Genomic DNA, 141,759 nt, shown 5'->3' with positions numbered 1-141,759 from the left:
CACTGCGTGGTCTCTAGACAACCTCTTTATAGGAGGCTCAGAGACGATGAACCCTAGTGTAGTTTATGATACATTTGATGGCGAGCCAAACTCTGACCACTGGCTGTTCTGGCCAGGAGGGTCGATAGGGAGCTTCTGTGACGAAAAAATGAGGTATGCAAGCATAGAGTTTTGGGACTGATGATATTGGTGATGTTGGTTCATTTTCAGCGAGAAAAAAAAATTGAAAAAAAACTTTGTACTTCTACTTAAATTCTTTCAGGGGTCAGTCAGTTCAAAACTTTGAAAAGTTTTCAAAGTCAAAAAAAAAAGGGACTGATGATATTGGGGCCATGGCTGCATGAAGTTTGCCAGAGTTGTGCAGGTCAAAGGCTCAACTCGTTATCTTCGCCGTGTCCAAGCTCATCCACCAGCATACTGCTGATTCTGAAAGGCCAAACATGACAAAAATAAAGCGATAAAGTGACATTGATCTCTTTATTGACTTCAGCATGGTTCGGTAATATAGATGGTTACCTCCGTAAAGCAAGGCCTCACGGCTGTAATCTTCTTCAATCTTCTTTTTCAGACCTGGTTCAGTAATGACTGGCTCCTCGTCCATGGTGTTCTACCAGTCTGAGATTGGTGAGCATTCCATCATGACTCAAGACATCGACCTCATGGACAAGACAGTCATACAGTTTGAGGTAAGTTTATAAGGCTTCTGCATGCGCTAGTTATGTATCTGACCCGCAAACACTGCTTTGGAGGAAATCCCAATACCTTCATATTTTGGCAATTCGACTACTTAAAAGAATTTCGGGATTGAGAAGCATCTATTGGAAAGTGCTTTCTTTTCAGCTAAACATTGGTTGCAACACCAAACCAACCTCGCTCTACCCGGTTAGCCTGGAGTACTCAACAGATCATGGTGTCACGTGGAACCTCATCATAGCCCCCTGTACGCATGCGCCAGGATCATGTGACGACAACATGTATGATCCGACTATTTACTACAGTGGAACAACGGCTTATTGGAAGCGAGTAACAGTTCCGTTGACTGGTATCAAACATTGTGGGTAAGTCAGTACCATAAATCATTCCCAAGCATTTTAGTGGTGTGCATACATGAGCTAACACCTCTACACCGTCGTTGTTAAAAGATATGTCTGAAAGGTAATCGGACATAAGAAAAGACTGGCACTTGAAAATCATTTCTGAGAAGTTTGGAATTACATGTACATTGAATAATCTTCGGAACATACAAGTCAACAGACTCAAAACTAACTTCAGAAATTGGAATGTTTCTGCCTGTCGTGGAATCAGTCGAGGAGGGACTTATCTAAGTGGGTAGTCTAATAGACTCTCTTTCCTCGCAGGACAGCTCGTTTCCGCTGGTACCAAGGCGACTTCACATCTCCGCGAAACCCTGCTCCGTCCTGGTCCATAGATAATGTCTACATCGGGATGAAGTGCGACCATCACTGCTCCGGTCATGGGTCGTGTATAAACGGGCTGTTCTGCCAGTGCGATGAGTTCTTTCAGGAGGGACCTACTTGTAGACCTAGTCTACTCTTGCCTCGTTACCTTAAAGATGACTTTGAAGGTAGGCAAGCCATTCATTCGAACATTATCTTCGACATGGCAGTTATATTGCCTAATGTTTTCACTTTCGGAAAGTTGAATAGTTCACATGTATATCAAGAACATGAACGAAGTGGCATATCACTATACTTTCTATCGCGATCTTCAAACCAAGTGGTCGGCACAGAAGAGTACATGATCTGGACGAGGTATATTTACCATCATTGCATGATAAATCTACAGGCACCCCTCAAAAATCATCATTTACATAAACTTTTTCAGGAATAGGCGTAGACACCGCTAAGTGGTTGGTCCACACTGGGGAGGTGTCGGGCTACTGTGGTGATCTCTTCACAGGCTCCAGCGTATACTTCCATGGAAATGGTGACCGAGTTCTCACCACTAGGGATCTGGATCTTACATCAGCGAGGTAGGTCATCGCATGTAATAAACTATAGTCCATATAGCTCATCCTCAACCTCCTCTCTTGTTCACCCGTTTCTTTTGATTAAAATTCTATTCTAAACAGGTTCATCCAGTTCTACCTGAGACTTGGTTGCAGACCGTCCTTGCTGTCTCTCCACGAACCCCCTGTCCTACTGCAGTTATCAACCAATGGTGGCATCACTTGGCAAACTTTAGAGACATTCACCTTCAAAGTGACCGATGTCCAGTACGTATCCATTGAATTTCCCGATGGCGGCAGGGGTAACGCAACTCGAGTGAGATGGTATCAGCCCTCTGCTGCTGGCGTGTTTACAAGAGATTGGGCCATTGACCAGGTAGGAAGTGGCCGTAGACTCAGTGACTGTACATGTCATTTTGTCTCATTCTTAGAGAAAGAACCCTCCTCATATATGGGAGCCCTAAGGCTAAATCTCCATTAAGGCATTTGGATATTATCTCATGTGTTGCATTAGAATCAAATTACTTTATTCTGTTAACAGTATTTACTAGAAGATACGAGTTATTTTGATTATAGGTGTACATTGGCGGTGATACGAGGGGAATCGACGTCCTCAACGACGAGGATTCACCAGAGTCTGACTTCTACTGGCTGATGGTACCGGGGAGCAAGAAGGAAGTGGTATGCGGGTCCGCCCAAAAAGCCATGCATTTCTTTGGTTAGTACTCAAAATTTAGCCAGTTTTTGGGGTGGTTTTGGCCGTACATCCTCCTTTGGATTGATATCGTTCAATTCAAATGTGTAATGTCCTCAAGATAGCATACGGTGCTTCGTGAATCGTTTTGCCAACTACTAACGTTCCCAATAACAACTCTTCTTTCCCTGTCTGATAAAATCTGATGTTAATCTTGTTTGCAGAAGCAGGCCGCATGAGGTATGCAGTGACCACTGACCTGTTGGTGACGGAGAGTACATACGTATATGCAGAGATCAGCCTCGGGTGTGAAGAGGGAGGGGACACGTGTTTTGGTAAGTTCGAATGACTACTCAATATTCGTCATTGGTGCAGAAAGAGCTTTTAGTTGTCAATGGTGAAGTTAACCTAAACCACTTGTTCAAAAACATTTGTTCACACCTGGAATTCGCATGAATTCCTCCAAGTCTGAGTGTGATGGGCTGTGGATGTGATGGGCTAAAGAGAAGATAATCGAGGATAACCTCATAAGCAGATGAAGTACATGTGGGGATGTTCGACCTTGTGATACGGTCTTGCCTGCATAACAGAGTGGAAGGCGACCACGTTAACCATTACGCCTAAAAACATGCTGCATACCACAAATACAAAGGATTAAGTTCATATTAGTTAAACATTGAGGAAACTATGGATATTGCAGTATCGTTTGTTTGTAGTCTATCCTCACTTGTTACAGCTGTGCATCTCGACTTCTCCATGGACATGGGGAAGACCTGGCGGCCCGTTCTTACTGACTGTTTCCCCTCCAAGACCAATTGCACAACCTTCTATCATGGCAGTGTGTTCAACTCAGATGTCTACACTGGATGGAACAGGGTAGTGATACCTCTCCCTCAAACCACCGGGTCAGCTTAAGTTTAAGTGCAAGTTAAAACATTGTATTGCAAATCACAACTAGCTTCATTCAAACAGTAGCCTCTGTACAACTGAAACCAGTCAAAAGCTGCAAAATTAAGCAAGGAATTCCTCCTATCGAAGGAAACAAGAATCTCCTAGAGCAGACAGAGTTGTGGTAAGATTGTTGACGACCTGTGCTCGAGCTCGGTCTTGCTTGGTCGAATCGGCATTAGTTAATATGAGGAGAATGAGTCGAGACACAGAGTTTGAGTGACGTTGCGTTCACTAACAACCTCAGCTCAGTGAGCTTATTTAGACATCTTATACCAATGTCTTGATTGTGTTCTGTGTACTACCTTTAGGTCAAAAGCAACACGCTTCCGCTGGATGCAGCCTGGTGGTTTTAAAACTGCTGATACGTGGGCCATAAGGAATGTGTACATCGGTAACGAATGTCCGTATGCCTGCCTTGGTAGGGGAAGGTGCCGTGCTGGTCACTGCAGGTAGGTACAGTACCGGGATAAAGTGGGGTATCCAGTTGGCTATAAGGGTGTATACATCGGTATCGAGTGTCCGTATGCCTGCCTTGGTAGGGGAAGGAGCTGTGCTGGTCACTGCAGGTAGGTCCAGTATGGGGTATCCAGTGGGCCAGAAGGAATGCATACATTGGTAACGAGTGTCCGTATGCCTGCCTTGGCAGGGGAAGGAGCTGTGCTGGTCACTGCAGGTAGGTCCAGTATGGGGTATCCAGTGGGCCAGAAGGAATGCATACATTGGTAACGAGTGTCCGTATGCCTGCCTTGGCAGGGGAAGGAGCTGTGCTGGTCACTGCAGGTAGGCCCAGTATGGGGTATCCAGATGGCCAAAAGGAATGCATACATTGGTAACACGTGTCCGTATGCCTGCCTTGGCAGGGGAAGGAGCTGTGCTGGTCACTGCAGGTAGGTCCAGTATGGGGTATCCAGTGGGCCAGAAGGAATGCATACATTGGTAACGAGTGTCCGTATGCCTGCCTTGGCAGGGGAAGGAGCTGTGCTGGTCACTGCAGGTAGGTCCAGTATGGGGTATCCAGTGGGCCAGAAGGAATGCATACATTGGTAACGAGTGTCCGTATGCCTACCATGGTTCAAGAACCTGCCCTGCAAGCCAACGTAACAGGACATTTCTTCCTATGCAGATACTGCCTGTTTCATATAGTCACGCTTCCTCTCTGTTTCAGATGTTATGGCAGCTGGCATGGCATCTCCTGTCAACTCAGAAAGACCCCGTTGCCAACCTTTCTCAGAGAACACTTCAATGATAACCAGCTTGGAACTGATTGGATGAAGGCAGTTGGTGGTCAACCATCTCACAAATGTGGCCATCTGGCATCAGGAACAGCTATGCATTTCACTGGGGTTCGTACACGATAAGCATTACTTTGGTTTCAGTGCTAGGCTTTAAAGTTAATGGAAGACAAAGTGGAGTCATCTACTGTTTTTAGCAGATCTTTTAGACGTGAGCACACTGACTAGTTTTTAACAGGCGATCTCTACTCTAAGCTTGCAGTTTCTGCTGGAATATTCGTCTCTCTACGAATTTCAGGGTTGTTCGCGCCAACTGGTCACGAGAGACCTCAATCTGACCTCGGCCACATTCCTTGAGTTCCACTTCAGACTTGGCTGTCTGTCTCTTCCCACTGAGCGAGACCATGGGGTCCTGGTCGACTACAGCACTGATGGTGGCACACACTGGCATCTCCTCACTGAACTCTACCACACTCAGTACAGGAACCCAAGGTAAGCAATTCAAGAATCAGTCGTCCGATCCGTCTGTCTCTTCTCACTGAGCGAGACCACGGGGACTATAGCACTGATGGTGGCATACACTGGCATCTCTTGACCGAACTCTACCACACTCAGTACAGGAACCCAAGATAAACAGTACAAGTATCAGGCCGGGCTCTCTGTCTCTACCCACTGAGTGGGACCACGGGTCCTGGTGGACTACATCACTGCTGGTGGCATATCTAGTGCAGCACCACTTCAGCAAATAGTTCAACATTATTCTGACAACCGAATTGATGTTGTCGTTTTCTTTTCATCTAGCAATCGCGTATAAACTGCAGGCTACCTATAAAGTATTCTAAATGATTTTCTGTTCCATCTGTCAGCTTTGTCTCGCTGAAGCTGCCAGGTAATGCCAGGATGCTGGGCACTGTGGTGCGGTGGTGGCAGCCGAGGAATACCGGGCCATCTGGAGCAGACTGGGCGATTGACAACATATTTATAGGAGGCCATCAGCAACTAAAGACGAGCTTGACCTCTGACTTCTCCACTGGTGATGCTGATTGGCTGCAGATGGACAATGCAAATTTAGGGCCATTTTGTGGATCTGATGAAGCCCTAACAGCCACGCCGGCAAAAAGAGAAAACGCTTCACTGGTTACAAACGATGTTAAAATAGAAGACGGTTATATGCTGCAGTTTAATCTAAGTGTTGGTTGTAATGCTCCTTGGAATAGAAGTATATCACCAATTGTTTTGGAGTATTCGACAGATTTTGGTTTGACGTGGAGTTACCTTGTTCGCGGATGTTCTGGCTCTAGCGGAGTCTGTGCTGGACAGGAGGCGCCACCTAGTGTGTTCTTCAACCACAAAGGATGGAAGTTATATACGTTTGCTCTTGAGGGTCGTGTAAGATCTAGGTGAGTAAGTTTGCGAGAGATTAAGCATTTACTGTTGAACGAGGATTTGAGTTGATGTTGGGCTTGTGTCTTTCTGACATGCACAAGTTTGGTGTCGAACAGGTTGGTCTTCTCTCTTTGGCAGGCTGGGTTCGAATCAAGAAAGCCAGTGTGGAGGAGGTTTCTTTGCCTAAAGCGGTTCTTCGAACAGAAACACGACGGGAATTCTTTGGAGGAACCATGCCTAAATATGTAGTTGACAAACATTTGTTCTTCTTTTGTTCAAGTAACACCCGATTCCGTTGGAAGCAAGTGGATCTTCTCCATGGATCCTCAGAGCAGCAGCAGTCATGGGCCATTGATGATGTGTATGTCGGCCGAGCTTGCTCCTCCTACTGCAGTGGGCAAGGCCGATGTGACTTTCCATCGTGTGTGTGCGAAGACGGGTTTGTGGGTGAAGACTGCAGGTTATCTTCAGGTCGAAAGGTAAAATCGACCAATCCCGCTTTCTTAACAGTCATTGCAACCTGTCGTGGTAAAATAGACAAGTAATTTTAGATTTATTCCATTTTATATTCTATAAAGTACACTTCGTAATTGTTTTGGAAATGGCAGGGCAAATATATCAGTACATAAAAGGCATTAACTTGTCACATCGTATACTCGACGAACTAACCAATCTGACTGTTCGTACAGGTATTCAAATTAAAACAGATCACTTTGACATGATATTAGCAAATACAAATGTACTGGTTTGAGGTGGATAAATCGAATAATCCACTCAGCGTTCCGAACAAAATATTCTTTTTTTCAACCAAGGAGACTATTTTGGAAGATTTCCATTCCGGGCTATTAGACAGAGACTCGTGGCTGTTAGTTCAAGGGGGCGATGTGGGAGTGCCTTGTGGGCCTGGCTTGACTTCTCCCTCACTCGTGTTCAGCGGCGCTGGGATAAGACTGGTGCAGTCACGGACCTTGGATCTTAGAAATGGTCGGTAAGTCTAAGGCAGCAACCACAAGTACCAATGACCAGAACTCCGACAGTTAGCATTACGGACAAAAAGCCAGCTGGCTGGTAATGGGAATTTTAGGGGCGACCAGGCTTTATGTGACACTTAGTCTGAGAATCTAAGTGCTGTCAACTTGGTCATATTATCTTCAAATTGCTTTAAAGGACTGTAGAATACGAGCTGACGAAAATTCATTATCATTTCAGGTACGTCCAATATATCGCTCAGATTGGTGGTAACAGCCAGGCAGCCGGATGCAGCCCACCTACCTCATCCGAAGACAGTGTTGTCTTCCAGTATTCAACGAATGGAGGTAATGGAGGTTTATGATAGATGACCATTAACAACATTGGCTCTCATTCTGAGTGGTTGAGCTCGGGAGGTGCAGCGAGCATTAACAAGCCGCAACTTGAGAAATGTTGTGTTCTTTGGTTTGCTTTGTATTGAAAGCCGATTAAACAAACAACAATATGCGTATACAACAATATAACCATGAGAAGCCATAGGAAAATGAGCAGTACTCAATGGCTAAGTTGGGTTTGAGCCGGTGATGGTGAGAATCGTCTGGTAAATAGTGTAGAAACATTGGTCATTAAATCTTCAGGCATCTCATGGAGGACAATTCACATCTTGGAGCCAAGCGGCTATGGTGTCTCCAGGAGAGACTACATCGTGCTGCCACCAAGTGCTAGGACCCACTCAACCTCATTCCGGTGGTGGCAGGCTGTCCAATCTGACAGTCAACTTCCGGTCACGTGGGCTATCGATGACGTCATCATAGGAGGCCAGGAAATCAACCCCAGTACCCTGTATAACGATTTCTCCGAAGAGTCTCATTTAGATTTGGAGTTCTTCCCGAATGGCCGTGTAGAGGGAGCTGTGTGTAACCGTCCAGGAATGGCGATGGTATGGGAGAAAACGACTGGCGCGAAGATGGTCACTACACGACCTCTTATTGTGCAACATGGCCATATCATACAATTTAAGGTAGGAGAGTTGACAGATCGTTAGATATCATAATCCCAACACTTTTTAGAATAAGACACTTTCGATGCACCTTCAATTACACGCAGTCAGAAAAGTGACCGTGTTATCTACTAATGACTTACTTTGACTTAAACCTTGTTACTCCAAGCGGAGCATTGGTCGCCATCAAGATTTTTCCACTTCCTTCTGTCCTAGGCAGTTCTTTTAACTTGGATGTAGTTCATCCCTGTCGTCCTCGCCTTGTGTTCTGTCGATCATCGCCATATGGTCCTCGGCCTGCCTGCACGCTGTCTGCCTTGCGGGTTCCACTTGAGCACATGCCGGGTGATGTCGTTACTGGGCTTTCTCAGGTTTTGGCCGTGCCAGGTCCACTTCCTCCACAGAACCTGCAGTTCTATCTGCCCCTGATTTTCTCTCTCCCGCAAATCTCTGTTGGTGATTCTGTCTTTCCATTTGATGTTTTAGATGTGTCTTAAAGCACCGGTTGACGATGGCCTGCAGTCTTGAAGATCCTGCCTTTTGGTCTTCCAGGTCTCACATCCATGCAGCAAAACCGACTTGTGTTGGAGCTAAAATGCTCAGCTTCGCGTTGGTGCCAATACTCAATGACCTCCACACAGGCATCTACATCTTGTGCAATGCTGTTGCTTTGCCAATTCTGGTCTGTATGTCCTAGTCTGTGCAACCATCCTTCGTCATGATGCGGCCTAGATAGGGAAACTTATCCACCTCTCCTACGTGTTCTTGGCGGAACGTGACAGGGTCCTCGTTGGTCCAGTTGATCCGCATGTTCTTGGTTTTCGAGACGTTCCGATCTCTCCACCTCCTTTACAGAGCAGTGCCCTTGTCTTGCATGGCAGTGTGCCCATGGGAAAGGAGGAGACGCCGATGTCCTCTAGTTGCTGCAACATGTTCCATTGGATCCATCGGTTTTCTCCTCCGTTGCTATGTTCATCACCCAGTGTATGGCCAGCAGGAACAGAAAAGGCAACCTTGTCATACCACACTGCGAATCTCAAATGAATCTGTTCAAGGAGTCGTTGTGGATTACTTGGCATGATGAAGATTCATGGTTGCGAATTAGGTTGACGATCTTTCCCAGGATGACATGATGTTCAAGGAGTTTCCACAGCGTTTGTCGATCAACGCTATCAAACGCTTTTTCAAAATCAACAAAGGTATTGTATATTTACTCATAACGACCGTCTAACATTGGCCTTGCTCTGATCAGCTCCTGTCACATACGAGCTCGTGGGTTCACTCCCAGTCGGCGGAAGTCGTTATGAGATAGATGAGGACCTTTCTTGGCCAGCCTGGTTCCCCCAACAGTGGCCGCTTCGAAAACATTTTATGGCCTCTTCATTCACATGACTGATCCCCTGATATTGATTGACGAATAATGGCCCAGTTGACGCTCAGCTCTCAGCTCAGTGGTTTGACAACTCATGTCCCTTTCAGCTTAGCATTGGATGTACGGAGCTTCATTCTTCTGCTGCGTGCTACCGAGGGGGCGATGTGAGGCTGGAGTACTCGAGGCATCCATCGGATGACACCTGGCGACTCGTCAAACCGGTATGTACTTTATCATGAAACGCGTTACAAGGATCTTCTTGTGTGGCATGTCTGTATGACATTAGACGGCGGTCCGCATCACTGCAATGTTTAGCTTGGAGTCCTAGTTGCCGAGAGAAATGAGGATTCAAACTGAAGCGAGTTGTGCAACAAACCTGTGTGATATCAAACAGCCTTCTCTGTCATAAAACAAACACACAGAATACATGTACATGCTTACTAAAAAAGTAACTTATTCTCAAAACGTTACTTATGGTGTCACTGAACTTAAACGAACTAGCCTTTGTTGTAGGTCTGTCTTCCTGGTACGTCATCCGATTTCAGCTGCCAGCCGTACATGTACCACAGTGGTACGGTCTTCACGGCGGATCGGTATCGAACGTGGAGAAGAGTCACGGTAGTAGTGCCTCCTCAGGTATTTTCAAGGTAAAGTCCCAACAGCACCTCATCCGAGGATTAACCCCCCCCCCCCCCCCGCAAACAAAAAGGAATATCATTACAGGAACGAAATGCTCAATGTGTTTTGACAAATTGATTATGGACAACCCTTGCTAAAGACACATGCCTTTGCTATTTGGCAGAATAGACGTTGATAATCAGCTTAAACGAGAGTGACTTCATAAAACACAATCTATCATGAATGGATGCCAGTGACTGTAACTAGTTGAGTTTTACATGACATTCCAAGTCTCATGAAACGATCAGGAACTTCATCGCTGGTAAGGTTCATTATGTCAGTTTCATGCTTCCAGTTCGGCTCGTATCCGCTGGCGACAAGCTCGCGATGATATCGAGACTGTGTCGTGGTCGATAGATGAGATTTATGTGGGGGAGGGCTGCCCCCAGCAGTGTAACGGTCGTGGCCAGTGTGTGGAAGGAGCATGCAGGTGTGATCGCGGATACGTAGGTAAGGGCAGGACGGCTTCAAGTCTTCTCGTGTGATCCGTGTTAATGGCTTGGCTCAGTGGCGTCGTAAAGGTCAAGATGAGATCCCAGGCCAGGAGCTGGTGTGACTGGGAATATATCGACTTGATGACGGAGTTATCGTGTTCAATTAGATTGGTCAAGTTGGTCCTGAAAAGATACGTGCGAGATGCGATCATCGGAGACTCTTTTCCTACACCGCATGCATTGGCAAATTGTTGGAGAAATGTATTAGCTCCACGCTGCAGACTATTTTGACTTTCCTGTCCATCGTTAAGATAAGGGCACCATGAACATGGATTCTCTTTCCTCTCATAACTCTTATGTCTTGCCAGGCGACACATGTGTGCCAATGTTGATGTCCCTAATAGCGAACATGCTGGAGGGTTTCGAGGCTGGAGTGACGTCAGCGTATTGGGAGTCGGTGATTGGTGGAGGTGTTGGGATTGGCTGTGGCATCCTGTTGCCACACTCTCACGGAAAGACGCTATATTTCAATGGATGTGGTTCAAGGCAGGCCGTGACCAGAGAGCTCGATACTTCACAATCAACGTGAGTTAACAGGCGAATACGGTAGTTCAATTCACTGGAGTCAGCATGTTAGGATTGCAATTCATCTCACATTTTGTCCACGATAACAACGCTCCGTTAAGGGAAGGTATATTGCAGCAATCACATGCTTCGGCCTAGAAATGACACCATTAGATTGGCGTCCCTGATGCTCCAAGGATTTGAATCTGGATATCATGAGTGCCGTCTTGATTGTTTTGCCAGAGAAGCGGCCACTCTTGTTTTAATTCATATCAATGACTAGTCATGTGACACTTGTAAAGATGGAGGACTCGTTGAGTGTTTTCTTCTGTGTCTGTTTGAGGGCACTGCATCATCAGGTTTAACATGTCATTCCAGAAAAATCATGTTTGTCTTACGCGTCGGAAGTGTGGAACAGAGCGACACCTGTCATCTGAACTTGAACACAAACACGACCAACAAGGCGGTACTACTGCAGTATACCACTGACAAGGTAAATGGAAACTATTTTATCTGCACGTGGTCCCGTCGCGAGGCTGCTACAGCGGTGTAAAAACGATGGAAATCCCCAGTTTTAAGAGTCCGAACCTTTTATTCATGGATATTATTGTTTTGGGATACAGCTAGAATGTCTGAGAAGCACCTCTCCTTAGCATCTGATGGGATTCGTTGAGACATCTGGAGACTGAGTCTATTTTCTTCTTAAAACTGCCTCTTCGACTTGTCTTTTCTAATTTCAGGGCATCTCGTGGCATCTACTCGCCTCCCATGACCCGATGCAGTATATCCGGCCGCAGAAGGTCTCCTATGACCTCCCGCATGAAGCTATGGCTCGGGGTGTTCAGTTCCGGTGGTGGCAGCCGGTCCATGATGGGTTTGGCCATGATCAGTGGGCGATAGATTATGTGGAAGTTGTGAGGTCAGTGCTGCAGGATGGCATCATCCATATCATTGGGAAATTTTGATAATGTCTCAATACACGTAGAGGGAAGTGTTGTTTGCTCACATATATCCATTCTGTCTTGGTTGACCTACACTGAACACAACACTGAAAAAGACCCACTTCAACAGTGCATGTTTTATACCTACAATGATAGTACATGCAGTAATGTCGACTCTCTTTTTTCTACAGGATGAACCAAGCGGCGATGGTTCACCATAGGGGTGTCCCGAGGAGGCGGCAAGACACAATGAACCCCTTTCTACCCTACAGATGATACTTCAGGCCATAAGACAGCATGCCTTTTGCCAATGATGTGGTCTTTAGATGTGCAGCACACTGTCTTGTTGGTATAAAATATGGATGCACTTTATAAGAACTTTCGGGATAACTTGTTTTGCTAAGATTTTGCATAATATGACCCTGTTAGTTCCTGATGCTTTACGAGGGGTCTGAGTCAATTACAGCTGGTGGTGTCCGGCGTTCCGCAGGCTTTGTGGTTAGTTACACTCGCCAAGTCTATAACATACGTCAATGTTAACCGGATGCCTGTTCTCTCGCGTTCGTAAGAATTTCTTGCTTTCGTGGAAACCAAGTTACTCAACGACGGGAATTTAACAGTAATTTGCGATGCAGTAAGCTTATAATTGATGTAGTGCACTCTAAAATTGACAAAGTAACTATTGAATAAAACGTATATTTCGTCATTCAGAAGAGAGTGTTGTTGGCTTGAATGCTGGTTGGTTGATAAAGAAGATTCTCAAGTCGTGTTTAGCTTTTTGATACAAGTGTAACATGATCGAGTTCCATATGTTTCTCAAGAAGATAAGAGACGTCATGTTTCTCTGGACGATTCTAGTCTTTATAGGCTGGGGAAAGTACAAGTCACTGGTGCACATAAATCACTACAGAGCCATTAGCGTATGGTGCGAAAACTCCCTATTCGTTGCAACAAATTGTCCTCGTAAGTCTCGAAATTGAGGCCTTTGAAACTGTATTGTGTCAATTACGACTCATCCCTTCAGCCAGTGCCGTGAAGAATTATCTATTTCTATTACACGGCGTTTTCTGTGACTACGTTATGAATCCACGAAGACATTTACAAGGAACCAACGTGTTCAGTCGGATTTTTTTCCGCCCCTCGTAATACTGGTATCTATACCCCACGATGAAACACAGAGGTGTCGAGGGAGATGAAACGACAATGAGCAATAAGGACGGTGGTGAATTGTACCTCGCAGCATATGATGACGATGCTCAGTTTGGAGCCCCAGGAAGTCCCTGCTCAGGTAGGGCGTCTGAAAAAGCATGTTCGTGAACATGGAAACTCCCCGAAGAAGGAGATTCGAACTCCAAATGCATTTTATATCACTTAGGGCCTAAAATGGCATTGATATCGATCAGCGGCAGTGCCATGAGAAATCAGGCAAGACTGTGTGATGGCTCAGCCATATTTCACCACTCAGCACTCAGATTGGATGACGGTAGCCGCGCAGCTTAGTACTTTGTTTTACTGTGAATGAGGGGGGGGGGGTCACGAGAGGTAACACTCGGCGGACGACAGCGTGCCAGTACCATATATGAACCTAGTTCTAAAATCGGCCGCTAGTTATTCACATGTCGTCCCCGTCACATGCAACAACATGTTGCTTTAGATGGATGATCATATCAGTCGCTGGAATCTTGGAGCAATCTTTTCATGTCATATTCTGTGTCATTCCATATTTACAAACACGTGGGATAATGCATTGGCTTAAAGACTGAAATGTGAAGTGAAAACCGTCCTCTTTTGAGGAGTCTTACATTGTTATAACGTTGGAGTCATTTCTGCCGGTTTGGTTATAACGGTGTTTGTATTGGAAAGGGGACATTAACATTTCATGATGGTGCTGGAGATGGGTCGGATGCTGTTAAGGCTTGTGTGGCCTGTGCCCCTCCTCGCCCTGGCCGTGGCCCTCAGGCACGCTGGGCAGTGCCCTGAAGGATGTAACTGTCGGACTATCATCCACGAGGGTTATCACACCAACTGTAGCTACATGGAGCCGGACAGGATACATCGAATAATGAATGAATTACCACCAACAACGAATAGACTGTAAGTACCACTTGCACTTACATCTCTTTAAACAATGCTGAATGATATGAAAAACCTGCAGAATAATAGGAAATAAGGGTATGATGAGGACAATGCCAATAATATGAGCCAGTGGTTTATCACTGATAAAGGGAACAAGGGATTTTTTAAAAAACTGGAGAAAGGGGATATCATACAGATTAATGTTTTCGAGCGCATAGACCGAAGAAGGTTTCCAACAACTCGAGATGCGTGACGAGACCTGCAAGCCGTTCCTGGGAGATTAAACTTTTGAAAGATTCATATGAATCTCTGCCTAGTTTGAGATATAAGAATTTGAAAGAAAGCGAAAACCCAATAATGACACCGGCATTCTGGTATTCAAGTCATTCCAGCTTTACATTGACAGGGCTTTGTTAGTGCAGACATAGCTTTTGACATTTTGATTTTTAAACTGTTTCGGGATATTGCTATCGTTTAACACGTTTAAAGACTTAAATTGAAATATCTTATTACTAGAACTCGGTAAATGTGGGCTAAAAAGACAAATGATTTTTTTCCCAGTGAATGGGATTTTTGGTGACCAGGACGACAACTGACTGTTTTAGCCGATATAGGATGTAAAGAGTTCAAAACTAATTCAACTAGCGATTTACAAAGTGTACCAATATTATCAATTAACCAGCATATCAAGGGCTTAACTGTACACTAATTTGCTTTACTCATTACGCACATGTGGGACCAAGAATTACAAACAATTTAAAACAATTGTTTAAACCTGCACATGATTATTTGAATGTGGCCAATCGTCTTTCGTATGCGTAGTAGGTGCCACCAAAAAATAAAATGCCGTAAAACGTCCTCTCGAAATCCGCCGAAACGCCCACGTGAACGGCTATCCCATTGTTCGTCTTCGTTTTCAGGAGGTCATACAATGAGATAGGCGTTCACGAAAACTCCCTATTCTTTTTTGAATAACGCAGAAAAGACCGGGTGCCTTGCAGGTTACCGGTATACACTATCATATTAATATACACCTCATTAATCTGATTGATATGCGAGGAATAAAAATAATTTATTATTCCTGATAATAAGTTTAATAGGTCACTGGTTTGCAAATTTTTTGATTAAATTCCAGCTCAGCTCTTCTGGGAGATATAACTTTCTAGGGGTCTTACTATGGTAACCATATGTCCGTAGAGTGTACACGTTGCATATGCATTGGTCGGTTGAATTCGGTCTGGGTGACTTATCACTGTCAATGTCAGGCTTAATGCATCACCTTCCGACTCACTGATATAATGGGACCGCTGTGACCTTTGCAGCCAGCTGATGAAAACAGGACTAGTCTATCGTCGGATCTGAAGCCCATTATTATACAAGTTAGTTCAATAACTGAAAAAATCAAGCCCACATGCACAACTTCAACATATCACCTATATCATCTCTGACAGTTGTGTCGTCCTTTAGGCTACGTGTGGTGAACACAAGATGGTCTATACGTCCCTTCATTCACTTTATGGTTGGTCTCTTTTAGTCTTGTCGAAGTTAGACCAATTGGCTTAGTTGTATTGTCAAATATCTAGACTCGTGTATCTGGACTTGCCTTAATGCAGGACGCCTCTGGCTATTATGAACCATCCGGTATGGTAAGATAATATAAGGCGAGAGCATCTTTGCGTCTCACTATACTCTGCCTTTTTCCACATAAATCGCCAAGGTGCGGTTTCTTGTTGACAGGGTAGCCTGAGATTACGTAGCAACTCGTACATCAACGACTACTCTCATTGTTTACCTGGTCATGTCAAATAGGGCATTGACAGACAATGGCAGTAATATTGTTGTTTCCTTGGAAGTCATTGGTCATCGATATAGGATGCAATATAACATTAGTGGAGAGGGTGGCAGCTATAGATGACATCAGAATGGTAGGCCCCCAGTACGAAACCGCGGACACATCATAACTGTGAGGCGTGTTTAATACGCTGACTGTCAAAGGCATTGGCTGTTTTAGTGGCATGAATTAATGATCATTTTCCTTGCTCCCTTGAAGACGAACTTGTCATTATACTGCCCTGACGACACGAGGCACTTATTTCAAACCTTTAAAACTGACATACATGCATAAAAACCCTTGCGGCCAAGTTGGATAACACTAACGCCCGTCCGCCATGTTGAACGGCCGGTCAGCAATGTTTCAAACGCCCTCTGATATGACACACTACCAGCAGGCCACAGTGGCGCTACCGTATTCACCAACAGCGTACATTTTATTCCTTTAAGTGGCCATTGCGACCTCGATCGTGGATCCTTTCACCAGTCTCCTCCATTTACTAATTACAGAGACTGGTACTTGACGGCATTTCACCCGTCATGAACTAGATTTGAGGGCGTCGGCTGCCGGTGTGCGGTCACACGTTTTTCACAAAGATGGGTAATCTCGAGCCAAGTGAAAAACTAGGAATACCAGAGCGCTCAGTATTGACAGTGCATCCACTGCGGTATGCACTGAAGCTGTATGGCTTGCCTCAGGAAAACCAAAGAGGCCTCCTCGACCCTCTGCTGCGCGGCAGACAGGGTCGAAGTTACCCGGACTGTCGAATGCCACCTCATCCGACAGTTCCTCAATACACGCATGGTTTTAATACTAGCAAAGCGGGAAATTGTTTTGCATCTTTAAAGCTCGGAAAATAGCTGCGTGCTCCTTAATTCATCAGAGGGTGTCATATTCATCTCCTGATTATGTATCTTATGAAATCACTTTGCCAATATTGTAAAAGGGCAATTTCTAAAGGCAACTTTGAATTCGAAAATGGTACAGATGGCACAATAAACGCTATTCTGCTTGTACGTGAAAAGTAAAACTGGAAAATAACTTAATTCACTACAACGGTTTCATGGCCTAGTGTGTAAGACGGCAAGGCTCAAGTGTCGAGGGTGATGAGTTCGAGCCCGATCGACGAATATTTATCTTTTTTTTAATTTCACGAGAGCGTCTCTGTGACCTGTCTCGTCATTGTTGTTTGTGCAGTCAAGTGAGACCAGTCACTGGGTGTCTATCATGTTTCAAGTGCAGTTGGTCGTTTGGTGGTCGGGCGTTTGTGTTTTCTAACTTGGCCGTAGGGGTTTTATGCATGTCAGCTTTTACTTCAAAGCATTGCCCTAGGTCATTCCCAAACGACCCAAGATCTTATTGTATGTAATGTAATCATTTTAGTGTGCTCTGTTCAGCCTTGTCGAACTCATGTCATAACCGTAACCTTTTGGTTTTATTCCACTATTATGATATCGATATAAGTAACTCTCCTAAATTACCCTGCTTAACATTAAGTCAAAATCACTAATTTGCTACCATCCAAAGTAAAGGTGATAAACGTTAGATCAACGTCTAGTATGCTGGCATGACACGTGGTGTAATTACAAACATTCATCAACAGTTTATTAAACAAAACAAGCGTAATCAGATGTGCGAGATTGGCAGCTCTGAGAAAAGACATCTGGCCAGAAGGTACCAGCCTACAAGACCAGCTCTATGGAGACCTCCAACAGCTGCGAAACACCATAGAATACATCAGAAGATCGGACTTGACTGTCTAGAGCGAACGAGAAGAAGAAGAAGAAGGTGTTCATCTATTTCTCTCCCAGGCTTTTGAAGCACTGAGTGCCACACTAGGTCAACAAGGTACTCAGCATTGCCAGCCCTGGAGGAGAGATTAAAATATCCCAAATGACGCAACTGAATCGCCCTCTTCTTCTGTTGTAAAAGGTGCACTACAATGTACGTGTATTGTGTCGACCGGGAAAATATGGCCTACATAGTAGTTAGATTCAGTCTCCCCGCAAATAAATATAAAACGAGTCGGTTATACTGTTCAAGCCCTCATTTGCCGAGTGCAGCTGATCTCGAGTGTATTCTGATCCACCCAGGAGATTTCACTAATGAACTTGGAGTAATAAGGCATGATATATTCATGACATAGTCTCACTGATCCATGAGGAAGATCATTGCATGCCTAATTAGAAACACTGGGGGTTTGTTTATAAGCAGTTATCAAGCACCGCATCTATCTAGTTTGTCTCTTATGCTATCATAGATGCGTTGATTTAGAGGATCTGCATGACGGAATAACACGGGCCCGACAGGACGAACGATGATTTAGAGGCTCTGCATGACGGAATAACCAGGGCCCGACAGGACGAACGATGATTTAGAGGCTCTGCATGACGGAATAACCCGGGCCCGACAGGACGAACGATGATTTAGAGGATCTGCATGACGGAATAACACGGGCCCGACAGGACGAACGATGATTTAGAGGATCTGCATGACGGAATAACCCAGGCCCGACAGGACGAACGATGATTTAGAGGCTCTACATGACGGAATAACACGGGCCCGACAGGACGAACGATGATTTAGAGGATCTGCATGACAGAATAACCCGGGCCCGACAGGACGAACGATGATTTAGAGGATCTGCATGACGGAATAACCCGGGCCCGACAGGACGAACGATGATTTAGAGGATCTGCATGACGGAATAACACGGGCCCGACAGGACGAACGATGATTTAGAGGATCTGCACGACGGAATAACCCGGGCCCGACAGGACGAACGATGATTTAGAGGATCTGCATGACCGAATAACCCGGGCCCGACAGGACGAACGATGATTTAGAGGATCTGCAAGACGGAATAACCCGGGCCCGACAGGACGAACGATGATTTAGAGGATCTGCATGACAGAATAACCCGGGCCCGACAGGACGAACAATGATTTAGAGGCTCTACATGACGGAATAACACGGGCCCGACAGGACGAACGATGATTTAGACGATCTGCATGACGGAATAACCCGGGCCCGACAGGACGAACGATGATTTAGAGGATCTGCTTGACGGAATAACCCGGACCCGACAGGACGAACGATGATTTAGAGGATCTGCATGACGGAATGACCCGGGCCCGACAGAACCAACGATGATTTAGAGGATCTGCATGACGGAATAACACGGGCCCGACAGGACGAACGATGATTTAGAGGATCTGCATGACGGAATAACCCGGGCCCGACAGGACGAACGATGATTTAGAGGATCTGCATGACGGAATAACCCGGGCCCGACAGGACGAACGATGATTTAGAGGATCTGCATGACCGAATAACCCGGGCCCGACAGGACGAACGATGATTTAGAGGATCTGCATGACGGAATAACCCGGGCCCGACAGGACGAACGATGATTTAGAGGATCTGCATGACAGAATAACCCGGGCCCGACAGGACGAACAATGATTTAGAGGCTCTACATGACGGAATAACACGGGCCCGACAGGACGAACGATGATTTAGACGATCTGCATGACGGAATAACCCGGGCCCGACAGGACGAACGATGATTTAGAGGATCTGCTTGACGGAATAACCCGGGCCCGACAGGACGAACGATGATTTAGAGGATCTGCATGACGGAATAACCCGGGCCCGACAGGACGAACGATGATTTAGAGGATCTGCATGACGGAATAACCCGGGCCCAACAGGACGAACGATGATTTAGAGGCTCTGCATGACGGAATAACACGGGCCCGACAGGACGAACGATGATTTAGAGGCTCTGCATGGCGGAATAACCCGGGCCCGACAGGACGAACGATGATTTAGAGGCTCTACATGACGGAATAACACGGGCCCAACAGGACGAACGATGATTTAGAGGCTCTACATGACGGAATAACCCGGGCCCGACAGAACCAACGATGATTTAGAGGATCTGCATGATGGAATAACACGGGCCCGACAGGACGAACGATGATTTAGAGGCTCTGCATGACGGAATAACACGGGCCCGACAGGACGAACGATGATTTAGAGGCTCTACATGACGGAATAACACGGGCCCGATAGGACGAACGATGATTTAGAGGATCTGCATGACGGAATAACACGGGCCCGACAGGACGAACAATGATTTAGAGGCTCTACATGACGGAATAACACGGGCCCGACAGGACGAACGATGATTTAGAGGCTCTACATGACGGAATAACACGGGCCCGACAGGACGAACGATGATTTAGAGGATCTGCATGACGGAATAACACGGGCCCGACAGGACGAACGATGATTTAGAGGATCTGCATGACGGAATAAGACGGGTCCGACAGGACGAACGATGATTTAGAGGATCTGCATGACGGAATAACACGGGCCCGACAGGACGAACGATGATTTAGAGGCTCTACATGACGGAATAACACGGGCCCGACAGGACGAACGATGATTTAGAGGATCTGCATGACGGAATAACACGGGCCCGACAGGACGAACGATGATTTAGAGGCTCTACATGACGGAATAACCCGGGCCCGACAAGACGAACGATGATTTAGAGGATCTGCATGACGGAATAACACGGGCCCGACAGGACGAACAATGATTTAGAGGATCTGCATGACGGAATAACACGGGCCCGACAGGACGAACGATGATTTAGAGGATCTGCATGACGGAATAACACGGGCCCGACAGGACGAACGATGATTTAGAGGATCTGCATGACGGAATAACACGGGTCCGACAGGACGAACGATGATTTAGAGGATCTGCATGACGGAATAACACGGGCCCGACAGGACGAACGATGATTTAGAGGCTCTACATGACGGAATAACACGGGCCCGACAGGACGAACGATGATTTAGAGGATCTGCATGACGGAATAACACGGGCCCGACAGGACGAACGATGATTTAGAGGCTCTACATGACGGAATAACCCGGGCCCGACAAGACGAACGATGATTTAGAGGATCTGCATGACGGAATAACACGGGCCCGACAGGACGAACAATGATTTAGAGGATCTGCATGTCGGAATAACACGGGCCCGACAGGACGAACGATGATTTAGAGGATCTGCATGACGGAATAACACGGGCCCGACAGGACGAACGACGAAGTGTGGTGTCATAAAGTCATGTGACTTCATTATGCGACGCCTGCAATCGGGAATCATGAAACTAATCATATACCCGGGACGATAAAATACATCTACATACTTTATTATTTGTCGTTCGTTCATGTAGTTCTTCATTAGGTTTGCGAAACGTGCCTATTGCTAAGGACGACGACTCAAAGCCAGTGTCTACCAAGGGTTCAAGTTCTGCCTTGCAAACTTGTTCCAGAATGTCACAACTACAGTGATGTCTAAGGTTGCCAACTCTGTGGCAAGGTCTACGAAGTACACAGCTTGTGCCGGTAACATAGGGTTTATAAAATCTAAAATGTTGTCGTCATGTTGCTCGAGGCCAAATTGAGGCCAAGTCTGGGTTTTATTGGTTGCGAATCGAGTCAACAAACTCTGGTAGGTAGCTCTAGCCACCATTTCACACTCGGCGAACTTATTACCATTTTGTATTTGTAACATTGGTTCATCAGGAATACTAAAAGTCGTCTGATGTAGCGACATCAAAAGATATCTTGAATTCTATTCCTGACGAAAATGACATGACTGAGGGGGATGTTTCGTTACAAGAGTAGTTTCAGTTATGCTTTGCTCATCTTCAACTTTTACAGCGGGTTTTCCTCATCATCACTCTTCCCAAACTTCAGAGGCGCTTCTGTATCGCCCGTGGATCCTCGCCGCACGTGTCATTCAGGTTGTAAACGACACTTTTATTCATAAAATTCGTCAGTGCGCGCCAGTGACAGAAATCAACCCAACCAAGCCGCCTAGATCGTCGGGATGAGAGCAAAAACGCGGTGTGTGTAATGTTGTTTACGTTCGGCGGCACTGAGAGCTTTTTCCTTTCGGAATTGACGTCATGTGAGCCATTCAAAGTAGTCCGGGATCTTGAGCCTGCACTTACCCTGCCGCAGTTAAAAGAGATCTCTGACGGGAGGGAGCTGTTGTTGCCGCGCCAGAGAAGAAGACAATCATGCTACTTACTGCTGAGGAATCTCTCATACACGCAATTCTCGCAACCTGTCAACTATTTCACGGCGGCAACCTTAACTTCAAACCGTCTAGAACAATCTAGTCTACGTACAACTTCAACGTAAGATATATCAAATATCAACATCTCCATCTTAGTGTCATCACGAGATAAACTAGAAATGTTATTATTGCTTTGAGATTTCACTCTGACATTTTGGAAGTAAATTCGATTTTTTCATAAATGATTTAATGGAAGAGATGAAATCGTAATTCTAATCCTGCTCTAATGGTCTTGGTGGGATAATTTTATATGCGAAAGACGGCACTTTCAGAGGAAATGGGATTAATCTCGCGTTCAAATTCGATTATGTCGGAGATTTATGATATGAACTGAAGCATTTTCGTAAAATCACAACTTGTTGCCTCAAAGGAAACGATACTTGATGTTTTGTCGTAGAAAAAGAGTTAATTCCCTTCCAGCATCAATCTAATTAATGCTACTTATCCTACCATTGACGATTAAGACGCATACCTAAGATTATGTGATGTGACAGCTATAAACCTCGCTCCCCTTCGTCTTTAGATGATGATGACTTTTCTATAGCCTAAACAGTGAGTAATAACAGCATTTCCAGTTAATATTCGAGAAATATATATATTGGGGCAAATTATATTCCAGTGTTGTTTGATATATCGCAATACTTCCGTCTGCGTTATATTTATGATGATAAAGACTTAGTTGCTGAAGCGCATCGGGAATGTCAACCACTATAACCGAGATGATTCTGCATGACAAGAGTATAAGATCATACACACAGTGCCAACAGTTGAAAATGATTGGTTGCCATGGTGGCACGTTATCACAAGCCTGTCAAGGTTGGCCAACTGATCACTCGCCTCATGAGGTTTCAGACATTTTGGAGAAACCATCTCATTCTCAAGTCACGATCAGTGATACCTTGATGTGCGAAGGTTGCCGACTCCGAGCCTGGAGGGAAGGAGTATAATGTAATTAATCATGGGTTGTCTGCTCGGCCATTATTATTTTCCTTGGTAGGGTAATTTGATATACTTGTTTACACTCTCAGATATAAGCAGGTTCGCCGTGACATCGGCGCGACGTTAGCAGTGGGTAGGTATAAAGGAAGGACCTGGCATGACTCACTGCCTTACATTCAGTGGGCGAGGCTGAGAGGCATATTACAATGATATATATGTCTCTCTGACATGTTTCACAGACTCACTGCCTTACATTCATGGGGCGAGGCGAAGAGGCATATATAACAATGATATATATGTCTCTCTGGCATGTTTCACAGACTCACTGCCTTACATTCACGGGGCGAGGCCGAGAGGCATATTACAATGATATATATGTCTCTCTGACATGTTTCACAGACTCACTGCCTTACATTCATGGGGCGAGGCGAAGAGGCATATTACAATGATATATATGTCTCTCTGACATGTTTCACAGACTCACTGCCTTACATTCATGGGGCGGGGCTAAGAGGCATATTACAATGATATATATGTCTCTCTGATATGTTTCACAGACTCACTGCCTTACATTCATGGGGCGAGGCGAAGAGGCATATTATAATGATATATATGTCTCTCTGACGTGTTTCACAGACTCACTGCCTTACATTCATGGGGCGAGGCGAAGAGGCATATTACAATGATATATATGTCTCTCTGACATGTTTCACAGAATCACTGCCTTACATTCATGGGGCGAGGCGAAGAGGCATATTATAATGATATATATGTCTCTCTGACATGTTTCACCGTTCGGTGATGTTCAATTGGTAGGCAAGGCAGTCTGGACGCAGACCAGGCAGTCTGGTGCAGAGCAGGCAGTCTGGATGCAGAGCAGGCAGTCTGGATGCAGAGCAGGCAGTCTGGGAGGAGACCAGGCAGTCTGGGAGGAGACCAGGCAGTCTGGATGCAGACCAGGCAGTCTGGATGCAGAGCAGGCAGTCTGGATGCAGAGCAGGCAGTCTGGGAGGAGACCAGGCAGTCTGGGAGGAGACCAGGCAGTCTGGGAGGAGACCAGGCAGTCTGGATGCAGACCAGGCAGTCTGGATGCAGAGCAGGCAGTCTGGACGCAGAGCAGGCAGTCTGGGAGGAGACCAGGCAGTCTGGATGCAGACCAGGTAGTCTGGGAGGAGACCAGGCAGTCTGGATGCAGACCAGGCAGTCTGGGAGGAGACCAGGCAGTCTGGATGCAGACCAGGCAGTCTGGGAGGATACCAGGCAGTCTGGGAGGAGACCAGGCAGTCTGGATGCAGACCAGGCAGTTTGGGAGGAGACCAGGCAGTCTGGATGCAGACCAGGCAGTCTGGGAGGAGACCAGGCAGTCTGGATGCAGACCAGGCAGTCTGGGAGGATACCAGGCAGTCTGGATGCAGACCAAGCAGTCTGGGAGGAGACCAGGCAGTCTGGATGCAGACCAGGCAGTCTGGGAGAAACGTCATCAGTCCCAAAAGTTTTTTGTCTTTGAAAATTTTTCAGAATTTTGAACTTATGAAAATATTCTGAAAGATGAAAACATCCTAAAGTCCAAATATTTCTTTCACATTTTCGGCTCAAACCAGTAAGAAATTTGAGAGCCTTTGAAGTACCAGACGAAAACTATGTCAATTTGCAGACACAGAGACCCACGGGATACACGGGGAGTCGAACGTGTGACCACCAGATCGAAAGTCCAGCATTCTAACCGTTGAACCAAGGAGGTTTTTATGTTTTTTCACTCTAAGTCAGCATACAATGCTTTTTATTCATTGAAATACTTATTTATTGAAATACTAATGTGGAGATTTGTAGATGAGAACTCGCGTCACTTTAAACTGGATTCCGTGTTGACGTTGGTGCATTATCAGACAAGTTCGTGAAACAAGACCTTTTACTTTGTCAAAAAACGTTCGTCAATATCTTCTGCCCAATGTGACCAGGAAATACCTGATGGACTGAGATTGATATCATATCATATCTATCATCGTAGACATCGGTGCATGTACATGTTCATCATTAATATTTTTGACAAGCACACCCTGAACTCTCGCATATCAACCTGGTCCATGTACCTCATTCACATTCCGAGACAAAGCGGACCCGAAATCTTCCTAATCCGCAGTTCATGCAATCTCCTGTCCAATGCAACCAGGGAATACCAGCTGTACTGACCTCCTATCCGCAGTTCATCTTACTGAATCTTACTTTGACTTTCCTCTGCTTGCAGCTATCTCGTCAACGATGGCATCACATCGCTCCCACCAGACTCATTCAAACATATCAAGCAGCTCCTCGCCTTGTAAGTACATGCAACTCATTCTCCTGTGCAGTCTCAATCCTGCTGTTGCTCACCACATAACAGACGCTAAAATGTGGTCAATGGTGAGAGGGGGGACTGGCCTCCTCAGCCTTGGCCGGCAACCAGCCTGGGGGATGGAATACTTTATTTACATTGCCAGAATCGGATGAACCATGACTAAGAACGAGCACCTTGAAGAGCGATCCACAAGTATACAGACGTACTGAAGAGCTGCTAACTCCTTGACAGTTTTCGGTTCCGCTATTGTGAATTAAATTCCGCATCTTTTTCAGATATCTTGCGGGGAACAATATCACAGACGTGTTGACCATCTTGAGTAACATCCATGAGAGCAAGCGAGATGCGATACAATATCTGTAAGTATTACATGGGGAACCCCCATTCATTGAAAGCAATGTCAACTGCCTTCAGGGCGCAGTGCAAACATGCTGACCTCTAGTTTATTCTAACTTCCTTTTTAAATAGCAGGTCGCGACGATATAAATTGCATGTTTGCGGGGCGCATAACCCGAACCCAAGCTAGTGTGAAGGCAATGATCTTTGGCCGCATTTCCTTGATAAGTGGTAAAGAAGAGAATGATAGCTTTCGCTTTATATACACTGCTACTGCTGAGGTTTAACGGATCGCCTCTTTCTTTCCTTTGATACCGTACATTGCCTAGACGTCGGCAAGACGGGTCGATGTGACAACGAGTACACTTATCGACACTTTTTTTAGCAACGTTAATGAAAATATACTCCTTTTTGACTGCTGGATTCTGCAAGAAAGATAATGCAAGTCCATTCATTCCAAATGTTGTGTCCGCATCGTTTTGGGTTCTGCACTGAGCACAAACTACTGGTCAGATCTTTGAAGTTTGGTTTTTATTAGTGCTTGTTTCGCTATACCAAACAACCATGGCAACGAGTGTATTGTCAGATTGCAATGACGGCCATTTCAAGCAGGGACGGGCGTCCTACTCGTGGAGCCGAAGGCCCCATGGAGGTTTTAGTAAAACCAACAGCGTATCCCAGCTAAATGGACGATTGTTTTTTTGTGCCCGTTATTCGAAAGATTACCAGGAAAGATTTTAATCGGGAGCGATTTTTCTAGCTTCTTCTTTGCGTTGTTCTGTGGAAACCCTTGGAGTTTGTCTATTTACATGTCATGATGTGCAGCGAACGCGTTTCAGAAAGTCTGACGTGATATCAAGTTGGGTATAATCAAAATCAGGCATTTCTATGGTAATTCTATCTTCGCTGTATAGTTGCCATGGTAACCAACCGTTGATATCGGTGTGAGTAAAGGGTCAGGGAATAGACCATACACCGGGAGTAACACAAGGAAATCTTACTTCAATACCTGCTCTGAAGGCACCTGATAAAGGAAATACAATCGAAACATGGTTGGAAGCTGTTTTGAATTAAAGAGATGGCAGCAATTGATCATGGCTCTACGCGATATCTAATCATCCTATCGTGGGTTTTCACTATCACCACAGCTTTCATGCTAATATGGTCTGCATAAAAAATGGCCGTGGTGGCGGACTGACTTTTATCATTGTTTATATAGCGTGCATTGTCCTATTGATATTATTGCCTCTTCTTCGCCCGTTAAATTGTGATTGACGTCTGGGATGTGATTTCAAGGCCTACCCTTCTCAACAAACCAGGTATCCAATGGAATTTCACCCAAACATCCCTCTTTCGGTCATTCAAAATAACATTTTTATTAACGTGTTATATTTATCAATGGACAAATCTTGAGCGTGATTCAAATTGAAACCTAATAAATTAAATGCTATAGTAACTGTTTCCATACAAGCTGGCCTTGTGACATGGTACCATTGTATGCAGTGTCCTGAGTTGACGAATGTCCTTGGTGATTGCAGCCGCCTTTTCTAGAAGCTTTACTTTAGCACGCCAAATGACATCCAGATACTAGGAGAACTGTGCTCGTAGGCTGGTCGTCGTCTGTCAAGACCATCCAAAAATGGAAATGAAAAATTATGTCTGCTCGTTTTTCAGAAATCTCAGTTCCAACTCGATTGAACTTCTTCCACCAAACAGTCTGGCAAGTTTAGGAAACCTGCAGGATTTGTGAGTGTTCTATTGTTTTATCTTCTCCTTCAACGTTCAACAGTTTATTGTCATTTTGCCTAATGTCAATTCGTTCATTGCCATTTTACCCAACGGTTAATGTTTTTTGACAATAACAGACTCATCATGGCATGGTCTTTCCATTTTACCAAGTTCATGTTCGCAGAAACATGCATGACAAATCAAACTACAATTAGCCTATGAATTGTGCTTTAATCAATGGTGTTAGCATCATTACTTCATCTCCTCTTGTTGTCGATCGCCTGTGAACCCGTTCGCACCCTTGTGAGTATTGAGGTTCATACACATGCAGCATGAGATGTCAGAATAGTTTGTAACAAGACCATTAAATTAGGGACAACTTCCTGACTGACGCCAGTATAGTCTCCATCATCACCATGTGTCCGCTATCTCTCTCCTCCTATCGGCAAACACTTGACCATTTCCTCAAGCTTTATGCGGTACGCCATATATGGGAAGCACCATTACTGAAAGCCTTCATTTGTGGTTAGAAATATTAACTTTTAACATATCCGACGGGGATAACGAGTCGACAACGGTAAAAATAGAAATGTCTTGAAAAAACTGAAAGTCTTGATCAAACATAACAAATCGCACATGTTCACTTGGGCAACGACTTGGAAATCTTAGAGTTAGTTTTTTTCTTTTAATTCATAACAATTGCTCAATATGTGGTTTTAAATGTCAGCTTTTCTTGGAGAGAACTGACTAAAGTTGCTCCTGCTTATAGGTATCAAAACACTACGCAAGTCGAAGTCAAAATAGCACCACTGTTCTTTTAACTATACGTCTTTGTTGATCGCTAAAAGCCTGCCGTTTCTGCATTTGCTCGCAACAATTGAGGCTCTAAAGTTAGGTCTGCAGATGTTTAACCTTTTAAGGAGGTAATGTACAATTGCTTGCCTCTCTCAGCATGCAGTGATCAGGTCAGAAATGGCAGATTAAAATAACATCCCAGTAAGAAGAAATTACTTCAGAAAGGCGAGAACTATCAAGCTTTCATTCATGGAAGCTTGTCAAGTTTAAGAGAGCACCTCTTAAGAAAATCTTTAAAAGTCTGTCTCAAAACAAAGTCGTCTTACCTGCAGTGGGAAAACAACTGACACAGAACTGGCATGACCTGTCCAGGGCATTGCATTCAAAAATTAGGTCAAGCTAACTTAACTCACCTTGCTTTCAATGAATAAGTCAAGCTAATCTATCTCACGTTGCTTTCAGTGAATAATCACGCTAACTTAACTCACCTTGCTTTCAATGAATAAGTCAAGCTAATCTATCTCACGTTGCTTTCAGTGAATAATCACGCTAATGTAACTCACCTTGCTTTCAATGAATAAGTCAGGCTCACCTGTTAACTCAGCTTGCTTTTGGTAAATAAGTCAAGCTCACCTGTTAACTCAGCTTGCTTTTGGTAAATAAGTCAAGCTCACCTGTTAACTCAGCTTGCTTTTGGTAAATAAGTCAGGCTCACCTGTTAACTCAGCTTGCTTTTGGTAAATAAGTCAAGCTCACCTGTTAACTCAGCTTGCTTTTGGTAAATAAGTCAAGCTCACCTAACTCACTTAGTCTTTGTGTCTTTCAGGTACCTCAACCATAATAACATCATTGGCTTGGGTGACGACTCTTTACATGGATTACAAGAGCTGCTCACTTTGTAAGCAGTGATCGCATGAATGTCAACAGCTGATGTGCGCCAACACTAGGGGGGGGGGGGGGGGGAGGTTGTCCTTATGTAGAGCTGTAGTTTCGCAGGCTGCACTATAGCCAGGTTCTAGGACCCGGCTCATTGTTGGAGTTGACCAAACCTAATACTTAGTATTCCACCAACCAATGACCAAGGAACCATATACACTAGCATCATCAAACTGTCATGAGCGATACACCAAAATACCTCCCAGTGTGGAACGAATATGAAATGAAACCAGTTCTAATCAATAATAGCATTAGACAGTCTCAGGGTTTTTAATCGTCTATCAAGAAGGGTTTTCTCAAGAATCTTTTTACCATGTCTTTTGCAGAGAATTGCAATGGAACGAACTCACAAGAATCACTGGAAGAGTATTTGGAAATCTACCAAAACTTGAACATCTGTAAGTTCATCTTATTGTGGGTCTCTCTCTCATGGCGCAATCTGTCAAGTGGCCGAGTAACTGCTATCTTCAACAATGTAGAGAAATCCATCGCAAGCTATTGCTCATGTGGATGGGGTTTGGCATAAACAACAGGTACAAGGAACATTGCCTTTACTCATTCGAACGACATAGCAATGGCGGGTTAATTGCCTGGCGCAAAGACACAGCAGTGATCAGTTATGAGAGTCTAACCCACCACCTCTAAACAATGCGAATGATATGCCATTATTATTCAAAATAAATCTTTACTATTCATATATGACGGATGCAAAGTTCACTTCGGAGATAGCCGCATACTTTTGGTCTGAATGTCAAGCTTAGATAATACCGTACTAGAAAGGTCTAACTAACGTTGCTTTTTCTTTCAGGCATTTGGATCATAATAATATTGAGCTCATAGATGATAAAGCTTTTTCAAACCTCGCTCGACTTCAAGAATTGTAAGTACTCATTTAGCCTTTGAAGCTATGTCATTTTGAAACCGATACTTGTTCAAAACTATTTTACTCGGCACTTGATTAGCTAAAAAAACATGCTTTTAAACTAACCTCGCCCATTCTTGCCTCATCTTTATTCTAACACGTTTTTCATTTTTGATCAACTTTTTTCCCAGGACACTTAGCTACAACCAGTTCAAAATGATTATGAGTCGGCCTGGTGTGCTGTATGGGCTGAAGAACCTGAATGCTCTGTGAGTAGAAGGGGTCTTAGTCTGTTCGGTTATCATTGGTAACATGCTGATCTGCTTGTCATATTGTTTATGGTGTTGCCTCAACCTCCTGGCTGATCATGTTCACCGAGTTAGGTCAAGTCAAAACACGTACGGTACATGATGTACATGTCTCATTTCATTTCTATTGACTATGACCGATTTTGATTTGCATAACTAATAAATTAAAGGATGATTAGCGCTCACGATGCACGGGCTCATACCAGATAAGACACCAATGGTTGCAGAAGTCGATCCTGACAATATCAGGCCATTTCACTCGATACATACTTACTTACTCCCTATGCGTAAGGAGAAGTTGTGTTGTAGGCCCTGTTTGCAAGAGGATGGCAGAAGTCATGATGAGGCCTGTGCAACAAGAACTTGTTACTAACTATGGTAACTGTTATTGTTCCAGTGACCTTGATGCCAACAACATTACAACTGTGCACAGAGATTTCTTCAAGTTGACACCAAAGCTTGGAAGGCTGTAAGTAAGGATGTTGTTTCGCATCTCTTACAAAACACCAAGTACTAAGGTGAATGCTCACGTTCTTTGTCGATGACGGCTCACGACGATTTCGTCCTTCGTCGAACGCACTAACGAATGTGCAGAAACCAGCTATCAACTGTCATGTCATGAAGTTCGGGAAGAGCCTAAAATATCTAATTCCTGGTGATGCATTTCTCACGGTCCTCGTCAGAAAGTGCTTTATTTGTAATTCGCGGACTTTACTACCTTTAATGCATTCGGGTATCCTTTACTAAGCGTTTTGAAATATGACTAAACATTTTCTATTTAATTATCATAGAACGCTCCAGCGGAATGAATTGAAAGAAATCCCAATCGCGGCTCTCAGTGGACTTACAAATCTACATGTTCTGTAAGTGACATTTAGAAGATGTTCAACCCTACGACCTTTCCTTCGTGTTTACATGGCTTAGGGAAGGCTAGAAAGAAACAATGATCTGTTTGACTCCTTAGGTTTTCCCCCATTGTCAAAAATTCATCAGGCGATCAGCACTTTTTTCTGGGGCAATGACGTCAGGGGCTCATGATGTTTTCCACCAATTATTCACTGTCACTGATTTTAGGAAACTTTCTATTCGAAATGAAGAAAAAAACCCCAGGTATTTACCATCACATTTCTTCCTGGTTGACAAAACACAACACTAATTAGACACTTAATTAGTAGTTATCACTGACCACTGAGATCATGTTGGTGTGATTCGAGAATGCTCTACCCATCCCCTTAGCCATCTCTATCCAGTATTGTTGGTTATTATTGCAGTTACCTGTCCCATAATGAGATCGAGGTGGTGCCAGATGGGATCAGCCTGCTTGGTAATCTCCAGATGGTGTAAGTACAAGAGAGAAACACTCAGCTTGTTAATTGGATAAATGGCTGAGAGACGCAAGATGCCGCCACAACTTTACATTGTTTTATTCTGAACCGCTAGTACTCTATGCAGCCAATCACTGCTGGATGAACACATCAGTTAGGTCTCTCTGGTGCCAATCACTGCTGGATGAACACATCAGTTAGGTCTCTCTGGTGCCAATCACTGCTGGAAGAATACATCAATGATAGGTCAATCTGGAGCCAATCACTGCTGGAAGAATACATCAGTGATAGGTCAATCTGGAGCCAATCACTGCTGGAAGAATACATCAGTGATAGGTTTCTCTGGGGCCAATCACTGCTGGATGAACACATCAATTAGGTCTCTCTGGAGCCAATCACTGCTGGAGAACACATCAATTAGGTCTCTATGGAGCCAATCACTGCTGGATGAACACATAAGATAGGTCTCTCTGGAGCCAATCACTGTTTGATGAACACATCAGTTAGGTTTCTATGGAGCCAATCACTGCTGGATGAACACATAAGATAGGTCTCTCTGGAGCCAATCACTGCTGGAGAACACATCACTTAGGTCTCTCTGGAGCCAATCACTGCTGGATGAACACATCAGTTAGGTCACTCTAGAGCCAATCACTGCTGGATGAACACATCAATTAGGTCTCTATGGAGCCAATCACTGCTGGATGAATACATCAATGATAGGTCAATCTGGAGCCAATCACTGCTGGAAGAATACATCAGTGATAGGTTTCTCTGGGGCCAATCACTGTTGGACAAAAGCTGTCTGGCTTGAGACACAGACTGCTACCTGGGCAAGAGATGTTCATTGATTTTATCCTCCACTGCTTCGTTGATTACTCAATGTGACAACATGACTGATGTCTGTTTTATGATTTCAGGTACCTTGCCCACAATAAAATCTGGGAGGTGGAGCCCATGGCATTGACAGGCTTGAACAACCTGAAAAACCTGTAAGTATTGCTTGATCTAAAATAGTTTCAGCTCACGATAAAAACTGTTTGTACTGTCAGTGACAATCAACAAGCTGTGACAATAATTATGTGCTGAAAGTTTCTATTGCCCATGAAGAAGAGTGACAAATTCTTGTTGTAAATTCAAAGTTAGAAATACATCATCAAAGGATGGCAGTTGTCTGGGGTCCTGAACAAAAGTGACGACTTTAAGGCATTGAAAGGTGTTTGGATGTTTGAGATGTGTAATGACAAGTGCATGAAGGCACTGGAACCACTCTACACACTGCTCCCCATGTGGCCACACTCTACATACTGCTCCCCATGTGGCCACACTCTACATACTGCTCCCCATGTGGCCACACTCTACATACTGCTCCCCATGTGGCCACACTCTACATACTGCTCCCCATGTGGCCACACTCTACATACTGCTCCCCATGTGGCCACAGAGCTATGCATATTACTCCCAAGTTTGTATTACTGATGTTCCCTCTTCTAAAAGTGTGTTTTTATGTAGGTGGCTGAACCATAACTTGCTGACGACACTTCCGGAGAACCTTATGGACCGTTTCCTGCATATGCGATATGGACCACTGTGAGTAGAGACCATTATAGTAATCAAATGTGTAGTATAGATGGCAGTCAACATGGTTTAGATTCATCTCTAATTCAATACTCTTTCAATGATGAAAGGAAGAACAAGATAAGACCCCAGAATTCCCTGCTAATGCTGGGGTACCACGTGACTGAATAAAGATGTATTATTTCAGGTTGTTGCGCAATAACCCTTTCCGATGTGATTGTCACCTGATTTGGTTAGCCCGGTGGATCCAGCAACATAACAAGCGCCGTTCTGTTAATAGCTCAGTGGTCATGCCAGAGTGTAACACCCCATCCCGCTTCAGTGGGGTCCCCCTCACAGAGATCAAGCTGGAGGACATGGTCTGCGGTGAGTAGGCATACCAGAGTGTAACACGCCATCCCACTTCAGTGGGGTCCCACTCACAGAGATCAAGCTGGAGGACATGGTCTGCGGTGAGTAGGCATACCAGAGTGTAACACGCCATCCCGCTTCAGTGGGGTCCCACTCACAGAGATCAAGCTGGAGGACATGGTCTGCGGTGAGTAGGCATACCAGAGTGTAACACGCCATCCCGCTTCAGTGGGGTCCCACTCACAGAGATCAAGCTGGAGGACATGGTCTGCGGTGGGTAGGCATACCAGAGTGTAACATGCCATCCCGCTTCAGTGGGGTCCCACTCACAGAGATCAAGCTGGAGGACATGGTCTGCGTTGAGTAGGCATACCAGAGTGTAACACCCCATCCCGCTTCAGTGGGGTCCCACTCACAGAGATCAAGCTGGAGGACATGGTCTGCCGTGAGTAGGCATACCAGAGTGTAACACGCCATCCCGCTTCAGTGGGGTCCCACTCACAGAGATCAAGCTGGAGGACGTGGTTTGCGGTGGGTAGGCATACCAGAGTGTAACATGCCATCCCGCTTCAGTGGGGTCCCACTCACAGAGATCAAGCTGGAGGACATGGTCTGCGGTGGGTAGGCATACCAGAGTGTCACATGCCATCCCGCTTCAGTGGGGTCCCATTCACAGAGATCAAGCTGGAGGACATGGTCTGCGGTGGGTAGGCATACCAGAGTGTAACATGCCATCCCGCTTCAGTGGGGTCCCACTCACAGAGATCAAGCTGGAGGACATGGTCTGCGGTGGGTAGGCATACCAGAGTGTAACATGCCATCCCGCTTTAGTGGGGTCCCACTCACAGAGATCAAACTGGAGGACATGGTCTGCGGTGAGTAGGCATACCAGAGTGTAACATGCCATCCCGCTTCAGTGGGGTCCCACTCACAGAGATCAAGCTGGAGGACATGGTCTGCGTTGAGTAGGCATACCAGAGTGTAACATGCCATCCCGCTTCAGTGGGGTCCCACTCACAGAGATCAACCTGGAGGACATGGTCTGCGGTGAGTAGGCATACCAGAGTGTCACACGCCATCCCACTTCAGTGGGGTCCCACTCACAGAGATCAAGCTGGAGGACATGGTCTGCGGTGGGTAGGCATACCAGAGTGTAACATGCCATCCCGCTTCAGTGGGGTCCCACTCATAGTGATCCAGCTGAAGGACATGGTCAGCGGTGAGTAGGCATACCAGATTGTAACACGCCATCCCGCTTCAGTGGGGTCCCACTCACAGTGATCCAGCTGGAGGACATGGTCTGCGGTGGGTAGGCATACCAGAGTGGAACACGCCATCCCGCTTCAGTGGGGTCCCACTCACAGAGATCAAGCTGGAGGACATGGTCTGCGGTGAGTAGGCATACCAGAGTGTAACACGCCATCCCGCTTCAGTGGGGTCCCCCTCACAGAGATCAAGCTGGAGGACATGGTCAGCGGTGAGTAGGCATACCAGAGTGTAACACGCCATCCCGCTTCAGTGGGGTCCCACTCACAGAGATCAAGCTGGAGGACATGGTCTGCGGTGGGTAGGCATACCAGAGTGTAACATGCCATTCCGCTTCAGTAGGGTCCCACTCACAGAGATCAAGCTGGAGGACATGGTCTGCGGTGAGTAGGCATACCAGAGTGTAACACGCCATCCCGCTTCAGTGGGGTCCCCCTCACAGAGATCAAGCTGGAGGACATGGTCAGCGGTGAGTAGGCATACCAGAGTGTAACACGCCATCACGCTTCAGTGGGGTCCCACTCACAGAGATCAAGCTGGAGGACATGGTCAACGGTGAGTAGCCATACCAGAGTGTAACACGCCATCCCGCTTCAGTGGGGTCCCACTCACAGAGATCAAGCTGGAGAACGTGGTCTGCGGTGGGTAGGCATACCAGAGTGTAACATGCCATCCCGCTTCAGTGGGGTCCACTCACAGAGATCAAGCTGGAGGACATGGTCTGCCATGAGTAGGCATACCAGAGTGTAACACGCCATCCCGCTTCAGTGGGGTCCCACTCACAGAGATCAAGCTGGAGGACATGGTCTGCGGTGGGTAGGCATACCAGAGTGTAACATGCCATCCCGCTTCAGTGGGGTCCCACTCACAGAGATCAAGCTGGAGGACATGGTCAGCGGTGAGTAGGCATACCAGAGTGTAACATGCCATCCCGCTTCAGTGGGGTCCCACTCACAGAGATCAAGCTGGAGGACATGGTCTGCGGTGAGTAGGCATACCAGAGTGTAACACGCCATCCCGCTTCAGTGGGGTCCCACTCACAGAGATCAGGCTGAAGGACATGGTCTGCGGTGAGTAGGCATACCAGAGTATAACACGCCATCCCGCTTCAGTGGGGTCCCCCTCACAGAGATCAAGCTGGAGGACATGGTCTGCCGTGAGTAGGCATACCAGAGTGTAACACGCCATCCCGCTTCAGTGGGGTCCCACTCACAGAGATCAAGCTGGAGGACATGGTCTGCGGTGGGTAGGCATACCAGAGTGTAACATGCCATCCCGCTTCAGTGGGGTCCCACTCACAGAGATCAAGCTGGAGGACATGGTCTGCGGTGGGTAGGCATACCAGAGTGTAACATGCCATCCCGCTTCAGTGGGGTCCCACTCACAGAGATCCAGCTGGAGGACATGGTCAACGGTGAGTAGCCATACCAGAGTGTAACACGCCATCCCGCTTCAGTGGGGTCCCACTCACAGAGATCGAGCTGGAGAACGTGGTCTGCGGTGAGTAGGCATACCAGAGTGTAACATGCCATCCCGCTTCAGTGGGGTCCCACTCACAGAGATCAAGCTGGAGGACATGGTCTGCGGTGAGTAGGCATACCAGAGTGTAACACGCCATCCAGCTTCAGTGGGGTCCCATTCACAGTGATCCAGCTGGAGGACATGGTCTGCGGTGAGTAGGCATACCAGAGTGTAACATGCCATCCCGCTTCAGTGGGGTCCCACTCACAGAGATCAAGCTGGAGGACATGGTCTGCGGTGAGTAGGCATACCAGGGCGTGACAAGCCATCCCGCTTGTTTTTTTTGGAGGACATGTTCTGCGGTATGTGGGTATGCCAGAGTGTAACGAGCTGTATAGATTCAGTGTGACCCGATTTTCTTATGTTTCAGATTTCATGCCTGAGATCTGTGTCGACCCACCGTGTGCCCAGCTTCGACTCGAGATCTGTGACTCAAGCAAACCGACTCAATCGTGTGTGTGTGTCACAGCAGAGCGAAGACGTTGCCATGGTGAGTAAAATGATTATTTTCCCAAATGAGCATGCGCTTTGTACTTTTTAACGATACAGGCTAACATTTCGTACTCTGTCTCTTGCCATCAGGCTAACATTTCGTACTCTGTCTCTTGCCATCAGGTTAACATTTCGTACTCTGTCCCTTGCCAGCAGGTTAACATTTCGTTCTCTGTCTCTTGCCATCAGGCTAACATTTCGTTCTCTGTCTCTTGCCATCAGGTTAACATTTCGTTCTCTGTCTCTTGTCATCAGGCTAACATTTCGTACTCTGTCCCTTGCCATCAGGTTAACATTTCGTTCTCTGTCTCTTGCCATCAGGCTAACATTTCGTACTCTGTCTCTTGCCATCAGGCTAACATTTCGTACTCTGTCTCTTGCCATCAGGTTAACATTTCGTACTCTGTCCCTTGCCAGCAGGTTAACATTTCGTTCTCTGTCTCTTGCCATCAGGCTAACATTTCGTTCTCTGTCTCTTGCCATCAGGTTAACATTTCGTTCTCTGTCTCTTGTCATCAGGCTAACATTTCGTACTCTGTCCCTTGCCAGCAGGTTAACATTTCGTACTCTGTCTCTTGTCATCAGGTTAACATTTCGTACTCTTTCTCTTGTCATCAGGTTAACATTTCGTTCTCTGTCTCTTGCCATCAGGTTAACATTTCGTTCTCTGTCTCTTGCCAGCAGGTTAACATTTCGTACTCTGTCCCTTGCCATCAGGTTAACATTTCATTCTCTGTCTCTTGCCATCAGGCTAACATTTCGTACTCTGTCCCTTGCCATCAGGTTAACATTTCGTTCTCTGTCTCTTGCCATCAGGCTAACATTTCGTTCTCTGTCTCTTGCCATCAGGTTAACATTTCGTTCTCTGTCTCTTGCCAGAAGGTTAACATTTCGTACTCTGTCCCTTGCCATCAGGTTAACATTTCGTTCTCTGTCTCTTGCCATCAGGTTAACATTTCGTTCTCTGTCTCTTGCCAGCAGGTTAACATTTCGTACTCTGTCCCTTGCCATCAGGTTAACATTTCGTTCTCTGTCCCTTGCCATCAGGTTAACATTTCGTTCTCTGTCTCTTGCCAGCAGGTTAACATTTCGTTCTCTGTCTCTTGCCATCAGGTTAACATTTCGTTCTCTGTCTCTTGCCAGCAGGTTAACATTTCGTTCTCTGTCTCTTGCCATCAGGTTAACATTTCGTTCTCTGTCTCTTGCCATCAGGTTAACATTTCGTTCTCTGTCTCTTGCCAGCAGGTTAACATTTCGTACTCTGTCCCTTGCCATCAGGTTAACATTTCGTTCTCTGTCCCTTGCCATCAGGTTAACATTTCGTTCTCTGTCTCTTGCCAGCAGGTTAACATTTCGTTCTCTGTCTCTTGCCATCAGGTTAACATTTCGTTCTCTGTCTCTTGCCAGCAGGTTAACATTTCGTTCTCTGTCTCTTGCCATCAGGTTAACATTTCGTTCTCTGTCTCTTGCCAGCAGGTTAACATTTCGTTCTCTGTCTCTTGCCATCAGGCTAACATTTCGTTCTCTGTCCCTTGCCATCAGGCTAACATTTCGTTCTCTGTCTCTTGCCATCAGGTTAACATTTCGTACTCTGTCCCTTGCCAGCAGGTTAACATTTCGTTCTCTGTCTCTTGCCAGCAGGTTAACATTTCGTTCTCTGTCTCTTGCCATCAGGTTAACATTTCGTTCTCTGTCTCTTGCCAGCAGGTTAACATTTCGTACTCTGTCCCTTGCCAGCAGGCTAACATTTCGTACTCTGTCCCTTGCCAGCAGGTTAACATTTCGTACTCTGTCCCTTGCCAGCAGGTTAACCAATTATCTCATTTCCTGTTTCTTTCAGTATGTCCGGCTGGCTCATATGGTGATCATTTAACTACTAGGAAGGGCCACCAATGTATGTCGTGTCCTTCCTTCTCCTCCAGCCCCTATGGCTCCACATATTCTAGTCAATGTCAATGCCTACCAGGCTACACAAAGACAGGAGATGAGTGTGTGGGTGAGTGAGTTAGTCATGTTATTTTTACACTGCAGGATGTGCAAGACAGTGAGGTTCTCTGCTAATTATGTTTCAATACAAGAGGGAGTTGAGGGAACGGGGTGTGGGAAATCAGTTTTTGTTAGTTAGTATCCAGATTGAAATGGCCCTCTGTAATAGTCTGCGTATGCCAGACGCACAGCTTAGAGGATGCATTGAAGCCGAACTCACTGTCATCATATTGACAGCCACACACACAATGCTACCATTACTTATATAGTCATATCCCTTTTTTGCAGCTTGTTCTGTTGGTACGTACAAGTCGGTCGCTGGATCAGGTCCCTGCCTGAAATGTGCCCTTGGGTCCGAGGCCATTTATGAGGCTTCGGCTTATTGTGACTGCCAAGCAGGATATACGAGGCACAAACACGCTACATGTCAACGTAAGCATGATCAACTGGAGAGTTTGGGTAATCCCGATACACAAGATATTAATTTGTTCGAGTTGTTTTGACAGGGATATCCTGTGGTTACAGTCAAGCCATCAAAGCCCTTCTTGAAGACATGATTTCGATTTATTTTTGAAATATAGACATTGCATTAGTTACAAAGCCAGGGCTGCCACAATGCATTATTTCCAGTGGTAGATCAGGTCTGGCTGTCAGACAGCCAGATGACGGCCTATAAGGCGACGAAGATGATTTGCCTAACAAATTGATACTGTGAACAGCTAAATTGATCAGCGCGATATTCTTAACTGCTTGCATCTTTCCGGTCTCAGCATGTAAGGCTTATCATTGCCCAGGCCCTTTGCCTCGTTAGGCACAGCAAACTCCACCAATCCGTGGAGGAGCAAAATCGGGGGCCAACAATAATGTTCCCAGCTCAGAATTGCCTCAAGTTTTCCTTTTTGCTTCAGCTTGTAAGGCTAACTTTTACAAGTCCTACCCAGGCCCTTTGCCTTGTAAAGCGTGTACGGCATACTCGACCAGTCCAGAAGGGAGCACAAGTAAAGAAGACTGTAACTGTACATTTGGGATGTTTGAGTCTAGTCTGCGAGCAGGGGAATGCATGAGCCGGGTGAACGAGGAGAAGATAAGTCATGGTACGTGTTGTCATTCTCCAAGTGATCTCCTTGAGTCTAGTCTTGGTACGTACTGTCATTCTCTGAAATGATCAAAATTCGAGGAGAGTTCTTCCTTCTGGTTACTGAATTGAAATATATCTTCACTTGACCAATGTAGGAGCAATCTGCCAGCTAATCTGGAACCATCAGTATTTAAGTTCGAATTTCTGTAAACTATCATCAATGCAAAGGTCAGTTGGCAAAGTTGACTCTATCGGCTGGCTTTGTGTTATAACGGTATTGCCGAACAGCACCGATTAATTGAAAGATTGCCATAGAATTATTATTCTCAAAATTTCCAGGAGTAATGACTGACAGCCCGAAATTCAAGCATGAGCACCTGCTCTATGGGAAGCAACAACACAATTGTAAGTATTGATGTTCATTACATCAATGATTAAGTGGCCCCAATGGAGATGAGTTTGAAGACAACCTCATCTCAGTCACCCTGTACACCCAGCTGGGATTTTTGGCCCCAATGGAGATGAGTTTGAAGACAACCTCACCTCAGTCACCCTGTACACCCAGCTGGGATATTTGACCCCAATGGAGATGAGTTTGAAGACAACCTCACCTCAGTCACCGTGTACACCCAGCTGGGATATTTGGCCCCAATGGAGATGAGTTTGAAGACAACCTCACCTCAGTCACCCTGTACACCCAGCTGAGATATTTGGCCCCAATGGAGATGAGTTTAAAGACAACCTCACCTCAGTCACGCTGTACACCCAGCTGGGATATTTGGCCCCAATGGAGATGAGTTTGAAGACAACCTCACCTCAGTCACGCTGTACACCCAGCTGGGATATTTGGCCCCAATGGAGATGAGTTTAAAGACAACCTCACCTCAGTCACCCTGTACACCCAGCTGGGATATTTGGCCCCAATGGAGATGAGTTTGAAGACAACCTCACCTCAGTCACGCTTTACACCGAGCTGGGATATTTGGCCGCAATGAAGAGGAGTTTGAAGCAACCTCATCTCAGTCACCCTGTACACCCAAACATCACCACCAGCACATAAAGGCACCTTGAAGAATCAGACCCTTAGATTAGACACTGCGGGTGGGTAGGTATAGTTTGACTTTTCCATACATGAATGTAACAGAAGTCACCTGATTGCTCTCTTGCAGTTGAACAGATTGGTGGAATCATTGGAGGAGTCCTTGGTCTGGTCATCATCACAGTGCTGCTTGCTGTCTGTCTCAAGAAGAAGAAGAAAGCTGCCAAGGAAGACAACCCATTATACGGGGTAAGAGTTAGCGGGCCACTTGGGCTAAGGTGTTGAACCCATTGTATGGAGTGAAAAGCCGGCTTCACTATAGGAATCATACTCGGCTATCTCAGGCCTTTTTATCATTCAAGGAAAAGAAAGTTGGGAGCATATTTTCATAGCAAAAAGACTTTAATTCAGGATTTTAGTTGAGCATAAGTAATGATTTACTGGTATACATAAATGCATTTCGTGTTTTGTTTTAGGAGCAAGAACCAATGGCTAGCAACACCATAGATCTTCAACATGCCCAGTCGATGGACAACTTATATGTCAATACCACTATGCTTAACAAGTGGGTTATTAACCGTAAGAACATTCAGTTTGGTCCATTAATCGGACAAGGTGCTTTTGGGCAAGTTTTTGCCGCGACTGTCAGCAGTTTACATGGAAGCCAGACTCCGGTCCAAGTGGCAGTTAAGAAGCTAAGAGGTGAGTGAGAGGCTCAGGCACTTGAGCCTGCTTTGCCATGTCTTTACGATGACCAGATACAGGTGTTAGTCGGTCTGGGATATGGTTTAGGTTTTTGCTTATCTATGGGGAGCTTACACCACATCATGGCATCCCTCGTACCTAAGCGGAGCAGGTCACATCTTTGATTTGACCTACTTTTTAAGGTCAGAGAGGTCAATGTTAAAAAAAATCAGGTGGTATGTTTCTTTGGTGTTTGATGTGGGGCTACTACGTCTTGCTTAAAAGATTTTGACCTGGGTCTAATTTCCATGGTCACTGAAATCAAATATTCTGTAACCATAACGGTAACCATATTCCTCTCACTGAATTGAAGCTTGTTTAGGCCACAGTGAAAATGCTTACAGTTCATATTTATTCCAGGTGACGCAACAGCTGAAGAGCGTGAAGCACTGAGGACCGAACTGGAACAAATGATGTACGTGGGAGAGCACCCTAATGTGATCAATCTGATAGGGGCTTGTACCCAATCAGGTACGTGAGACGGCACCCTGATGTGATCAATCTGATAGGGGCTTGTACCCAATCAGGTACGTGGGACGGCACCCTGATGTGATCAATCTGATAGGGCCTTGTACCCAATCAGGTACGTGGGACGGCACCCTAATGTGATCAATCTGATAGGGGCTTGTACCCAATCAGGTACGTGGGACGGCACCCTAATGTGATCAATCTGGTAGGGGCTTGTACCCAATCAGGTACATGGGACGGCACGCTAATGTGATCAATCTGATAGGGGCTTGTACCCAATCAGGTACGTGAGACGGCACCCTGATGTGATCAATCTGGTAGGGCCTTGTACACAATCAGGTATGTGGGACGGTACCCTAATGTGATCAATCTGGTAGGGCCTTGTACACAATCAGGTACGTAGGACGGAACCCTAATGTGATCAGCATGGGACGGTAGGTCGACTGATGATTGTAATGGAGTACGCAGAAAAGGGTAACCAATTGAACCCATCCCACACTCTAGTGCTAGTATCCTTCTAACTTGCAGGTCGCCTGATGATTGTAATGGAGTACGCAGAAAATGGTAACTTACTGAATTATATTAAAGACAAGAGAGACGAGAAAGGCACAGAGTATGCTGATGTGGTGGTCGGGACAGAGGAGGGGACGGTCATAACACGGTCTAGCAGGAAGTATACCATCATGCAGGATCAGGAACTTATTTCAATAGCTTGGCAAATTGCAAAAGGGATGTCACATCTTGCTAAAGTGAAGGTAATTTATTTGGGTAGAACTAAAACTTATTTTCAAGAGTTTAATGTGCGAACTCTTTTTCCTATAAAAATATTACTTGACTCTATGTTATGTAGGTACAGACAAAGATGTTAGAAACCAGAGTGCAATTAATCCTTGAGGGAGGACTGTGACCAAATATGTCTAGAGAGGTGCCTGAAAAATTGTTACTCTCTGACAAAAAGTGAGCAAGCCCCACGTACCCCCTTTATCTGCCATTGCTTTTTCTAATCCTAGTGTGCATTAGTCCGGTTTGAGAAAGAGGAAGAAAAGTTCATGTTCAATATGAGTTGAACACTGCTTAAACAGTCCACTTTGAGAAAGAGAGACCGAAAAGTTCATGTTCAATATGAGTTGAACACTGCTTAAACAGTCCGCTTTGAGAAAGAGACCCAAAAGTCCATGTTCAATATGAGTTGAACACTGCTTAAACAGTCCGCTTTGAGAAAGAGAGACCGAAAAGTTCATGTTCAATATGAGTTGAACACTGCTTAAACAGTCCACTTTGAGAAAGAGAGACCGAAAAGTCCATGTTCAATATGAGTTGAACACTGCTTAAACAGTCCGCTTTGAGAAAGAGAGACCGAAAAGTTCATGTTCAATATGAGTTGAACACTGCATATTAAACAGTGTGGTTAGAGAAAGAGAGGCCAAAAGGGTTGAACATAAACAGTTTGTATAATTTGGGAAATTATGTGTTTATGTTGCAGTGCATCCATCGTGATCTTGCTGCCAGGAATGTCCTGCTGGATGAGAACCTCATTGCTAAAGTCTCCGATTTCGGACTGGCGAGAGAGGTGTATGAAAACGGGTATTACTTTAAGGAATCCAAGGTAACAGTAGATTCCTCTCTTTCTTTTTTCTCGAAGTCAGATCGTAGATTCGTGGTGGTCACAGATCATTGCTCAGTGATAAATACTATTTGAACAGCTTTTGCTTAACCGACGAGAATGAATTATTGTATGTATAGGTGAGCGACCATGTCAAGAGAGGACATGTGGCGTGTTGTGAGGGCTTCGTCAATCAAGTTTTTCATGTGATGGTTTGACGCACTCCTCAAGGGTTTATTGTGTTTTGCCTCTTTAATCAAGGGTCGAGTGCCATTCAAATGGATGAGTCCAGAAGCATTACTGAGCGGTCAGTACACCACCAAGAGCGATGTCTGGTCATATGGGGTGTTGCTATGGGAGATAGCAACGCTGGGAGCAGTGCCTTATCCGGGCATCCCGGTTGAACAGGTGTATGAGATGTTAAAGACTGGTTATAGGATGTCCCGTCCTGACTACTGTGATGAAGAAATGTAAGAAGAACAGGGTTACACGGCTTGCTGTTATTCAACAGATGCAGTATGTGCCCCCTTAAATGAGTTAATAATACCAGCTCTGTGTAGCAGGCCTGGCCCATCAATCCACTACGTGAACAATGCTCAATTGATCCAAGAGAAAATGCATTGAAATCATCATTCTAAAGTACCTTGGTATCACAAATTGTAATTAAAAAGGGAAAACCCATAAGCCTACTCGATAAGGAGAAATAGATCCTTGAATGGCATTTTCAGAATGATTTTAGTTCTGCTCTAAATTACCTTTTTAATCCTTTTATATTCCTTGATGCCAGTTACCCCGCTGTTTCTTGTCAATGCCCACATGAACATCCCTTGATGCCACTTGCCCCGCTGTTTCTTGTCAATGCCCACATGAACATCCCTTGATGCCAGTTGCCCTGCTGTTTCTTGTCAATGCCCACATGAACATCCTTTGATGCCAGTTGCCCTGCTGTGTCTTGTCAATGCCCACATAAACATCCCTTGATGCCAGTTGCCCTGCTGTTTCTTGTCAATGCCCACATGAAGATTCATGAAAAACCAAAAATCGAAAATCTGCCAATTACATTTCCGCACTGCATCCAAAAAGGGACAGTGACATTGAGTTATATATGAGAGCCTAGATGTGTATTTGAATTAACTGACATATGCATATTGACTGCCTCATTACAATAGCAGTGTCGGGCATAGAAATGGGAGCGATGTATTTGGTGGTGGCCCGAGGCATACAATGACCAGTGCCAGGAATTTGGCAACAGTCTAACAAGCCCTTTTCTCTTTCAGATACACAATAATGCTGCAGTGCTGGCGGGAGGATCCCGCAGCCAGACCTTCCTTCCAAGAGTTGGTCGACAAGATAGATCGACTCCTACAGCTTGCCACAAACCAAGTGAGTAATTCCTTCCATGAGTTGGTTGACAAGATTGATTGATTCTTCTAGCTTGCCACAATCAAGTAAATATTGCCTTCATGAGTGGATAAGTGGATATGCTGCAATGAGACAGTCATTTGTTATTGGATAGATCACGGTGAAAGAATAATTATTGAAGCACCGGAGATAAAACCAGCCGTGGTTATCCTGATTTCTTTGATACATTTATCATCAAACCGAATGTTATGAATTGAAAGATTACTTAAATTGACTTTTACTGTTTGAATTTGTGCCAGACCATTTTTCAACCTAATTCATATGGAACAATTGTTTGCAGATGTACCTTGACCTGCAGCCTGACACAGACTGTATGTTCTACGGGCACACCAGCCATGACATGTCAGTGAGGCCAGGAAGGACTAGGCCACGCGTGCCAGTTCACATGGACCCATACTGCCGCACAGACACTCCAGATCGGGAGGAGATGCCCTTACCTACGTGAGGGTTTCTTGATTGGGAGGAGATGACCTTACCTACATGAGGGTTTCTCCTGAATGGGAGGAGATGACCTTACCTACGTGAGGGTTTCTTGATTGGGAGGAAATGACCTTACCTACATGAGGGTTTTTCCTGATTGGGAGGAAATTACTTTAGTTATGTGAGGGTTTCTCCTGATCAGGAAGTAAATGCCCTTGGTCCCTTCAGATATTGCGGACTTCTATCATATCTGGGACCAGATGAATACGTTTTTGTACATTTTGAACATCAGTTCTGATGATTATTCAGGTTTCTCATATGATGAGCACAGTTTCTGATACCACGAATGTGTTTGACCTGCTGTGATGAGCACAGTTTCTGATACCAGGAATGTGTTGAACCAGCTGTGATGAGCACAGTTTCTGATACCAGGAATGTGTTGAACCAGCTGTGATGAGCACAGTTTCTGATACCAGGAATGTGTTGGACCTGGTGTGATGAGCACAGTTTCTGATACCAGGAATGTGTTGAACCAGCTGTGATGAGCACAGTTTCTGATACCAAGAATGTGTTGAACCAGCTGTGATGAGCACAGTTTCTGATACCAGGAATGTGTTGGACCTGCTGTGATGAGCACAGTTTCTGATACCAGGAATGTGTTGGACCTGCTGTGATGAGCACAGTTTCTGATACCAGGAATGTGTTGAACCAGCTGTGAAGAGCACAGTTTCTGATACCAGGAATGTGTTGGACCTGCTGTGATGAGCACAGTTTCTGATACCAGGAATGTGTTGGGCCTGCTGTGAAGAGCACAGTTTCTGATACCAGGAATGTGTTGGACCTGCTGTGATAAGCACAGTTTCTGATACCAGGAGTGTGTTGGAACTGCTGTGAAGAGCACAGTTTCTGATACCAGGAGTGTGTTGGACCTGCTGTGATGAGCACAGTTTCTGATACCAGGAATGTGTTGGACCTGCTGTGATAAGCACAGTTTCTGATACCAGGAGTGTGTTGGACCTGCTGTGAAGAGCACAGTTTCTGATACCAGGAATGTGTTTGCGTTTGTGAAGTTGATCCCAGATGAGCACAAATTTTATATACTTTCTGTGCGTAGTTCAGCCCTCAGATAAGTTTAAAAGACAGGCATTTTTTCTAACCTGATAGAGCCAACTTTTACTGCCAGTTTCATGCTCAAGTTCATGAATTTGTACTTTATTGCAATGTCTGTCATAACGTGCTTTGTCTCAAAATGGGCAGTGAATGGGGAATTTGATTGATGAAATAAGAGTAGCGTGTCTGTGAATCGTCAAGTCAGACCAGAAATGGAATGGCCATTATCTTATGAAAACAAATTGTTATGACATTGGAGAAATGTAAACTTAATGTGACTTTATCAGTTGTCACAGTGGGCTGTCGTTGGAAACTATTTAATCAACATATATTACTCTGTGCCTTTAATTTGTACGTAAAAATCCATTGATGAATACAGATGAAATACGTTAGATTTGTTTTTCGTTGATTTGCTACTTCTTTCCATTATCATTATTATATCAATCTCATTGCTCTTCTCTCAAACAACGAGCATATTCTGAATGGCCGTCTTAAGAAGACCATCGAGCCACTGCAGCGTTGACAAAACAGTCCACCTCGAACTATGTGCTGACAGAAGAAGATTTTCCACGTTACGCCGACACTACGCAAGTTACACTGGGAACGCTCCCAGTCTCAGCAAGGATGATTGAGTTTAAAATCCACTTGCAGGTATTCATTTGTTGCAGGTATTCTGCGCCATTGTATCTTCACGAACCTCTCCACACAACGAAAAGTTATAAGGAGAACAAGAACTGGTTCATCAATTGAAAAACTAACCCAGACAAACTTTGGGAACCGCAGCTACCACGAGAGCAATGTAGTATCCTCCATACAATCGTAGTATGTATACCATTGGCATCTGGCCTTTATCACGTGTGTATTGTACGAAACATTAAGCCCGTTACTGAATCAGGTTGTTGATGATGTACGATTGGCATCTAGCCTTTATATTGGGTGAGTTCTTAACAGCCCAGGAACTCCCCAACCCAACTCATGGTACAGGCAATTGGTGAAATCCCAATATCTTTCTGTTTGTGGGATGTCGAAACAATCAACCACTGCCAGCTGCTTATCTATTCAGATTGTAAAGGCCTTGACACAACCTAAAAACTTTGAAACAACTACCCTCTGCCAGCTGGTTATCTGGTCAGGTTGGGAAGACCTTGACACAACCTAGAAATTACACCAAGGTTAACACTAATAAACTTTCGAGACGACAGGACAGCCTACTTGGCCTACGTGACAACCAAAATCTTCCAGCTGGTTATCTGGTCAGGTTGGGAAGACATTGACACAACCTTCAAAGGGTCTCAGCTGTAGAAGACAACATTACACTTGCGTTCTACATGGGTGATACAAGACAACTGACTTGGTTGTACCATGGTAATCATCTCACAAGGACGGACAATGGAACAACCAACCTCAGGCAACATGGCGAGCTATCAAGGGGAGGGCACATCCAGAATAGATATGGTGCTCTAAAGTCTCATTGCATTTGCAAGAACCTGTTTAAAAAAATGCATTGGGAATTCACCAGTTTGTTTGTATAAGAAATACATATACATGCCATACAGCAAGTCAAGAAAGAAAAATGCGTCATATTTTGTATAACCTATGTGTTTAAGATGCAGGCAGCTTGTCTTATTTTAATTTTCGGCACCACACCATTGTTTGTTTCACTCAAGTACAAATCTCGGGTATTTTTCATTTATGGTAAATTAGAATTTTCAGGGTTGTTTCACTGGAGATGACTACCATTGCACCCTGGTGGAAGTCCGACTGGCCTTTTGGGGACCCTCACCTTTTGGTCAGCCCTGTGTGTGACCAGGCATGCCAACCGTGTTCCAGATTAACTGGCACATGGCCCAACCCTGGTCTTGGGAATACAACCTGGCCGTGATGGCATACTTTCTCTGGCAAGCCTCGGTCCTCATCTGACCTACCCCCTCCCCAATGTCTTGCTGCAACTGGGCCAACCATGGCCCGTATGAGCACGAACGAGCTTGGTCCAACCCTGGCTGGCTGGAATCCGGTCTTTATATTACTCCCACTCAACTTACGGTCAGAAAAATCTTGAAATGATATCCCAGAAATGACAGTGTTTTTTATCTTTCCTCTTCCTGTCATGACAGGTCGCATCGCCTCATTAAAACAAACATCAACGATGTCATAAAAACGACACTAAAGATTAAAAGAACGGTTTAATAACTAGCTGCATGCATTACCCGGACAGACAAAAGAAAAAGTCACCAAGGAATTGAGAAATCAATCAGACCTGATGAGATTACAGATACTGTCACAACCAGACCTGGCGAGATAACAAATGCTGTTATGACACATATATCTAATCCCTATTAGTGCTATATCGGACATGGTGAATGGATAAGTGAATAGAGGGCTACTCAGTCGAGTTCAGTCTGATCATTTACAGACTCATGAACCTGCACCATCAATCGAAAAGAGCTCAATTTGGGCTCATGTACCGGTAGGCCTTCTTTACGTTTCAACCCACGCTTTCATTTAGTGTTTTTCATACTCGGCTCGTATTATGACCTTTGTACCATTGACCGAGACAAGGTGAAGAGGCTAAGGGAGACGCCAGGGAAGGCAAGGTGGATGATAGGGGAAAGGAGGTGGAGACGCAAGGGGAGACACTAGGATAGACTAGGAGGAGACCCTTGGGGAGACAAGGTAGAGATGCTAGGGGAGACAAGGTGGAGACACTTGGGGAGACGAGGTAGAGACGCTAAGGGGGAAAAGGTAGAGACGCTAGGGGAGACAAGGTGGAGACGCTAGGGGAGACAAGGTGGAGACGCTAGGGGAGACAAGGTGGATGATAGGGGAAAAGAGGTGTAGACGCTAGGGGAGACAAGGTAGAGAGGCTAGGGGAGACAAGGTGGATGATAGGGGAAAAGAGGTGGAGACGCTAGGGGAGACAAGGTAGAGACGCTAGGGGAGACAAGGTAGAGACGCTAGGGGAGACAAGGTAGAGACGCTAGGGGAGACAAGGTAGAGACGCTTGGGGAGACAAGGTAGAGACAAGGTAGAGACGCTAGGGGAGACAAGGTAGAGACGCTAGGGGAGACAAGGTAGAGACGCTAGGGGAGACAAGGTAGAGACGCTAGGGGAGACAAGGTAGAGACGCTAGGGGAGACAAGGTAGAGACGCTAGGGGAGACAAGGAAGAGACGCTAGGGGAGACAAGGTAGAGACGCTAGGGGAGACAAGGTAGAGACGCTTGGGTAGACAAGGTAGAGACGCTAGGGGAGACAAGGTAGAGACGCTAGGGGAGACAAGGTAGAGACGCTAGGGGAGACAAGGTGGATGATAGGGGAAAAGAGGTGGAGACGCTAGGGGAGACAAGGTAGAGAGGCTAGGGGAGACAAGGAAGAGACGCTAGGGGAGACAAGGTAGAGACGCTAGGGGAGACAAAGTGGAGACGCTAGGGGAGACAAGGTAGAGACGCTAGGGGAGACAAGGTGGAGACGCTAGGGGAGACAAGGTGGAGACGCTAGGGGAGACAAGGTAGAGACGCTAGGGGAGACAAGGTAGAGACGCTAGGGTAGACAAGGAAGAGACGCTAGGGGAGACAAGGTAGAGATGCTAGGGGAGACAAGGTAGAGATGCTAGGGGAGACAAGGTAGAGACGCTAGGGGAGACAAGGAAGAGACGCTAGGGGAGACAAGGTAGAGACGCTAGGGGAGACAAGGTAGAGACGCTAGGGGAGACAAGGTGGAGACGCTAGGGTAGACAAGGAAGAGACGCTAGGGGAGACAAGGTAGAGATGCTAGGGGAGACAAGGTAGAGATGCTAGGGGAGACAAGGTGGAGACGCTAGGGGAGACAAGGTGGAGACGCTAGGGTAGACAAGGAAGAGACGCTAGGGGAGACAAGGAAGAGACGCTAGGGTAGACAAGGTAGAGACGCTAGGGGAGACAATGTAGAGACGCTAGGGGAGACAAGGTGGAGACGCTAGGGGAGACAAGGTAGAGACGCTAGGGGAGACAAGGTGGAGATGCTAGGGGAGACAAGGAAGAGACGCTAGGGGAGACAAGGTAGAGATGCTAGGGGAGACAAGGAAGAGACGCTAGGGGAGACAAGGTAGAGACGCTAGGGGAGACAAGGTGGAGATGCTAGGGGAGACAAGGAAGAGACGCTAGGGGAGACAAGGTAGAGATGCTAGGGGAGACAAGGTGGAGATGCTAGGGGAGACAAGGAAGAGACGCTAGGGGAGACAAGGAAGAGACGCTAGGGGAGACAAGGTAGAGACGCTAGGGGAGACAAGGTAGAGACGCTAGGGTAGACAAGGTAGAGACGCTAGGGGAGACAAGGTAGAGACGCTAGGGGAGACAAGGTAGAGACGCTAGGGGAGATAAGGTAGAGACGCTAGGTGAGACAAGGTAGAGACGCTAGGGGAGACAAGGTACAGACGCTAGGGGAGACAAGGTAGAGACGCTAGGGTAGACAAGGTAGAGACGCTAGGGGAGACAAGGTAGAGACGCTAGGGGAGACAAGGTAGAGACGCTAGGGGAGACAAGGTAGAGACGCTAGGGGAGACAAGGTAGAGACGCTAGGGGAGACAAGGTACAGACGCTAGGGGAGACAAGGTAGAGACGCTAGGGTAGACAAGGAAGAGACGCTAGGGGAGACAAGGTAGAGACGCTAGGGGAGACAAGGTAGAGACGCTAGGGGAGACAAGGTAGAGACGCTAGGGGAGACAAGGTAGAGACGCTAGGGGAGACAAAGTGGAGACGCTAGGGGAGACAAGGTAGAGACGCTAGGGGAGACAAGGTGGAGACACTAGGGGAGACAAGGTGGAGACGCTAGGGGAGACAAGGTAGAGACGCTAGGGGAGACAAGGTAGAGATGCTAGGGGAGACAAGGTAGAGACGCTAGGGGAGACAAGGTGGAGACACTAGGGGAGACAAGGTAGAGATGCTAGGGGAGACAAGGTGGAGACGCTAGGGGAGACAAGGTAGAGATGCTAGGGGAGACAAAGAAGAGACGCTAGGGGAGACAAGGTAGAGACGCTAGGGGAGACAAGGTGGAGATGCTAGGGGAGACAAGGAAGAGACGCTAGGGGAGACAAGGTAGAGATGCTAGGGGAGACAAGGTGGAGATGCTAGGGGAGACAAGGAAGAGACGCTAGGGGAGACAAGGAAGAGACGCTAGGGGAGACAAGGTAGAGACGCTAGGGGAGACAAGGTAGAGACGCTAGGGTAGACAAGGTAGAGACGCTAGGGGAGACAAGGTAGAGACGCTAGGGGAGACAAGGTAGAGACGCTAGGGGAGATAAGGTAGAGACGCTAGGTGAGACAAGGTAGAGACGCTAGGGGAGACAAGGTACAGACGCTAGGGGAGACAAGGTAGAGACGCTAGGGTAGACAAGGTAGAGACGCTAGGGGAGACAAGGTACAGACGCTAGGGGAGACAAGGTAGAGACGCTAGGGGAGACAAGGTAGAGACGCTAGGGGAGACAAGGTAGAGACGCTAGGGGAGACAAGGTACAGACGCTAGGGGAGACAAGGTAGAGACGCTAGGGTAGACAAGGAAGAGACGCTAGGGGAGACAAGGTAGAGACGCTAGGGGAGACAAGGTAGAGACGCTAGGGGAGACAAGGTAGAGACGCTAGGGGAGACAAGGTAGAGACGCTAGGGGAGACAAAGTGGAGACGCTAGGGGAGACAAGGTAGAGACGCTAGGGGAGACAAGGTGGAGACACTAGGGGAGACAAGGTGGAGACGCTAGGGGAGACAAGGTAGAGACGCTAGGGGAGACAAGGTAGAGATGCTAGGGGAGACAAGGTAGAGACGCTAGGGGAGACAAGGTGGAGACACTAGGGGAGACAAGGTAGAGATGCTAGGGGAGACAAGGTGGAGACGCTAGGGGAGACAAGGTAGAGACGCATGGGGAGACAAGGTAGAGACGCTAGGGGAGACAAGGTAGAGACGCTAGGGGAGACAAGGTGGAGACACTAGGGGAGACAAGGTGGAGACGCTAGGGGAGACAAGGTAGAGACGCTAGGGGAGACAAGGTAGAGACGCTAGGGGAGACAAGGTAGAGACGCTAGGGGAGACAAGGTAGAGATGCTAGGGGAGATAAGGTAGAGACGCTAGGGGAGACAAGGTAGAGACGCTAGGGGAGACAAGGTAGAGATGCTAGGGGAAACAAGGTAGAGACAAGGTAGAGACGCTAGGGGAGACAAAGTGGAGACGCTAGGGGAGACAAGGTAGAGACGCTAGGGGAGACAAGGTAGAGACGCTTGGGGAGACAAGGTAGAGACAAGGTAGAGACGCTAGGGGAGACAAGGTAGAGACGCTAGGGGAGACAAGGTAGAGACGCATGGGGAGACAAGGTAGAGACGCTAAGGTAGCCAATTTGGCGGCGCTGGTGGAGACAAAGTAGAGACGCTAGGGGAGACAAGGTAGAGACGCTAGGGGAGACAAGGTAGAGACGCTAGGGGAGACAAGGTAGAGACGCTAGGGGAGACAAGGTAGAGACGCTAGGGGAGACAAGGTAGAGATGCTAGGGGAGATAAGGTAGAGACGCTAGTGCCAGTTAGGGTAGAACACAACGACAAAGCAACACCGATATCCAATCCAACGCAACTTTAATGTGAGACAAAATAAGCACATGACCAACCAGTCGTAGGGCTGAACTTAGAGTGGCCTAACATACATACATGTACATGCATACACAAATAGTATTAGGGCAATTACAACAATACATAAAAGGGTGTTATTAACAACAATACCACAATTACTGGCGCAACCTCTTTTTTTTTAGAAAGATGATAGTGAGAGTCCAATATATTCACGAATGATCATGAGAATGAGGTTTGAATTAGAAATGGCCGTAAAACTGTGTTTGCTTTCGATCACGGCAGGAGCGTCGCAGAGGTTGAGGGTCAGTGGACGCGGATATGCATGGTTCATTTTGGGTCGAAGGCTCGGCTATTTCCAGAGGAATCTCGGGAACGGGCGGTGGCGGTGGCGTCTGTATTGGCTCTGGGAGTTCGGATAAGGCACGTTCCGTCGCAGGTACGCACACGGTCACGTCGGAGTCGTCGTCGTCATCGTCATCTGTCGAGTACTTATAGTTTTTAGTGTCTAGAACTACCTGGCTTGGTACCCTATAACACTCAGTTTTCTTGACCCGGTAAGATGCATTTCGCAGTTGAGAACCAACAAGCTTTCTGATATTGCACCAATTGTTGTCTAGTGACGTCAAGATGTAACGTAACGATCACGAGATGTGGACTTGTTACGATCGGCGTAGAGGTACACGATGTCGCCGACTTCCCAATCCTGTATTGAACCAGTGTCGGAGGTGCGCGTGTTCGGAGCTTTTGACTTTTCGCTATGTGGGTGATTGTCTTTGCGCTTACTGTGTTGATTTCGGATCAAAGACTCGTCAGACATATTCAGCTGTCTGTTCGTGAACTGGTCACGTTGTAGCATCATTTCACGTGCGGAGAGGCCTCTTGAGCGGACGCGAGCATTTAGGGTTGCAGAGGCAATGGCAGCGGTTCCTTCGAACCCAAAAACCGTGCCTACGAGTGAACGATACTCTAACGGCGGTGGACTGCCCAACAAAAGGTGTCCATGTTAGAACTAATGTTAGGTCAAATAGCGAACTTCTGTCCAATTATTTCCCGGAATACTATAGTGAAGAACTCCACATCCACCGATCTCATTTGGCAAACTATCCGATTACACTTTGGATTCCAGACAACGGGTGGCCATTTCCTTGATCTGGCCGACTTTCAACTAGGGCCTGACGAAAGACCAGAGGACCTATACCAACGGCTCGTGGCCTTCGTCGAGGACAATCTACTAAAAGCGAACGGCTTATCTCACCACGGGTCTGTCATGACCGAAGATGAAGAGCTCTCACCTTCTCTCGAGAATATGGTAGTACTTACGTGGCTCAGACTCATCAACCCGGAGTTACCCAAACTCGTTAAACAACGTTACGGGACCGAGCTAAGATCGAGGACCCTATCATCGTTAAAACCGGAGATCTCCCAAGCCCTCGATTCTCTACTGGACGAAATACGTACGAACGAAAGTGCTAAAGTGATGCGTGCCGCAGCATCACACCAATCCGTTCCTAAAACCAATTCGTTTCGCCCTCAAGGGAGATCAGGCAGAAAGTTCGACGGCAGAGGGGATAAGTCTTGTCCTCTTTGCAAACAGGCGGGTCGCAGTGATCAGGGACACTTCCTAAGCGAGTGCAAGTTTCTCCCCGAAAAGGATCGCCGCTACATGGTAAGAGCAAGACAGATACTAAGTATCCTTGACAATGACAATGCCGATTATGACACAACTACTCAGGAACCTCAGGTGTCCAGTTTTGATTGCAGTAGTGACATTCAAGGTCCGGGTAGCTGTAACTTTAACCCATCAGCCCAAAGAATCCAGGTGCGTCAGTCACCCTACATAAACTGTTTCTATGAACACCATGGCGCCCGCATCACTATTGATACTGGCGCAACAGGGAACCTCATCAGCTTGCCAGCTTCTAAAAGACTTGGCGTACACATCCGTAAAAGCTCACAGTCTGCCCACCAAGCTGACGGGTCATCCCCTTTGAAAGTCATTGGGGAAACTAGGCTGACATTCATCAGAGACGATCAACCATTATTTTCGTTTTACCCTAACTGGCGTGGTGGCAGCGGTGGGATAGGGCGTACATATCAAGTGACCGAATTTCCAAGGGAGACAAGGTACAGACGCTAGGAGAGACAAGGTAGAGACGCTAGGGGAGACAAGGTACAGACGCTAGGGGAGACAAGGTAGAGACGCTAGGGGAGACAAGGTAGAGACGCTAGGGGAGACAAGGAAGAGACGCTAGGGGAGACAAGGTAGAGACGCTAGGGGAGACAGAGTGGAGACGCTAGGGGAGACAAGGTGGAGACACAAGGGGAGACAAGGTGGAAACGCTAGGGGAGACAAGGTAGAGACGCTAGGAGAGACAAGGTAGAGACGCTAGGGGAGACAAGGTAGAGACGCTAGGGGAGACAAGGTAGAGACGCTAGGGGAGACAAGGAAGAGACGCTAGGGGAGACAAGGTAGAGACGCCAGGGGAGACAAGGTAGAGACGCATGGGGAGACAAGGTAGAGACGCTAGGGGAGACAAGGTAGAGACGCTAGGGGAGACAAGGTAGAGACGCTAGGGGAGACAAGGTAGAGATGCTAGGGGACATAAGGTAGAGACGCTAGGGGAGACAAGGTACAGACGCTAGGGGAGACAAGGTAGAGACGCTAGGGGAGACAAGGTAGAGACGCTAGGGGAGACAAGGTAGAGATGCTAGGGAAAATAAGGTAGAGATGCTAGGGGAGACAAGGTAGAGACAAGGTAGAGACGCTAGGGGAGACAAAGTGGAGACGCTAGGGGAGACAAGGTAGAGATGCTAGGGGAGACAAGGTAGAGACGCATGGGGAGACAAGGTAGAGACAAGGTAGAGATGCTAGGGGAGACAAGGTAGAGACGCTAGGGGAGACAAGGTAGAGACGCTAGGGGAGACAAGGTAGAGACGCTAGGGGAGACAAGGTAGAGACGCTAGGGGAGACAAGGAAGAGACGCTAGGGGAGACAAGGTAGAGACGCTAGGGGAGACAAGGTGGAGACGCTAGGGGAGACAAGGTAGAGACGCTAGGGGAGACAAGGTGGAGACGCTAGGGGAGACAAGGAAGAGACGCTAGGGGAGACAAGGTAGAGACGCTAGGGGAGACAAGGTAGAGACGCTAGGGGAGACAAGGTAGAGACGCTAGGGGAGACAAGGAAGAGACGCTAGGGGAGACAAGGTAGAGACGCTAGGGGAGACAAGGTGGAGACGCTAGGGGAGACAAGGTGGAGACAAGGTAGAGACGCTAGGGGAGACAAAGTGGAGACGCTAGGGGAGACAAGGTAGAGACGCTAGGGGAGACAAGGTGGAGACGCTAGGGGAGACAAGGTGGAGACGCTAGGGGAGACAAGGTGGAGACGCTAGGGGAGACAAGGTAGAGATGCTAGGGGAGACAAGGTAGAGACGCTAGGGGAGACAAGGTAGAGACGCTAGGGGAGACAAGGTAGAGACGCTAGGGGAGACAAGGTAGAGACGCTAGGGGAGACAAGGTAGAGACGCTAGGGGAGACAAGGTAGAGACCCTAGGGGAGACAAGGTAGAGACGCTAGGGGAGACAAGGTAGAGACGCTAGGGGAGACAAGGTGGAGACGCTAGGGGAGACAAGGTAGAGACGCTAGGGGAGACAAGGTAGAGACGCTAGGGGAGACAAAGTGGAGACGCTAGGGGAGACAAGGTAGAGACGCTAGGGGAGACAAGGTAGAGACGCTTGGGGAGACAAGGTAGAGACAAGGTAGAGATGCTAGGGGAGACAAGGTAGAGACGCTAGGGGAGACAAGGTAGAGACGCTAGGGGAGACAAGGTAGAGATGCATGGGGAGACAAGGTAGAGACGCTTGGGGAGACAAGGTAGAGACAAGGTAGAGACGCTAGGGGAGACAAGGTAGAGACGCTAGGGGAGACAAGGTAGAGACGCATGGGGAGACAAGGTAGAGACGCTAAGGTAGCCAATTTGGCGGCGCTGGTGGAGACAAAGTAGAGACGCTAGGGGAGACAAGGTAGAGACGCTAGGGGAGACAAGGTAGAGACGCTAGGGGAGACAAGGTACAGACGCTAGGGGAGACAAGGTACAGACGCTAGGGGAGACAAGGTAGAGACGCTAGGGGAGACAAGGTAGAGACGCTAGGGGAGACAAGGTAGAGACGCTAGGGGAGACAAGGAAGAGACGCTAGGGGAGACAAGGTAGAGACGCTAGGGGAGACAAAGTGGAGACGCTAGGGGAGACAAGGTGGAGACACTAGGGGAGACAAGGTGGAGACGCTAGGGGAGACAAGGTGGAGACGCTAGGGGAGACAAGGTAGAGACGCATGGGGAGACAAGGTAGAGACGCTAGGGGAGACAAGGTAGAGACGCTAGGGGAGACAAGGTAGAGACGCTAGGGGAGACAAGGTAGAGATGCTAGGGGAGATAAGGTAGAGACGCTAGGGGAGACAAGGTAGAGACGCTAGGGGAGACAAGGTAGAGATGCTAGGGGAGACAAGGTAGAGACAAGGTAGAGACGCTAGGGGAGACAAAGTGGAGACGCTAGGGGAGACAAGGTAGAGATGCTAGGGGAGACAAGGTAGAGACAAGGTAGAGACGCTAGGGGAGACAAGGTGGAGACGCTAGGGGAGACAAGGTGGAGAGGCTAGGGGAGACAAGGTGGAGACGCTAGGGGAGACAAGGTAGAGACGCTAGGGGAGACAAGGTAGAGACGCTTGGGGAGACAAGGTAGAGACAAGGTAGAGATGCTAGGGGAGACAAGGTAGAGACGCTAGGGGAGACAAGGTAGAGACGCTAGGGGAGACAAGGTAGAGATGCATGGGGAGACAAGGTAGAGACGCTTGGGAAGACAAGGTAGAGACAAGGTAGAGATGCTAGGGGAGACAAGGTAGAGACGCTAGGGGAGACAAGGTAGAGACGCTAGGGGAGACAAGGTAGAGACGCTAGGGGAGACAAGGTAGAGACGCTAGGGGAGACAAGGTAGAGATGCTAGGGGAGACAAGGTAGAGACGCTAGGGGAGACAAGGTAGAGACGCATGGGGAGACAAGGTAGAGACGCTAAGGTAGCCAATTTGGCGGCGCTGCTGGAGACAAGGTCTTAGTGGTTGAAGTTTTGGTCAAATACTGAAGACAGAGAAGCAGCTTCAGTTTCAAAGGCTAAAAAAGCTTCTGGGGTGTCATGGCATGTCCTCGCCAAAAAGAGAAAAAAACTTCGAATCAGGCCCACAGGCCATGTTTCGGCCGTTTAGATGTACCCTTCAATCCGAGGCTGGATTCACCAGCGAGGAGCTGAGGGACTCAGCGAGGTGGGAAACGGTTGCCAATTCAACAGACTCTCAACCAAGGTGGTTTTCTAGGTATATTGCAGCGAATTCCCAGAACTACAGCTGATAATGATATTGACTCTACTATCGCCCTCTAGATGTATAAACACAAAATAACAGGACACAAGTTTTTAGCAAATGTTTTTATTATATTGGTAAACTATTTATGAACAGTGGGAAAGATGTACACATTATGAAGATAGACATGTCATAATATGAAACATGTTAACTTGGAGCATTGATCATAATCATAGGATTCGTCTGAATTCAACACCAATAATGCCAGTGATGGGGAAGCATGGATTTGAAAATGTTAACATCGCTCTGCTGGCCATGGCATACCAGCAAATTGGGCAGCTGTTATGTTTCTGATGTTTTGACTGACCCAGTATCATACAAAGGTTTCTTATTATTCAAGCCTGGGAGTAATAAGCTAAGCCTAGTAGTTGCCCTCCGTGCCAGTATTACAAGGCTGGAGAATGGATTTGAATGAGGCAATATTTGACTGGAATGGTTCCATTGGAAAAGTGTTTCAAGTAAGACAATTGTGAAGGCGATCAAATGTTACTATGAACTGATTAAACAATATCTAGATTTATATTTGATAAAAAGCAATCCTACGTTCCCTGGATTTGAGAGTTCCCAAGGAAACTGAGTGGTGGCGCTGTGATCAATCATTTCAAAACGGCTATACATTCCTGCAAGACATGTGGCGCCCCCAAAAACTGTAACGGACACTAATAATGACTGTGATGACAAGAAGCGTTTCATGATACAGAGGTATACATACACATGATGGTTGACCAAACTAACCTGACCCACACCACCTGAATAATGATGTGTTCACATGTCCAGTGAACACAGGTGGCACCAACCAACTTTGCATAATACAGAGCTGATTGATACATGATATAGGCTCACATCTATACATCTATACACCCATCATACATGTACTAGCTGAATAGAAATATTATAGATACAAATGCCTTTATTCATCTAAATACACAGTTTACCTATGAAAATGTACATGATTAATTTATATGATAGCTGATCCTCCGAAAACAGGACCTAGTTTTGTTTGCCGTTCACATCTAATTTTCACTTAAATTCTTAAAGCTCATCGAAACAGTCTATGCACCGAAGATCAAATCGGAAAAGGTCACTAATGTTGTCAAATGCAACCTGGGACACTCACCTCGAACCCCTTTACTCTCGCCAAAGTCACGCTTTCTTGCACAAACCAGGAGACTCTTGTCTAGAAGTCTCCTGAAGACAATCTCTTCAAGATGTAAGATCTCTACTTCAGAACCCTGTAATGAATCCCATCACAGATCACCGAAGGACTGTTCTTACTTTTCATTTCTAGCTGATTGATTCACAAATCATCTCTTCTGTGCGAAGAAGGGAATGCCAAAGTCGGCAAGAGAAAAGCCGGTTTAAGGCAAGAAATCAAAAAAAATTCTGAAAAAAGGATATGCGATGACAAAACTTACACAATCATTATAAATACCTACAAGTTTTGAGAGAAAGTAACATCTAAACCTACTCATGTGTTGTGAATCAGTAACTAGTGAACTTGACAACATTGCAGATCGTAAATTACATTTACATAATCAATTACCGGTATATCTGTACAGAAATTTGATCATTTAGTAATCGAGAAGACTTGACTTGTTGGTAGAGTTCATGTTCATAAGAAACGACTGTTTTGAGTGCCATCTTGATACAACCCCAAACCTTCCAATCTTGTTTGGCCAGGCTGCCTTGGCTTTCAACATTAAACCACTTTCAAGACCAGTGAATTATTATGGAGCCCATACATGAGCCCATACATGAGCCCATACATGAGCCCATACATGAGCCCATACATGAGACCATACATGAGACCATACATGAGCCCATACATGAGCCCATACATGAGACCATACATGAGCCCATACATGAGACCATACATGAGCCCATACATGAGCCCATACATGAGCCCATACATGAGCCCATACAAAATCTACTATAAAATGACCAAAAAAATGCTATTCCCTGCAATCTGACTTTCCATTAACACTGCTTACCAGAAACAGAACGCGTGATACGTGTTTATGAAACCTCCTCTTTGTGTTCCACATGAATAATGTGTGCTCCCCAGCATATCAATGGCTGCTACCTTTCTCATCGTCAAGGAAACCCGTCATTACTTGAATCAATGTTGGATCATCACCTCGTCACTCACTGTATCAATAATGAGCCAATAAAATCGATAATTTGAACATGATAACACAACATCACCATCCGATTTCAAACTGTTTCATAGTAATCAGGATAATGAAACCCCTGTGGCATAAGAAAGCGGTTATGACAAGGGTTCATGCCATTTAAGGACACATTAATAAAGACAGAAGTATTCCCTACAGGGTAGCCCAAAAATAACCTAAGCCCACAATCAAATTAGAATCTGTAGCAAATTACAAACGGATCAAAACTGGAGCCCTAGCCTGGCCATACTACGAATATCTTAGATTGTGTACCTGATTAATGCTCCAAAACGCGACACAATAGCGCTCAGGCTAAATAGCCCAGAAAGGGTGTCATGACAACTAATATGATGTCAAAACTCAGAAAAAATCAAGTACATGTGATAGCTGTTGCATGCAAAACCCCCCGACACTCACACTGTCAGCTTTTTGCCAGAGACACCACTGTAACCATGGCAACAGCTCTTTTGAAACGCGATCATGATAGAAAATGCCACAGCATCAAAACAAGTTTTTGTTGTATTTCCGCACAAACACTAAAAGTAGGTTTTTCTTAGTTTGTAAAAGATCCATTCAAGTTCCTAGCAGGAGAATATGTAACATTGCAGAGTTCGTTAAATGGAGACACCTGATCAATATAAAACAACACTTCATCAGAATCCTTTCCATACTGGTTCTGTGTATACTGTCAGACAGAGCCCATAGCCCTTTTTGACTGGGAGTTCTGGTGACATCGTCATTGCGTACCTTCTCTACCAGATATAGTTTCCAAGCTTTACATCTAAAATACATGAAGGAACACCAAAAAAAACTTTTCGAAATGTGAAGAAAAAAATTGACCTCACTAAAATTCCTTTCCTAAGAAGAAGAAAACAGTTTGAAAATTCTTTTGAAAAAAACACCAGCGATTGAAAAATAAGGTAACCAAATTATCGTCAGGATAAGGCCTGGCTATGAACTCGGGTGATCAGTTACAAGTCCTCAGCAGGACTGTTCTTCACCTGACAACCAGCATTCTGCCTTTATCTCCAGAAGTAAAAATGTTCCCTCTACTTCTGCGGGTCAACTGATGGCTATTAAAGTCGCTACCAACATACTGACAAGAATCATCAGTCAAATCAAGTTACTCGATGAATCAGAATCCACCTGTCCACACCATACTTTAGCATCTTTCAACATTGTTTGGGTGTCTTCTCATTATTCAATTGAAGGGTACGTGCAAGAAACCCACACTGCTGTTTTAACAAATCTGTAATAAATTTTTTTTGTGCACTTGCGTGTAAAAAGTGTGGATGACTGGTTCTTGCAAGCACTCCTTCGATAAGCATGACGTCAATTGTATAATAATCTAGCATGACGTCCATTGTATATCATAGCGGACATTGAAACAAAGACATTGGTACCAAAGACATGGTTCATGATATTGGTATGTTAGATATCAGCAGGACATCTAAACAAATGAGGTGATCGATGACTGTGTTCTCCTCGCAATGATGGCCTTCCACATTAAGCCAATGGGTTAAGTCACTGTTTAAACTGTTCCACATAACAAAAATATAGAATCGTCAGCGATAATAGGTGTCGACTGGCTGACTGGCAGTTTCACCGTGTTAAAAGTGATTACCTAATGTTCACCTTGCTAACGAGCTGATGACATTGTTGAACTTTTCCACATAGAAAATAAAACAGAATCGTGGTAAGAACACATAAGCTGGGAAAGCGGAGTCATTAGGGTGGTACATATGGTGGCGGTGAGCGGTGCATCTGAACCTGGCGTGGGCGTTGCTGGCGATGATCCGCAGACATGAATGGTGGTGGAGGCTGGTATGGTGGCGAATTGTCGCGATCGTCATAATCACGCTCATCCTCGGTGGATTCGATCGGATCCTTATGATCTGATGGTGGAGAGGGTGGGATGCTACCGGAGCGGTGGTACTCAGGTGGTGGCAAGGGGGGCTTCTCCTCAGGCATGATGAGCGGTTTCGTTGGTGGGTCTGGTTTATCTTCTAACTCATCGGCGAAGATGACCGGTATGCCCTTGTTGACGAACGTATGCTTGTCTTCATGGGAGAGTTTCCCCTTGTGTTTTTTACGATACAAAACGCACGCAATGATTGCGGCCAACAGAATCATAGCCGCGATCACAACCGCAGGCACAACGGTGGTGATTAACAAATTATCCTCACTTGTCTCACGTGATTTGCCGTCTTCTGATTGGCCAGTTTCTGGGCTCACAACGTATGGTGTTTTGTCATCCATGTTTTGCACGACAACTATGCCATCATCACCGTCTGCACTCTTGCCGATAGCTTTAAAGATCAAGCCCTGGCAGGCGCCTAGGGCCCGAGCACCAGCTGTCTTGATGCGGTACGGCCGCATGATGTCCACGAATGATTGTGTCAGTGTCTTCTTATCGGTTATGATGTAAGACAGCAACTGGTTGATTTCCAGCGCAGGGCAGGGGGCCATCTCCACGCTCGTGTTTGTCCAGGAAAATAAAACCGAGCCTGGATTCAGGCTGGTGATGATGATATTATCAGCATTATTATCGCCATAGAGGCGAGCAATCTTATTAACAACCGTCAAGCTATTCACCACGTTATCCTTGAAGATGTTATAATCAAAGTCGATGGAGATCATAAACTCATGATTTATCTTATTAATATGGGGTAATCTCTTCATAACAACTTGAAGTGGTGTACGAGCGATCTTCCCACCGCTATCAATTGCGGCTAATTCATAATTGAACTCTAACTTGCGTGGCATCTTTCCACCACGTGATTTTTGCGGGAGCAACACGCCCTGAAGTATCTGCTGCTTTTCCTTCAGCTGGAGCCAATGAGATCGCGGCACACTCATGTGCTCACGTAACAGCATCAGTTTCAGGTTCCTCGTGTCTCCATCCTCTTCATCCTTGAACAGCTCCGGTGGGATCTTGATGCTGATCATCCGGCCAAAGTTGCCATCGATTCTCTTGAACACCCTCTTGTTGGGAAAAGGGGTCTTGTTCTTCTCAGGTTCAGGTGACACAGGTTCTTTGGATGGCTTCGTCTTCTCCTTGGATCTCGACGGCTTGATCTCAGTGCTGGTACTTGTGATCGTCGGCTCCGAGGTCGATGGCATTGATGGGAACTGAGTATATGTCGGTAAGAACGGCGTCGGTAGAGGTGCTGTGTACGATGTGGTCGTAAGAGGGCGCTCACCTGGCATGCTCGGTTGGACCAGGATTGCTGTACGAGATACTGCTTGTTCCGGTGATGGAGTTGTATAGATAATCTTACTCCGCGAAGGCTGCATCTCAACACCAACCATTGTTGATGTAACTTTGATATGAGCGGTAGGCACGATAGGGGTCATTGATGGTGTCGCCATTGGGCTCTTGTATTTATTGCCATTAGGCCGACGGGATTTTTTATGCATGTGGCGCCCGGCAGTTTTTGTGCGATGATGCTTTGTCTGTTTGGGCGATGCCATGTTTGGTATATTCCTCGAAAATCCATCCTCTGTTTCACCAAAATAATCCTCCGTGTCAGTCTGTCCTCCAGTGACCTTTGTAGGAGGAGATGCCTCTAAAGCTGCTGTGGCTTGGATGGCTCGCCTCTTACGTGACAACAGGACTGACTGAGGGCGATTGTTCGTCACACTCCACCCCACAATCGGATGGCCAATGATCTTAGCCATGCTCCCATCACGAGCTGAAGACTCCACCTTCTCAAGGATTGCCATGTTCTCTGCATCAACACTCCCGCAGCCAATCTGCCAGGATAGGACAACACCAGGTTTCTGACGATCCTGTGTGTTACCAGGCCCAGCAACAAGAGCACTCTTGTCATAAGCAGGTTCATCTCCGAGCGGATGAAGGCGGAGGAAATCCGGACTTACACTCAGATGATTGATGATACTATTAAAAACCTTTGCCCTGTCATTCCCGGTCAGACTCGCCATGTCAGCGTCCAGGATAATCTTAGTCATGGTGACCGGATCGTCACTACGGCAATTCTCCCAGACTTTTGTTCGTTCGGTCATTGGTGAGTAGAGGAGCTGCTGCGGTGAGTGGTCATCTTTGACGACAACTGTGAAGAAGTGTTTCACCATGCCAGATAGTGGTTCCTCTGGCACGAGGGCTATATTGTGTTCCCCCACATCATCTGTGGATGGGACGCCCTCGAGCTGGTCGCTCAACGTGTCGTATGTCAACCAGGTTGGCAAGGAATCCCGACTTATCTCCTTTATCTGGAAAGACAGAGGTCAACATGACGTAAGGCATTTGTTCGAAGACCAAAGTGAGGTTTGAAATTTACATGATTAATAACATAAAAGAGGAAAGAAAAGTGGTTTTTCTCTTTTTCTGTGTTCGCCTGGGAAGAAACGAATGAAACAAGATTCCCTAAATTCTTCTTATATGTTGAATCGATCATCTACTTGATGTAACGTGTCAGAGGATAAACAGTGTCTTGTTTTCAATGCACAACAACCTAACTCAATCTTGAGTGTCAAGTGATGTGGTTGAGTGGAAGAGCCGGACACAAAAAGTAACAAACCCGAGAAATGGAGTTGTTTATTCATGTTACTTTCGGGTGTCACTTTCAGAGATTGATCATCAAACATTTATTGATCATTACCAAAGTAATTTTTGCCCAATAGACCGTAGGATTTAATACCGCACGGCTCATACAGCTTTATGCCAGTTATAAGCTTGGGAGATAGTTTTTGGCTGATTAAGCTGAACAACATATGGTTCCGAAACCAACATCATTTGGCATAAAGATTCATTTTCAAAGCTATTGTTAGAGAAGATCTTTAAGGTTATCATAGTGTTCACATATCAAATCAGTTGATTGATTGGCTACATTCAGGGAAACCAATCTTGACTCTCTATTGGCAATCAATAGCTTTCAAAATAATTGATTTTGAAATGGAATCGGAAAATAACATCTGTATTTTCAGTTTTCACCAAAGCTCTATTTTTCTGTTATTTTGGGATATGTTAGAATTTTCTTGCAGTTTTTGTTAAAATAGCCCCAGGACTAATGGCAGGGTTAATGGCAATATACTGGTCCCTTTTTGATGTGATCAATTAGTCGTGTACAGGCTGAATAAGTGGCTCATGATGTGATTCTCAGCTTGAGTTAGAATAAGAGGATAGGTTGACGCAGGATAAGCCATTACTCATTAGCACTTGGTAAAGGTTATAATAAGCCGGAGGCGAAAAGAAAATGTCATGTCTGGCAGAGGTTGAGGTATAACACAAGGGGGTGACATCTGTGGAGGAGGGTGGATACAACACTAAAATAGGCAGCATAACGACCATTATAGAGTAGAGCGACATGGCAAGCAAACCTATGATTTCACATAATTCAGTACAAGTGTTTTCAAAACCTAATGCAGAATTCGTAAATTTGAATTTGAGAACGCAGAGGCTAAGTTCACAAATGATGCAGGCTGATGGATCTGCAATCAATTGGAATAGCTTGATTGACCTAGAATACGTCAATCAAGGATGTTTGCTGGACTGGGAACTTGCAGAATGGGTACCGACCACTCTCCTCACCTTGTATTTTCCACTCTGTTTTTTCAACCCTAAATTGTACTGGAACAGCTTCCCGACGGTGGCCTTTGTGTCCGGTAGATTCCAACTAGCATCCGTGGCCATGGGCAGTTCATCTCTGAGTAATGATTGGATGTCGTTGGTCTCCTCAATGCTGTTGACACTCATGATGTCACACAACAAGACAGTCACTATCAATACAGAATATGTAATCGAGTGTGCGCTTCTTCGCTTGCACCCCCTGGAGGGTGAGCATAGAGTTGCTGTAGTCATGGTGTTTTGTTACAGAATTGACGTTTCGTTTCTATCTTTCCATAATCTGCTATAGTGTTATATTTTCCTGGTGGGAACTGTAATGAGAGAATCATGGGAACAATAAACAAATGTTTTGACATTTGTACAAATTCTTGTCCTCTGGGTAAAAGCCATGCCAAATCAAAGTCAGAAATACTTTTATACTTAAGCAGCATTTTGACAATAAAATGAAACGGCCAAGGGCCATTGTGCTCACCGTATAGATATTTGGTGATTAGGAATTCATCCTGGTTAAGAAACATGCTGCATGTACAGTAAATAGGTCAAACCAAAGTCGGTATAACATGTGATGTATCGTTGCTTGGAATACCTACCATAAAAATATCATTGAAAACAAGTAAATAAATATCATTGAAAACAAGTCACTAATAAGTTGTATAGACTCCCCTGCGGTGAGCCAAAAAGTGCGACTTCCAGATCGATGCGAAATGAGCTTCGTTTACCTGCAAGTGATTCCAGGGATAAGTTCAGCTCTGGAAGTAGCATGTTTTGATCATTCTCTACTTGAGCCAGATAAACTTGCAACTTCATATCACTGCCTCTTTGTTCATTGGTGATGTTGGTGGGATATTTTGACTTCTCTGAAGAACGCTTGAGCAGTGTTGCGATGCAGGTCTACAAGACTCTAATGAGTCATTGGTAAACCTCACACAATCACTGACACATGTCCTCTATCAAACATCACTCAAAGACAAAACCTCCACCTCTACATTGCTTTAGTTAACTCAGTGTTCATACCATTCAACATGTTGTTGAAGCCTCCTGGACTTGAGCAGTAACCTCCACCTCTACATTGCTTTAGTTAACTCAGTGTTCATACCATTCAACATGTTGTTGAAGCCTCCTGGACTTGAGCAGTGAGGAGTTTCATGTCATAACTGGCAAACATGTTCAAGAATAACCAGATCCAACATCCTCATCACACAACATGGCAAAAGAGCCACATTACAATGTAATACTTGGATGTCCGCAAATAAATGTCAAACAAACTTTCAGAGTGGTTTGATAGAACCTAATGTATGGCAATCCTCCCTAATTGATAAAATGCATGCAAAAAGACAATTTAGTCACGAACCACTTGTGTAATGTCCCTTTACAAGCAATAGTTAATATCAATTTAGAAGAAGCAGAAAGATCGCGTGTGGGAGACGTACCGTCAATACATTAGCTGATGCATGATGGGAAGGCTGAAGGCGAGATTAGAGAAATATGCTTAACCCTATGGATGTCAAAATAAATACATTTTATCAGCAAGGCTTAGCACCAAGCTACTACGCAGGCCTTTAGAGAACTTCATTCTCTAATATATCAGGCTTAGCACCAAGCTACCAAGCAGGCCTTTAGAGAACTTCATGCTCCAATATATTGGGCTTAGCACCAAGCTACCAAGCAGGCCTTTAGAGAACTTCATTCTCTAATATATCAGGCTTAGCACCAAGCTACCAAGCAGGCCTTTAGAGAACTTCATGCTCTAATATATATTGGGCTTAGCACCAAGCTACCAAGCAGGCCTTTAGAGAACTTCATGCTCTAATATATCGGGCTTAGCACCAAGCTACCACGCAGGCCTTTAGAGAACTTCATGCTCTAATATATTGGGCTTAGCACCAAGCTACCAAGCAGGCCTTTAGAGAACTTCATGCTATGGAGTAAACAAAGCGACTCCAGAGAAATGTTAACACGTAGTGGCGCCATAAGGCTACCCATGTGAGCTAAGAAGAGCACCTACATTATCAGCACAGTAGCTATTCCTATGCCTTGAGAGAAAAACGTATTGAATACCATTGCAGCCATTCTCCGTTCAATTATTCATTCTCCAATCTATTATCATTATTGATGATTTTTCTCCCGAAATGACATTCTGAGTATCTGATGCGGCAAATTCCATCAGAAACCCCACAACCTCGTGCCCGCAGACACAGAAACTCATTGCGGGTAATGAAGCTATGAGAATACGAATGGAGAAGACCGTCAGTGTCTTTATGATCGGATCATACTATTGAAAGGAGCACACCAGGGAAAGAGCACACCTACCCCACAAAGGATGAGTTGGCTAAGACTGACCGTTCAACCCCTCATCATCTGGATGAACAACTGAATGACTGTTGCTGTGGCATGTAGAATGCCTTCCCAGCAGCTCATCCCAAAGCATCAGATAAGCTCTACCTTACAGAAACATAAGAAACTGCATTGATGTTCATTCATAATTAGAATGGGCCGTCAGCAATTCCCAGGACCCGTCCTTTAACTTCAATCCTGACGAGACACACAGACACAGACAAATCAATACAAAGGCAATGCGACATGATGAAGGTGGTCTCTGTGGTTGCGAGGTAGCGTCACGCAGGATGAGATAGCGATTAAGGGCTATGGAAGAAGTCTTTGCCAGGATTTCAGTAACAGGCAAAGCTGAATGGTCATGTTTGCGAGAACATACTACCAACGTAAATAAGGTAGTTTGGGCCCTAGACAAAGGCTAAAGGCTAGAGGCTACTGCTGAAAGGTTAGGAGAACCGGAGGATACGATTATCACATGGATTGATACAGCAAGCTCTCGCAAACTTGTTAGTTACATGAAATGCCAGTTTGAGCCAAAGGTTATTGCTGAACTGTGTATAAAGTGCATTGCCATACACTGTGCAAAGCATAACTTACTCAAATCACTAAAACATTGAATACGAGTCACAGGATTATAAGCTATTCTGCACGTTATGGTAATAATCAATGATCAAACGTTTTGAAGTACACAGTGACTCAGTTTATGACAATATTTAGTGTTGACAACTTGATAAGCGCAAGTTATTAGCATTAGAGATATTGATAGGGTATCAATTCTACGCCCCTATTAAGATATGAAGGTATCAGACTTTGACATCCCCTTCTCTTCTGCTTGTAATCCTCTGTTATGCAAAGATTGCAAGATGAGCACATTGACAGTGAGCTCACTCACAAGGTGAACTCAAAGTTCCATACAGCTGTCTGACGCACCATCAAAATCTGGTCATGTGTCAGCGTACGAATTCGGCCTCAATTTCTAAAACAAACTATGGAAACCCAGAAAGCAAATTTGAGTAATAAGGCTCTAAGTTATTCCTTTGACATTTTTAGGGAAGCTCACTCCAAGTCTGGTCTTGAGTCAGCGCATGAATCAGGCTTCAGCCTACTCTGTGGAAAAACAGAACAAACCTTTTTTGAGTGGTTTCACCTGACATCATCACCTACCATGCTGGAGGAACAGACAGAAGAAAGCAAGCCCAAATGACCATGACAGCATTTGATTCAGTCTTAAAATCTTTGTTCTGCCCTCCAACATGGCTGACCGTGTAAACCTCTAAGTTCCTCATTGTCATTTTAGGGAAGCTCACTCACACATGATGTAGACCTAATATAGCAGCTACAACATCTGACAAGTCTGACAAGCAACGTTCACTTAATGGCTAGCAATGACAATCGTAATTATGGTAACATTAATATGCCATCATTTTTAACTCTAATATCTGCCCATGCATTCATTACGCCCAAGCCCACAGCACCCAGCAAGCAATGGGGCCCTGGTAATATGGTAACATGCATGACATGGAAACAAAGGTTTATTGTTATTTATGCCATGGCAGGTAATCAATTCAGAGATAATAGTTTAGCCACTGGAGATTACTTTTCAGTTAAAAACCTGGCATTTGTATTTTCAAACCAAAAGTATTGCTGTATGTTTAAAACCACTTTAAAAAAAGAACAGTACATGTATGTCAGATTCAATGCTTCTCAATTCTTTTGGATCAAGTAGCAAGAATGGGAAGTCACCAACCATCAGAGTGACCACCACAAATCCATGCTAGAGCCAGGCAATTAGTGATAAGGAACCAATCACTTCTTGATTGAAGTTTCATGATAATAGTGGTGACCAACAAATCATGCTTTCTTTTCGATCCATCCAGCATGAATTATGGCCAAGATAATTGAACATGTTGAAGGTCACATTTCATTCATCAACAGTTTCTGCCATTTCCACCACTTACCTTTTACCTCAGATCAACTTGTGACTCACTTTACTCACATTTATCAGGCGGTCTGGTGGCTGTTTGGGACAAATATAAACACACAGAGGGTATGTTTGGATGGTTTTCAATAAAAGCAGATCTTTATCAGCAACATGGCAGGCAAAGTACTTTTTGTAAAGTACCCCGCAAACAAGCCATTTTTGTCACTGTGACCTGTAATCATGATTGCAAGCATCAAAAATTCCTCTTCTGTGGTGGTTATCGCTGGTGGCTGCGACAAGAAATGGGGAGAACAGCAACTAGCTATCAATATCAATCCCAGCGATTCAAAGTTTAACTTGCAGATGAGAGATTTTTTGTCGCTCATCCCAGCAATTATACTCACAGATCACAACGACTAATATCCCTCTCCAAATTGGTTCATTCGAAACCAAAACTGCCCACCAAGAGTCCACAAGCAATTCCTGAGGCAAACTACAAGCTAAAACTGCTCACACCAAGACAGATGGCCTAAAGTTCTGACCCTTTGAAGGGCCTGCTTGATTACAGACAACTGGCATTGTGATTATATTATAATGGATAATCGTGGACAAGGATTTATCATCTTTCATCATGTTCTGCCAGCACTTCTAAGTTTTTCTTTTCAATTCTGCTATTAGAATGATGTGCAATGATGGAGAAAAACAACACATAACATTTCTAATGAGGCCTCTGCTGTGATGTCATATCAACCAGCAGTGCGAACATGGTGACGTTCTGTAGTACATGAAGGCTGTTTGGAGGTTGGGACAGTGGGGTCATGAATATCAAAGCAAGACAAGGGGGATCATTTGGTTGAAACTCACCCCCTTTTGTATCTTCATTATAATGTTTAACCATGTCTGGTATAAAAGTCCGAAATAAACGGGTAAAGCTTCCTTCCTATCAATCATCACAGCCTGAGAAACTTGATATATTTCCTTATTGATATCCTGATTGGCAGATATGCGGAGTATGTCAAGTGGTCAATTATAATCAGTCCTGGGGTCAAGACAAGTGTTTCTTGAATCTCTCAACTCATCTTACTGAGAGCATGGGTATGTATCACAGTATACAATAACATGATCGATACTGGCCTTGACTTGACTGGAGGGACAGCCAAATGAACCAAACAAGAACAATGGCCATGTTCCTTCAGGGACCAAAGAGTATTACAAAGTACGAGAGAACTCCGCCAGTCGCTCACGTTCAATTGGCCAGTTCAAAGCTGTCAAGTTTTGGGGAAGTGTTTTCTTTTTTGACAATTATGATACAATTGAAAATCAATGACCCCTCTTAAGATCAGTAGTCAGCCTGAGGTGACTTGGCTGTACGTTTGGGCTATCTGATCACAAATTTGAAACATTTCCCGTAACATTTCTCTTGGTATAAGATGATGAAACCCAACAACATGGTTCCAGATTAAAAGCCTCACGCTGCATATGTCCCATGTCAAGAGATTCACACTATGATCCAAACAGCTGTCATTAAAAGCCGCCATCGATGCTCTTCATGACTTCACTTGACGGCAGATCCAAAATGACCACCAGGGGATGAACTAGGATGAAGGAGTAACATCCATCATCTTCCCAATGGCAGATGCTACCAACCCTTTGCCACTGCCTCTGTAGCTGGGGCATGATCAGAGCAGCTCATTGCAACTGATCTGATGGAGGGATTAGAGGGGCTTTGCAATCTTAATCATGAGTTGAATCGTTTGTTGGACGCACAGAGGGGAACTCAGTGTCCTGGTGGCAGTTGAGGTTAACTGACACTGACCTCAACCACCATGAAACAGTCAAAGCGCACTAGATCAGCTCAGCTCATCCAATGGATTTGGATTCTTAATTCATGTAATCAAATCTGTGAATTACTTGTTGACTCAATGGAGAGAAAAATGGCAGTGATAATGTTGTTATCTTCATAGCCATGGGAGCTGAGTTTCTGAAATCTGATGAAAAACTTTCCATGTATTGCTATTAGCAATAACCAGTAACCCTTTGACTGCCAATGAAGTCGTACAATGCATTTTAAACTGACCAACTCAATTTATAGTAGATGGCACTCCAATCCATCCAACTTGAAGCAGACTCAAAATGTGCCAGGTGGCTTACATAAGGGCAAACGACATAAGGCAGCCTCCCCCCGGCAGATCTGAGAAAATCAACAGGGTGACTGCTGCAAAAGCTGTTGAGGGAAGTTTTAAAAAGCTCTGGCGCTGAAAAAGTTAAGAAATGAACTAAATCAGGATGTCAGGAATGTTCAAATGTTTTTTCAACATTGCTCAAGTATGAAATGATTTGATAACGAGTCAAATTGCTTCCTCTCATTTGAATCAAATAGGTGATTAGTCACCACATTACATGACTAATTCACATTTACACAGCATTCTCTACACCATCCCAATAAACTGTAACCGGCTTGTTTCAGGATTTCTACGCAACCAGTTGTACTACGGGATAGTCTCTGGTGCATTCCAAGCGTATGCCTGGTGACATTAAACCTCAGCCTCAGTCCTTGGTCTGAGAACACTACCCTGAGAGTTCATCATGATGTTTCAACCAAGCGTGCTGGAAACCCTGACCACCATGCCTGCCACTCTAACTAACTTAGTTTGAGAGACACATCAGCATTGAACTTGACACTTTTATACAGGATTGCCATGACGTCAACTAACAAGTTTTCCGAATCACAAAACGAAAGACCAAGCCGACAAGGGCCTTGGTTTTCCCATTAGAGCATGGGGTTAAAATGGTGCATGATCAAATGGCAATAGACAGGAAGCAATGAACAATAGCTGGCTGCTCCACCGTGTTGACAACATGATGAGAGTGATGAGAGAGTCACAGCCAGGCCTCGCCCTCGCTTTCATAAAAAAATAGCGTTTCCAGCCTTGGATATAGAATCAAGCTGCTAATTAACTGAGAACAAACATCACCAATCAATCAACAAGAAACTGCTCAGTCGAATTAAAACTGGGGCTCTGAAAGGAAATGCGGGAAATCAATATTCCTCACCAAGACACCTCCTGCTGTCTACAGGGGAAACTAGGACAATGCTGGCCAAGAGAGCAGCAGGGCTCAGTAAAAACTGCACAGTTTGGCATCCCAGTGTTCTGGGAAAATGGGCAAGAATATTTCGAAGTAAAACCAACACAATGCAAATGTTGGCTGGTGGTATCTATTCTTTAATGAGAACATATTTTGAAAACCTGATTCCATCCCTATCATGCCCTCTGTACATGTTCCTTTCGCAACTATTGGCTTTGGCCACTATCTGCATTACTTCCAAAAATCATCTTGGTGTTGACATCTCTACACCTTCCCCCAATTCTAAGTCTCCCAGGGATGGCAATCAGCAACAGGAACAGCAACACCAATGTCCACTCCAGCAGTTCCTCCTGTAAATGCCACAACACTAACACATCAACACAAACTTATACGTGTTCGAATATGTGACCCATCACATCAAAACCAGGCGTATGTCTGCACAGAAGATGAGCCTAAATAACACCAGGAGATCATGGAAGAAATTGATGTGCTCATATTTCACAAAAGGCAGACAATAGAGAAATGAACAAACAGTCGGTCTCAGCAGCACATCAGCAACACGCACCACTGAAAAAGCCAAGGCACGAACAATGTTGTTTTCTCCACTTTTTGCACCACATTTTGAGCTGACATCCTCAGCTGCTGGCCTGCCTTGGCCAACAAAGCTGTACTAAACCACAACCATCAGTTTCATGAATCAACACAATCTCCACGCAACTCAAATCCTTCCTCCCCAAACCCACACTTGACCAGTGGGTATCTTCTGATACCCCAAGTGTGACCAGGAGGTCATTTCTGATACCCCAGAGTCACCCATTACAGGCATTATGAAGCTACTCATTATCATTGGTCACCAGATGCCACAGTCATTACGTTAATGGCAGAACGATGAATTAATGATTACTAATTGAACCATTTAAAATTGCATCACAGATGCAACTGGCTATTTCAGTGGAAGCATCGGCATCACTTGTAACTAAAGAGGTCAGTGAAAGAATGAACACTAAACATGAATACCAAGAGCACCAGATCCGGTTAAGTAAACCTATTACAAGTAAAGTGATGTTGGATAGAGAGAGTTGGAGCTCTGGTGTGCACTGAAGGCCATGTGTCTCTATAGAACCACACCTTAATCGGTCGCCATACAAAAGGGAAACACAATTTTTAAAGGGGTACATTTACCGGCAGTAGTGTCAATGGTTTTAAAACAGGTAGGCAGTTTGCAATTCAGGGCAGTGCATTCCAGGAGCCTAATGGCACTAGCATTCTCTAGCCCAGAATGCTTTCAGACATCACTCTATCTCGCCTTATCGAAGACAGATACTGAGGGAGCTAATGAGAGATTCCAGACAACCAATGTTCAATATCTCCGAGCAAAGATACAGCAGGATGTAACTGGGAGCAAGGTGCACTCAATGATCAATAGAGTCACGGTACATCAAAGGGCACAACACAAGAGGAGGCCACTGTCTCATGGTGACACTGGCATCTGACAGTACATGATATAGAGTCATGGTACATCAAAGGGCATGTCTGATGAAGATAGCAATGTTCCACTTGTCACCAGGGCATAATGGAGTGAGTTCCTAAATTCTCCCTGACACACTTGCTGCCTGGATTCTGTCCTGAACCTGCTGCAACCCTAACCTAATCAATGGTAATGTTATCTATTGTTTACTGACTGCCATTAATTATAAACAGTTTAAACTAGAGCCAAGATCAACAACCCTGATTCAGGGGAAGGTTTGACTTGTGTGTAGAGTACTCTAGTACAAGTGGCTGGCCACTGGCTGGCACTGGGAGTGGGACAATTTGACATGTTGGTGACAACTCAAGTTCCAGTAGAAACCACTGGGAGCGTATCTTGCTAACCACTTCAGTGTTTACCAGTGAGGTCCATTAATTACTTTGCATTGGAACACCTCTGCGTCATGCTCAAGCAATCCCCTTGCTGCAACCATTACCATCCGGGATGCTGCCATGCCAATGACATCAATCATCCTCCACCCAACCAACCATGACATACAACTTGTTGGAACACCCACTCATCACTAATGAATTTCATCAAGATGAAAAATACACGCACCGTAGAAGCTCGATAGATGTCCATGCGGAAAAAGGCTTGTGAAAAATCATGATTTGTTCACTGGGATGTCTTCTTTTATTTCTAGGCAAGGGCAATATCAACTCTGTGTGGACCACTCAATGAGAAGACCGACGTTGACTCATGTATTTCTTTGACCATCTTTGTTTGGGGCATGCCATCTATCAGAACAGTTTCTGCCAATTCCTGAATCCTCAGAGACACCATTCTCAGTGCCCTTGACCTTAATTCACCAATGAGATCAGCATGAAAGTGATCAAAGTCCAGGATAGCCTCTCATTCCAGCAGTAAAAGAACAGGAGTTTTCTTATGTCAGAACTGAGACATCATCCTCATCAGCCGACCTTGACATTATCACTGAGATCACCATCAAAGCGTCAATATCATCATCTCAAATATCGCGATTGATTTTAGCGAGTATAGCAAGCAAATCTCTCCAATACCAAGATGTGTGCTATGATCTAGAGGAGCTGGGGCTATAGCTGAATCATTTATCAGCAAATGTCACAGTCGATAATGCTGTTTTAGAGCAAATGTTCACTATGTATGTTGAAAATAGTGCAGAGGAGAGCATCGACTGAACACACATACTCACTGAATCATCCAGCTGTGAAGTACAAATATTTATTTTAATAAGGTTAGTCGTACCCATATTACGCCTACCAACAATCCAACAAGCTGATCCAAGACCATGATCACATGAGATCACATGAGATCAGCTTGCTTCTCCATTGACAGCATGCATCAGAATTAGTGAGATCAGCTTGCTTCTCCATTGCAGCATGCATCAGAATTAGTGAGCTTATATATTTTTGATAGCATCGAGAAAACCAATTCTAAACCGCTGCTAATTGGGCAATTCCGAGAATACCGGACCTGAAACTGGGTGAATCGACTATTGCTCAATTCACTGCAAAAACCATCAGCATGAATACTCCATAATGGGATGGGAAGTTGACCACCTGGTGCCTATGACCATCAGGTTTCCGGCCGACCTAAGACTGGTCTTACTGAGAGGACTCATTACCAACATCCCTCGTGTTGATCCACCACTTTCCATTGTATGATCTTGCCGACAGACAACAAATTAGCACTGGTGCTCCAAGTGAAGAGGAAGAATCCAATAAGAGATTATTACATCTTCAGACTCGAGTTCAAAGCATGTCCAAAACATTAACCTCAACGAGGTAATGTGACTATATGAGTTCACCCCATCAGGTCCTTTCCTATACCGAGGCCACCCTGAGCTTGCACCTCAACGGTGACTCATGATAGCAAGCATGTCGAATGAGTTCTGCAATTTTATTTGATTCCATAAAGAAAAACAATGAAAAAGCCAAAGAATCAAGACAGCAGTGACAGAATGATCCCTCCTGTCCGTATTACAACCAGTTCTACCATACCAGAATGGCCTATTCCATCTGTTTCAACTACATTTACCAATATTCCATTATCATTTACAGTCATACACTCTCATCGGTATTTGTCAATATTATTTACGCCAGAAATAAGTATGTGCGGATCATAGAGTGGCGGTATTATGATGTACCAGTGATTTATTTAGGCATGGTACACCTTCACTCTACCGATTCTGTTTTAGTGCATGATGAACGTGTTGCATGTGCAGGTTACATTGGGATCCAGTGGAGTAAGAGCACCAGGCTTGTTGTAACCTCAAGGTTCCACCTAGCCAGGGAGAGGTGTATAATTTGATACAGATCAGAAAGAGCACAAAGTGTAGCCCTGTATGGGCAGCTCCTGGAGTTCTTCTGCAGAGGAGAAACTTGGCAAAGTTGGCTGATCACAATAGTTCCAGATCCCAAGATGCCCTAGATTGATCTGAACGGTGGGAGACAGAGCATCGCCCCCGGGATGGAAACCCAATAGCACCTTCCGATGGCGTCCCCAGCTCACATAACCAATGCACCAATGTTATTTTCTTTATAAGTTCTTGGCAAAAGAAGCGTAAGACCATTAGACATGATCTTTATTGACATGCCTTTGATTGTGACATTGTAACAAGACCAAATACATCCAGCCAGTAAACATGGCTCAATACATTGGTAGACAAACAGTCTTTTGTGTCTGCCTCATACATGTCAAAAGCACTACAATCACCACTGATAGGACAAGTACACAACTTATAATCTGCCAAAGAAATGACTTGATTTCAAGACTGGTGAGAAAAGACTGATGACTGTCTAAAAGTTTGAAAGAAATGGATACTTTCTGGAAAAAACTGGTCGCACACAATCAATCTAATTTGTACCAGGCTTTGTTTCATGGCAGCTGATGTTGATTCCTCAGAGGAGGCACATTTCAGATCTTGCAGCTTTCATAGCTCAGCATTTGGGGCAAAGTGTAACATGTGCTCAGGAGGTGTTTACTTGCTCAAGGAAATCACTGAACATGCTTGAGATGATCCCAAGTGCTCCATTACCCAGCACACCCCAGGCTTGTTGCAGACATGAATTCAGCATTGATCGCTCAATTTTCATCGGCAGAGCATATAATAACAGGTTTGGTGAATCTGACTCTGAAGGAGAGAGCATCTAAACTTTCTAGAATTCCACCACATAAAATCATGATGACAGCAACAACATTTTTCTGTAGATCACTCAGTCTGCGATCTAGGCCAAATTGTATCCTTATCTGCTATAAACTCAGCCTGCAATCATAACAACCCACCGATTAGGCCTACTGCTTTTACCCACAGACAAGCATATTCCTGACCTCACACTGACCCAAACCTTTATTACCTTTTCTCTGCTCAAATCACAATCCAAACATGAAACTTACCAAAAACAATTGTGAGTCACTTTTTCACTTCCTGAAGTAGACATTCTCTGAATAACAGGTTTACAGTTTACTTATGGCTCATTAAGTTACAGAATACTATAACTGAAGTATCAACATGACTTTATAAGCATGAAAGTAGGCATTCATTCATGTTTAAGAGTGGGAGCTAATTTGATTAGGTACTGACTATACAATGCAAGGCCAAAGGCATTAAACGCCTTTTCAAAATAGCTACAGATACTAACATGTCTACTCAATGAGTGGACTGCGAGCCTTTACGTATGAGTAGTCCTCTTCCAGACCCAGTCAATCGTGTGAGGGCAAGACAACCTTTCTCACAGGGGGACTGCAGGTGCCGTTTGGTTTGGGAATGCAGCAATCCCTGTCAACAATTCTCAAGAAAATCAAAGGATACTGGACTCTTCAACAGCGCAGCGCTGCAACGCATAACAAAGGGAGGTTCCACTGTATCAACCTGTAACTCGCTGGATATCAAACTCCAGTCAGCTCAGCTCTGCCTGAAGCCCATACAGGCAATGCAACCCTTCTTCATGTCCACAGTAGAGACATGCTGTTGAAGTTGCAAATACAAAACAAATTCACATAATTACTATTGCTCATTCCTATACAGAATCCACAACAACAGACATGCTGCTGAAGAACCATACAAAAACAATCATTTTAATAGCCCTCGAGCCAACCATGACGTTATCATTAGTGTTGTTTGCAAGCTAATTAGGCAGATACCATCCCCTTTGGCTTTGAGTCCTGCACTGGAAACACCACGTTACATGCAAGGAGAAGAGGAATACAAACAGTCACAATAGAGCTTAATCAACCAGTCCAGCAGAGTATCAGTATCAGTGCATTTTAAGTAAAAAATGATCTTGAAGCTTGTGATGAAAGTTAGCTACTTTACACATCCTCAATTCACCTAAACATCATTTACTGCCGATATTTAATGGTTTGCACTATACATGTAGTTGAAATTTTGAAAGTTTGTGTCTGACAGTGCCTTTGCGAAAAAAGTGAGAAAAAAAAATTTGCGAAACAGTTGTCTTGACACAACATCGGACCAAACAAATGGGTTTTTGGTTTAGTTTGAGTTATGGGTAGGGTACATGACTCAGAACAACCAACTGAAACTTTGATAATTCGGTCACGTTTGTCTATAAGCCGAAAATTTTCACCCAATAGTTGACCACTGACCGACAACCCCATCGTTCTACAACATGGTGACTGACCATGTCACAAGGTATGTTCGTGATAAACAAGGCAACTTACACCATAACATGTACCACCTATCCTCAGGGGACCCTGCCCGCCTAGGCCTAGACCTTTTCTGAAGACCATTGTACAGTTATGAAAATCTCCTACATCATCATCATCCATCAGCTGACCATTGACACCACAACACACATCATTCTAAACCATGGCGACTGATCAAGTCCGGAGGAATGTTTGCTGTCGCCAACCACGCAGCATTGTCATTTTTTATCTCCAAAGATATCACTCGAGGAGAGTGTGTGTGGTCTACACAGGGGTGCCTCTGATGATTCATACTGCCTACTAGTCTTCTGCTTCCAATTGTCAACTAACAGGAACAGAGTGTGGGTACAAAGCAAGACTTAAGCCAACCAAGCTATCTACTGGCCTGCTGAGAGCTCAGACCTGGCTAAAAAACTATGGCATGCCCTGTTACCTATCTACTGGCCTGCCGAGAGCTCAGACCTGGCTACAAAACTATGGCATGCCCTGTTGCCTATCTACTGACCTGCCGAGAGCTCAGACCTGGCTACAAAACTATGGCATGCCCTGTTGCCTATCTACTGACCTGCCGAGAGCTCAGACCTGGCTACAAAACTATGGCATGCCCTGTTACCTATCTACTGGCCTGCCGAGAGCTCAGACCTGGCTACAAAACTATGGCATACCCTGTTACCTATCTACTGGCCTGCCGAGAGCTCAGACCTGGCTACAAAACTATGGCATGCCCTGTTACCTATCTACCGGCCTGCCGAGAGCTCAGACCTGGCTACAAAACTATGGCATGCCCTGTTACCTATCTACCGGCCTGCCGAGAGCTCAGACCTGGCTACAAAACTATGGCATGCCCTGTTACCTATCTACTGGCCTGCCGAGAGCTTAGACCTGGCTACAAAACTATGGCATGCCCTGTTGCCTATCTACCGGCCTGCCGAGAGCTCAGACCTGGCTACAAAACTATGGCATGCCCTGGTTTTTGGTTGTAAACTAAGAAAGAGCATTCATTGTTAACTGCATTGTTCCTTGTATCACTCATAGGCAGCCCACTTTGTATAGGCCTACTTGTGTTGCAAACGTCATGCTGAAAGCAAGCATGAAGACAAAAGCGAAAACACAGGTTGCCCATTTAGTAAAGTCTGTAAAACAACACCGTCAATCAACTTTGGACATACATATAATTGTCAAACCTCATGAAACGATGACGCCCTGCCTCGCTGGGGGCACCCTGTTGCCCTTTTATCAAAAAGAAAATGCCCTGCCTTTTTCCCCAAAAAATGCACAATTGGCTCCATAAAATCTCTTCTGTACCATAAAACTAATCAAAAGTAGAAATTGCCACAATGAAAAATGCCCTTTTTTGGCTGAAAATCTTGAGAGTCCTAAGTTGCCTTTTTGAAATCCTGGCTGAAACACTAGCACAATCAACTCATTTGCTCCTGCTACAACAAGCTGCATTGAGGCTGATCAATACTTGAAGAGGCAAAGTTGAATGAAATGACAGTGTTACATGTAAGTAGAGGAGACTGTGTGGTTACCCCGAGTCACACAATACAAACACACTCGGGCATGGGAGGATCGTACATTGAAAGCTTTCTGTGCCACTGTCATCCTTACTCTTACTCTTAGGGTATCATACTACTTCTCTGATGTAACAATAGCCAAGTCTTGGTGGTCACGATGTCCCACTGTGGAATGGATGATAGATACAGCTGAAAGGGCACATGAACTGATGGTCACTGTTGGTATTCAATGAGTATAGAAGAGGTTCAGCAACTTTCAGGACAGTCAGTGAGACATAGAATTTGTCCAAGTCACTTGAGCACTTGAGCAAAAGTTGCCATCCACACTAGAAATCTGCAGCTCTTTATTGAACAGCTGCTGGCCTGGCAACAGTTCCCACTGCTTCTCCTCCAAAAGATTTTTAATGATCATTATCTCCACAGACATTGAACTGTTCTTCGCAGGAAATAATGATGACTGCCCAACACAACATCAGGTGCGCCACCATGATTCCTCAACCAAATACAAGGATTTCACTCGATAAAAACATGAACGATCTTTCTGAGTGATTGACTATTTTGCTGATGTCTGGGAATAATCACGGTGTTGTAGAACAAGTTGTACACGGAGATCAGGTAAACTGGCACTGCCTTCATCAAAGTGTGTAGGTAGGCCAAGCAGATCAGAAGTGAGAACACTGGCACTGCCTTCATCAAAATGTGTAGGTAGGCCAAGCAGATCAGAAGTGAGAACACTGGCACTGCCTTCATCAAAGTGTGTAGGTAGGCCAAGCAGATCAGAAGTGAGAACACTGGCACTGCCTTCATCAAAGTGTGTAGGTAGGCCAAGCAGATCAGAAGTGAGAACACTGGCAAATGGAAATCAAGAAATATTGTCCTCGAATACCACTACCCCAAGTTTCAATTAAACGAACGTGCTGTGTTGGAGGACAACAACGGATGCAATGATATTTTACAGACCTTCAGCTAAGGTAGTGATGAACGCGAAGTATTTTTGGCTGTGATGACAACAAAAAGGGAAAATGCCAAGTTATCCGGCCTACTGCTAAGAGTTGGCCCTCCTCCCCGATACCCTCACGCCTCGGGCCATGGTCGGGCGAGGGTCTTGAACTTTTTATTTTAATGCAAAGTAAGATGTGCGACAAGGATAAAGGCTCATTCATAAGTGAATGCGAGTTTGGTAGCCTGTTGTTGGTGGGTAAATGCATAAGAGGCAGAGACTGCCGTAAGAATAGCCGCAGTCTTCACTGAAACATGACAGTTCTCCATGAAGATGTGGGAGGGCTATGCAAATACAATGTTGCAGTGTATTCTCTAGTGTAAAATGCAGAGAAATATGACAAATGGAACACGAAAATAAAACTACAGATAAAATCATTTTCTAAAATAGTCACGCTTACCTTTCCGGAATAGATGGGTTGAGTACAGTGTTTATTTTTGTATTCTTCCTTGTAGTAAGAAATATCTATCCAAACTAGCTGGAAAATGGTGATTCTCTAAGCTAAAATCGGTACAACTCATGAAATTTCGCTAGTTCTCGGGAAAACCCGCGATCAACGAGATTTCTCACCGAGTCTTTAGTTTCACGAAATAAGACAGATGGCAGCACCTGACGGCCACTAGCTTTTCATTGGTATTTCAGGAGCCGTCCAGGCTTTCGTGATTAACTTGACTGATTGAGACGAACGAGTTCTGTTCAATACTGTAAATACAGGTATTTCAGGAGTCGTCCCATACCGAATTCCCGGCATTGGTATCACCTATTTCGTCTCTTGACAGGGTGTCTTCCGACTTCGCCCCTTCCCGCTTCGCCCCTTCCCACTTCGCTCCTTCCGACTTCGCCCCTCCCCACTTCGCCCCTTTTTACTTCGCCCCATTCCACTTCGCGATGGAGATACAGGTTTTTGATACTCTACATCGTATACAAAACCCTGAGAAAATCCAGTACAATCCGATGGGTGGCTGTTCCGATTACTTTACGCACCTTGAAGAGTTTAGGTTCAGATTGGCGTTATGATACAACAAATTTGAAATATCGAGAGGCGGTGTATATTTAAAACCACTGATTACGTCAGGATGACCTCAGCAGTGAATTCGACAATCACACTTCGGCGGACTTGGTTCCATGATTGTAATTCTGGCCGACCCACGATGACCACTGAATTGCCCCGAAAGTCCACCCCTCCCCCGAATGATCAGTACTGTGTCTGTTTAACTCTCGCATCCTCTAACCTCACTTACCGGGTGTTAGTGACGGTGGCTGTCTCCAGGGGATAGCGCAGAGCGGCAGCGCACTGAGTGACAATACTGACATGTTCAGTTGTGACATTGAGTTATAAGGGTAGACAAACACTTGCTATCCCATTGGTTCATCCCGGGTTTTGGTCAATCAAAACGCAAGTCTTCCCTCCCTCGATCGTTTGTGTAGAACAGCAGCAGCACAGACACAACGTTTGTAAAACGTATTTTGATAAAACAATGGGAGAAATAGCGAGTGAATCACAACACTATATATAAGTCACAGTATGTCTATCAGGATAATAAAATTAACCAGGCCTTGTTGTTGATTACTACATTTCGCGATGCGGTAGACACGGCATGGATGCTAGTCTAGGGTTCAACCTATCAATCGCCCGCCTCCCAAAAAGGGAAAGATGCAATGTTGATCGACGGAATAGTAGAATTGCAAGATAATTTTAGGCAAGTGCCTAGTTCCAATTTCTTAGCCTAGACGGCATTACCTGACAGTGACGAAAAGTAAAGACTTGATTAAAAGATGAGTGTCATACGGATTTACTTGTGGTGACTGATCGATGTTTTATAAATTTTATGAAGACCTGTCTTAACTGGGCAAGGTGTGACAAGTAATCGGAAGAGCCACCCTTCTCAGGGGAGAGCCACCCTTCTCAGGGGAGAGCCACCCTTCTCAGGGGAGAGCCACCCTTCTCAGGGGAGAGCCACCCTTCTCAGGGGAGAGCCACCCTTCTCAGGGGATTTTACTGCTTTTTCTCACGGTTTTGTAAATGGTAGGAGAATCAAAGACCTGAATCTCAGAATGCGTCTCTTTGCGGGGAGCTCAAGGGTTGACCCTCCCGGTTGACCAGAGGCAACACCATTTTCCCTAATCCTAAAGCAATTAGAACTCCTTCAATATGAAGCGAATGTCCATTCAAAACCAGGAAGGCTTTTTGCTGGAAAACAAAGACCCCCACCCTTGAAATTGGCATTTATTTCGTTTTGAAAGATTTCTAAATCCTTTAGGATTTCCAGTGATTGCCAAAATTGTTGTGGATTGTCAACCCTCAACCCCGGCCGACTCCGTAAAATCGTCGTTATTGTTGTGCGATGGTAAACTTTCGTGGCTAATTCCAGAGGTCCTGCACCACGTTTGAGGACATTTAGGCCTTATAGGTTATGTCACAACTTCCCTCTTCATAACCAATCAAGTACAAGCGCACACATTGAATAGGAAAACAAAAACATTCCTAGAGTATAGGCCTAGAAATCTCCATAGCACGCCTATCATTTTAGGGTCTGCTGTTAATCCGCCAGTATTTGATAGACAAATCACCTGCAGCTAATTTCGTGTGGAATAATCTATCCTGTACCAAAGTAATTTTGAAATATGTCATAAGTGGATGAGTCTATTTTGATATACGGGTGGAATGGTTTCAAGTATCGTATTCTTTTATTTAAATTGATAAAATTTCAATCATCTGAAATCAAAAAATATCTTTAAAAGTCCGCGTAGATTTTAGTAAAAAACAACAAGAACGGTTGCATGCGTGATTTCCTAAGTTTGCTACTCTGGATGAAACACCTGGAACCCCTTGGTAAAATTGCGTCACCCAAAAACTTAGAATGTGAGATAGCTTTCAAAAGAAACTTCCCAAAGGGCCATTCGTGTTCCTACATCCCTCGGGCTAACTGCATACCTAACCATCAGTAATCCCAAGCCCTGAACCAACCATGTCCCAGTCAGGCTCCATCGAAGAGATCAAGGATATCAAAGAAATCCCGTCCACCTCCATCGACCCGGTCACTGACAAGATAGACATGATCAACAGGGACCCCAACAATATCAATGGACATCTCACGGTAGGTCACATCACAAGCAACACCACTTTTTTCAATTTAAATGCCTTTTAGAAATGTCTTTAGGCCGTGAAGGCACATGGGCGACTTTACAGTAAACACTATCCTGGTAATTGAGGAAACTTTGCCCCCCAGTGAAAGGAACAGTTGTAATGCGAGTCGCCTGACGAGAGAGCAATTTGTATCATACATTTACCTAGCATCGCCGGGAACCTTCTACCCTCCGTTCACTTGGCGGACGCCTTTACAACTTACCACTTGGCAATAAAGTGGAATAGGTCAGGACTGACTTCAGTTCATCAAAGAAACTGATCACTGAAATATGCAGTGGTATGAACAAGTTGTTTTTGAAAACGTAACTGGATGTGTTTCTGAACCTCTCTGTATTCTTGGCTCATTCCAACTATTGTCGCTGAACGACGCTATAGTCAATTTAAATCAGTCAACTTTGGGGAAAGGTCTGATAGTAATGAGCCTGAACACCAGGAGGCGTGCAGTTGCCAATCTCGGCATATTGAACTGCCCGGCAGATGAAAAAAATCGGACTAATACTAAGAGATAAGGGGCAATTTCATTTTCAGACCCAAATTATCTTTCAAACATTTTTGTCAAGCTAGCTGTTAAAAGATTTTCAAAAATATCGAAAGATTAAAGCCCTTTTAGACAGCACTCCGAGATTCGTCTTCAGTGTCGTAGCGCCATTTCAAGATAACGAAGAAGTAGAACTTGCATGTCATTAAAATTGTATAAAGACATTCCGTTGTCACGTTGTATTACATCCTCGCATACCAGGGTCAGTTGTATTCTCCACTCCTCGCACACAGCTCGGTGCAGAGTGAAAGGCTCTGAAGTTCAGGATCGTCACTTGTATCTTTGGTTCTGCGTTGTGGGGAACACTTACAACGTTACACTGGTTTTCTTAACCATATCTTGTTGCAGTCTCATTGTTCGTTACTTGCTCCAACAAAGATTTAAAGGTCTTCACTGGGGCATTGTGGTTGTGACTTGGTCCTCATAAGACCGATTTAGGATGAATGGAAATGCCATGGACATATGTACATGTATAATCAAACACCAGGAATCACTTTCCGTACAACACTCTCATTAAGTGATTCGTGGGTCTTATCACCCCATGGACGTCGAGGCCATTATAGATCAACGCGGAATATTTTCAGCTTGAATGTTCAATAAATATCGTGATTTAGACAACGTGAGAACATATATTTTTGACGTTAAATAGTTAACAAGCTTAATTCCTAGTAAATAGTATAAAATGTCGTCCGAACTGGCTATGCCTATACGTGAAGCTAAGCCAATTGTACTTTCGATTACAAGTGATGTAACTTCGCTAAAAAGCTATTTGTTGGTATGTGATCAATATTGTCATTGGTCCGATTACTTGTTTACGCGTTGCTAGGCCGCCATTGAGCACAACTGAGCAAATACCTCGCATGCTAAGGCCAAGCCTTGTTGCATTTTCGGCAATTTCCTGCGTTTTTGGTATTTATATGAGTTCTGAATTTACTCGAAACTATCGCATACAGAGGTGGACATTTCCGTTACAGCCATGAGAGCCAGGAGTCAGGAGTAATTTTCACGGAGAGAAGAGTAGAAGTGGGGAGCTCATGCTGCTAGTAGGGATCTGGCGCCTTTTGAGCAATTGAGTTCAGCCGGCCAGATATAAGAATCTGATTACAAGATGATGCAATATCGCTGAAACTCACATTTACCGTTCAACGGCAACGTATTTTATAAAGATCGCAATGCCCATTTGTTGTTATCATAAACCTCGTTAAATTCATAACTGCACATACCCCTCACCCCCTGTACATCTGTGAATTTGGAGAACATTTCTCTACTCCATTCCTCTGAAATTGATAACTTCAAGCAACAGGTTTTCAGAGTGAAGTGTTGTTTGGAATGGTCACTGCAAGGAGGGACTCGTGTGTCTGTTGCTGAGGGTGACTTATCTTATTCCTGATATGTTATCGATCAGAAAACGTCATCACTTCTTGTCAGTAGTTTTCGTAATTTGAGAATTTGAAGAAGTTCACCTCTCACCCACTTCAAATTGAGGAGTTTTTCTCAAATTTTGCATTTTTTTCATTTTACACGAAAAAGTACCGGCAATCTACCGGCGTTATGCGTAATTAGAAAAGAATTTATGATTGACGTTCACCGCCGGCAAGTCGGCAGGACGAACTACAGAAAACGTTTCAGATATACATACAAATTTAACAGATATATCGTCAAGTGTCTAAACGTTTGCCAAGGTCTTATTGACAAGAACCAAACAATCTTTACGAAAGTCATTTTCTTTGCCTGAAGCTCGTGGGTCGATCACACAATCCCCCGTAAAACCCTTTTTGGCCCTTTAAAACTGCGCGTGCCTGTGGCGTCCATGGGATGAGTCACTGTGGTAAACAAACCCGAAACATGCGAGTCAATCGAAGTGTTGATGTAACCTGATGTAATCTTTGGTAAACATGAATGAAAGCACGTTAGCGACGAAGTGACATTGGCGTGTGGGAGGGAAAGGGTCCAAGGCTATTTGACTGTAAGCGTATAAACATGGTAAAGGCACAATGAAATATGGCTTTTTGCATAAACGACCACAATATCTCCTTGCCAGGCTCCTTATAAGACCGGCCGTAATGTATAAGCGTGTAGAATGAGTATATTATTGAGTGAACATGTCGTTGAGGGGGAGAGAAAACATGCCATGTTAGACTTGAAAGGAGATCGCCATTGACTGACAGAATTTAGGGCTCAGAATTTAAAAAGTCGCAAATAGTTGAGACAAAATAATTCGCCACCCAATAAAACAATGGATAAGATGATAGAGTCAATATCCTTTATACTCATTCAAAGCGCTTCCAATCGCCAATATGAAAAGTCTTCGGCGAAAAGGGTGTTTTCCCTCCGTCCCGGTGGAAAAGGTTTGCCATCAGCCTTGACTTGGACCACAGCATCAAACACATCCTCAATTATTCATAAGGCCTTATTCTCTCCCGTTACATTCGTCTTAATGAGAATTAGTAACCACCTTTGTTATGAGTACCTAGGTGATATTATTGACCTTAAAAGGCCATTAGAGCCAAAACCGGACGACATCAGAGTGAGAGCCAGTTGCACCAAGAAATCTGAAAGCTGACATATCCTAATAAGATCCTTGTATCAAGCAAACATTTGGAGCACAAAATGGCGCAGGTTTTCACCGAGACGATGGGAAACGCAGACGATTCACCTGAAATGGACAACCGCGACCCGAACAAGATCAACGACCACCTTCAGGTGAGGCTTTCATTATCTAAAACCATGTTGGCCCATTTGGGGAAATATTACATTTTCTTTCGTTCTTTTCCATATTATTGGCTTATCTGATCCAATAGAAAGCCCTTCTCTTGTTGAGAGATTTCTTTTTTTTCTAAAACCAGAAGCTAAAAATGATAAAGAAATAATAAATTATATTAGATTCAATTTAAAACATTTGTCATGTTGCAACTCTAACTAACAAGGCACAACACGGGAAAGCGTGTTTACTGTACAATGGGCTAACATCCAAATTCGTGTCTCAATGTAAAATCTGGGGATTATAACACTATACAAGCCCTTTTTAAAGCCCTTTCTTATGAATGGGCCTGAACCGTATTGGTATGGTGAACGGGGTGTCAATACTTGAAATGGTTAAATACGTATATCCCAACAAGCTTTTCGAGAACAAATTAAGAAATTTAGGCCCATTGAACAGAGGTGGCGTGATTTGGAGACGTTTGGCAAGTTCTATTTTTCAAACCGCTATGTGGCCAAGATGATTAAAGTAGTAGGAGAACTTTTCCCATGGTATTATCGAATAAGAAATAGCAGGCCTTCTTGAAATATTTTACATTTATGAATTCCTTGCATAATGTGTAAATAACCAGATTTAACAATCACTGGGCACGGATTGGAGTATTTAGCTTTTAAAAAAGACTCGTCTAAAAACCTATCATTTACACTGGACACCACATAGACCTTCTAACTTCGTCGTTCGTATGGGTTGGCGGAATCTGCAGATTGACATTACCATATTCATGGGACGCTTTCTTGTTATGATTAATTCAGTTCTTTGCATCCAAAACTCCCTCAAGTTCATAAGAATAAACAGTTCTTACTACCAAGGAACAAATGTATTTAACTCCGATTTACTAAGATCGTTGTTTTAGCAGAAAGAATACCAATAGCATGCAGTAGTACCATGAGTGTGAAATATTGTCAGAGTGTATTGGACACATTAATATCTGAGAGTGGATCACACCTGTAAACCCCTGAACAACTCCAACCCCGGAACAATAGAAACTAACAGCATCAACATAAATATTGTGCTGGTGACCTTGGCAATGGAGTTTGACCTTTATGAGCAGCCTAGAGACAGGGCGACCATTCTGCCCTCAGCCATCAAACAAGATACTCTCTCCTCCCACATTTAGGACTAACTTTAGGATTTAGGCCTAAACATGACATCCTGGAAGATGCCCGAGGGTCCAGACATGGAGAACCGAGACCCTAACAATATCAATGACCATCTTCAGGTGACACGTCAACTCTTTATTCATCTTTTGTTCCATTTCGCTTGCTTTTCTCATATCAGTTTTTTTTCATACAATCTTCTAAAATCTTATCATCAGCTATATGCTATGACATTTTGGATACCAAGAATGGCTGGTAGTGATATAGTACGACCAGCGAAGCTTGATATTTTACCCCTCTGTGCAAATGGCCAATAGCAAAAATATATAAGGCTCGCTTATATATTTTTGCCTATAGCAACTATAATCATGGCTAGATGCTGCTAATGCACCGTGTGCTCAGAGAATTAGCCACCATATAAGCGTGCACACAAAGTTACAATCTTCACGAGAATCTTGCAAAATCTAATATCGAAATTGTAAACCAACATTTCAATATTTTTCATCATTATATTCTCCAGGTGACCTTCGAAGACATCTTCGCGGAGCCCGACCACGCCCATGCCATCGACTGTGTCTGGAAGAACTCCTTCAAATGCTACAACTGCACCAAGTACTGCTGTTACATCGTGCTGACCACCCTGTGCAGCATCATCCTCTCGTTCTGCTGGGCCTGCGAATTCGCCACCATCACCTTCATGCACATCTGGTACGTCACACCCTGCTTCAAGATCGTCGAAATCAACACGTTATGTGCCAAGAAGTTCTACGGCGTCTGTATACATTGTTGGTTCGATCCCTTGTGCGACGCTTGCGGACTTTTGTTTGCAGCCTTCAAGAAGTAGACAATTTCTCGACTCTAGCCGAAGTAGGCCTAGCCATTGACATGGCAACGACAAAGATTGCGGACGGAGTCGCCATGGATGACCTTCACTTGGCAGAGGAGATCTGATTGCCATTGATCATCGCTCACTCGTAATGTTTGAGACAAGCAAGGACATTCTGGCGGCTAACTATGATAAACTCTTTATGTGAAGCATACAGTGGATAGTACAGTCGCCACTCCGTTATTCAGGACCTGTGTAGCACCTACTCGTGTCCTTGTTTCGGCTACTGTTGTTATGTGTATGTCAATCATGGCGGGCTTGTAAGGCCGTATCTTCGATATTAACTTCCATGCGCATTTATGAAACCTTCTCAAAAGTCATTCCAATGAATGTATCGTGCAGCTGATCCCTATTGGATTTATCAGTCCACGAGAGAGTTGATGAGCGATTTCTTTTAAACCAAACGATATCGAGATCACTTGGGGCAGAAGCAAAAACTCTTCGACATTTACCCACATTGACAGGGGTCAACAAGAGAAAGAAAGCGTTGAAAACTCTCTCGTAGATAGTGCCATTGACGTCATAATACATCAATTTATGTACACTTAACAAAGTGATTGTACTCATAAAACTATGTGTTCGTACAGTATTTATTCAAAAAATGTATAAGTGTTAATTTTTTACATGATTCATTATTTTTGATTACATGTATGCTTGTATATTACATAAATTTTCAATCATTACAATAAAACTTTACCTAGCGTATTCAAAACAATAGTGCTTGTATTGTGTTTAGTCATCATAAGAATAGGAAACCCTTTGCTTCTCAACATGGAAGAGGGGTTCAACAAAGGCATTTCTAATCTTCCCAATCACCACTTTCTCAGGAAGGTTGACCACTTCCTGTTGCCTTATCCAATCAGAGGATGTAAGTCTTGTTTCTACGGTGCTGTCTTCATTATTTAACCAATCACAATGAAGGGAATAATGAGACCTCCAGTTCATATTTTCCCTGAGGAAGGTGAAGACTGGTATGAATTAAGCTGGGCAGGTTTGAACTTGTCAATGTGGAAAGTCAAGGCTTTACGACTACAACCTCCAACTTTACTACCGTTCCTGAAATACACTCTTGGTGTGGGTGTGTACGTATATTGGAAAATGGCATATGAACGTTTCGATAAAGGACACTTCCATATTTTACCTCTTCTTCTAATAGGTGAGCTTCGAAGATGTGTTCGGTGAGCCCGACCACGCCCACAGCATCGACTGTGTCTGGAGGAACTCCTACAAATGTTTCACGTGCACCAAGTCATGTTGCTACATGGTCCTCACCACCCTGTGCAGCATCATCACCGCCTTCTGCTGGGCCTGCGAGTTCGCCGTGGTCACCTTCACTCATGTATGGGCTGTTGCTCCATGCTTCAAGTAAGTACGGCACCCAACGCCTACGTCCATCTCCACCCATTGGCCAGATATGCAGCCATCGCATCACAAAATAAGTAAAAACGAACGCAACAGAAGTTCAGAACAGGTTGGGCGACGTCCTCGTGTCATCATGATTATGATCGTTATCTAAGATGCAATTGATTGAGACATGGCACCATCCGCAGAACTGCTCATTATATGAGATTCCGAAAGACAGCTCTTTAAACCTAATCCATTCTATCTTGTTGTCTTTCAGATGGATTGAAATGAACATGCTGTGCTGCAAGAGGTTCTACGGGATCTGGATTCACTGCCTGTGTGACCCGGTCTGGGAGGCTTGTGGCATGATGTTCGCCGCCTTCAAGAAATAGGCACACTGAATCGTGTTCAATCATTGTATACTTGTCTTACGTAGACCTTTTTTGTTTTTTTTCTCAAAGCGGAGGAATCTGAATCGGTTGGTTTCAGATGTCTCATTCAGGTAGCTTTCTGGTGCATTGAACGGTAACGTATTGCATGAAGTACTATGAGAATCTCTACCTGTGGTGCTGCAGCAGGAAATGGCAAGACAGTCTGTCCCATCCTTACTACTAATAGGGAACGCTCCCTCTTTAACAGATTCCTCTCTTTTGTTTTGAGAAATATCTAATTCTGCTTCGCTTTGACTTAGCTTTCGGTAAATCTATATGGGCCGAATTTACAAAGGGTGTTTAGCTTAAAACAGCGTTTAATGTCTGAATAGACAGAGTCAGGGCCTTGCAGGGTTTCTTCATGAAAACCGCATTAGGCCCTGAAACTGATTATGTAGAATTTACACGCGTCTAACTCTTGAACACCCTTCGTAAATTCGGCCCATGTATAGAATTAGTTTAATTCGCTCGTCCGACCAAAGTGCAATGCTCGTTATGGAAAAGAAAGGTTAATAAAATACCAGTACGAATAGCAAATCCCCAAAATAAACGACTTCCTTTAATCACTGTCTAGGTTTCTCGCTCGGCGGTTGATACATTTGCACACTGAGATTTTCATTTGACAAACTCGGACCTTAGAGTAACCAACCTGGACGAAATGCGACGAGGTGAGGAGGAAGAATATATAAAGATACAAAACAACTTGTGTTGAGCAGAGTCAGATTTACATTGTGTGTCTGCATCCAACACAAACTGCTCAGACTTCAACTGATCAACATTGGTCCGTATTGTTTGGGCCAAGGTAACTATGTTGATGGGGCAGTTGACGACCGTGGAGTGTTCATCAATGAGCGGAAATATACATGTCACAACTAAAGGTTCGAACCCGGGAGTCTATCTTACTGTGTAAGACTTGACCCCCATCCGCCCATTCCATATGGCTTTTCAAGAAATAAACGGATCAATATTGAAAAATAAATCTGCCTGCATGTACAAAAAAGTTCCCAACAAGATCTGACACATGTAAATATTAATCTCCTCCCTTTAAATAGCTTCAAATCCCTCCTTCTAATCGCCCGATAATCCGGTATAGGGCCTAGTTTGCCTAAAATTCAACAAAGTATAAACAAATGGCTTAGCGTTGCCCTTGGCGATGCTTCATCAGCACATACCCACAGTCATATAAACCTAAACCCCTGAGCCACTGAGTCGTCATTCACCACTGCCAGCCGGAAGGAAACTTACACCCCTTTATCGCTTTGCTGCCGAAATAAACTAACAGAATGGCTGACGGACCCGATATGGAGAATCGCGACCCTAACAACATCAACGACCATCTACAGGTAAGTTTCTCTCCATTGAATTTTTATCTACTAATGTCTGGAAGCTATAGAATATTTGTGAGGTATCATTTGGCTGCCGGTGAATCTAGGCTGACTACAGAGAATATTATACTGTTTTATTTGCTTATCTGTTCAAAAGCTTTTCCCTTATGGGAGGTCTTTACTTTAAACAGACACTACTCCTGTTTGATGCATGGTTATCACACTGCCCTGAAAATGTGTCTGCACACCTAGCACGTGAAATTCTGTAGACATTTGGGAGAAACTCCTATAATCCTTGTATCTCAGTGTCGTGTAACTGATATGTTACATTTGCAACACCCTCTCAAATGCCGACATTTGCATTTGCAGAGGTGAATTCAATAACCTATCGCCAAAACTCTCCTTTCAAATCAGTAGCTTCTAGTGCCCGCCAGCTGCTTTAAAATGGTAACTGCCTCCTCTGACGCTGGTATAGAACAGAGCACTGTACCCTATCTTACCAACAAACGTATCAATTTACTCTATCTTATTTCAGGTCGCATTCGAAGATGTGTTCGCCGAGCCCGACCACGCCCACAGTCTCGACTGCGTGTGGAGGAACTCCTACAAGTGCTTCAACTGCACCAAGAACTGCTGCTACCTCGCCCTCACTACCCTCTGCAGTATCTTCGTCGCCTTCTGCTGGGCCTGCGAGTTTGCCACACTCACTTTCTACCACGTCTGGTACGTCACGCCATGCTTCAAGGTCTGCGAAATCGAGCTCGGCTGCTGCAAGAAATTCTACTCGCTGTGCATGAGGTGTGCATTGGATCCTCTTTGTGAAGCATGTGGCTTGTTGTTCAGTGCATTCAAGAAATGATGGACTTGATGACAAACTGAGTGGAGAACACTGTGAACTCTTCTGTGGATTTCCATGAGTGGGGAATAGTCTGACCTTGACATCACCTTCAGACATTTTCTGAGCAGTCTACTCATTTGCTCTTAAGACAAATTTGATATTGGCGGAGAGATACACATGGACTTGCCTTCGTACTGGGGTTTCGGACAATTAGCCTCATAATCTTATGATGATTTTTATGTGGATTAAAATGTTATTCGTTCGACATTGTCAAAGAGTGATCGTGACGAAGTACAATATTTATTCTCATTGAAAATTATATCATATTTATGTATACATTATTTATTTTTTATATACTTCGATGAAAAGACACATTTTTACAAATTTTGACTCATTGCTTTATTCGGTGTTTAATCCCATCTGTTCGGAAATAATGGTATATTTTTGGTGTTATCTCCTTGTTGCTAGTTCTGGGCTGGTGGTCCAAAACATTAGGTCATATACTTTTTGTGAGGGCTGTCGGTTATAAAACTCGGATACAATGTTAAACCATTTTGCTTTTTCTAAGAAGTAGCTAACTTCTAAGGAATAACGCTATAACTGACGATCAACAGCCTCTATAAAACCAGTGCATGCAAGACGGTCACTTGCCGACCTATGGACACCACCCAGGTGAGAATGTGTACAGCACCGTGGCGAGACCAACCAAACCGTGACGACAGTTGTCAGTGAACAAGCCCTCGCCCCAACAAAAAGTTGATTGACCCGTAATTGCATTAATAACTGGTCACAGTGGTCGTCTCATGTAATGCACATCAGTTAATTAATAATAGAAGTCGAAAGCTCCGACCAGTGTGCGAGCGCGTTGTCGCTGCAGACGCGTGGCTGCGCTTCGCAAGCGGTGCCGTGTCGGGCAGGGTCATACCTCGATATATTAGTCAGGGGGAAGCGGAGACTCCCTACTATGACACAGTGCAACCGTCTAACCCCCGAGGCCATCAAGGCTTCCATGATAGACCGGGATTTTCGTTGTTCAAGTCGTCGCCATATTGAAGAAGCGCCATGATTGTGACGAGGTCACGCTGGCGGAAGGGTAATTCGGTACAAAAAGTTCCAAGCTAATCGTATAATTCAACATTGCGAGAGTTTTTTCTTGATATATCGTATTTATATAGCTCGGTGATATGATAGATAATGTTTGCAGTTGATTTTAATGTTTGAATGGCTTTCTCAAAAAGGTTTTTAGAAGCGAGGTCAACAGGGTCAAAAGAAATAGTCTTTGGCGCCAATGATGTCAGCAATAGCGAATTTGAATTAAGATTCGAGTCGATTCTTTTGGAGTCAGAAGTGCGCAAGCACACGGCAATCGTATTTATCAGCATAGCTAAATGGGCAGAGATCTCAGATCTCAACTTTCGGCCGTCAGACAACTTTAACCAGCTGATTAACAGACGATTTCACTGATGACTGACGGTTTGACAGTTTGTCATCCTGTCTCGCGGGATTTGTATAAATCTTCGGTTTGGAGAGAACACTGGGGAGAAGCAAATACGGAACCTCTGGATTTCAGAATGATAAAATGCATAATGGATCATGTGTACAGAAAAGCGACCGTCGTTCCAGTACAAGAAATGAATGACTTTGAGACATTCATTAAAAGCACTTCGTTGAGTGTAGATGGTTAACGAAGAAGAAGTTTACATCCTTTGAGTTAACTCACGATATAATAGTGTTTCGACTCCGTTACCATGGTTACTCAAGCATGTCAAGTAGCGAACACAGAAGCAATAACGGCAGTGGTATATGAAAAAATATCAAACGTTTTATTAACCTTTTTCAAAAAATCGATCCCAGAATGGAAAATCACACGGAATATCCAATTTTAGATTCGGTAATAATCGCCCAGGGGCCAAATTTATACCTACTTGAATGGGTCAAGCGAAGAGTATTATATTATTCCATGATAGGTGCAAAAACCTTAGAGGTGTTTCATTTGCTCCAGGCCCCATCGTAACTAGACCTAAAGCTACTATACAATCTTTGCACAAATTGCCCATGACGTGTTTATGTCTATTTACGTTGAGAACCACGACTCAACTCAAACAGCTGTCGGAATTGTCCTTGCCGTTCAACACTCTGAGGCTAGCCTTCAAGGTCGACAAATCATTCCGCCATGGCCAGGCAACTCACTCAACCAAGGTCACGTATATCACTCCGCCAAAGTCATAAGACTTTGACGGCTAACCGTCAACGTCACATGAACCTCAAAGCCGAGGTCAAATCGGTATGTACGTCCCTCTGTTCGGGGCGTAACACTTGAATAGTTCATGAACCCTGCTTCTCAAGTCGCGTTGGTATCATGGCATCTGCTAGAAGGTCGTTACTTCTTGAATGCACTGAACAACAAGCCACATGCTTCACAAAGAGGATCCAATGCACACCGCATGCACAGCGAGTAGAACTTCTTGCAGCAGCCGAGTTCGATTTCGCAGACCTTGAAGCATGGCGTGACGTACCAGACGTGGTAGAAAGTGAGTGTGGCAAACTCGCAGGCCCAGCAGAAGGCGACGAAGATACTGCAGAGGGTAGTGAGGGCGAGGTAGCAGCAGTTTTTGGTGCAGTTGAAGCACTTGTAGGAGTTCCTCCACACGCAGTCGAGACTGTGGGCGTGGTCGGGCTCGGCGAACACATCTTCGAATACGACCTGAAACGTAATCACCAAATTATTATTTAACCAAACATTGGAGAGCAAACCCTAGAGTTAAGTGCAAATTCAGGAACAAATGAAGGAAGATTTATAGTTAAAATTAGAACTACTACGAAGTATGCTGATCTGCAAATCGACGACTCTGATTTCAAAGCTCCCCGATTCCTCGTACAATCATCGCATAATCATCGTATAATCAAGTAGAGAAGATAATTCACGATTTAGCATAGGACTTGATCACACGACAGACCTTCGTTTGTACTTCGTCGCTCGTAGGGCTGGCAAAACATTTTGAGCTCTGCTTGTGATATGATATGATAGTACGACTTACTGGAGCTAAACAAATAAGCTTGTGAATTTCTTTGATTCGAAAATGTAGATAAATCTACGAAGCGTGGAGGAGTTGGTCGCATTTTGTAGCGGGAAAAGAAGTCTTACCTGTAGATGGTCGTTGATGTTGTTAGGGTCACGATTCTCCATATCGGGTCCGTCAGCCATTTTGCTAGGTTTCTTCGTCAGCGAAAAGAGGAGCGAGTAAAGTGACCGACCTTTCGGCTTGGTTGTGTCGAATGAAATGGTACTGTAAAATATGGTTGTCAACCTAACTTTAGGCTAAATCGCTTACGGCATCGCTAATCCAGTGGCAGAATTTGTTGTGGATTTAGCTCCATAGCGATACGGGATTTAATTACTGTTAGGCCTACTGGGTACTAGTATTAGGCACAAAAGCTAAACGGGCCTAGCCTGGCTTAGGATGTACATGCACTGTCGCGTTTGACTCTAAATGACTTGGCTGCACCGCGGAGTAACTAGTTTTGACCAATACCTCCATGGTTACACTCACTTGTCTGAAAGAGACCAGTCCTGTAGCGGATTGGGCGGAGAAGGGGATACGGTACTGATACTCTTGTTGACTTTTAGAGGAGAGTTCCTTATGCAATAATAGAATTTGACCGTCAAGAAATCGCGAAAAAAACAATCGAAATCAATGGTGGTCTGGTTTAGCAGAGGTGGGACGATGCCCAATTCCAAGTTCTGATATGCGCTGTAAGAGTGTCAAAACTCTAAGAGACTGGCAAGAACACAAAATAAAACTTCGTATAAAAAAATTAATTTAATACAGTAATTTACAAATGTAGAACATCCTGATGCATCAGTCGTAGAAGGGTCATGGAATTCGTAAGGAAAATAGTCCTCCAACACAGCCTGGACTAGCGTTTTTAAAATATGTCTAAGGAGGGGAAGGAGAAAATACAAGTTATTCAAGTTTTTATCGGGAAAGAAAAGTTTCACTGATTCTTCTGCACACGCGCTGTAATACCTCTGTCCTGTTCGCGGAGTGATACCGGCATCAAACGTGTCTGTCCACTTTTCGAGCGTTAAAGCGCCTTTCATGAATCCACCAATCACATGTTCGAATCAGGCCGTCATTGGCATTGTCATGGCGACTCAAAGTCACGTGTTTATTTCTTGAATGCACTGAACAACAAGCCACATGCTTCACAAAGAGGATCCAATGCACACCGCATGCACAGCGAGTAGAATTTCTTACAGCAACCGAGCTCGACTTCGCACCACTTGAAGCATGGCGTGACGTACCAGACGTGGTAGAAAGTGAGTGTGGCAAACTCGCAGGCCCAGCAGAAGGCGACGAAGATACTGCAGAGGGTAGTGAGGGCGAGGTAGCAGCAGTTCTTGGTGCAGTTGAAGCACTTGTAGGAGTTCCTCCACACGCAGTCGAGACTGTGGGCGTGGTCGGGCTCGGCGAACACTTCATCGAAGGTCACCTGGAAAGTAGAGAGAGGACGAAAATGATCATTCATGAAGTTGGTGAATGCAGGTATCTTTACAATTTGCCTTTATGAGGTCACAGGAGCACACAGTCAGGCTCCTACAACTTCTTCTCGTCGCAGCAGTCGGTGTTTGGAAATTAGCTTATTTCTTGCATTGCACCCCAACTGCCATTAGCGACTTGTGTAGTATCAATGGTTATCGGCGTCGTCGAACGTTGATGATGAGGTTCACTGATGACCTCTACAGCAAGTGAGTGCAAGAAACCGCCAGATTTTTAGATGCAACACGCGTGCGAGCAATTCCAAACCCTCCCGCGAAAATTCTCCAAAACCAGGAAAAATTAGATATGTTTGAATAAATATGGTTTGAACTTACCGCAAGGTGATCATTGATGCTGTTGGGGTCCCGGTTGATCATATCCAAATCTGCCATTTTGATTTGAGTCTTGGTTTCGGTAAGGAAACTTAATGATTTGAGAGATCCTCACGTCTATACTGTACCAGATTAAGTGACAGGATTGAAGAGAGCGATAATGTCAAATAGGGCCTAGTTTCTAAGGGTCTCCAAGGAGAGAGCACACAAACACGACCAAAAATGCTCAAGGCTACCTGTTATTTTTAAGCCTTCTGATATTTGTTGAGTAAACTTTCAGCAATTGTTAGTAACTAACGGGAATGACACTAAAAGGCCCGAACCAATATTTATCTTTCGTACATGTCGTAGGTTGTGCGATCAGAAGGGCCTAAATGACAATGCTAGTTTAATCCCATGCTTTATTAAGTAAGGTGGCCCCTCCAGCTTAACTGCTAAAGACTTTAGCATTGTGAACAGTGACAACAAACTTTAAAGGGAGTCTATAGTGAGGGGTCCGGGGAGGGACACCACCTGGTAACCATCATGTCGTCCAGTATGATTCAGTGATAAAAGTATTCCTAACACAAACATGACCAGTTCAGTTATGGTGATGATGATGTACATATTCATGGGGTTACTTTGAGCTGTTCATTCTTCTCTAATCTATACTTCATCCTCGAATACCAGGGCCTGTCGCTCGCTCCTCCCTCGCACACGACCCTGAAGTTCTGGATGACATGGGACAGGCTGTGATATTATCATGTAAACTATGCCTGACCAATCCCACTGTGAAGTTAATGCCGATTAACTTGTCTTCGTTTTGTCTTTAGCGTTTTGACTTTAGAGATGCACATAGGATAATCAGGCCGTTTTCGGTGATGACAATTCAGCTATACTAACGAGGTCTAGCGGGCACACACAGCATTGGCTGTGCCGGCGGTGTTTTTAGCTGGTAACATTATAAGTCTCGGTGCTAGTGGTCGGCCTCGGTCTCCGACTCCATAGTTACATGACAGCTTCTTGAAGAGCAATGTTAAACTGGGGTGTTTTGTATTGTAAGTGAAAAGTAATCTAGTACAAACGCATGCTGAGGCTCCGTGATGATCGTGTAGAAGACCGATCATTAAACTACAACAGGTCAGGAGAGACTCGTCTCATAACACTTCAGAAGTGACAAGAACGGAATGAATGGAGACAAAAGACAATCATTGTTATGCATGAGCTTAGTGTGGAGACACAAAAGACATACTGGTGTTGTTTATAAAATGGATAGGACTGATCGGCACAAGCAGTCATGTAAGGTTGACTTGTAATTCTAATAGGCACAGCCTTCGGAAAGGATCAGGCTACATAAGGCATCAAACAAGAACTCCTACTGATAGATGGTTTAACGAAGTGCCATGTAGATAGCCATTTTGAATATTGCCGCCTTATTTGGGTTCACGACTTCGGCAAGAGCTAGCCTGATACTTTTATGCCCCACGGGTGTCGCTGATTAATTCATGAATCTGCACGTGACAGACTAAACAACAGCCAATAAGATGGAACCACCCATTCCTTCAAGACGAACATGGTGCATCATCAAGCTTTATGAAGAAACTGACATAAAAACACGACTCTCACTTACAAACACTCACAAAGAAAAGTAGAACAATAGTCTCACTGCACCAATTAGCTCGCCACTCTCCGAGCTAAGGAACACGTGGGTTCGTGGAGAATGTCAATAGTTACCAACAACAACAACGACACAGATCAATAAGCATCACTTATCACTGATATATCGAATAGTCGGATACATCAATCGGAGGGAATGCGCAATTCCAGACAGGACGCTAAAAGAAGTAGCAGCGACGAAAGAGGCCTAAATCTTTTCATCATTTTAATATTTTATCGGATTTTGCCCTGTGTTTGATACTAGTATTGCATAATGGCTGAAGATAGTCCCACAGATCTTGAAAACCGTGATCCTAACTCGATAAATGGACAACTTCAGGTAATGTTTCAAACTTACTCTCATGGAATTCATCACCAAAGTGGAGTAGAGGGCTGTAGTCACCATCATTATCACTATGTCTTTCTCTATATTTCTTGTTGGTGCTGACCACTTTTTCTTGACAGGACTGGCTCTAGTTTAAAGTACTGGACCGACTCGAGATACCCTGGCCCCGGTTGTCAAGTTTTGTCCCTGACTAAAGGAGATAACGCTATGATAAGTTAACGCCAACATTTATTTAGTGACAAAATTTGTTTTGAACAACCAGGCCCTGGTCTCTATTTTTCCATCATTTCCAAGACTTTCCATCTCCAAGAACCAGTGCTTCGTGTCTCTGGATCGTAGAAGTATACCTGGGTTTTACCAACCTCTACGGGCACTCAGCAAGCCTGGCAACAGCGTCACCAACCAAGAGCTTTCAGACATACAAATAGGCTAATACTCCATTTCACGAGAAAACAGCACTGCACGCAAGAGAGCCTGACAAAGTTGTCAGTATTTTGGCTTCAAATGGCTCATTCTATGTCATGCTTTGCCCGATGCTGGCAAAGGACATCAGGTACCGCGGACTTCCAAGGTTAAGATGAGGCATAATCTTTTCAAAACTTCTATCGGAAATGAGGCATCTTATTTTAAATTTTGATTTTCAGATAGCTGGCTTGGATTTAGCAAAAGCTTTTTAGTTTTGGAGTTGTTGGTATAACATAGCAACGGTTGTTAGCAGAAATAAATCCCAAGTAACAGATAAGAAGTGCTAGTCGTTATAAAGAGATGCCCCTTTGTTGTCTGAGCCCATGCTCACAGATAATAAGTGCCTGTCGTCATGAGGTGCACTCCTTTGTTGTCTGAGCCCATGCTCACAGATAATAAGTGCCTGTCGTCATGAAGTGCACCCCTTTGTTGTCTGAGCCCATGCTGACAGATAATAAGTGCCTGTCGTCATGAGGTGCACTCCTTTGTTGTCTGAGCCCATGCTCACAGCCGACACGAGCTTGTCGTCAAAAAGAGGTGCACCATTGTTTGTCTGAGCCCGTGCTACGTCTCACACAATGTCTGGTTACCTCGCTACCAACAAAACAAGGAAATCCACACGCACAGGTTCCGTCAATAATTAAGCAACACATTATCATCATGACTTGTATATATCAATCAAATCTTCACCACAGCACACACCCAAACAAACTCTCGCACGAGAAACTTCAGAGGACTTTTCTCTAAAAAGCATTCTACGAGATCAGTGGCCAGCCAAGTCAACAAGAAACTACGAAGGAATAAAGAAGACATTTGAAAATCTCTCATAAGTTTCTTGGATATTTTCATTTTCACACGCAACAAAATGATGGAAAGTTTGTTGGATCTTGAGAACCGTGACCCAAATGAGATCAACGGTCATGTGAAGGTATGTGATGCACAATTCATCGCTTTCAACCAGAAATGGTTTATATATAATGCGTCGTTTTGACCAATTAGAAGTCCTCAATCTTGCTGCTCCGGTGAAGTTTTCGGAACTGAACCAATCACAGAAGAAAGCGTATTCAAACCACGATTAAACAGATCAGTAAAATATTAAAAAATAAAACACGGGTAACAAATGGGTCAATTGCTACAGCAAGGGGGGCCTTTTTAGCCCGTAAGCCATTGCTATGTAATGTTCGGTTCCAATAGATACTTTTTACCAGCCTCATTTCGGTCCCTTGTTTTTGGAAACTCGCATGCGCAGTTTGCTGTTTGGAAGATTCAACAATGCTTCCACCCAGCGTAGTGAGCTACTGCGCATACACGTGAGAGATAGCGACACTCCTGTTGAGAAGGATCTGTGGTAGCGCCCCAACAAATGCCATGTTTTCTGCCCTGTCGTGCCTGTGGTGGTTAAGAAGAAGGTTGTCTTTACATGTTTTTTCCTTGTTTGCCATCTCCAGGTGGCGGTGGCCAAGCAGCATTGGCCTGAAAAGGTCGGCATTTCTGCTGTGCAAGATTTACAGACATGACATTTTGTATCAAAATAATGCTTTGCTTGTCTGAGAGGCCAACTTGTGTCAGATACTCGGACCAGAAGATCAAACACTGCATAATTAATTAATGGCCAAGAATCAACTCAATGTTGAATAATTCATTAACTCAAACATACACTTCCGGTGTTTAGTTGCTAAGGACGCATCTCCTATAGCAACGAGATTCGCGAGATTAAAATTATGCAATATTTATGTGATCTTCTCGTTTGACCACTGTTGCTATTTAGTGAAGGAAGAAAATCTTGGAAAGTATCGTCAGAGATTATTGCAATAGACCCAAATTAGTTATTTGATACATTCTCCAAATAATGCATCCGTTTGCAAACAGGATAACTTGCAGCAGCTCAGGTGATACATAGGCCAAAAGTAGCGTTAACAACAGTATTCAATTGTTCGATTGAAATTGAAATGTTGGAGACCAACGCCCTAGACCTATAATTTAAACACATAAGAACAAGAATCATTGTTTTAAGGACAGCTCTCACGCAAACCCAGCCCACAAGGCTACAGACGTACTTTGCTAAGGTTGAGGAGGGTCCATGTTTTCCCTCATGATGATCAGGTCGGTGTTGAAGACAAAGGAAAGCGACACACATTCTAAAAGCGCAGCTGTGGGGCTAAAATCTAAAATAGATTTGCCGTTTCTGTCTCAATTTATTCGCTGGTCGCCATGAAGACAAAGGCACAAGCAGTCCAAAACCACGCAACCATATCTGATTTGCGTTACACACCAAAGCCACGCAAACAACAACACACATTGTGTGTATTCAATTGCAGGTCGCCCCGAAGACAATGGCACAACCATTCCAAAGCCACGCAACCATCTGATTTTTTGTAACAACACAAATTGACATGACTACTTTTTGTCTATTTCAGGTCGCATTCGAAGACGTGTTCGCCGAGCCCGACCAAGCGCACAGTATCGACTGCGTGTGGATTAACTCCTACAAGTGTTTCAACTGCACCAAGAACTGCTGTTACAAGGTAAATGTGCTTCACAACTCCTTCAAGGAAAGTGCCCTGCCAGTAATGGCATCTAATTTTGTGTGTTCGGGATATAAGAAGAGTCATGCCCACACAGTTATAGGTGTGTGAAAGCCAAATCAAATTTGCGCAGATACTGTTCCAAAATCTGATTGACTGCTTCAGAAGTTACGTCACCGTGTCACTCTGAAACTTTGATTCAAGAATATAAATGACGGAACCTTTGATCTACCCATTCGCTCTGGTATTTATTGATCGGCGTCTTCAGCCAAATCCAAAATCTCCTAAGTTCGATCCAGGACACCTTGATTTCGATGATCAAACAAAGTCAGATTTGGAGTGCAGAGTGACTTTCAGACAAGTGCGACCAAAATGCAGGTACTCTGCACGCTTATTTCAGACAAATAACAACGCTATCCGATTCTAAATTATCCCCTCTCTCACTTCAGGTGCTGACCGTCCTGTGTGGTATCATCACCGCCTTCTGCTGGGCGTGCGAGTTCGCCGTGGTCACGTTCTATCACGTGTGGGTCATCACACCATGTTTCAGGATCTGCGAGATGAACATGGGATGCTGCAAGAAGTTCTACAGCATGTGTATTCACTGCTGGTTTGACCCGATCTGTGAGGCGTGCGGACTCCTCTTCTCAGCATTCAAAAAATAACTGTGATGATAAAACACTTCAGGCGGATTTTGGTTGTGACAAATTGTTGTGTTTATTTATCATTTCGAGGCGCCACCTATATTAAGTCCGCACTTTCTACCGGCCTCGTACCAGGCAATGTTTCTGCATGCCTGCAATAATGGAATTCATCGGAGCTAAGCCACCTGAGATGAGATCGGTAGAGTGTAAACATGATGGTTTTCTTGTCACGTTCTGTAGTACAAACACAATAATCAAGTCCACATGTATCCAACCACAAATTGGGAGTGAAGTATGACAATGTACCCAGCTGGAGCTGGACTGGTACAGGTGTACATTCTCCGCTTATAAGTAATGTGAAGTCGGCTAGGAGCCGGAGACACGGCGATTCAATAACAATGCGAGTGCCGCAAACTTCCAAGTCGTTACCGCTCCTGATCAAGTTTATAATATGCCATGTAAATATGTTAGATTAAATTGCCCTTTTTCTTTGAATGTACAATATGTATATAAAGAAACTATGCAAATATATGATAACACAGGGGAGACAGTGTTATACATTGGTCATTCGACGGAATGGGTGAGCGGACTTCACAGAACCTGTAGTAGTTTGCTATGGTAAGCTATTAGTGCGCGGGACAACCAGTACATCCTCTACCTGAGTAATGTGAAATCGACCAGGAGCCGTCGCGACACGACGTCTGTTAAGACATGATTCCCCTGTTATTAAGCCAATTCCGCCAATTTAAATCAAGGTTAGTTACGTGACTCGCCAGGTCTATAAAACATAGACAACTGGAGCGATTATCACCTGAAATCAAGGTTAGTTACGTAACTCGCCAGGTCTATAAAACATTGAACACCGGAGAAAGCTGAAATACGAAGATAACAAGTAACGAGTGGGTTAACAATGCCGTCCCTCCTGTTGTCCTCATATCCAGATGACGAAATATTACCGTTTTGGACCTTTCTAACAACTTCCACATCAGCCCTGTCTGTGCCCTACCGGTGGTGTCTGTCAGGGCAAGTTGGTCTCCGAAAAGACTTTCTTATTTAGTTGCTGATATTGCTTCACCACTTTGTCACTGATACAACGACTTATTGTCAAAGCTCAAGAACATGATTTTTTTCTCAGCCAAAATTTTGAGCGACCACAGCGCCATCTCTGTTGACGTTGTGCAGATGTGCGTGATTTCTGCCTCACTAATCTAAAAATAAATTCCCAGCTGTACCACGACAAACTCGGCGACAACAGGAGAAACCATCGGCTAAATGGGTGCAATCGCGAAAGATATGAAAGAGTAAATGTAAATAACAACATTTACCCTCTTTTCAAATATGGCCATTTCACAGCACTTACAGTATTTTGTTTTGTTACATGTTGAAAGCCCAAACGACCTTCCGCACTTCCTCAATGTCAACTGTCACTGCCAAAGAGAACCCAGGTATCTACATCTCACCTCGCTTTGACCGAGAGATAAAAGCAAAGTTTTGAAACTCAATTGCCGAAGGAAATTCCGTTTAATACATCTATGGCTCCAGTATTCCTAAGATGGCAGCGACGGCAGGGTTTGTAATGGTAGATGATTGGTAGATGACTATCGCATTGTACGAGGGTTCTGGCAGCGACGAGTTTTAGAAACCATACACACTTATACATGAATAATTATTTTTCTGGCTGGAGGTCGTTTCAGCTCCCAACAGCACAACATCACAACTTAACGGACTTCATCCAGCTGACTGGTGCACACGATCGTCATGACTGCCGTTTATTACTGAACTCTAGTAACATTTCTAGGAGAGAGTGGTTCCATAGTGGAAGACAAGTCGACTTGTGGTCAGCATGCCGACATATCGGCGGTGAATATCAGTCCTGAAGTCTCCTCAGCATTGTACCAGTACAATTGGCCAAGGATGGAAGTCAGTTTTGTTATGTTACAAGTCATGTTTACAACGTTTCAAGTTCTTAACATCAACAAGTTAACAACAAGAACACGTTACAAGTTTCAAGTTTACAAACATGAAAACGTTCACAAGTTTACAACGTTGAATAGCGAAGGGCGAGAGGTACCTGGGCACAACCAGGACAACGTGGATAATCGGGGAATATTCGCGGAGCTTTTGTTTTCACGATATTTACAGTATTAGATCGGTTTTGTTACATCATCGGGGCCTCAGTCATAATAGTTTTACAGTCAAGAAAGGTTCCCGGAAATGATTAGTAGTTGAACGAAAATATGGAAGAAAGAACCGCGAAAATTTCCCGATTGTACAATATGCCGCGTTTGTAGGTCGCACAAGACCTGGGCCCGGTTGTTCAAAACCAGTTTTGTGTCACTAACGCTAGCGATAACTAACATGGCGTTAAGTGTGATATCGTCTAAAGGGTCAACTGTATTCGAGATAACACCAGCGATAAAGACAAAACTTGGCCCCCCGTCCGTCAATGGATCGATTGTCGCGCCATCTCGGAGTGAATTATAAAACTGAAATCCTTCGAGGAAAGGAGGGCACCTGTTTCAGTTCTTCAATTAATCTGGAGATGGCGTGACAATCGCTTTCATGAAAGTCAACAAAGTGAACAGTCAACTCGCAGGAGCCGTCGCGACATTTTTACGATTATTGTATTAACATTTTGACCCCTCTGTGGCAGTGCAATTTATATTAAAATGGGATTCGCTTATACATTTTTGGTATCACAATAGTCTAAACCTCTCGCCCGGGCGCCAAACTAGTCTGTATGACATTCATGGAATATTGATGGATAACGATGGGAGATGTGTTGTTAGTGTGGCATGCTATCAGACAGGGTGGGGAGGAGAACCCTGGAAATAAAACAGGCGTGCGATTGTCATGTGCCAAACATTGAATAAAACATTCAACATGAGCCTCCGACCAGAGGCAACGACATGATGATATACGCACATTCATGAATAAGACAAGGTTACAAGGGTGCTGGTTAGGTGCAAACATTGTATCAAAAGGCGCAGTTATCAATGATTGTTAGGAAAATGCTCTAAATGGCTGGACAGACTGGTTGTGATGTTAAACATGAGAGTGTTGTATTTTTCTGCTGTTTCTGTTTTAAGACTCAGTTTGCCCAAGACTCCTAATCTTTCCATACAATGTAAATGTATTCAAATCCATTTTTCTCGTTTCTTTTCAAAGGGTTCAATCACATCCTGCCAGTTTAAAAGGGAACTATACCTGACTCATTTTTGTTCTTCTCTTTGCCTGCATCCTCCTATCGTGACCTTGAACTTGACTTCTGATCGTGACCATGAACTTGACCTTCGATCTTTGACCTTGATTTTGGCCTTGAATCTCCTCCACTCCTTTCAGAATCACAATCACATAGTCCAATCTTTTCAATAATTCATGCCGAGTTTATCCTATTACGGTTACGCAATCAATTTGTTTTGTTGGGGCGCGCAGGGCAAGAAATGAGGTCAAGTTTGACTGATTTTCTGTACCATCCAGTAAAACAAAGCTGTTGATGTTTTTAGAATAAAAATTATAAGGTTACTGTAGAAGTTATACAAAGTCACTAATATATAGGTTGATTTAGTAGCTCCTGCCTATAGCCCCCCCCCCCCCCCCCGCTTTAAACTCTTTTCCATTGTGGAGATATTTTAAGCCTGACACAAATAGTGATACAAATGAATTCTCTTGATCCTGACCAAAATAATTGAGAAATTTCAAAAAAGATCTGAATCTTTAGATTTTCAGATTTTGGGATCATGATGACTTGTTGTCAAAGCTTTGTAGACCACAAAGAAGGGACCTGGCTGTCTGCAGGGGCAGTTGCCATTGTGCCCTCCCGCGAAAAGTGCCTTTTTTCGCAAAGATGATTTCTGTACCCATAGGCCTAGGAGCTCAGACTGACCCTGTTGCTCTCCCCTGAAGATTCAGATCTTTTCCGATTTACATTGTGAAAATGCATGATCCAAGTAAGTCAACGAAAAACCAGGATTTTTTCACAGTTCGTCACAATTGTCCAAAAGTGTTTTTGTTCTTCAAAGAAGTACTCCTGAAAAAACAAAAAAAAGTGTCATGGCCATGAGTCGATCCGGTACAATATTAGAGGGTATGAAATACATAGCGTGAGTTAATACTGCCTAAAGTCGGTTGTGATACGAAGAGCAGTCTAAACAGGCAATGTAATTGAATATTGGATAATCGTAGCCTAATCGGGTGCAATGATTATATCGTCGGGAATAGTAGCTTGAACTTCAAGTTCAAATTGAAGTCGTGGGCACGATCTACAGATTTTTGAATTCCTGGGATGACCGCGTCCAAACTACCCGAAAAAAAGCGCTTATTACCCAGCTAAATATCCTTCTAAACTCTCACCTGTCGGCTCAATTTGACTAATGTGGCATCAGCTCGGATATCTCAAACATAAGACCGCACCTGGCTACATCTTCCCGTAAAAAAACACGGATACGGTGGGCCTAACGTCATGAACGTTACATCATGACATTACAAAATTAACGCTAGAACTTTTCCGACGTGTTGTACGCTCACTAAAAACGGCGCGGCACAGAAAAGATTTGCCGTGAAAAAGGAATTGCTGCCCACCTACCTTGACCTGAGATGCTTGTTTACCGCCAGAAATAAAGTTCGCATTAAAACGGGAAACAGAACCTAAAAAATAAGCCGATAAAACTTCAACAAAAACACAAAATCGCACGTGCGTGACGTGTTCAGACAGGACCGCTTTTCTGTTTTTCTTATATTTTGAAGTCTTCTTCCACATCGGCCGTGGCTATGCCTCAATTGTTTGAAGACCAGATACTTCCTCAACAGTACACTCAAAGCGTTACAGGGGCCTTATTCATGAAGCCTTCTTAGGGCTTAGTAAGCATTTACGAACTCGTACACCGCTCGTATGCTTTTATCGATTTGCACAAGACTAACTCACTTCAGAACTTTGGTGGAGGAAAACTTCGGCTGACGGCTGTTAGAAATGGTGTCATCCTTGTCATCTCGCGGGACGAGAGTTTTCCTCCTCTTCGGTCCCATCACGCTTCTTGCAAATTCCGGGAAATAATGGTGTATAGAGCTTGTGGTGTCCCTGTACATAGGTCTATTACAGTGACGACTTCATAACACATCAATGACTCGCCCCGGCCAAAGTGCTCAACCGCGCAAAACAACGTGAGCGTTACGAGAGGTGAAATAAGTAAGGCATCAGGAGAACCATAAGAATGCCTTGTGAATACCACGTAATGACTTGGTTTGTAACTGACCTGCCGCAGACGGTGCTGAAGGGAACCCAGGTGGCCAAGGCAAATTTGTCACTAATTTGTCTGCTTTCTCAAGTATAAAATGAAACGTTTGGATAATAGCCCAGCCTGGTTTCTCATCAGATATACTGGCCTCTCGGCCAGCTGGTTCAGTTCTTTGAATCGTCTGGTGCATGGGCTGGGGACAAGGGGGCAATTAATTGTCTCCCAGCCTTCAAAAATGTTTTTCATACAGCTTAGACGAAAGGTCAAAACATAACATCTTTTATATAAAGACGTGTGCTTGCCTGCCTGCCCGCGGGCCCGGGGAACAGCCGCTGCCCGCCATTCGTTTGGGTAGCGACCCTCACCCTTCACAGTCTTTTCAGAACCAGAAGAGTAGCGCCTCTATCCTTAAACATAAGAACTAATCATCTGTCGCGACTTCCACTGCTGTAAAATGGTCAGGGGCCGTTGTGACTCTGCTTCTGATCAATATTTCGTGCTGCTCGAGCTACCGCGCACGCCATAAAATATCCCTTCCCTTGGTTGATGGCGTCTGTCTGAGTTAACTGCATGTTGTGTTTGACTCTTTATCCCAAATATATTGGCAGGGGCGTGGCGAGCGGGGGGGGGGGGGGGGGGTGTCCCCTGCCCTCCAAGAAGTCACCAAGAAATGTGTTCACCCAAGTCCGAAAAAACCAAGCTAAGCCCCTGATTGGGCATGTTTGAAATAAGGAGCTACCTGACTTTTAGCCTTTCTAGATGGCAATATGGTTCCAAGAGTGATTCCTGGCCCCTGGTTGTTCTCATCCTCGAATACCATCAGGGTCAATCGTATGCTCCTGATCCTCCCATCCACACGTTTCGGTCGCCATTATTTCATATGGGTTGTTCACGGATCCAGTCACCATCGAAGGCATCTTCTAAAGCCTATGTAGCCTCATGTTTCCCAATTAAACTACCGGTATACCTTTAACCGTTACCATAGGGCGATTTTTTTCCGGGGAACGAAGACATTAAACCCTGGCACATCGACCTCCGAGCCTACCGAAGACAACGCCGATTGTGTCTCGGACTATTCGGCAAAGACGGAATTAATCAATTGCAACCAACAAAGTATGGCAGCCACCACAAATTAGAAAAAGCAATATTTTTCTCTTCAAAAAACTCGAAAATTGTGATGTCTCTGGGTGTTTTGGGGAAATTTATTCATTAGAATGGGGCAGACGACCACAAAGATTGCTAAGAAGGTGACTAATTATTGGTATGGCGACGAGACTGGCAGCGCTGAGGAGATGAACAGCCTTGCCATTTCCAGATTTGGAGCAACTCCGTTTGTTTACAAAAGAAGAGGGTAGGTCACATGACATCAGCCTATGCTTTCTTTGGTCGTTTTGTTCTAGTTTCTACGGGATTTTTGATTGTTGGTAACATGATAACTTCACATGTTGCATACATGAACGAAGTAAAACTGGATGTAAAATAGATTGTGAGTCGCAAGAAAACAATGTCATGTGACGACTTAACAGTTCAAATACCAAGCCCAAGGCCCACCTTTCCAAATGACCAAAGGTCTTCACAGTCAAAGATACCAGACCATGGCTGCTTGTCGAGAATCTCATGATGTACCAGTTTACATGTGATAGTGATGACCGGTTTTGTGGGGAATAATCTTTCTTGTTGACATTACCTTCTATTATTCCAGATCAATGTACTTTGATGAAGATGGCGACCTCGCCCATGAGTTCTATGAGGAAGTGTCATATGATGGTGAAGATGACAGTCCTAGAACCTCCATGCTTAGAATACAATCTCATCATTTACGCCCACAGGTAAAACTAATATCTCAGCATGACTTGGTAAGAAAGCATCATGCTTTAATGCTGAAATAGGAAGCCTTTCTGAGTCTGACCTGTTCCTTTTGAACTTGTTGATCAAAAAAGAAAGGACAAACCCCCCTCAGCTCTCTCTGGCCTCATTTTTGGATGAGAAGAACGGTGCACCTATGGCACTCCTACAAGAGTCAAGATGAATACCTGTACAAACCAGAATAAGCCCTGTCCCGTTGAGGAAATCAGCTCAGGCTCAAAGCTATTGAAATGAATTTTGAACTTTCCAGGGTGAAGTTGACCTTCCCATTCCGCGCATCAACTACAACCTGCCGTTCATAATCTGCGAGGCACCACCTAGATGACTAGTCCGGGATAGGATGGATAGCGGGGATGCACAATCCACAGATAGTGAACTTTACAGACGACCACCGCCACAAGCCACTGCTTCTGGCAGTGTGCCAAGCTCAAGAGCACGGCAATCAAAAACTAATAGTGGCAAGAAAAAGAAGAAAAAAGCGAGATGAGATGATAATTTCTGTTGGCTATTTATTAATGGAGATGATTGTATTCGTTTGGAATTATTTATTTTCTTCCATATTGGTCAAAGCTTGATTGTTCAACAGATTAACAATGATATATTGACCATATCTACTTGACTTTCATTGAGACTCGAGAGCTTATCTGAGGAAGATGCTGCCAAGATGCAAAAACAGTAACTTTTGGTTTGAGTCCTTTGAACTGGTACAAGACTGTTTCTTATAAAAAATTGGATCAGCTTATGAAGCGCACCACCAAGGCCTAAGTATTCACTCGGCCAACTACATGTACATGTAGTTATCACTTTGCCCAGGGCACACTGTACAGTCACACTTGCTGCTTTTTCTCTGCAATTCGGGTGTGTATGGTGTCTGTTGTGGGGACGACTTGGGAATAAGTCTGTGTTCATTATCATGGAAATACAGGCAGGACGTCCATAATTGGTATTGCGCTCTGATACTTGTCTGTCTTAAGATAACTTATTTACTTAGCTGTGACAGGATTGTTTATTAGGCCATCTAAAATGGGAGAAAATGTCTAACTGCCTCTGTATAAACGTTAAGATTTAGGTCTGTCATCTTTTGTTGAGTTGATTTCATAGACATTATGAGATATTGGTGATTGTGATTGACAGTGTTATAATTGTCATATCAAATGTTGTCGTCATGTTTTCAGTGTAGAGTCAGGAGTGTCAGTTGGAGAGGGGGGGGGGCATGCAGTTGAAAGAAAGAAAGATTTTGCAAACTTTAGCACCAACTTTGTTTTGAAAGTATTGTGTTTATAGTAGGTAGTTCAAGGGTAAAATACGGCTTGATATAAGGAAGCCATTCGATAGCAAACCATAGGACTTTATTGTTTGGATTTTGTTTTTTGCTCTAAAATGAAGATGAGAGTTTGGTTGAAAATACGATATCACAATTTTTGAGTTAGCTGAGGCTTATGCTTATAAACTTTCAAAAGTACTATAACTTCATTGAACCAAATTGAAGCCGAATACTGAAGCCAGGTTGATTTTGTTGGCCAAAGAAAGTGTGGAATGGAATGGAATTTTCGGAACTAAACCTTCCAAAGGTGATATTAAAACCAATAAAAAACACCATGTTACTTTGCCCTTATTGTGAATTGTGAAATATATTGTGTAATTATTTAAAATTATTGAACAAGAAATCGCTTTGTTTTGGAATGTCTTTTTTAGCCATAATTACACAGAGGAAGAATATCGTTAAGTGGGCCCCATGTGACGTTATATTGTAACAGGACATGAAGTGACCCAATGCTAGTTGTGGAATGTTCACAGTAACTGGACTGGTATTGACAGTGACCCAATGCTAGTTGTGGAATGTTCACAGTAACTGGACTGGTATTGACAGTGACCCATTGCTAGTTGTGGAATGTTCACAGTAACTGGACTGGTATTGACAGTGACCCAATGCTAGTTGTGGAATGTTCACAGTAACTGGACTGGTATTGACAGTGACCCAATGCTAGTTGTGGAATGTTCACAGTAACTGGACTGGTATTGACAGTGACCCAATGCTAGTTGTGGAATGTTCACAGTAACTGGACTGGTATTGACAGTGACCCAATGCTAGTTGTGGAATGTTCACAGTAACTGGACTGGTATTGACAGTGACCCAATGCTAGTTGTGGAATGTTCACAGTAACTGGACTGGTATTGACAGTGACCCAATGCTAGTTGTGGAATGTTCACAGTAACTGGACTGGTATTGACAGTGACCCAATGCTAGTTGTGGAATGTTCACAGTAACTGGACTGGTATTGACAGTGACCCAATGCTAGTTGTGGAATGTTCACAGTAACTGGACTGGTATTGACAGTGACCCAATGCTAGTTGTGGAATGTTCACAGTAACTGGACTGGTATTGACAGTGACCCAATGCTAGTTGTGGAATGTTCACAGTAACTGGACTGGCTGTGACCGAAGGCTGTTGCAGTGTATAATTTGTTGTAGTGGCAGTAGTGGCCTACTGCAGGCTGAACAGCATCATGAAGAACCCTAACCAGAGCACTATTTACAGATGTCCCATGCAGCTACACTTACTTGTAGCCATGCAGAACTGCTGCAGGTTGAATCTGGGGACTGTTTAAAGAGAGAGACGTAGATATAGCGAGAAGTGGTCCGATGAGAGGCAAATACCAGATGCATAAGTGGTGATTTTCTAACAGGTTTCCTTTGTCCTTTAGTATCCAGGCGGCCTCAGTGCCCCAAGAACAGGTCACAAAGTTGTGCATACCCATCTCCAACTGGACGAGGTAGTCACCACAGGTGGAAGGATGGCTCACCATTCCTTTGCTCCTGCATCACATTCGGCCATTGCTGCAAGACGACTCGTCACATCTCAGTCTCCCAGCACACTTATTCCAAGCATTCCAAATGGTATCTGGGGCACACAACTTCTCATTAATGATAAAGACTTTGTTACTTTCATATCATTTATTTTGTACTAATGTCCACAAAATTCGATATAAATGCTTCCTTTTTCTTTTGAATGCATAGTAAATCTTAAAAGTGATGTTCCATTTGGATCATGTGTTTGGGTTTGTTCCTTGGGAATGCCCCTTGAACATTGTTTGTCAGATGTTACCTCAAACACAGGTGACCTTTCAATTCTTCATTCATTTTTGAGGGGTATTTTGCATTTCTTGAAAAAAGTTTTGTCGTGCAGTTGTAAACTTGTGCATACCTCCTGCAGGTATCCCAAGTCAAACAAACAGCTATGAACTTGTGCATACCTCCTGCAGGTATCCCAAGTTATACAAACAGCTATGAACTTGTGCATACCTCCTGCAGGTATCCCAAGTCAAACAAACAGCTACGAATAACCAAGTATATTTCATAGACAAACTTTTTGAAAATCGCCCCAATTCTCGTTACAACCAAGTATAAATGATGATTTACGAGTGTTGAAAATTAATTAGCACAGGACTTGATGACACGTTCCAACAGATTGCGAAACCTCTCTTAACATCCCAATGTGGTTGCCTGGTAACCAAACAGACATTGATATGGAATGCAGCCGACTTTGAGCTTTTGTTGTACTCGACCACAAGGGTGCTTTACAGCTGAAATGTTCACAATTACATGTACAATGACTTTTATCTATCATTCAGAATAGCAATTCAATTTGAATTTCACAACACCTGATCATTTTGTATTTTGTTAGGTTGTAAAAAAGTTATCAAAATATATTTCAAATTAGCAATTTCCTTGTAAATGATAAAGATACACAAGTGAAGAATCTTTACTCCAACAGTTGCCATGACAATCACACAATCCTGAGAATGATTACAATACAAAAGAACCAACAGGACGTCAGACTGAACGATAGTCAGAATATTTCATCGACATGAAAGAAAATATCGATTTACAAAACTGTTTGTTACAATAGCCGCTTTTTATTTTAGTCACCAAGGAGTTGGCATCATTTTTCCTAAAATATTGGCATTGATTGCCGTGATAACTGGTTAGTAGCACCATCCATGCTGAACCATTGTACATTACATACTTATTTCTAAAACAGCCACCATTTGAGTACTTTATCTCAAATTCCATTTCGGGTCAAATAAAATCCTTGCGAAACCTAACAAAAACCTACACTTAAAATAATCTACCTGTATGTACATATTAAGAATACAAATGCACTTCTGCTTAGCAGTTGCTTTTCACACACTGAATCTTCAGTCCTGATATTTATACCTGGCCACTTTTGCATGGTTAACCCATCTTTCTCGTCCTTTATCTTAGGTCCATGATTGATGGTGAAACAAAATAAACCCTGCTCTACACCTCACAACGACTAAAATTCCAATAGATTGACAGAATTTTACAAATCATGGCTTCAGTCGATTATCAAATCCTGATCAATTGTCATATTCTAAACACAACCAATTATCATTGTTACCCAAATTATATTTCTAAAAAGTGTTGGCAGTTGATTCATCGAGTAGTTTGTGTTCAACGATTTCTCGCCTGTCTAACTTACAATCTTTCGTTTATAGAAAAGCATGTAAGCATTTTCCCTGACCAAGCGACTGTTGAGTTCAAACTCCATATTGACCTGTGTGACCTCGTCATCATCAAACTTCCACCACGTACCATCACTCACCATACAGTACGCGATATAATGACCACAGTTGGTCGCACCTGCTCCCAGATGGAGACACACGGCGTACAAGTCATATTCATATCCTTCAGGTGGCGCTGTCAGATCCTCGCGCTTCACTACTGAATCAAACACAACACTGTTCAAGTTGAGGTTCTTGAGGGGAATGTTTACAGGCGTGTGAATCTTACATAAATCACGCATGGCCGAGTTATAACGGAACCGTAACAACTGCACCACGAGACACTCGGGCAGTTGGCGGAGAAGTGAGCGTCGCTGACCGTTAGTCAAGTTCCGTGGTCTGATCTCAGTGCTGCGGATGCGCTCATGTAAAATTGGCGTGGAGGTCTTGTACTGATTATCCTGGAACCCACTGTCATTGAACACCTCCGCTGTACCACTCGGGATCGGCGACATGAGAGTGGACTGACTGAACATTGGATGCGATGACGCGACAGGTGACCCTACAGCAGAGTCTCGACTCAAGAGCCGCCCCACATGAGTTGTCGGGCCTTTAGCGGGTGGTGCTGCATTCATTGTGGGAGTGTTGATAAAGACGGGAGGCGTGTCGGGGTTCTTATTGCTGCATGGGCACTGGAGTCCGTCGGAATCAAACAGATTCTCCATGTTACCAAACTTACTGAAACAGTCCATGAGGTAGACGACCCCAGACACTTCTCGTGCTTCTACGATTGGGACGGGTAGAATATTGAATGTCTGTATACCGACTGATACACGATTACAGCTAAGGCAGTGTTGTGCCTCCACTAATTGTCCAGTGAAGAGATCATCGATAACCGACTTGTTCTGTTGCTTGTGTAATAACCACTCAAGATCAGACAACCGCTGCATTGCCTCTGCATGGCTGCTGTTGTCCAGTCCATTCGCAGTCTCAATCTGAAAAGGATATGATATTGATGAACTTTCAAGTCAAGTATTTTGTTGAAGAACAACGAGTGAACAGTACAATGACAGCCATTTGAGAACATCATATGCAGTGTAAGGCCAATCACAAAGCCCAAGTTGAAAAGACATTGGTGTTGTGGTGAAATGGGTGACATATGTTGCTGCACGGTGCATTCAGTTGATTGCACAACATCTATTCCATGTGACATCAACAATCCTTTCTGCCTTTGACGTTTGTAGGACAAACAAAGCAAAGGGCAAAAGGTGCAATCAGACAGAAAAACTCGTTTCGTACCTCTTTCAAACAGATGTGCTTCATGTCCTCAATACGTTTTGGAGTGAGATCACCATAGATAAACCTCAGTGTGGCCAGGGTCGGGTTGGTGATTTCAGTGTCAGCTGCTGCCTTAGATTGTCCTGAAATAAGCAAAGGCATTATAGACTGAATCAAGCTACAAGTAAACGAGCGGAAATAAAACCACCTATCACTATACTACCATAGACTGCTCACGTGTTTAGATGATGGTTATTCTCGTCAGTAACTTGTTTTCTTAATGAAGTTTAACGTCACCACAGGTTCACTTGGTGGAAGAGGGAGAAAAGGAATACACTGCCATTGGACATCACACCACACAGTTATACTTGCCATACAGGGCTGGAATATGTGAAACTACTGACAGGGAATGCAGCGAACTTAGTTTCCTTTTTTTTTTGTCTGATCTTATGCAATTCTTACCGATCATAGCGCCATTCTGCCCGCTGATTGCTGCATTGGTTCCAGTATGAACAATATCCAGGAGCCACATTAAGAATTCGGCTGCATCCTGTTGATTCTGTTGACTGTCATCAGTGTCTGGTGGCGCCACCACTGTCGCATCAACTAAACTAGCTGCGAGGCGAAACGTTGATGCATCTGAGACACTCATGAGTTTATAGCCACGCTTATGGCTCAGTTCATAGAGGAGTTCAGAGAATGATTTCACAAGGTCTGCTACAATCGGTGAACAACATGACTGTACGCTAGGAGACTCAAGCCTGCTCCCCAGTCCTGGACTTTTGGACAAACACTGCAACACTGAGTTCATAAAACACAGATTTTCTCCATTGTTTTTGAGTCCATATGGGACATTATGATATGACCCAATTCCCAATGCTGACCGGATCCTGGATGTCAATGATTCAGTTGACGTCTTATGAATGTTGATATCGGATGGATTCGTCCCCTCAGATGATGCTACCTCAGATCCAGATGGTACCTGAACTGGTGGTTGAATTTGTTGGTTCTGTTCCCAGGCATTCTGCTGCGGGACCTGGTTACAAGGTTGTGTGTATCTGTTCAAGTCAAAGTTACGGTAACGTAATCCTGGAACATTTGTAAACTCTGCAGGTGCATTCCTTGTTGCCATGCGGTACGGCGGGGACATATCCTGTCGCAACGGTCGCCGTGGACTGACATGAATATATGGGTTAAACACCTGTGGGTTTGCCATGAAACGTTGTGAGCGGTTATTCAGGTTATACATGCCCGGTGAACCACTCTGCTGCATCATTTGCTGCTGCTGTTGTACATGTTGTAATCGTTTACTGAACTCCTCCATGCTCTGTTCATGCTGTTGGAACTCGTCCCATCGGTTCATCATTGACGCCCACCAGTAGCGGAGGTCGACATGGCTGGAGAGCTGCGTGTACATGAAGGTGACCAGGGTGAAGAGAAGCAAGAGGTAGGGGCAATGGCTGGCTAGGAACACCACCACACTCAGCATGGACAGCACCAGAGACTCGTACAACCAGATCTTCTGTTTCTGACGCTCATCACTGAAAGAAACCAAAAACTAATGATTTTTAATTCGACTAACACTGACAAAGCAGCTATACAATAATCAAGTCTCATACACACAACAGGGTCCCTTTTTTGATGATTGAATCAGTATATTCAGCTATACAATAATCAAGTCTCATACACACAACAGGGTCCCTTTTTTGGTGATTGAATCAGTATATTCAGGTATACAATAATCAAGTCTCATACACACAACAGGGTCCCTTTTTTGATGATTGAATCAGTATATTCACGTAGATTCTTGTTGCCGGGCCAGGCTTTGAAAGGGAGTTACTTCATCATTACGAAATTAGATTGAAAGTGCATGGCCTGTGCTGCTGTTCAGTCAAAATCTGCAATTATATAAGCCAAATTCGATCAAGCTGAGACCATGACATGCCAGTACACTACCAGGCGGAGAAAGCCACCGCTGGCCACAACAAACAAGCAGCAAACAAAAGACGGCATGGTTACACACCACATGTTCTTATGTTCGTTGTACCGATATTCAGGTTTCTTTGGCCAGCAGTGTCTTCCTCTGCCTGGTGTAAAAGTGACTATGTTTATTTCTTTTTACTTGTGGCACAGACAAAAATCTCAAAGCTTAGCCTTTCAGTTTCGCATCTTTTAGCGAGTTCTCTATGACTTATGTACCTGGCTTCTCTCAGCACTGCCTTTACACACAAATCCACCACAATGATGCAGAGAAAGTCGACAAAACAGTAGTAGATGAGGCAGTATAACCAGTAAAAGAACCCCATTGCGGACGTTAGGTATCCGACATCAATCAGAAACAAGTTGGAACTGGATGTCGCCTGGGGTCGGTGGGCTATCCATCGGCACAAACCTGAAGTTAAACAGAAAAAGAATGCAAATTAATGAAATACATTTTGTAAACATCAGTCAATGATGAGCCTTCAGAGGTTTCAGCCTTTTTTTGACTTTTTCCTTCCTCCTGGCAGCGGCTTCCTCACGGCACCTGTCAGTGACAGCCGGACAGTGTCACTGCCGGCTCAACTTGTTGCAGCCAGCAGCGGCTTTCTCACTGCAACTGTCAGTGACAGCCGGACAGTGTCACTGCCGGCTCAACTTGTTGCAGCCAGCAGCGGCTTCCTCACTGCACCTGTCAGTGACAGCCGGACAGTGTCACTGCGGGCTCAACTTGTTGCAGCCAGCAGCGGCTTTCTCACTGCAACTGTCAGTGACAGCCGGACAGTGTCACTGCCGGCTCAACTTGTTGCAGCCAGCAGCGGCTTTCTCACTGCAACTGTCAGTGAGTGTCACTCACTCACTGCTGGTGCGACAACAATTTGTGAACATCATGTCATGATCGTAGACCACGGGACCTGCAACTGTCAGTGAGTGTCACTCACTCACTGCTGGTGCGACAACAATTTGTGAACATCATGTCATGATCGTAGACCACGGGACCAGGCGTCATGACAAGTAATTGTGGTCATATAAATGCAAAAAAAAACTAGATAACCTTAACAACAACACAATGGTCGATTCTCGACAGTGCTAGGCTGAAAAACAGGACGCTATAGGCAAAGCATTTTACATGCATTACATTGGTGCACATTCGTGTACATTTGCACACATTTTATTATCAAGGAAGTTGTTGGTTTTTCTCCCTCGTACTTCTAAATCGAACATAGGTACAAACACTTTTTTATTTACTCATCATCAGCATAACTAAGTGCAAAGTTAGGATAACTGAATAATTGAAAAAAATAATTACTTCGACTCAAATAAGCAAATTATCGGGTTCACAACTCCAACATTTTCAAAATTTACAGGAAAATGGCGGTTGTGGAAATGCTCATGCGCGGTATCCGGTGGTTTGGCCCCCAGTCGTTTCGCTCCAAATCGAAGTCGTGCGAAGTAAACTTTGGTGGCAGAACACAGTGCGGACGACAGAGTCAAATAGGCCCCGGGCATCGACACGAGGAAGTATTTTAGTTCCTGCTGAGCCCTAATCATACCGATATTCATATTAAACGTTGTATAGCTTTCTATTTCACATGTAATACCTACTTTTTATTCTACTTTATCTTATTTTGTACTGTATATTTGCTTGAAATTATTGTATATTACCATTGACCCCTAGAGGGTATTTTAGTGTAATAAATACCCTCTACATCACTTCCAGTTCCACAGAGCAAACATAATCTCTATTCGGGCTTTTGTTTCCTATACCTGCCCATCTCGATTTGGAGCTTATGGCGATTAGCCCAGGCAAAGCCCAAGCCCCCAATGCCAAGCCACCTTTAAGTGAAAGCGAGGACGTTTTTGACACGAGGACGTTTTGGTACCTTGAAAGCGAGGACGTATTGGCATGGGGCCGTTTTCACTGGATACCGATGTATGATAAGGCCTCAGCAGGAACTGAAAGACTACCTCGTGTCGGTTGCCCGTGGCCTATTTGACGCTGCCCTTGACGCCGTCCTCTACACTGTGTAGTTCCACCCAAACCCCACCAAAAGGCCCCGGGAGCGAAACGACTTCGACTTGGAGCAAAACGATTGGGGGCGAAAATGGCAGGGAGCGAAACAACCGCATCTCGAAAATCAATCTCCCGGGCGCCGGGCCAAATGTCCAATATACATGCACCCGATGATAATGCAGGATTCTGGGAAACAAATGACAATCGCATTCCAAGATGGCAGCTTTTGAGTTGTGATAGATTGCCATGCTCTTCTTCGTGAATAAATTCGTTGTTTAGTGAAGGTACGTACCGCGGAATTTGATGTCAGAGATATTTTCTGAATTTCCATACTTTTACGGAGAGAATGATACCAAACATTACGTATTTGCCGCCATCAGAAACCTTGTCTTTCCTGTTCAAAAAGTGCTGATGAGAAAAAAGTTCATTATCATCTCGAAATCTAGATGCAAATGTACAGTGTGAGTGTGTTCTATGCATGTTATGTACATGATGTATAGTCGACTAGATGGCACAGAAGCCAGGTGTGGATGACTCATTCCACTGTTAACTAGTCGACCTATATTTTTCTGAAGTATTTTGAGTGAATTTAGACGTTTTAGGCCTAGTATGAGCCTATGTGGAGAAACCTACTACCCAGCCTGATTGTGAGCTAGATGCCTGGCCAGGCTGGTGATATACATTACATCTACATGCATTACATAGATAGTAGTGATGTCATTGATGATTGAACTTAGTTTTGTTGTGAATCTAGGCCCAATTGAATAGTGATTTTAAGAAGTTAGTGTTAGTTTAATAATATTTTTTGTTCTCAAGTCGAAGTCGACGAAGACTCGGCCTACAATTTTATTCTATTAATTAAAGAACATTGTAGGCATTACTACATTTGAACATCTGATTTGATGGTTGATATTGTGTCATCATCATCATGGCACCGAGTTGCATTTAATCATAAGGTGATATTGAAGTGCACTGAGCAACATGATTCTATAGACGAATTGGAAGAAGTTTGTTTGGCGCTGACCAGTCATGCGTTTTACCTTGAACAAAGGATCGTCGTGTCTCTAGGCAGTGTCCCAAGTCGGCTTAGACCTTCTGACGTGTTCTGAGTGTGCGCATTTGATTTGTTTTGGCTCTGATTCGTCTTCTTCGAATTAGTCTATTACACTGAAAGGGAGGACAGTCTATGTAACATCATTAACAATAGCGATTAATCCAACTGGTTTCAGTCACTAAAAGCTCTTAAAACATTATTTCATTTCCCCCTGCTACATTTTAATTAGCTTGCACATATTTATTATTCAAGCTGCACTTTGACTGAGAGTATTGCAGTTTATAATGCAACACTCAGGACTAACCTTCCAATTTTGTCAGCTACATGTAGGTACCCATTTGCTCCTGGGTGGGGAGGAGAAAAGATGATTATTGCCTTGCTCCTTGTCCCTATGTCATCTTGTGTATGTATTATTCACCCTGCCTTAAAGTGCCTAGTCCTTCATTGTAGGTCTGGGATTAGGCCTGTTGATACAGGTGTCAACTTGGTAGATGGCAGCACTTATACAATGTATGTTCAGTTGGATTGAAAGTACATTGTATACTGTAGCAGTAGCAGACCTTGTATGCCTGGTTATTGATGAAATGTAAAAAAGTGACATCACTAGTGTGGCAGATGTTGTGCATGACATGCACCACATGACAGGACTTGGCTGGCCACTCTTCATTATTGTAATGAGATCGTACAGAAAGTTGTTCAGCCAGTGGTTTTTCTTCCTCATGTAGATGACTTCATGCATTGTTTTCTAGCTTTTAAAAAGTCGTCTTTTGTTAGCATTCCAAATCATTTTGAAATTGTTTTGTTGTTTTGAAATGTTACAGCTCCAGTAAACTTCTCACTTATTCCATCAAGCATGTGCAGCCAGTTCATCTCTCGTTGCTTCTTTGTTGACATGCAGCATCAGCAGAAGATGTGGCTTATTTTCCCTGACAGACCAGCAACAGGTATAAAAGAACGTGTTTGTCACTTGATGTGTTCGGCCTTGTGTTCGGCCCTATTCATGTAGCCTGGTCCACACTTAATACTTAATGACAGGTATCATTCAAGGCTATAGCAATAGATTTGTTCTTTTTTCTGTATCCAATATGTAAAGGAAGTTCATCAGATCTGGTTTGACTTCTATCAACAATGCTCTGTTTAGATTGTCAATGAGTCACTCTGTCATGCCATTGGTGCAGTTGAATAAAGATTATCTGTTACAATACGGCAGCAACCAGTCCAGCACCAAAATCTAGAGCAAATAGCAAATCAGTTTTCCACTTGTTGAAGGGAAAGTTCTTTGCCGCGGATGACACAGACAATATGAGTATAGTAGGCCTAATGAGCACTCTCTGTAACTCGGCTGAAGATAAACATTCTTCACGATTCCTGCAGTTAGTGACTTTCTCTTTCTGAATTAGCTCTAACTCCTAAGGTGTTCACAGCATCACTATCGCACTTTACTCAGCAGTCCGTACCTATTCGTAGCGATCTTTGACTCAGCGTCTAGTTGGAACAATGTTCGCTCCGCTCAGATGAGCAATTTGTTTTCGAGCATCAATGATAGAAAATGAGTACTACTGACGAAGTGACCAGCCCAGACCAGGGTCAGGTGATATACCTGGTCCTTCCTGATGGAAAGACTTGTAAAATGTGAGTAATGTCAGCAGTTCAATTTCCTTTTGTTTCTTCGGACAGATTATTATCTCTAAAGCCTCAATTACATGTTGAATATCATCGATAGTGACTACCTGGTCACTGGTTTTGGGGAAAGCTTACGGTTTGAGAGTTTTATTCCATCAGTCACGGCAAGGTAAAAATCAGATAGGAGTTGAGGAAGTGGGATGTGTGTATTGTAACATCAAACAAAATTGTCCTGTCTCATCTTGTTTGCAAGTTAGACATGTGTCAATAGACTGACAGAGGCCAACAGAGGTGTCCCCTGTGGCGTGTGATCGAAAAGCTTGCTGCGAGTCTGTTTTTCAGCCTTGAGTCTCTACTTGATTCTTCTGTGGATTGGAGTATGAGTTCTGGTTTGAACATGTACAATCTCGGTCAGAAGTTATTAACCACCTGATATTTGTAAATTACTCCGTTATTCCCCAATATTTTTTCACCAATTTCTGATGCATGGTAGTTAGGTCATTTGTCCATCATTTGGCAAAATGATTTTTCTGATCAATGGGCGGACTTCGGTTTTGTCGTTGTTCAAAGATTACCGGTCCAATTGAGATTTTCTTAAACTCTGCAATTCCTGAAAATTTTCACCTGTAACATCTTCTTGTTACTGCATAGATGGATATTACCATCAAACATTTTCAAAATATTTGATTTTTTAACGTGAAAATGGCAACTTTGTTGGGATTTTGGCACTCTGTTTCTGTGTTCAGTGAACAGCACTCCGAGATGACCCCTCAAGCTTCACCACTTCCCTATTAACAAAGGTCCAATGAGGCCTTTTATGGGTTATTTTGCATTCATTGATCATCTTGAATAGAAGCTGATCAGATTATGGTCTTATTGAATAACAACTGCTATTGTCAAAGGAAAATGGAGAGAAATTATTTTGTAACTTGGCATTTATTTTCAGTGTAATTCATGGCCTAAACTTGGGAAATCTACACGGGCTTTTTTAAAGATGTTTATAGTCTGGTTCAACCTAGAGGTGGACCATTGGAAATGTAGTTTGTGGTTAGAGTGTGGCAATAATGACATAATTAAGGTTACATGTTATGGCATAATGAATCGGATGAACTTGCTCAATAATAAACATTGGCCCATGGACTATTCTCAGCCAGAAGTTCATTTCATAAGGGTAACACGCAAATAAAATCTTGTGGTCAAAATTGACTGTTCCACACTGGCATTCCAATGGTTCACCTCTAGATTGAACCAGACTATAGTGGGTTTTTTTACTGTGCTTAGTCTCTACCCCACCTTTACTATCACCATACAACAACAGTTTATTCAAAACCTAGTCCAGTCACCCCTAGATTCTATAACAGCCCTCATTCTATCAGGAAGTGACACAACCAATCCCTCCCAATACTCGTGGTCCTCACGAAGACGATTCCAACTTTCCTCGACAGCAAGCCACAGTTCATCCTGATTAGTAACATTTGTAAAGTCCACATCTCTCTGAACCTTTGACCAAACATTTTCAATTGGCGACATGTCAGCCCCTTTAGAAGGCCAGTCCAAAACTTCAATTTCCCGGTCACGAAGCCACTGTCCAACACGCCTAGCTGTGTGTATTGGACTTTTATCCTGTTGATAAATAAGTCTGTCAGGAAAAGCATGATGAATGTTGTCCATCTGATCTGCAAGAACTTGCAGATACTGATTCTGGTTAAACCTCCCATTTATACGCACTATCTGTCCGTCTCCACGTGAATTCATCCATGCCCAGACAGGCACGCTGAATCTACCACTTCTTTGAACAATTTTGATGTATTCTGAATGAAAGCGTTGGCCTTTTGGCCTGCGAACGAAAACTTGACCATTATCTCCAACGACAAAAGTCTTCTCATCAGTGAATGCAACTTGACGCCAATGTTCAAGTGTCCAGTCTTGATGAGCCACTGCAAAGTTGTATCTGCTCAACTTGTGGGCATCAGTTAGTTTGTCCTTCTGTGCTGCAATGCAACCGTTTAGTCCTGCCACTCTGAGGCGCCGCTTAACAGTTGAAAGGCTGGCCCTCAAACCCACATCATTTCTTAAGGATTTCACATTTTTGAACGGATGCATCCTCGATTGCCTAACAAGCTGTCTATCCTCTCGTTCAGTGGTGCATTTTGGGGCACCTGGTCTTTCTCGGCGATGAAGATTTCCTTCATTGTGGAAGCGGGTCCACCAAAATTGCACTGTTGCATGAGAACAACCAATTTCCCTTGCCACATTTCGATTACTCCTCCCTGCAGCTTTCAATGACATCAACTGACCTTTCTGATACTCAGAAAGTTCTCTTGAGCCATGTGTCCTCGGCATATCAAAACATGTGTTGACAGCAGACTGAACAGATCAAAACTTGGGTGCTTTCCAGGTTCATCCTGGCTATTCAGGAGATACTGAGAGTATTTTCAATGGCCAAGGCCTAATATAATAGGCGATCTTACAACCCCATGCCATGTTCTTCCTAAAGGATGAATGCAGGTCAGTTTCAACCATTCAATCAGGATGTCAATTATGAAACTGATGAAGTCTAGGAAAACCACTAAACCAAACTATAGAAAGGGGGTCATCTCGGAGTGCTGTTCACTGGACACAGAAACAGAGTGCCAAAATCCCAACAAAGTTGCCATTTTCACGTTAAAAAATCAAATATTTTGAAAATGTTTGATGGTAATATCCATCTATGCAGTAACAAGAAGATGTTACAGGTGAAAATTTTCAGGAATTGCAGAGTTTAAGAAAATCTCAATTGGACCGGTAATCTTTGAACAACGACAAAACCGAAGTCCGCCCATTGATCAGAAAAATCATTTTGCCAAATGATGGACAAATGACCTAACTACCATGCATCAGAAATTGGTGAAAAAATATTGGGGAATAACGGAGTAATTTACAAATATCAGGTGGTTAATAACTTCTGACCGAGATTGTACTGGTACAAACATGTTTAATGGCAGTTTGTATCTGATCCCTCAGAATAGGTGTTGTTCTGAGCCTGATATATACCACTCACAAAATTAAAGTTGTATTATTTCCTCCTATTGTTAGTGCAGTCGTCTAAACTCTAAGTCCTTGTTTCTTGGTGGAGAATGATGCGTCAGCACTAGGCCTATTTAAAGTTTAATTTGTCCCTTTGCAAAACATAGGCTTTCCTTTTGCTGAATGATTGTAGGCCAATCCCTCAGTAATCCTAGGCCTTGCTGACTTGTGGGAAGGCTTGCTTCATGTATTCCCACGTGATCAATCTTGCTTTTAACAACATTACTTCTGACAGAGGTATATAGCTTGAGATTACAGAAAAATTGAAGACCTTTGCTCAAGCCTTTATCACACCAGTGGGAGGAAGCTGTATTTGTCCTGCAGTAACCCATCTTGAACCTCAACTTTTAGATTCAACCTGTCCAATACATCTCCTCAGACTTCCTTACACTAAAGAGAGGAGGTTATGGAGGTTCAGTTCAGGCTGACATTAAACCAGCAGTAAACCAAAGACCCCGTAGCTGCACTCTTGCACTTACACTTAGGTTTATTTTGGCTCTCAACTGGTACAGTGTGAGCTAAACATGTTGGAGAGTCAGGGAAGTCTCATAAGGACAGTCACCTTGAATCATCTTCTTTGTCCCAGGGCTGATTGTCTTCTTAGAAAGTGTTCATGTACTTTTCTAGAAACCGAATCTAAGAGAAAACAAAGCAGGGTTTAATTGTATGACAGCATGTACTGGGCTATGTACACCAAGTAAGCTGTTCTTGCCTCGTTATTTCCAAAAATAACTCAATTACATTCGTGGCATATTTTCTAACGAAGCCCAGTTTAAAACCCTTGAATACCAACCATGAATTAACACGACACTTAAAGCCTGTTTGTGACTGCTGTGAAATGTCCCGGAAGTGTATGAAGGCCTATTTGTTGTAGTTGAGGGCCAACAGTTGAATGGAAGGCCAGTGGGAGTGGAAGACCTCTCCGTTTTGTCAAACTTTCAACTGGATCTCTCTCGGAAAGGTGCGTCTTTTTGGTTGTGCAATTCAGGATAGAGTTGTGTTGTTTTCATCCTATTTCTAGTTAATTCATGGTGTGAACCATCTACGATTAACGATAACCAAAAAAAGATGTGTCTTGCTGGTGACAGGATTTGTCACCATATTGTGATGGTTCCAAGGCCACACGAGCTCTCACTGTATGGCCTACCCTTCCAAAGAACACTGTGTGTGATTGTTGTCATTTTCAATCCCATTTCAATGGTGTTATGACAATGGATTCTCTGTGAAGTATTAGTAATAGTACATTGAATATCATTCAATTATCATGAAATGTGTGCTCTTGGAATGAGTTACTTGACAGTAATTGTCTAGAATGACCAATTTCTCTCGCAAGCCAATTAAGTTGATGGCCTTGTGTAAAGTTCTCATTCATAATTCAGCTTTCAATATCCATGTGTGCCAAAGCGTAACTTTCCGGTAGTCTTGATGTTTGTAGTGAGCATTTGGACCTCCATTGACAGGAATATACATGTAGGACTATCCCTGGTGCAGGGACCACTTCAAGAGACATGACATCAGAATCTGGAATCCGGCATTAGTTTACTGGGTTTATAAAAACACCAGACAGCACACTCCTGTCTCTCTCTCCAACATGCACCTTGCATGCCTTGAAGAGAAATCATAATCGTCCAACATGGAGTAGAAAACTATTCTCCTGCCTACGGCACCAAAAAACAACATTAGCAAGATTGGCTTCCTCTCATTCATGATTTTACTGAGTACTGACCTTGGTCCTGTCCCTATCTCTGGACATGGTGGAGGACTCAATGAATTCTTGCAATCAATGAGCCTCATTGTTGTTTCTGTCGATCCTCAATCAATCCCTCTACTTATCTCCGCTGGTCCACTCCAAGCTTGAATTCATCGATTCACAATGTCAACATTAACCCTTGGCCCGCTAAAACATTTATTCGCATAGACCAACATGTACCTTTAATATCGCCAGGCAGTCTGAAAAAGACAAATATTATTTCACTTGGCTGAACACAAAAAGGTACAGATTTCAGTTAAGCCTACAGAACAAGCCTATTGAATGCCCTCATGTACATGCATGTTTGTGCTGTAGATTCACAAGTGGTCAAGAGCTTGCTATCATTGCTTGATTGAAGGCCAAGTTTGCCTCATGACGTGAGTGAGTCCTCAAAGGGTTAATGGGTCTGCCGAGGCCTCTCAATCAGCCCTCAAGGAGGCTGGCATAGAGTTTCCCTGATGTTTGGTCTGAATTTCACTGTATTTTTATGATTCATTTGATCAACCACCTGAATATTCCGTTGTTGTATTTCTCGGAATCAACAAGCTTTGAGAGCCACATTCTTATCGATATAAATTCAAGCGCCGCACAAATAATCAGGTGTAATAATAATAACTAACCAATAATATTGTTCTTTTCAAAGTGATTTAACCCTTTACAAATAGGTCTTGTTATGGCTATGTCTCAGTTCCATGATAAATAGGTCTGACTTCACCTTCTAATATTCTGTAACTGTTTCAAATGTCACAAGAATTCTGTCAAGTCGAAAAGAAACTATTGCCAGTATGTTGAATCACTGACCATGGCATCAGATTCACCTCGTTGAATCACTGACCATGGCATCAGATTCACCTCGTTGAATCACTGACCATGGCATCAAATTCACCTCGTTGAATCACTGACCATGGCATCAGATTCACCTCGTTGAATCACTGACCATGGCATCAAATTCACCTCGTTGAATCACTGACCATGGCATCAGATTCACCTCGTTGAATCACTGACCATGGCATCAGATTCGCCTCTGGGTATAATTGTAACCCTCGAACCCTCTTGGCATCATCTTTCCTAGGCTAACTAGATGTAATCACAACCTGAGGATGTTAATCCTGGCCCAGTGTATAGAGATATACATGGGTAATCCCGGTAAGGATGGGCTGGAATCACCTGAGAAGGTTACTTCCTGGACCCCAATCCATAGTAAACTGACTTGAGTAGGCCCTGTGGTGAAATGTGATGCTGACTTCAGGCTAAGCTTCAGGTGTTGAACATCAACTCTTTAGAGTTGTGGGACCATCTCAACCCTGTCAGGACAAAAAAGCATTTCGCTTTAAACTCAAAATGTAGAAGTTTCAATCTTTATAACTGAGTCTTGAGGTTTCATGGGACTAGAGGAGGAAAAGGTCTATATTATGAAAGGCCAACTCTAATCCAAGGAGGCCTGTGCAAGCAGGGATGGAACAGTGTCATCAAATGATTGCCCATCAACCTCTGCCAGCTGGCATGGCCGAGGGGCATTGTTCTAGTACTGGTCATGTGAGAGGAGGATGGCTCAAAGATATTCTGGAAGGGAGATGGTGTTTTCATGAAGTTTGAGATGACCCCCTCCCTGCAGGTACTAGGCTAACATCCTGAAGAACTTGTATATTTCTACGGTTGATAGCATAGTGTTAGCAGTCTAACTATGCTAAGAATCTGGCTGGAACACATCCAGAGGGAGAATCATGGGATACACATCCCATTTCTTTACATCCGATCTCTGGTTTTCGTAGTTTTCCTTGTTAAATCACTTCGATATTGTGATATTTTTGTAGTGTAGTGAGTTGACAAGGTATTTCTTGATTCGGGACTGGACAACATCCATCAGAGGCACCATGATGGCATCTACCCCCAGGTATGTTCTCGATGGAGACTCAAGATGTCTGCCGTAACTACGCAGTGCTTAACGTTCTACTCAACATCTGTTGTCTGTGGTTCGTAGGCTTCCTCGTGCCAACTTTCCCAAACACCTCTGCCTAGCCTCGTGGGTAATTCATTTTCTAAATTGGTTAGGTGCGATCCTGTTGAAATGTATCTAAGGCTAGCTCCATGGTTGGAAAATTCTTGAAATTTTCCCAATTTTTTTGCTGCTTGCAATTTACATTTGCTGGCTGCCTCCCTGGTGATTGGCTCAAAGCCAATTATAAAGGTTGCCTGCTGAGGGTGTGGGTAGAGGCTAATCTGGGGGGAAAAATGTTCTCCTCTGCCTGTAGGCCTGACTCTTGTAGGGAGACCCACTGGCTAATAGACACTTTGCGTGAAGAACTAATTAGTACCTGGGTAGAGGGAAGGGGGTCACACTCTTGTTTTATGGACAACCCCTTTCTTAGTGAATGTCACAAATGGTTGACGGCAATGAAATACTAGATAAAAAAAAGTGTTATTTTTCAGATGATGAATTTAACATTTTCATTATTTTCAGCAAGAGGCCTGTCTCATGTCAGATTGCTTGCATCATTCTAAAGTTTCTCCCTCTATCTTTGCAGGCCTGAACTAAACTTTCTCAGCAAGATTTTCACCCCCCGTAACCAACAGCAACCGCAGCATCGAGAAGAAGAAGAGGCAGACGATAACAAAACCGAAACCGACATGGCAGAAGATCCCGGACACAAAGCGATGTTGTACTTTCTCGAGGTCCTCATGAACAGCAACGGACCACTTTCGATCAGCCAGATGGCGGGAAGGTTCGGCAGTCGAACATTCTCGCCGGAGATGCGCACAGCTGCCGGGGGAAACGAGGCAGGACTTCGTAAATTCCTTCTGAAGTATCCATCGTTGTTTCAAGTGAACGGCAACCTCATCTCGTTAAACGACAGCGGTTCGGCACCAGCACCTGCTCTTTCTAATTCGTCATCGTCATCATCGCTGAATTCAAATACACCAACGACGCCGTCGCGGACAGTGACAGACCTTTCTCTCGAGACGGAGGCGGTACTCTTCTTCCAGAATCGTCTCGCTAAGAAGGACGAGAAGTGGTGTCAGATCAAGAGCTTGGCCGGCCATCTTTCACAAGCTCCAGTCGAAGTCCGTAACATTGTTGGTCCACAGAACGAGTTTAAGAAGTTTCTTCTCAAACACCCGCACGTTTTCGAAGTGCAGGGTGAGTTAGTCGGCCTTCGGGACAGCTTTTCTAGTGCCTCTTACAACACTAACCACCTGAGAAAGTCTGACTCTTTCAGTAAACCACCCGTGCGACCAAAGAATCTCAAGTTTGCCCAGCGTTCCCATAGCAACCCGATTACTCCACTTCCAAAGACGCCAAACATGACTCCTCTGGCTACTCCAACGACGCCCAGCACCAACAAACCGGGTCCCATCACCATGACAGCAAACGAATACAAGGCCGTCATGTACATCAAGAGCATCATTGAGAAGAAGGGTAAGATCAAACTGCACAACCTGACAGGTCACTTCAGTCAGGCCGTAGAGAGTGTCAGGAACACCATCGGGTGGACAAAAACAGAACTAGAGGAGTTCTTAATGAAGAACCAGAACATGTTCACGATCGACGAGGAAGAATACGTTGGGATTAAAAAAACACCAAAACTTCATGTGATAATCACGGGGAGTCGCCCTCAAGGTCAGAGCGCACAGACTCTGACCAACCGTAGGGGCAAGATATTTCACGTCGCGAAACTCTGGGGGATCATTGACCTTGGCAAGCATGAACATGTATTTTTCGACCGCTCAATCTATACTCAGCAGTGCGAGGATTTACAACGTGATTTTCAGATTGGTGAGATGTTGAACTTTAATGCAGTTCTGGCACCGAAAGATAGCCGTGCGAAATGGAAAGCTACACAGATCTGGCGTGACGGAGAGGTGCATTCTGATTCAGACCGAACTGTCACATTTGGTGACAGCTATAGCTCGGGTCCTGTGTCACCATCGACAAGCATCGAGGAAGAAATCTCACGTCTGCTTCCGAACGATTTTGATCCTGCGGAGATCATGAAACAGTTAAAGGATGACCCGTTTAATGATGCAACACCTTCTGGCACGGGCAGTGTACCAGTTTGGAACAACCGCTCAAACGATCACTCACGCATCCGCTCCACGTCTGACCTTCCCGAGATCAGCCCGTCAATCAGCATGGTGCCGGAGAATTACTTCATGTACGCATCTTCCATGGAAGACGTCCATAAGGCCCTTCCTGATTACATCCAGCTTCCAGATCCGAGTGACGTTGTCAGCCCGATCAAGCACAAGTCCTTTACTAACCATAAGGATGCTGCCCAGAATGGGGAAACCAACGAACCTCGGTGCCGTGATATCGGCTGTCAGACGATCTCAACCGGTGAGGTGTTGGCCACTCAGCTGTATCATGAGGGCTTCGGTAAAGACAAGGAGAAACCGGATAAAGATGCGGCCAACAGCGATGGTGACAGTGAGAGTCAGTGATCATAGGTGTCGCTAGTGCATTCAGTGGCTGCTGGGGGGCACCACTGGTGTGCTACCAGTTTTCAAGCTTTCGAGCTGATTCTGTAGTTTTGCAGGCCTTCACATTTTGAATTCAACAATAAGCATGTTAGCTTATTATCAGCATGGCATCATTACGCATTGTCTTTAGGTAACCATGGTAACGTTAGCTGGTACAGTTGCCATGTTACATCTTGGAACTTTCGAAAACAGGACAAAGCTTTGTTTTTCGCTTAAAGAGGTATATGGTACGGTGGCCACAGCAAGACGAGTCCTGTCTTTTCGTATATATTCTGTGTAAGTGTGTAAACAAGTGAACGAGGAAGTTAATCCAATGTATACAAGTGTAAAATCTCATTTTAAGTTGACCTTGTGACGACGAGAGCTGGTTTTTCGGGGGAGATCTCCATCTGTCCCACTCTAATCTTCTTTGAAAAGAGATTTCGTAAAGCCTTTTGAATTCTGTATTGTGGAGCTAATAACAGAATATGTCATTCTTATGGGTGCTGGAGTTTTGGTGAAAGTACAGTGTAGGTGCTTAGGTATGTAGGTTTCTAACTCTGTCTGGAGATTGGATGGTGCTGTTCATTACAATATAAAAATGCCTGGGGTTAGAAATAGGCTGTGGAGTGTTTTTGAGTTTTTAAAGATCGAAGTCAAAGATAGAGATGACACTGTTATAGTTTGGCTTCTTCAAGTGATAGTCAGTGTTGAAAGATCTACTGTTGTTGTCACAAGGTCTTCTATTCAAAACTAACCATGTACATAAACATATGAAATGATGCTAATTTATCATGCAGTGTTTCACTGTAGAAATGAAACCACAAATGCATGCACTGATCTTATAAGTTATATGATGAAATATGATGTACAATTATTCAATCTGAAAAAGATGTTTGTTCATTGAGGCGAAGCTCTCGTTTCGAAGTAAGACATTTTGAAAAGAGGCACGTCTTCTTTAAACACAGCTTATCAAAGAAATGCATGGTTCTTTGAAATGACGAGGATATGTTATAAAATATGGTTTATTTTATCTTGCATGAATAGAAAGCAGTGGTATAGTCTCAGCAGATTTTGTATTCGCCCCCTCCAATTATGTCAAAATGGTAAATATGAACCGAAAAAAATGATAAAAAATGAAAGGTTTTCCCACTGCAGTATCACGATAGTATCCAAGCTGAGATGCTGTTGGTTTTGAGAGAAAATCATTTCCACTACCCAAACTAGAATCAGTGCTGTGGTGTACCTTTTCAGAATCTTAAAAAATTGAAAACATTTTCCATGTAGAGCTGGAGATTATCTGATCTGAGTGGGGCCTACCCGTCATTTTGCATGGCTTTGCTTTCTATAGGAGACATTTTGAGAGTGAGGTTCATCTCAAACTTGTACTGGTGGTGTTTGTTTGGACTGCGGGCTGATCATCCTTGGCTGGACCAACATTTTCATTCGCCACTTTTCTTTAGCAGGTATTTGGGGGGGGGGGGGGGGGGGGTCTGGTCAGGATTGACCAATCAGAAAATGCCTAATATGCTTGTTCAGCTCAGAAAGTATGTGCCATGGGGCTTACAAGGCATCTGATTCATCAATACCTGAGCAGACGTCCCTTGTGCTCGTTTGACAAAAGCCCCAAATAAAAAATTGCACTCTTGTTGTGTCCACCCAAAGTTGAGAAGTCTGTGCGTCCAAGACAAGTTGTGAGACGTGTTAGAGGAGGACACAACGTTTATACGAGGGCGGGCATCGTGGAGGAGACACTGTTTTCACCATCTTCTTCTTGAGGTATTTAAACTCCTCAGTATCAAAGCCGTGTTGCATTGGTGGAAGATCGAGGTCATGGGAGTTTTTATGTGAGTAATTAGCCGTACTTTGTCTTCAGTTGTCAATCTGCAACCAGACCAGCCGTCGCTTGGCTCTGTGAATGAAGCGTTTCTCCATCATGCCTGCTTTCGCCTTGCATTTGTAAGGCACCAATTTCATCGACTTGGGACCATTGGGAAAATCTTGACACCTTTTCACAAGATTTGAATGTTCACTAAAAGGTGTTTGTCAGCTCCAGTTCATATGACGGTCAGACCACTCGAGATCTGTGTTCTGTCATGTCACAGTTTGTCTGGAGGCAGATGTCAAGACTGTCATCCCAATGGTCCTGACGGGAACGGGTCTCGAAAATCATCCGAGGGAAAAGTCTAGTCAATTCTACCAAATGTTTCTTATTTTCAAACTTTCATTACATGCTGTTACTCAGATTTGGAAACGTAAGGTTCGGGAATCCTAAACCTTGAAACAATTATTTTATTTTTGGGTGATTTTCTTAATTTGTTCCCGGGAACTCAATGTAAATAGGAAACAGCCAGTTGTTTGCAAGTTCTTTTAACCCTTTTTGTGCTAAGACTGTTATGTGGTGAAATATCCCAAATTCATAGCAATGTTTGAAAACTGAGGGTGTTGACATCACAGAAGAAAGTGAACATCATCCTCAACAGTTTGTAATTCATATATATACACACATATTTTGTGTTTGACAAAATGGGATTTTTGATAGCAACTGTAAATCTTTTTGCACAGTTTAAGTGTGGCACAGCAGGGGTTAAGATAATGATAAACATCGGTTAGTTTCCTTGGCTCACCTGCCCTTTACCTCCGAGTAGGGGGAAGAGTAAGCGTGACCTTGGGAAGTGGTGTGACCTTCCCAAGGTCAGGGTCAATGTACTGCTGGACAATACAATCGTGGATGATTCAGATCAAGCTTGGTTTGCTCAAATATGGTAAAATTCTAAATTTATAAACCTGTATTCAAACCTGAGTGATGCTCGAGGAGTTGGGTTAACAAGTTTTGAAGTTTCTTCTCAAAATCACGTCAAGTCCTTGCGGCCTCGTGCCATGATGGACTTGGACGTTTTGATGGAAATGTGAAGGAAACTACCCTTGTGAAAAATGCCCAGCAATGTCTCCAATCGAATGCAGTTGCAAGTTGCGGCATTCGCGGCTCGAGATATTCGTGAGTTTTATCAAGTTTGGGTGAGTTTGAGTGTATGAGTATTACAATGTCTTCCTCAGGGCGATGTTCAGGAGTACAGGACTAGATATGATGAGGTGTCCTCTGTCAGGTCCTGTACTCTTCTGGAACAGAAGCCTTGGCTAACAAAACCCTTGCTTCAACAATCATTCAGCTGTTGCAGTGACTTGAGAAGTCACTGCCATGTCATTTCCACCCAAAAGGTCCTTAACCCTGGTGGGGTTTATGTTACAACATGCGAAGCCATTGTCACTAGAGCCAAAATGTGACAGTCAGTGATTGTTGAATGAAGGGTTTTGCTGCAATAGCTTGTCTGAGACAAAAACACTGGCCAAGATGTTGGTGGTGTGTTTTTGGGACACGCTGTATTGTAAGCTCCCTGATTTGGTGATCCATGCACCACGGGGAACCATATGGCCAGATGTGCTCTGTTCGACCTTAACCTTCTTTTCAAGGTCACAAAGGTCTGTAAGATGGTGGCCTAAGTCCTTCTTTGTCTAAGGAGCTTTGAATTGATAGGTAGGCTACCCATGGGGCAAACAAAATTTAGGTCTGGTTTGCTCAGTTGAACATTGTGTCACACAGTGATGGCATTAGTGACACATCCAAAGTTGTTAAAGACATCCATCAGTAACTGATGTTGATACGTGTCGCTGGAAATGGTCTTATAGTCCCCGTGGTGAACAACGCTGTGGACTGGATTCTACGGCTAGCATCGCGTTGGCTTTGAAATATGGAGATATTTGGCTAAGGTGGCCTGGGTGGGGATGTGGGTGGGTTGGGTGGGGATGTGGGTGGGTTGGGTGGGTGGGGACTGGGCACTCAGTGATCATTACAAAACAATCATGGGTCCAACTTAACTTGATGTTTACTGTCTGTGTAACTGTGAAGGTCATGTGTTATAAATAGGGAGGTTTCGTCAGGCTAAGTTGGATGGTTAAAAGCTTCACATTTGAAGTCATTTCAGTTCACAAGGTGAGAATATTCTTATTGATCGATGGCGCCGTTTGCAAAAACTGACCCTGAAAAGAACTCATCTATGCAATCTGTAGTATTGCGTGTATCGCTAGGGTACGAGGTTATACTTACTTTCTTATGGCTATCCAGTCCTTTTGGCACAGTAGGCCACAACATTACGAGGTAAGACCCTTTGCAGATTATGTAACCAGGGTCATTTTTATCCCTCAACCTTGATATTTTTAAGAATAAGCTTAGGGGCTGAGGTATTGTGTGAAAATGGGGAAATTTGAGAATGAGATTTTGACATGAGACTCTGCATTATGTTTGAATGTGTCTCAATGAAAAAGGAATCTATTTCAGAAAATACGGCGGTTTCATTGTGTGTGAAAAGCTTTGTGTCATTGGTTCATTGGTGACTTTGTTGTCTTAAGGTGCTCATTTGTGCTACATGTTTCAAACATGGTACGATTCTGTGTTATGAGGGAACCATTGAAAAAATCAACAATGTCAATCATGAGTTGATGAAGTAAAACAGAATCTCATGGGATAGAGTAAGTCATGTGACTTCAGAATATTTCAAATTAAATTTTGATTTGGGTTTTTTGATTTGAGGTCTGAGGTGAACAATTTGCTTATCTTGTTTTCATGCTTATCATGCTTAAGAAAGTGGCTACATCTCTCTCTGTTTTTCATTCTGTCCATGACAAACTGCTGTGAAACTCTCGTCCAATCATCTTGGTTATGCAAATTTGGATGCTGCCCATAGGTGGCACTGATAGTTATTTTGATGGTGTATGTCATTTCGTACATGTAGGTTAGTAGAAAACAGATTAGTATGGTGGAGGTAAATACTAAGTCCATCTTATGAGGCCTGGGGAGTGATATGTTACATTAGTGTTCTTGTAATCCTTAAAGTCCATGATAATCATCCTGGCCTCCAGACCTTGTTAGGAACCAAGGTTTGACTTTCACAGCCATACTGATGTCGTTGAAGATTCCTGATCCGATGGAGGCCACACTTACATCTATTGTGGTTTTTTGCGTTTTGAATGATGCTAACACTATAGCTAAGCTAATCAAAGAGGGGCTTTTACAACTCGGGTATTTATGTGGCAGGTGGTTCATGTTGATGCGTATCATAGTCGTCCTTTATTGGTAGAGACACCTGGTGCAGTGTCCATGAACTAATACATGCTCGATGAGAAGATGTTTGTCAGTCACTTTAAGACAGTCACTGTAGTGAGGTGAATTGGAAGGAGCACTTGTTGTCCCTGGTCGTCGACTTGAGCTAGCAAACTTGTGATAGGCAGATATTAGAGATTAGATTGTGCCGTTATGACATTAAAGCCAGCATGTGATGTGATTCACACATGCCTGAGCTTAATCATCGACAAGAGTGCCAAGTTGATCAAGGAAATATCATCTGTTTTAGCTGACTTGAAGTGCTGGTGTGCCATGTATGTGTTCTCTGAAGGTCAAGCTGTGTCAGCTTTAGCTGAGGTCGCTCAGGCTTGGATGGTGGAGTGCTGTTCTTGGCATTGACCTGCCACAGCGAGCATGTGGTCGGTGCTTATTTGAGGTTGACTGATATGGGTTGCTACCAGTAGAATGGTGTTCAGTACAGAACATCATCTGCTGCTTGGTGGATTTCTAGAGAATAGCTAAGACAGATTTTATTTCTTCAAGTTGTAAATATATAAATTAATGACACCACATCATATTTTAAGTGTGTAGCTTGTATCCCTATAGATTAACGTTGACTGAAAATGTATTTTAAGTTATCATTGTTTTACCTAAAGTAACAAATAAACAAGAGTATACAGATATTATTGTAAGGGATGTAATACAGCTATCACAAAATAGTAGAACTTCTCAGCCATGTTGTTATCAAGTATATTTTCATCACACCAACGTTATTATTGCACTGAATTGAATGGGCTTGATCAGTTTCAGGTTCGGTTTATTATCATGCCTTGTATTTGTACAGTACTCTTGAAATAGTTACAATGTTTACACCTTGGAGTTTCTGTGTTCCATTTGAAAATGAAAAGCTGCTTTCAAAGTTTTTGAATCTCTGTGATCACATCAATTAAAGGGGGCTCCACACGACATATTCTGATCTAACTATATTTGTAGTGACACACATCAACTGTAGAGGGCAGTAGAGGCATCCATCTAAAGAGGTTTGAGATATAGTGCCACAGGAAATGGCCCCTTTGCTGATCAGTGGTAGCCAACTCTAGGGGATCAGGTGTTGGAGGATAAGCTGTGCAGAAGTCCCCTTCTTTCTTTACTCAATAAGGAAGCAGACTTTTTATAAATCTTGGAGGATGCCACAACTAGAGGTGTACCTTTTCAAGGTCTGTGTGCACGCCAACTCTCGGTGACCTATACATAACGTCATACAGCACAAGCTAACAGCCAGCACACTGAGTCAGTAAGTTATGTCACAACGACACTTAATCTCACACAATGTGACTGATTTTGTTTTACTTGCTTGGTCGTTTCCTTGTATAAAAACAGACCTCCTCATCTACCCTGAGAAGGTACACAAGTGACTCTTACCCCTGAGCAGAATAGGTTACCTACTACCTTATTACTCAAGACTCAAATACACATTCATTGTCATTTATTGCAACTCTGAAAGCATTTGGCTTTCATGCACCTTGGTGGAGGACAATGGCTATTGTTTAAGAATCAACAGGGTTTATTTTGTCTCTTTGTGTGCTTAGAATTTCCCAGCTTTCTAGTCAGAATTGTGCTTGAAACTTGTGCTGTTGGTGATTTTGAAGTTGGTGTTGTTACTGACAATGATCATACTCATTGTGGGTACAACACTAACTTTAAAACATCAATAGCTTGTGGGTTCATGAATCAGTATGAACTTCATACAGCAGGAATTTAAAATAAAGGAAATAAAGTCTCATTGCTCTTTCTAAGGATATGGATCACTGAGTCAGTTGGCTGTCTGGAAATGTCTTTCTAATGTTGTGAGCTGGGACTGACGGTAAGGTCAGAGTCAAGGTCACAAGTCAAGCAAGGACATGGGATGGCAACATTTAGAATCATGCAAACGAGGAGAACTGCTTCTTCAAGAGACCTGATTTTGATCTTTTCTCTGATTTTGCACCCAATCCTTGTTCCTATGTTTGAAATGTTTTAGAATGTATGTTATTTTATAATCTTATGTAATTTGCACTTCTATTTTGCCATTTCTTGCAAAGGTAGTGTAGGCCAAGCACCTTTATGTGAATTACAATGTCTTTTGGAAATGGATATGCGATTTTTGATTGCCATGGTGACAACCATTGCCTTGGTGACATCTGTTACCAAGATGTGAACAGCAAAACCTTTCACTGTCATTCTCTGTACTAAATATTCTCCAAACCTCATGCAA

The 141,759-nt window shown here is 44.1% G+C and overlaps 11 protein-coding genes across 14 annotated transcripts in view; 7 read left to right on the top strand and 4 right to left on the bottom strand.

The window, feature by feature from the left end:
* The window catches only part of LOC135491258 (reelin-like), a 29,113-nt gene extending 16,225 nt beyond the window's left edge, over nucleotides 1-12,888 (top strand). The window contains exons 27-50 of the mRNA XM_064776997.1: nucleotides 1-153; nucleotides 569-686; nucleotides 841-1,058; nucleotides 1,359-1,585; nucleotides 1,846-1,993; nucleotides 2,093-2,345; nucleotides 2,546-2,687; nucleotides 2,888-2,998; nucleotides 3,400-3,568; nucleotides 3,923-4,063; nucleotides 4,780-4,957; nucleotides 5,145-5,338; nucleotides 5,713-6,246; nucleotides 6,513-6,711; nucleotides 7,045-7,220; nucleotides 7,442-7,548; nucleotides 7,840-8,222; nucleotides 9,681-9,794; nucleotides 10,087-10,220; nucleotides 10,547-10,701; nucleotides 11,054-11,270; nucleotides 11,628-11,742; nucleotides 11,990-12,168; nucleotides 12,382-12,888. The exon at nucleotides 1-153 is cut by the window's left edge and continues 87 nt beyond it. Of these exons, the coding sequence (XP_064633067.1) occupies nucleotides 1-153; nucleotides 569-686; nucleotides 841-1,058; nucleotides 1,359-1,585; nucleotides 1,846-1,993; nucleotides 2,093-2,345; nucleotides 2,546-2,687; nucleotides 2,888-2,998; nucleotides 3,400-3,568; nucleotides 3,923-4,063; nucleotides 4,780-4,957; nucleotides 5,145-5,338; nucleotides 5,713-6,246; nucleotides 6,513-6,711; nucleotides 7,045-7,220; nucleotides 7,442-7,548; nucleotides 7,840-8,222; nucleotides 9,681-9,794; nucleotides 10,087-10,220; nucleotides 10,547-10,701; nucleotides 11,054-11,270; nucleotides 11,628-11,742; nucleotides 11,990-12,168; nucleotides 12,382-12,466 (4,450 nt within the window). The 3' untranslated portion in view covers nucleotides 12,467-12,888. The remainder of the gene's footprint in view (nucleotides 154-568; nucleotides 687-840; nucleotides 1,059-1,358; nucleotides 1,586-1,845; nucleotides 1,994-2,092; nucleotides 2,346-2,545; nucleotides 2,688-2,887; nucleotides 2,999-3,399; nucleotides 3,569-3,922; nucleotides 4,064-4,779; nucleotides 4,958-5,144; nucleotides 5,339-5,712; nucleotides 6,247-6,512; nucleotides 6,712-7,044; nucleotides 7,221-7,441; nucleotides 7,549-7,839; nucleotides 8,223-9,680; nucleotides 9,795-10,086; nucleotides 10,221-10,546; nucleotides 10,702-11,053; nucleotides 11,271-11,627; nucleotides 11,743-11,989; nucleotides 12,169-12,381) is intronic.
* Nucleotides 12,889-13,850: 962 nt separating this feature from the next.
* Nucleotides 13,851-47,299, top strand: LOC135491097 (slit homolog 1 protein-like). 2 transcript variants are annotated; one of them, XM_064776753.1, is made up of 27 exons: nucleotides 13,851-14,284; nucleotides 25,450-25,521; nucleotides 25,815-25,898; nucleotides 27,550-27,621; nucleotides 29,225-29,296; nucleotides 29,661-29,732; nucleotides 30,143-30,214; nucleotides 30,388-30,465; nucleotides 30,902-30,973; nucleotides 31,296-31,367; nucleotides 31,776-31,844; nucleotides 32,750-32,821; nucleotides 33,342-33,419; nucleotides 33,595-33,773; nucleotides 36,916-37,035; nucleotides 38,878-39,033; nucleotides 39,312-39,455; nucleotides 39,932-40,117; nucleotides 40,441-40,506; nucleotides 41,271-41,389; nucleotides 41,617-41,842; nucleotides 42,245-42,355; nucleotides 42,881-43,107; nucleotides 43,836-43,958; nucleotides 44,217-44,425; nucleotides 45,233-45,338; nucleotides 45,658-47,299. In XM_064776753.1, exons 1-27 carry the CDS (start codon nucleotides 14,070-14,072, stop codon nucleotides 45,820-45,822), a joined length of 3,237 nt encoding a protein of 1,078 aa, XP_064632823.1. In that variant the 5' UTR covers nucleotides 13,851-14,069; the 3' UTR covers nucleotides 45,823-47,299. The 2 variants fall into 2 exon arrangements, with proteins under 2 accessions (XP_064632823.1, XP_064632824.1); XM_064776754.1 differs by lacking the exon at nucleotides 44,217-44,425 and having other exon boundaries at nucleotides 45,658-45,743.
* Nucleotides 47,300-58,945: 11,646 nt separating this feature from the next.
* Nucleotides 58,946-83,226, bottom strand: LOC135490719 (dystroglycan 1-like). Of its 2 annotated transcripts, none has more exons than XM_064776110.1 (3): nucleotides 83,085-83,226; nucleotides 66,618-66,964; nucleotides 58,946-65,299 (listed from the first exon to the last, which is right to left on the bottom strand). In XM_064776110.1, the coding sequence occupies exons 2-3, from the start codon at nucleotides 66,885-66,887 to the stop codon at nucleotides 62,795-62,797; spliced, it is 2,775 nt and encodes a 924-aa protein (XP_064632180.1). In that variant the 5' UTR covers nucleotides 66,888-66,964; nucleotides 83,085-83,226; the 3' UTR covers nucleotides 58,946-62,794. The 2 variants fall into 2 exon arrangements, with proteins under 2 accessions (XP_064632180.1, XP_064632181.1); XM_064776111.1 differs by lacking the exon at nucleotides 83,085-83,226 and adding an exon at nucleotides 71,773-71,864.
* Nucleotides 83,227-85,618: 2,392 nt separating this feature from the next.
* Nucleotides 85,619-93,161, top strand: LOC135491385 (caveolin-1-like). The gene is made up of 3 exons (XM_064777222.1): nucleotides 85,619-85,782; nucleotides 92,271-92,479; nucleotides 92,736-93,161. The coding sequence occupies exons 1-3, from the start codon at nucleotides 85,654-85,656 to the stop codon at nucleotides 92,848-92,850; spliced, it is 453 nt and encodes a 150-aa protein (XP_064633292.1). The 5' UTR covers nucleotides 85,619-85,653; the 3' UTR covers nucleotides 92,851-93,161.
* A 958-nt stretch (nucleotides 93,162-94,119) lies between these two features.
* On the top strand, nucleotides 94,120-95,399 carry LOC135491457 (caveolin-3-like). Its single transcript, XM_064777352.1, has 2 exons — nucleotides 94,120-94,232; nucleotides 94,750-95,399. Exons 1-2 carry the CDS (start codon nucleotides 94,173-94,175, stop codon nucleotides 95,071-95,073), a joined length of 384 nt encoding a protein of 127 aa, XP_064633422.1. The 5' UTR covers nucleotides 94,120-94,172; the 3' UTR covers nucleotides 95,074-95,399.
* Nucleotides 95,400-96,854: 1,455 nt separating this feature from the next.
* On the bottom strand, nucleotides 96,855-98,318 carry LOC135491418 (caveolin-3-like). Its single transcript, XM_064777275.1, has 2 exons — nucleotides 98,198-98,318; nucleotides 96,855-97,756 (listed from the first exon to the last, which is right to left on the bottom strand). Exons 1-2 carry the CDS (start codon nucleotides 98,255-98,257, stop codon nucleotides 97,433-97,435), a joined length of 384 nt encoding a protein of 127 aa, XP_064633345.1. The 5' UTR covers nucleotides 98,258-98,318; the 3' UTR covers nucleotides 96,855-97,432.
* Nucleotides 98,319-98,860: 542 nt separating this feature from the next.
* LOC135491572 (caveolin-3-like) lies at nucleotides 98,861-100,045 on the bottom strand. The gene is made up of 2 exons (XM_064777545.1): nucleotides 99,929-100,045; nucleotides 98,861-99,546 (listed from the first exon to the last, which is right to left on the bottom strand). The coding sequence occupies exons 1-2, from the start codon at nucleotides 99,983-99,985 to the stop codon at nucleotides 99,223-99,225; spliced, it is 381 nt and encodes a 126-aa protein (XP_064633615.1). The 5' UTR covers nucleotides 99,986-100,045; the 3' UTR covers nucleotides 98,861-99,222.
* A 1,680-nt stretch (nucleotides 100,046-101,725) lies between these two features.
* On the top strand, nucleotides 101,726-106,077 carry LOC135491301 (caveolin-1-like). Its single transcript, XM_064777075.1, has 3 exons — nucleotides 101,726-101,900; nucleotides 104,789-104,896; nucleotides 105,346-106,077. The coding sequence occupies exons 1-3, from the start codon at nucleotides 101,835-101,837 to the stop codon at nucleotides 105,559-105,561; spliced, it is 390 nt and encodes a 129-aa protein (XP_064633145.1). The 5' UTR covers nucleotides 101,726-101,834; the 3' UTR covers nucleotides 105,562-106,077.
* A 5,810-nt stretch (nucleotides 106,078-111,887) lies between these two features.
* LOC135491172 (tumor suppressor candidate 2-like) lies at nucleotides 111,888-114,299 on the top strand. The gene is made up of 3 exons (XM_064776871.1): nucleotides 111,888-112,125; nucleotides 112,477-112,603; nucleotides 112,891-114,299. Exons 1-3 carry the CDS (start codon nucleotides 111,989-111,991, stop codon nucleotides 112,963-112,965), a joined length of 339 nt encoding a protein of 112 aa, XP_064632941.1. The 5' UTR covers nucleotides 111,888-111,988; the 3' UTR covers nucleotides 112,966-114,299.
* Nucleotides 114,300-115,793: 1,494 nt separating this feature from the next.
* Nucleotides 115,794-121,793, bottom strand: LOC135491379 (uncharacterized). Its single transcript, XM_064777201.1, has 5 exons — nucleotides 121,731-121,793; nucleotides 120,644-120,836; nucleotides 118,907-119,985; nucleotides 118,466-118,587; nucleotides 115,794-118,161 (listed from the first exon to the last, which is right to left on the bottom strand). The coding sequence occupies exons 2-5, from the start codon at nucleotides 120,748-120,750 to the stop codon at nucleotides 117,136-117,138; spliced, it is 2,334 nt and encodes a 777-aa protein (XP_064633271.1). The 5' UTR covers nucleotides 120,751-120,836; nucleotides 121,731-121,793; the 3' UTR covers nucleotides 115,794-117,135.
* An 853-nt stretch (nucleotides 121,794-122,646) lies between these two features.
* Nucleotides 122,647-138,166, top strand: LOC135490815 (uncharacterized). Of its 2 annotated transcripts, none has more exons than XM_064776337.1 (2): nucleotides 122,647-122,719; nucleotides 132,454-138,166. In XM_064776337.1, exon 2 carries the CDS (start codon nucleotides 132,557-132,559, stop codon nucleotides 134,366-134,368), a length of 1,812 nt encoding a protein of 603 aa, XP_064632407.1. In that variant the 5' UTR covers nucleotides 122,647-122,719; nucleotides 132,454-132,556; the 3' UTR covers nucleotides 134,369-138,166. The 2 variants fall into 2 exon arrangements, with proteins under 2 accessions (XP_064632407.1, XP_064632406.1); XM_064776336.1 differs by lacking the exon at nucleotides 122,647-122,719 and adding an exon at nucleotides 131,634-131,822.
* Nucleotides 138,167-141,759: the final 3,593 nt, after the last annotated feature.

The sequence above is a fragment of the Lineus longissimus genome, chromosome 7 (assembly GCF_910592395.1).
Source record: "Lineus longissimus chromosome 7, tnLinLong1.2, whole genome shotgun sequence".
Lineage (NCBI taxonomy): Eukaryota > Metazoa > Nemertea > Pilidiophora > Heteronemertea > Lineidae > Lineus > Lineus longissimus.
The sequence above is the reverse complement of the archived record's forward strand: the minus strand, read 5'-3'. Positions and strand labels throughout refer to the sequence as shown.

Bases quoted from the DNA above. Each gene is read 5' to 3' on its own strand.
- LOC135491172 (XM_064776871.1), top strand. From the start codon at position 111,989: ATGGGGCAGACGACCACAAAGATTGCTAAGAAGGTGACTAATTATTGG. The intron at 112,126-112,476 runs GTAGGTCACATG...CTATTATTCCAG, and splicing joins TTTGTTTACAAAAGAAGAGG to ATCAATGTACTTTGATGAAG. The intron at 112,604-112,890 runs GTAAAACTAATA...TGAACTTTCCAG, and splicing joins CTCATCATTTACGCCCACAG to GGTGAAGTTGACCTTCCCAT.
- LOC135491301 (XM_064777075.1), top strand. From the start codon at position 101,835: ATGGCTGAAGATAGTCCCACAGATCTTGAAAACCGTGATCCTAACTCG. The intron at 101,901-104,788 runs GTAATGTTTCAA...TGTCTATTTCAG, and splicing joins CGATAAATGGACAACTTCAG to GTCGCATTCGAAGACGTGTT. The intron at 104,897-105,345 runs GTAAATGTGCTT...CTCTCACTTCAG, and splicing joins CCAAGAACTGCTGTTACAAG to GTGCTGACCGTCCTGTGTGG.
- LOC135491418 (XM_064777275.1), bottom strand. From the start codon at position 98,257: ATGGCTGACGGACCCGATATGGAGAATCGTGACCCTAACAACATCAAC. The intron at 97,757-98,197 runs GTAAGACTTCTT...ATTACGTTTCAG, and splicing joins ACATCAACGACCATCTACAG to GTCGTATTCGAAGATGTGTT.
- LOC135491572 (XM_064777545.1), bottom strand. From the start codon at position 99,985: ATGGCAGATTTGGATATGATCAACCGGGACCCCAACAGCATCAATGAT. The intron at 99,547-99,928 runs GTAAGTTCAAAC...TCTACTTTCCAG, and splicing joins GCATCAATGATCACCTTGCG to GTGACCTTCGATGAAGTGTT.
- LOC135491385 (XM_064777222.1), top strand. From the start codon at position 85,654: ATGTCCCAGTCAGGCTCCATCGAAGAGATCAAGGATATCAAAGAAATC. The intron at 85,783-92,270 runs GTAGGTCACATC...TTCTTCTAATAG, and splicing joins ATATCAATGGACATCTCACG to GTGAGCTTCGAAGATGTGTT. The intron at 92,480-92,735 runs GTAAGTACGGCA...GTTGTCTTTCAG, and splicing joins GCTGTTGCTCCATGCTTCAA to ATGGATTGAAATGAACATGC.
- LOC135490815 (XM_064776336.1), top strand. From the start codon at position 131,803: ATGATGGCATCTACCCCCAG. The intron at 131,823-132,453 runs GTATGTTCTCGA...CTATCTTTGCAG, and splicing joins ATGATGGCATCTACCCCCAG to GCCTGAACTAAACTTTCTCA.
- LOC135491457 (XM_064777352.1), top strand. From the start codon at position 94,173: ATGGCTGACGGACCCGATATGGAGAATCGCGACCCTAACAACATCAAC. The intron at 94,233-94,749 runs GTAAGTTTCTCT...ATCTTATTTCAG, and splicing joins ACATCAACGACCATCTACAG to GTCGCATTCGAAGATGTGTT.
- LOC135491379 (XM_064777201.1), bottom strand. From the start codon at position 120,750: ATGGGGTTCTTTTACTGGTTATACTGCCTCATCTACTACTGTTTTGTC. The intron at 119,986-120,643 runs GTACATAAGTCA...GGTTTCTTTCAG, and splicing joins GCAGTGCTGAGAGAAGCCAG to TGATGAGCGTCAGAAACAGA. The intron at 118,588-118,906 runs GTAAGAATTGCA...TGCTTATTTCAG, and splicing joins GCAGAATGGCGCTATGATCG to GACAATCTAAGGCAGCAGCT.
- LOC135491097 (XM_064776753.1), top strand. From the start codon at position 14,070: ATGATGGTGCTGGAGATGGGTCGGATGCTGTTAAGGCTTGTGTGGCCT. The intron at 14,285-25,449 runs GTAAGTACCACT...CTCTGCTTGCAG, and splicing joins CCACCAACAACGAATAGACT to CTATCTCGTCAACGATGGCA. The intron at 29,733-30,142 runs GTAAGTTCATCT...TTTTTCTTTCAG, and splicing joins CTACCAAAACTTGAACATCT to GCATTTGGATCATAATAATA.
- LOC135490719 (XM_064776110.1), bottom strand. From the start codon at position 66,887: ATGACTACAGCAACTCTATGCTCACCCTCCAGGGGGTGCAAGCGAAGA. The intron at 65,300-66,617 runs GTGAGGAGAGTG...CTGTCTTTCCAG, and splicing joins AACAGAGTGGAAAATACAAG to ATAAAGGAGATAAGTCGGGA.